A 144179-nucleotide genomic window follows, 5' to 3' on the forward strand; every position below is an offset into this window, starting at 1 on the left:
TTTTTTTTTTTTAAGAAGATATCATAGGAAACATACTGTATACTTCTGCTTGAATAGAACCCTAGAAAAGATAGAAAGGAGAACAGATGTTTTTGATGCCTGGTTGGATTAGTGACCTCCTGGCAATAGGCTCTCAGGAACATTCTATGGTGATGAGTTTATTCTATATTGTTTTTGTGATAGCTGTGTGCATGTATGCACATAGGTATATACATCTGTGAAAACTCATCAGGATGTATACCTAAAATGGGTGCATTTTATAGTACATACATTATATCTTAAAATGTAATTAAAATATAGACTATAAAAAGTAGCTTGGAATACAGGGTCTGGATGGAGAGTGAGAAGAACCATTGGAAGAAATATTTGGAATTACATGTAAATTAAGATAATGGAGGGTCTTGAATCTTAATTTTACATTTGGAGATTTTATTTTGCTTTTCATGCTGTCATAATATCAAATCCTCACATTTAGTATCAGACTCTCAACTTTGTGAATCATTTTACTCATGTATCACATAAGTAGACATCTAAAAGACTTACTTAAAAATATAGGTATGTACTAAGAGATTTTACAAGGACAGATAAATTTGGCATGATAATTGAGACTGATTGTCTGAGGAATTGACCTCTGTTTGGAAATCTACTCCCAAAACTATTAAAACAAAGTCGGGGGACGCCTGGGTGGCTCAGCAGTTGAGCGTCTGCCTTTGGCTCAGAGCCTGATCCTGGAGACCTGGGATCGAGTCTCACATTGGCATCCCTGCATGGAGCCTGCTTCTCCCTCTGCCTATGTCTCTGCCTCTCTCTCTCTCTCTCTCTCTCTCTCTCTGTGTCTCTCATAAATAAACAAATAGAATTAAAAAAAAAGAAAAAAACAAAGTTGGTGAGCATAGTATAAAATAGATTTTAGTATTCTGAATAGAGTATATCTATACTGGAGTGATAAATCCTTTTCTTCTACATTTAGAAATATATATATATATATATATATATATATATATATATATAAAATATTATGTATATTATATATATATATTCTATAGCCTTTACTGTGGGTGATAATGGACAAGCAATGAACTCTCTTTTTTAATTTATGATGATCATTCTCCGCCCTGAATTCTAAAGGGTGGCATAACTTAATAGTTTAAAAACCATTTTAAGTAAAATATATATTAATTTTATTAATTATCTTAGTAATAGTATACTTAATTACTTATGTTCCCCTTATTATAGCTTCAATTTTAGAGATAAGGAAACTATGCTTCCAAAAGGACAAGACACGAACAAAAGGGGAACAAGACATGAACAGAACTGATGTTTATTGAATATTTATTATCAGTCACCATTAAGATGTAGAATCTCTATCTGCTGTCTGAGTTAATCCACATAACATTCTTGAGGGATAAGAAATAAATGTCTCTTAATAGCTGACGAAACAGAGACAGAAGCACATGTCCAGGCTAGCACAGAATTGGTAAAGTACAGAGCAAGTGACTGAATCCAGAAGTCTGTCTTCAAAAATCTGTATGCTTCACTAATCACATACCTTATGAGAAAATTTAAAGAAAATATACCTTGAGTCCATCCATTGCAAATTTAGTTTTCTTCATTATGCATCTGCTGGTCAAACTTGATATTTCCCAACCTACTGTTCATTTCAAATTAGTTTTATAAACAAATTTTAATTAATTCTCAAGCTTGCAGATTGTTATCCATTTTATATGAGCACAGTAAATTAATGATTAATTTTATAGGGAATATGATTCAAACCAAATTCAATATTGGTGATTTTTAAATGTTTAATTTGAAATCTATTCTTTTCTATATAATTTACAGATTTTTGTAGAAACTACAGTCACAGGAACATTTTCTGACACAATTGTCCTATTTTTTAAATTTAACTTTTGACAATTGACTATAGTTTTATATTTTGGAATGTGTCTGTTTTGACTATTGGCACATAGCATGTTCTTTCTGCAGATGTCAACATTGACTTTTCTCATGTTAGAGGTATAATGGTTTCCTTCTGAGAGTCCACAACTTGAAATTCACTGCTGAGGGTCAGAGAGTCATGACTCCAAATTTATAGCTTCAGGTTCCCATAGGATGTAATCAAAGTCTCATATGAAGGCAGTTTTTAAAATTTATGCTCAGAATGAGTAAGTTTATAACAAGGCAGCACAAAGTAGTCTTAAAAAAGTACAGTTACACCTAAAAATTTTTGTGGGAATCCACCTGCAATTAACAAGGTCATGTTTTTTTCCACAATGCTTCATTCTACAATGGAGAATCAAGGGTGCAAACAAAGCCTATGGAAGGAGCTTGTAATGAGGCTCTTCAATTTATACTCTCTTTTTAAGAATAAAGTGGTGGAGCTGGCCTTTGCCCACTAAAGTATTTCATTTAAATAGATTTTGATCTCTAAGTCATTGAAATGCTCTTAATTTTTAAAACAAAGTGTAAGGCTAATTAAATAATATTTAGGAATGTATTTTTCCGAGATTAGATTTGTTCTCATTTCAATAAGCTGACAATGCCGGGACACCTGGGGGTGGCTCAGTGGTTGACTGTCTGCCTTTGACTCAGGTCGTGATCCTGGGTCAGATCCCAGGGTCAGTGATCAGTCCTGCAGCAGGCTCCCCGCAGGGAGCCTGCTTCTCCCTCTGTCTGTGTCTCTGCTTCTCTCTCTCTCTCTTATGAATAAATAAATAAAATCTTTAAAAAGATTTTTTATTCCTAGAGGAGAAAACAATTTCAGGCACTGTGGACCTGATACTTTTGAAATAATTTCTAATGAATTTGTGCATTGCACGAGTCTTAAAATTACTTTTTTCTTCCTTTTCAGTCTTACCTTTCATGAAATTGCAGAGTTAAGAAAATACATATTAAGCCTTAAAACAAGTGAAAAACCTCACTAATTTATCTAAAAGTTACCCAGATTTGGGCAAGACTTGTGTCATCTCATAGAGTTTTGTTTTTGTGTGCTTGTCTTCACAATGGTTCTGATCTTACAAATTAAATTAATTGCAGATGTTAATGGACCCAAGTATGTTGTCTAGTGAGAATTTATACTTTTGCAAATTTTGCCTGAAGAGGGCAGTGCTTCACCAATGGAAGGAATCTTTAAGAATAAAGTTTTGGAGACTGCAGTGACCCTTGGAAAAGAACCAATTATAATTGACTCTGTACTTGGCATAACTGAACAAATAGACTTTTTACTTACTAGCAATATAGTAATGTAAAACTATATTGCTAACTATATTACTATTGTTAGGTTGTTAACATGTCACCTTTACCTATCTTGGCCTTGTTGATAATTTCAGAAAATAAATCCTTGCAATTTTAGACACTTAAAAACATTATTACAGGAACGTATATCTTAAACATATTATTCTTGTAGAGGCATGACAAAAGCTACTGTGTTTACCAGCTGAGGACAGAAATCCTTGGTGAAAGAATGGTGTCTTTATTAGGAAAACTCCTTAATGAATCCCTCAAAGGTCCTAGGTGAGATCAGATGAAGTGGGTATGGAAGAGAGGTAGAGGATATGGTTAAACTTTCTGTAAAAGGAAGAAAACAAACAGAACTGGGGATGCTGAGGGTACCTAGAGTCAAGAGACAGTCTGCATTCTAATTAGTTGAAATGACTGAAATGATTCAAAGTTTAGAGTTCTATAATTTATTTTTAAATTATCCACTTATAGCCTGGTAAGGTATGGCTCCCACGGTCAAGCATTTCCACAAAATCCTTTTGTTCTCAGTTGCCTTGGTGCTTGCCATTTTGGCTGAAGTAGGGATATTGACAGACCAATCAGTTTTGTGTGTTTCATTTGGTGAATAAATGAACAAAAGAAGAAATGAATCCATGATTAGTTACACTTATATACATTCTTGGAGACCACTGTTCATAATTGTACACCTTATGTTCTAATGCAGAGACCACTCAGGCCCTTGAGATGCCTAGACTGGTTCACATCTCCACTAAATAGTCCTGGAATGTTGGGCTTCTGTCTTCCCTTAGGTTTGCCTTTTGCAGTTTTCCATCTTGATTTTTCTGCGGGGCTGACAATTGTACTTTTACCTCCAGCTGTTATATCCATAGCATCAACTGAAAAAAAAAAGCCATTGTCAAAATATATTAGATTACTTTCTTTGTTATCTTACTGAGGTCTGTGGCCCAGAAGACAGTCTTTCAGATTGCTCTGAAGAACTGTTCCAAGCTCCAAGCTCCAAGCATATAGAGGACTCTATGCAGAAAGGGGAAGGGGTGTACCTGCTTGCAAGCCATGCTCTCCAAGGTACAATGTCATGTCACGAGGCATAATTTGTTCAGTTGAAGAAATGAAGGTTTGCTGATTTACACAGAGGTATGAGAAAGTCCCTTAGATCATCCTAATACATTATGTTTCTGTCCTATCTGATTATTCCAAAGTATTGCCTACATGCTTCTACTTGGCTGATTTTCTTGCTTTTGATGCCTCCTTGAGGTCACTTGAAATGGTCATAGAAGGCTGATGTCAATCACCTCCTATAATGCTCTATTTTAGGGCACACTAGACTGTGTCTCATTTTCTTCAGGGAACTGAAATTGCTGGTGTGAGCTGAGAACCATAGATAGTGAAAGTCATTACAGGTTGTCTAAAAATCTACTACAGTGGTGAGAGGCTGTGTGATTCTATAAATAATTTTCATAAACTTCTGCATCAGTCCTAGATTTCAGGTGCTCAACTGGCTGCTTGTTTCTCTTTTGTGGTCTTCCAGATATGTTCTTGATAGTTGAGTTTACTAAATAAGTAGGAAAAGATTCTATTTGAGGAGACTTTGGAATGATGAAGTTAGGAAGAGGAAGAAAAAAGTTTTTGGTATAAAAGACTGGGGAGGGAAGAAGTCTTGGAAAATGAAGATAATGGCAATGCTCTACATAAATAGAAAATAAGTATCAATAGTGATATGTATACTAGTATAAAATTTGCTTCAGATTAGAAGTATTGTAGAAAGAGCCATATGAATGCAATGAAAAGAAATATGAATGCCATCCTGTACCCCAGCTAATATATACAGGATTACTTAATGGATGTTGAGAAATGTGTTCTCCTGAAAATGACACTTTGATGTGTGTGTGTGTGTTGGTTTTTTTTTTTTTTTTTTTTTTTTTGCTTAACGATATATCACTGCCAAAATGAATGTTAAAGAGGAGTAAATTCAGTAAAAGTGAGCAGAACAACACATTAACATAAGTCTTAAAAATAGTTCTGTGTGTGGGAGAGAAGATGGTTTCTCTAAACTTCATTAAGCCAATTGTTGAGAAGACATCTGGAATCTGATACTAGGGAAGGCCAAGCAATACATGTGAATAGCTATTTTGTGTTAAAATGCAGCAGTTTAAGTCGGATTTGTCTGAACAAAATGCATCTTTTAGTATTTGCTCATGGGATTGCCTTGGCTTGCCCTAAGGTCCTTGGTGTGGGAAGAGAGCATGAGAGCCAGGAGATGAAGAGTAGGGGTTTAGTCTCCACACCAGAACAGAGAGACAAGTAAGTGATGGGCAGTCTGAGGCCTGCTCCTCAGACTAGATCAGTCTAGATCTGATTTACACATATGAGCAATTTTATTTTTTCTTCCAGTATTATAAACTTAATGAGGGTAACAATCGTACATTTTCTGTATCCCTATCAACTAAAATAATGGATTCAATGAAAAAAAATTAATGAATAGTTTATTTCCAAGAAATAAAATATGCAAATTTTATTGAAAGAAAAATAATTCAGAAGTAAAATATGGTAGGGATTTAATGGATTGATCTTGTGAAATATCAAAAAGTTGATGAATGTTTGCATCATTTTATTCAATGAATGATTAGGCCCCATTATGGTAAAAGAGAAAAGACATAACAACTGCCTTCAGGAAACTTAAAATCCACTGGAGCCAAGCTGTAAACGAGACACATGTTTTTTTCTGGGAACACCATATCTAATATTCCTTTACATAACAATAATTCATTGCTTATGCATGGAAAATGAAGTTTGATGGTCTTTTTTTTTTTTAAGTATGCTCTACTCCCAGTGTGAAGCTCAACTTGGGGCTTGAGCTCCTGACTCTGAGATCAGGACCTGAGTTGAGATCCAGAGCTGGATGCTTAAGTGACTGAGTCACCCAAGCACCCTAAAGTCTTGTATTCAATGATAAAGTGGATGGGAAAGTACATATCCCAGGAAGTTTTCATGAACCCTTATTTCTATTTTTATGATATCTGCCAAAGAACCACCACAATGTTGGTTTGGGGGCTATTGCATGATACACAAACTATGGAAATCAAAACCACCCAAAAAACAAAAGAAGATTTTTCAAACCAAACCAATAGAAGGAGACTCATTTAAGAATCTTATGCTGATGATATAATCTTTGTGGTACCTCTAACTAAATGAGCTTTCTTTCAACTGTGGTATGGGCACAAAATAGCTTGACTTTAATATACTTATAAGTTTCAATTCATTTGTTATTTCATTGCTTCATTTTGTAGGCTTTTACTGAGTATTAAAGGACAGGGAGCAGGACATCCAGGTGGCTCAGGTGGTTAAGGGTCTGATTCTTGATCTCAGGGCTGTGAGATCGAGCCCCATGCAGGGCTCACTGCTCAGTGTAGAGTCTGCTTGAGATTCTCTCTCTTCCTCTCCCCTGCATCCCCCAACCCCACGCATGTGCATGCACTCACTCTCTCTTTAAATATATAAATACATACATACATACATACATAATAGCCAGGAACTGTTGTGGACAGTGTTGACTTAATGATGAATGAGACAAAAATCCTCATTCCAGGAGCTCCTATTCTAGTACATTTAGAGCCATATCTCTCTTCCCATACCACTTGTACATACATTCCGTGTCTGTTTTTTGTATTTCTGCATCTATGTAGCTTGTCCATAATGGTCACTTATTTGTATTCCCAAGGATTCTGAATATGCATGGGTCCTCAAAGCCATCATCAACTCTTTCCTAATTCTGGCTTAACTATCTCAGTTTTTATTTGTCATCTCTCCATGGGTAATCTCTTGCCTTCAATGGAGAACATTTTAAAAGGGCTAAGATTTTTTTTTATTATTTTCTTTTCTTCCTATTTCAAAGCCACTTTTTCATGATATATACAAATGAGTTTCTTTCAAAAAGTATGACCATGATTATATTCAATATAAGTCTCCTTGACTCTGACTCCCACTCAGATTACAGGGCACTTTCACCTCCTGTTTTACACATCCTGCCAGTGTTTGAAGCTCTACCGTGTATATTGCTTTTTTTTTTTTCTATTCTGGAAAAAGAATAGAGATACTAAAAAATTGAGTAAATACCTGAGATGTGTCAAACAAATACATTGTCAAAAGAGGTTTTCAAAATTAAATATAATTTATGTGAGCTATTGAGAGGACTGCAAAAAATTTAATTGAGTTTTTCTTATGCAGAGTAGAGATGATAAGAAGAAATGGTTTCCCAAACCCATCTCCTATATAATTAGGAATACCTTGAAAAGTAGACATGCTCATTCTCTAGAATAAAGGACACTGAACAACTCTCATTCTTCAGCGTAGAAATTTATTTTTTTATTGAAATAAAACACTGACATACAAGACCTTAAGTACGAAAGAGGGAATTTTTGAAGGACATTATTCAAATTATAGTGAATAGGACTTAGAATTTAGTTGCAATTTTCAAAGGCTTTTCATCAGGGGAGCAAATCTGACCAAAACATCACTCCTGATTATATGTTACAGTCCCTATCCCTATCATCATCCACTCTTGAGTTATTTCACAACCCTAATGCCTCAAGTTCCCCAGACAAGAGGCTAAAGCTCAAAATGAGAATGAGGGACATGATTCAGTCTCCAGTAGGTCTCTGACTTTGACTTCCTTTTTCATTTCTCATAGTCACTGAGTCCTCCAGAAATGCTTGCATATCTCTTTTACAATGCATCTCCCATTGATGTACCTTTTGATTTGCTTCCAAGTAGCCATAAAGCACCTGTATGTGAAATCTTTAAAAACATTTGTAGGGCAGCCTCGGTGGCCCAGTGGTTTAGTGCCGTCTTTAGCCCCGGGGTGTGATCCTGGAGACCCAAGATCGAGTCTCACGTTGGGCTCCCTGCATGGAGCCTGCTTCTCCCTCTGCCTGTGTCTCTGCCTCTCTCTCTCTCTCTCTCTCTCTCTCTGTCTGTCATGAATAAATAAATAAAATCTTAAAAAAAAATTTTAACTGCATTCTCAGAAGAATGATTGTTACTAATAGAGGATAAATGGATCTGTTGAAAATGGTATTATTGGGATCCCTGGGTGGCGCAGCGGTTTGGCGCCTGCCTTTGGCCCAGGGCGCGATCCTGGAGACCCAGGATCGAATCCCACGTCGGGCTCCCGGTGCATGGAGCCTGCTTCTCCCTCTGCCTGTGTCTCTGCCTCTCTCTCTCTCTCTCTCTCTCTCTGTGTGACTATCATAAATAAATAAAAATTAAAAAAAAAAAAAAGAAAATGGTATTATTTTAATGAATTTTTAACATGGGAAATCAGGCAGCAATAATGCTATAAGAAAAGCAAAATGCTGCTTAAGCAATGTTAATCTAGGACATAATGCTATAAATGGAAAGAGTGAAGCCTAAAAGCATGTTTCCAATGCTTTTCTATGTACTGTCCTATTTACATGAGTACACAGAAAAGCTTGTCAGTGTTTATAAAGATACACAGTTGTAGTGGCCAGATTCAGGGCTGGCCCCCAGTGATTCTCACCTCTTGATACTATGGGTACCAGTGCTGAGCAGGCCCAACCTGTGATACAAGTGAGAGATTGAGGAAATTACTATACCTTTTGCTTTTCCTTCTTCAGACATTTTCTCTGGGTGTAACCAACTGCCATGTCATGAGAATCCTCAGGTAGCCTTTGGAGAGATCTGTATGACAAGGAATAGAATCCTCTTCCAACTTGCTGGGCATGTGAACAGATCTTCTTAAAAAGGATCCTCCAGCCACAGTCAAGCCTGCAGATGACAGCAGTTCTGGCTAACATCTTAGCCATAACCTAATGGGAGGTCCTGAGCCAGAACCACCCAGATAAGCCACTCCTAAATACTTATGCACAGAGGAAATAATACACTATTATTAGCTATTATTTTAAGCTTCTAGGTTTTAGAATATTTGGTTATTCAGCAATAGCTAACTAGTATAAGCAGACTTATTAAAGAAGTCGCTGTAACTTTTAAGACTCTAACTTTCATCCTACTCCATTATAGATCTAAAATATATTTAAAATAGAATTTTTTTTTCCTGACAGAATTTAACTACTTTATATGAGGTTATAACCATGAAAATACTCTATGGCAGACATATTTAAATATATCTTGCTCCTGATCTTTTTTATTTTTAACAATGCCAGCAGTCAACATAATGAGTCTTATTAGTGCGGAGTTATGAAAACTTGGTCTTAGAAATAGTTTTACAGCTTTTGATTTTAAAATACCATGAATATTTAATTCAGATGGTGTTAAATTAAAACTTATCTCTTAATTCTACTATTCCCAACTTATTTAATTTTAATAAGGTATCCTTAAAATAAAAAAATATGAACCATGAATATATAGGTATAATTTATCTAAAAACACATTGATATGTATGACTAGTTTTCAACCTGCTATGCTTAATCAATTTTTTTTAAAGATTTTATTTATTTATTCATGAGAGAAACACACACACACACAGGCAGAGACACAGGTAGAGGGAGAAGCAGGCTCCATGCAGGAAGCCCAACATGGGACTCAATCTCAGGTCTCCAGGATCACACCCTGGACTGAAGGCAGCACTAAACCGCTGTCCCTGCTTAATCTATTTTTTAAATCCTTTTGCAAATGGTAACTAAGATGCATGGCATTCAAAGGTAAGAATCAATCTTTTTCTAAATTAGAATGATAGGCTGATATTATAGTTCATTTCTCCCTTAGCCTTTATACAGGAAAATAAATGTATCCTCATCCATCCTCCTTGCAATTGTTCTCTTTTATTCTTATTGATTTATTCAAATAAGCTGCTATAGTTCTTTCTCCCAATATACACCTCACTGGCATTATCTCTTCCCAAAGAATTTAACATATCCCTTGTAAAAGTATTATATTTAATGCCTTGTTAGGACAAATGTATATTTTAAGAATTTTGAGGACCAGTGTTTCTGAGATACAGATGGTCACTGGAGTGAAATGTGAATCTTATCAAGAAGAAACTCAAACTCTGAAGCCTAACATAGGCAGATATTGAAATTATTTCTCTTGATCAGAAGTAATAGCTCTCACTTAGAAGCGCATTTCTCAACAAGTACTAATATTAAAAGCTGTCATTTCTTAGGTCGTTAAGAAAGATTCAACATTTTCCACAGAAATAAATGGTTGTATGTCTCCCAGATTACTTGTCAATATTAGAAATGGAGAATAATAGCATCATTTTCTTCATCTAACTTCTTAACTATTGAAAAACCATCCCAAGTCTTCTCTCAATGAGACGGTATACTGAAGATACTCAGTGCTCCTGCAGTAAAAAACAACAGGATGTTTTTTCCTGTTCACTCATTTCTGGATATTTTTCCTGTGATGCTCAAGATATTTAATTTTAACTACAATTAGGGGTAAATCAAATTGACTTGATTTTGCTACTCACCGGCTACCTTGGATATATTTCTTATTTATGTTATAGTCCATACAGTGCCATGTCTTTCTTTTAACATCTGTCCAGGAGAGAAGTGAATGTCTCCCAAGACTTACTCAGAAAAGTAAGGGCATGATTATCAATGCTGAACTGCCTTATTTTTTCTTTTTAATTTTCAATTTTTTAGTTAAATTCAATTTAATTAATAGCATATTATTAGTGTCAGAGGTAGAATTTAATGATTCATCAGTTACACATAACACCCAGTGCTCATTTTATCAATTGACTTCTTTTAATGCCCATCACTCAGTTATCCCATCCTTCCCAGCCTTCCAGCAACCCTCACTTTGTTTCCTATAGTTAAGAGTCCCTTATAGTTTGTCTTCCTCTCTGTTTTCCTCTTATTTTATTTTCCCTTCCCTTCCCCCATGTTCATCTGTTTTGTTTCTTAAATTCTACATATGAGTGAAATCATATATTTGTCTTTCTCTGCCTTATTTCACTTACCATAATACCCTCTAGTTCCAACCACGGCATTACAAATAGCAAGATTTCATTTTTTGATGGCTAATATTCCACTGGGTACATCTACTACATTTTCTTTATTCATTCATCTGTCGATGAACATCTGGGCTCTTTTCATAGTTTGCCCATGGTGGGCATTGGTGCTATAAATATTGGGGTCCTTGTGTCCCTTCTAATCACTATGTTTGTATCCTTTGTTAAATACCTAGTAGTGCAATTGCTGAGCCATAGGGTCACTCTATTTTTAAATTTTTAAGGAACCTCCATGTGGTTTTCCAGTGGTTGCACCAGTTTGCATTCCCATCAATAGTATAAGAGGGTTTCCCTTTCTCCACATCCTTGCCAATATCTGTTGTTTCCTGAGTTGCTAATTTTATAAACTCCCTTATTTTATTCAGAGAAAATAAATATTCTTAGAAAGAAAACATTGCTGCCACCAAAGCCCAGTGATATTGTCCTACTCAAAGTTATGTGAGTTATTCATTTACTCAGAATAATGTACTCTAAACTAAAATATATATATATTTTTAATATTTTATTTATTTATTCATGAGAGACACAGAGCGAGAGAGAGAGAGGCAGAGATACAGGCAGAGGGAGAAGCAGGCTCCATACAAGGAGCCTGATGTGGGACTTGATCCCGGGTCTCCAGGATCACGCCCTGGGCTGAAGGCAGTGCTAAACCACTGAGCCACCCAGGCTGTCCATAACTAAAATATTTTTTTAATGTGATTTCACTTTTCCTTTCCTTCTTCTCAAGGTACAATAATCAGTCATATCTCTTAGAGGTAATGTAGGTGTTGTTATTGTTCCCATTTTGTAGATGAGAACACTTAGGCTCCAAGTGATTAAGAAATACAAGCACAGGAAATTCTTAGATAAAGAAGAATTTCATCTAAGTGTGTTGAGTGCAGTTGTAGGTGATGAGAATTATGCTCAGATTTGAGATCATTGTACTTTTCTAACATTAAAAAGACATCTACTTCTCAGTTTAAGGCAGAATGATGCTCTGGTTTCCTTACTTAAGTCATAGTCAGTGTCTTCTGGCACATACCAGTAGCCGTTGGGTGTGACATGGGGTCACTGAACAGCAAAGTGCAAGAAGGAGGGGGATAGATGCCAGGTGGAGATACTGACAGGACTTTGGAGAAGGGGCAATGCTGGCACAGTGGCCAAATACAGAGCCCTTTCAGCATATTTCTACAAGATCTTTGTTCCAGGACATTGAATAAAGTGAAAAGTTTGACATCTCACGCTAATGCAGCTGGAGATTAAAAATTGTGGAGTGGAGGCATTAAGACCATCATGACCACATCTGTACATAGGTACTGGAGTGTTTGTAATCTGTGTTACATGCAAGCTCTAAGGTGTTGGAGATAAAGCTAAATAGAGAGTAATACAGGATTCAGATGGATAAGCTATACATTTGTTCAACTTATGTGGACAAGTTTTTTAATTTATTACCCACTATCACTTTCCTCAGCACAACTGTATTAATTATATTCTTTATCTCTGTTTTGGGCAGAACTAATATTAAAATTGTTCATATGAATAACACTTTGGTATATTGTAGAAATAATATTCATTTTGGTCTTTAAGTTCTTTTTAAAATTATCTTCATGAGAAATTTATGAATTCTTATTTTCAGAATTTAATTCCTCAAAGATGAATTTAAGTTCCCTTTTAAAAGTCAGATAATGATAGCTAAGCAAATTTGTTTTTGTTTTTATTAAAACATTTCTTCTTAAATCCAATAAGAGATTAAAATCAAATGTACTTTCAGTGGGTTCTATTTTGTTTTATCTTAAACATCTTAAGGTTTTCATTATTCCCAAGCAGTTAAAGATTAAATAGGGTGAACTAGACACAAAAATAACTAAATACAAGATCATACTGGCTTAAATACAAAAATGTTCATTTGGACAGTATCTTCACTTTCTATAGATTTTTCTCATGGAAGAAGCCTAAAACATCTTACAGAGATTAATATACTTGAGATTAAACTTACAATATACTCTATTCACTTTTGCATTTCTTAAAAGGCAAGATATGATCTAAATTTATTTTGAGATTTTTAATATTTAAAAGTCTATTAATAATATTCAGCAGGACAATGGAATATGCGCTGAGATGTCCTCTCGAATCAGCAGGAAAAGAAATCCAATCTAATATTGGGCAAGAATATTGAATTATGGATCCCAATATAGTCTGGATTTTTTTAAGATTCCATATCCACTTATTGAATAAATAAAAACAATGGGTGAGCTTCTGTGTCAGGTCAGAAAGATTCCATACATTCCAGACCTTATGAATTATGCAATCTAAGAAGCAGGAGAGACATTAAACAAATTAATTACATTTGGACAAATGAAAGCATTTATCAGAAAAAAAAAAAATGAACTATAACCACAAGGGCCAGAGAACTGTTCCTTGAGGAAGTGCTTGTAGATGAGCCCTTAAAGGTGAGGAGGAGTCACATGTGTGTGATGGAGAAAGTACAAATTAAGATCCAGAGCAGCCACTAGCTTTTGATATTCCATTAGAAGGCCAGGCTGATATGTGAGGCTACTGAGATAAGGAAGAGGGGAAAGGGAACTGAAACACCACTGGAATTATCGACAATAAGAAAGTCAAAGGAGGAACACCTTAAGGTGAAGGAGGCCTTGGTCAAAACTGACTATAAAGAGAGATGAAGGGAGATGTACACAAGTAGGTGACCACTCCTTTTGGTGGCTTGGACATCATCTGAAATGTCACCTCAGCATCTGTGACTTACCATTGATTGAGTGGTAGGTAGCAAAAAAAGCAATGAAGAGAAATACACACCACTTTTTAAATTTTTAAAAAGATTTTATTTATTTTAGAGAGGGAGAGAGCACGAGAAGGAGGAGGGGCACAGGGAGAGGGAATACCAAGCAGACACTGCGCTGAGTGCAGAGCCTAACTGGGGCTTGATTCCACAACCCTGAGATCATGATCTGAGCCCAAATCAAGAGTCAGACACTTAACTGACTGAGCCACCAAGGTACCCCAAAATATACACCACTCTTAAGAAGTTTAGCTATGAGAAGATAAAAAAAAAGCCATTGAAAGAAAATAAGGGTAGTAGGAAGCTTTTGTTGTTTTATTTTGTACTGTTCTGAGAATGTGGTGCTACCATAGTTTCCTGTACAACATGATGAGGTCCACAGTAAGGAAAATAATGTGAACATGGTAGTAAAAGTGAAAGTGAATAACTTTCATGAATAACTTAGTTATAAATAGAAATACTGACTATGAAACTTAAGCAGAATTATGAGGGTGATCACCTCCCAATATTGTAATGTCACATAAAATCTAGAATATTTTCCATAGCACTTAAATCTTCAAAGCTAACTCCATTATTCAGGTGTACTTTAATGGTTCACAGCATAATGCCTGATTATTTTCTCTGCTTTCACCCAAGAAATGTAAAGATACTTAATAAAATCAAGTAGAAACTAACTCTCTTTAAGAAAGGAGGCTTTGTCTAGCCTGTAATTGTGTCAGATTAAATGGGTTAATAACTTCTGTTTTAGCTTGAATATAAACTCTGGATTTGGGTGTTGAGAGAGACTAACTTTCTAGACTTGCCTCCAACAGACTAGAAGTTTTTTAGACTGCTTACTTAACAAATGGGTGGACTGAAAAACAAGAACATACTCAGACTTTTGAATGAAATGTATGCCAAGATTGTTCATGTCAATCACCATGGATATAAAGACTAATTTGAAGTTAATCAAGGAGTCTCTTTTATCACTGAGACCTACGATTGCCCAATTGCTCAAAGGTCAGTATTGTTTATGTGTTGGATTAAATGATTTTCTTTCATTAATTGCTTACCATTTCATTAAACACTTAGTAACCGCTGTTTTATGAATTAAGATAATTTCATGACAGCACTGCATTAGTCCATCAGATTTATAATTTTCCATGATCATGATTCTTTCTTTTAGAATTCTGTTTTCAAAATCAGATATTGTAGCAATAAAAGAACTGGTAGAGTTGATGATTTCTAATATTAGAATTATTTGATTCAATTCAAATAGGAATTCTAAGTATAACAAAGATGAAAATTAATGGCTAATAATAAAAGTGGACAATTTAATAAATGATTAGAAAGACTGAATAGCTGAGGTCAATAAAAATAAAATAAGATTCCTCCACTTTGTTTTTTGTTGTTTTTTTTTTAACAACCAAGTAAATTCCCGATGGATTAAAACTTCTAAAACTAAAAATAAATCTAGTGTTTTGGCTTTAGTTCCAATATGTAAAAAGCTAGGAAGTTGTTATTCTCATGCTTACAATAAGAAAAGGTTGGACAAAAGTAAATTTGCAACCTTTCTAGGATTCAACTGAAGTCAACGGCAGACTGATGCTCCTGGCACATCCAGATACAGAAGCCCAGATCTGGCTGTTTGGATCAGAGTCGCCTGAAATCATAACCTGGTAGGAGTAAACAATGACCTTTTCAATTAATTGCTGGAGACTGTGAGTTTGAGTGAGAGTCATGATATGTGAGCCCTTAGGGGAGCCCTCCTCTCACAAATTCTTCACATTAAAGACCCGAGAACATGTCCTCCCAGCTCTGACTGGGTTGATCAATCTTTGTAAAAGAAGCCCAGAGCATTTCCACCTAACACTCAAAAGGGTGTGTCATATGGGAGAGAGGAGAGAAAGGATTTTGCCTGAGCTCAATTCAGAGACTTTATCTTAGCTGGGAGAAGGCAGTTCCTCCTTGCTAATATTTCAACAAAGGATAGGGCTCTAAGCAAATAAATTGGAGGAGTGCCTTGGTGGTGCAGTAGTTGTTAAGTGTGGGACTCTTGGTTTTGGCTCAGGTTGTGAACCCAGGGTGGTGAGATGGAGCCCTGTTTTGGGCTCCCTGCTGAGGGCAGAGTGGTGAAGTTTCTCTTTGTCTCTCTCTGTTCTGCCCCACCTCATATGCATACTCTCTCTCTCACTCAAATAAATAAATAAACCTTAAAAAAAAATAGATTGGAAATGCCACAGTCAGGAAGGGCAGTAGAAGGCAAGGAAAAAAAGCTGTATGTCTAAAAAAGGGAAAGAATCCCTTGTGAAGTGCACAGCACAGAAACAGTCCCACTAAATGGCTGAGACAATCAGAAGATTATAGAGTGCTCCCCCTTTCTCCATTCTACAACCAAACCAGTAGGGATCCAGGATAACAATAATGAGTTACAGTTGAAAGAACAGCAAGATGAAGACTTTCTTTGGGGAAAAAAGAAAAAAGTATTTAGATAAGCTGAAAGTCAAGAGTCCAGATGAAAACAAAAGCTCTAGAGAAATATGAAGCCTCAGAATCACAGCTACGGCAAACATTAAACCTGGGCCAACTGCTAGTCAGATTAACATAATACTCACACTGAGGACTGTTTACCAAGTTCGTTATTTGATACATGTCTGGCTTTCAAAGAGCAGAGTGACAAAACTTGACAAAAGGCAAGAAAAAACACACCATGAGGAGATATAGCCAACACGAAAATCAGACACGCATTTTGGGCTTAGCACACAGGGAATTTAAAATAACCATGAATAACATGTTAGAGATCTGATTGAAAAGGGAGACAACATACAAGGGCAGATGGGTAATATAAGCAGAGATGGAAGTTCTAAGGAAGAATCAAAATGATATCTTAGAAATAAAAAATAAGGGCAGTAACATAAATGAAAACCTTTGGCTGACTTGACATAACCAAAGAGTTAGTGAACTTGAACATGGGTCAATAGACATTGCCTACAAGCAGAAATGTAAAGAGAAGGAAGAATGTACACAGTTAACAGCAGCAACAAACCCCCAAACATAACAGCACATCCAACAACTGTGGAATACTATTAAAAGGCATAATTTCTCTATAAATTGGAATAGAGGAAGGAGGGATAATGAACAAAGCAGAAAAAATATTTGAAGTAACAATGGCAGAGAACTTTCTAAAATTAATTTTGGACACCAAACCACCCAACCAGGAGCCTCAGACAATATCGAGCAGAATGGACACCAATGAAGACACAGCAAATCATATACTACTCAAAATATAGTGAACCAAAGAAAAAGAAAATGTTAAAGGACATTAGGAGTGTGAGAACATTTTCCCTATGGAAGAACCAAGACAGAAATGGTGCAGAATTCTCACTGAAAACAATGCAAACTAGAAGACAGTAGAGCAACACCTTTCCAGGACTAAAAAGAATGAAAAACCCCCACAACTCCATCAACTTAGGATTCTATACTAATAAATATATGTTTAACATAGAGATGGTATAATGACATGTTAAGACATACAAAATCTGAAATAAATTATCACCAGGAGTGGTCCATCAGGCAGAAAGAAGATGATACCTGTTAAAAATATGTATCTATATAAAGGAAAGAAGAAGACAGGAAATGATCTACATTTGGGTAAAAAATTTTTTTGCTTGCATTATTTTCAATGGTCATAACATTTCTGTAAAAATTACAAAGCAAACTGTGAAGACTATGAGTGACCACCATGGAAGTTATATTTTCAATTAGTAACTTCTAAACAAGGGCCACATTATAAGAATTTCTATTACCTGATTTCTTCTTTCTCATGTAAGTGTCATTCTTTTCTGATTTTTAGAACTACTTTGTTTAATCATTTTTCATATATGTTGTATTTTAGGTAATATATTGTAGCAACTCTAGGTATTTCCTTCCCAACCCCCACCCACCAGCCCTCACCAAATTTGTTATAGTTTATAGTTATTTATTTAGGCACTGGGTTACTCAATTTGAATTTATGCTACTTCTCACAGAGTAAGCTTCTAATGCTGTTTCTTGGGAGGCACAGACTTGGTTATGCCCACGGTAACCCTGGAAAGACAGTGGCTTTGGCATAATTAGTTCTCTTTGACAGTCTGCTGATCACTCTATGGTTATCAACCCTGTCTGAGGCATAAATTCCTCAAAAGGCTATACCAATCATTTTCAGAATCTTTAAAAAGAATACTTGCTGAGGTTAAATTTTGAGTTGTATTTAAACTCAAATCAGGCTCTTCCCTGCTGTCTCTATTCCAAATTCTCACAAGATGAACTGTGATATGTACAATGTACATGTGCTTTGAGTCCATCAAGATTCTCTTCATGGTCCTTCACTACAAGCTACACTGTTTTGAAAGGGGTCTTAGGCTTGAACTTCTTCATCTCTATTGCAAATGAGTCAATCCTTGAGGTATCCGCTAAGAGGTATCTGTTTAACATATTTGTTCTGTGCCCAGGAAAAGAAAAACTCTGAGACTTGAATCTAGAGCTAGGTTTGAGGAAAATAGTACACTTTTCATGGAAGGCATCACTGCTTTAGGAGTGAAGTGTTCAGTGGAGGGAAGAAATGGCTTCAGGACTTTTTTTTTTTTTTTTAAGGTAAATTCTGTGCCCAACAACCCCAAGGTTAAGAGTTTCATGCTTTACCAACTGAGCCAACCAGGCGCCCCAGTCTTAGGACTTCTGTGCTTGCCTCTCCTAGCATAGAATCACTTCTAGAGGAAGGGTGATTGGGACCCCAGGCTTCTCAGCTCCATGCCCAAGGTAGACTCCCTCTCACAGGGGAGCGACGGGTGGAAGAATAGAGTCCCCACTATTTACCTGTACTCACCCACAGCTTAGTCTCAGCAACAGGTATTGGGGGAAGTAAATTAGCCCTCCATCTGGATATTGGGTGGAGGGGCAGTCTGGTATTCTTGGCTGTACAAGGTTGGGATTTTTATCTGTTGAACTGATAGGAGGAAGGTAGGAAGCAGGTCTTCAAACACAATAAACTCTCACTGTTCTTACCAAATGTTAGTACAATTTCTTGAGTAAATGTTTCTTCACTTATTATATATCTATGGAACCATTTCCAGCGACCACTGTGTGTGTGTGTGTGTGTATGTGTATCATAGATATGAATTATTGTATCATATATATGAATTACATACACATATGTATAATTTTAATATATATATAATTTTAATGTGTGTACATATATAATTTTCCCTAGTATCACTGAGGAATGAGTTCACAGAGCTCCTCACACTGTCATGCTAGACTATAATACTGCAGTGAAATTCTTAACAGCATCTAGTGGACAAAAATGTTGATGACCAACTGTAATACAGGTTATGATATCCATGCTCATAATTATAATCAAGTTATCAGGTCTTCATTAAGATTCAATTTACTTTCAATTTACACAGAATTCTACCTATTGTAATTATCTGATTTGGAAACACAAAGCAGATTAAAAATAGCTCAATGAAGCTGAATAAATTCTACTCGTGCAAAATTTAAAGGCACATCAGAATAGATCCAGTTAGAATAGGGGAAAATAGTCTGCAGAAATATATTAATTTGTGTTGGTGATGTTCAACTTCACATAAAAACAACTAAAATGTATTTTGATATTACCTTAGAAGACAGAGATACAAATACTCCTAATTTTCAATTGCATTATACTGGCTGAATTCTCAGCTCTACAGAAAATTTGGATCTAGAGCAACACATTTACCCCAAATTCCAGCTAGCCAGAACCTACTGTATTATCCATGCATCTGTAGTCTCAACCCACTAGTTCTAGAATAGATACATTGGAGAACAGATTTGAAGTGCCATAGACAGCCCCGTAAATTTTGTGTGTGTTTCATTTCGAGCAATTAAAAACAATGAACTTTTTAGCACTTCCCTGAAATAAATAAAATTATTTATTGATTACAGATATAAAATTATTAAAACCCACTTCTCTTTCAAAGACGGAACTCATTAACAGAGTTGTAGGAATACAGAAACATGCATCGATGAAACTGAGTTAACACTTGAGTTATATGCAAAAACAGTTGGGTATTTTGGCAAGCTCTTAGTAAGGAGCTAAGAGGCTAGCAAAGCAGCAAGCCCTGAGTCTAGAGTTGGCCATGCAGTTTACTGATAGAGAGGCGCCTTAGCCATCTTGGAGTTTACTTACTCTTATTTTAGACACAATTATAGATGCTTGGCAATGCGTTTTTTCAGTGCACAGCAGATTAGGAAGCAAATTAGAGACCTTTTTCAGGAAGCAGACACAGGCTGCAGCAAAAAATGACAGCTGATTTAAGAGGAGATATAAAAACTTAAAAAAAATCAGCATAACACAAAAAGCATAGATGTTTTTGTACATGGAGGAAAGCGGTAGATGGCATTCCATGCCTCAGTAGCCCCAGAGGACATGTTTCTGTTTTTATTTCATTGTTATCTTCTTCATGATGACCAAGAAAAGTTTAATTACATTCAGTAGTATCTAGGGAAAGTGAGGAAATAGGAAGTATATTTTAGATTTTTCTTTTTTTGCCAAAGAAGTTGAAATAAACTGGATGACCAAATGAATTTGCCTCATTTGTCTGAAAAATTAACATGCACAAGTTAATTGCCCATCAGTGATGATAAGTAAGTGAATGATTAACACATTTGAGGGATTGCTACCATGTTTCTCTTTCAAATTTATTTGTCTTCATTTTTTAAAAAAATATAAGTGTGAATTGCATTGGTGTTTTTTTTTTTTTATTTGAAGATTTTATTTACTTATTCATGAGGGACTCAGAGAGAGAGGCAGAGACACAGGCAGGGGGAGAAGCAGGCTCCCTGCAGGGAGCCCCATGTGGGACTCCATCCCAGGACCTGGGATCACAATCTGAGATAAAGGCAGACACTCAACCACTGAGCCACGCAGGTGCCCTGCACTGGTGTCTTCTTAAAAATAGAAGTGGAAAAACAAATCAGTCTTTTTGCTTTAGAAAAAAAAAAAAAAGGATGATCAGATAAGTGATATTTTGTTTCCCATAAAGAAAATCCTCTCTTGGTATTATGATCACCTTACAGAGAAGTCCAAGATTTGGAAATCCCTCTTTATAAACATACAACTTCTGACCAGGATTTTAATGCCTCTCTTAACTACTGTATTACACATTTATTGTAATTTCATTGGCAATGAATGTTTTTCTTATGCAAACTTAGATTTTATGAAATATGCCTTACACAAACTGTGAGAACTAGCACAAAGTGAAGGGAAATTTCTAGCATGAAAGAAGGAGTCCAGGATAAACAAAGACACAGAACTAATAGAAAACAGAACTAGGGTCTGAAATAAACAAGACTACAAAACAGACGTAAGAGAAAATGTGGCATCAAATGCAAGGAAAGGAAGTGGAAAAAACGCGATTAAAAATGTATAATGCATATGTTCTGATTTTCAACAATCAGTAGTAAGTTCGAAATGCAGGAGAGGAAAAAATTCCAAGTAAGGTAAGAAGAAAAAGAAGAGTGAATATAATTAGATGTAAACAGAATTAGGAGATCCATCGAGGAGAATCAGGGCAAGAGAGCAGAAACTGCATTGGTACCTGAAGGTTTTTCAAGACTGACAGAGCAGTGGCCCTTAGAGCAAAGCCAATGTAATCCTTGATCTAGTGACTCTGTGGCTCCCACATCTTGTCTTTTTCATTGTACATGGAGAAATTTAATGGTTAAGAATTGTATTTGATGATACATAATTTTCAAAAGCTTTGTAGGATGGCATATTACATCGTATTTTTATAGATAAAGATATGAAGGAGTCACTATTTGGAATGCTCTTACAGAGAAGTTACTCAAGGATCTCTGTCTAGAGGAAAATATGTAATTCTGCAATCTTCTAATACATCAATCAAATAGATTTCATGTTTGCTTTCATTTCCCAGAGGTATGTTAGCTGAAGATGATTAGTGCTATGTAAAATGTATTATCCAAGTAATTGAATGTTGTGGAATTTTTTTTTTTTTTGTATCTATTTCAGCGACATTCTGGATTTTATATTAACACAGTAAATGTTGTTTCTGGGATGTAAATTCCAGGTAGGTTTTTTTTTTTTTTTTATTGTGTTGTCCTGTAAACATTTTTTTTTTTATGGAATACTTTATGGAAATCTATTTTCTCACATTAACTGAATGAAAAATTATCTAATACAGACTATCCTCTCTTTTGTGCAAGAGAAATAGAATTACCAGGGTGTAAAGTAATAGTCATTAAAAGTGAGAATAATTTAAAATGTATCATTTTAAAAGAAATGGTTTTTGAAAACTTTGCATTCATTTTAGTATTAAACATATTTTTAGGAACAGCTTTCCTGCTGTTTTATTTTAAGCAAAAATAATTCATTGTCTTCTTAATAACAACCTCTTTTTATAATGTTATTCAATCTGCTCTTAGATTAGAGATTGGGAGCATGAGCAAGTCAGTTAATATAAAAACTTTACACAAACCCAGAGCTTAGAAGTTGGAAGCTCTTTGTTATTTTGAAGCTTTTTGATTATGAATGAATGAAAAGTCTTGTACCAGTATTAATCTGAGTCATTGAATTAATTATTTCTCTCAATGACCACCTTTTGTTGTATGGTAAGCACAGTGCTAGGCCCTAAGTGTTGAGCAAGACTAACCTCTTGACCTCTGGAGGTCTAAGTTGCAAGGCAAAGAGAGTAGAAAAAGAAATTCATTATAGCACTATAACTAGATGTGGCTAGTGATGTGGAAATGTTAGAGTTTGGAGCCAATAGCCAAGAAAGAATTCTTGAGACATCTTTGGTGCAAAGAGCTCGGGGACAGGACCTGTGAGCAGAAAGAGGTGTACTGGGATCATTAGGAGTGGCCCATTATATACTTTCAAGTTGAGAAGGGGTTAGGGAGAGCTTAAGTCTTTAAGGAATTTCAGAAACAAGTTTTCCAGGACCTTGAGGAGCTAGCTATTGTTAGGAAAAGGTCATTTACTACTGTCTAGTAAAATGAGACCCTTCAGGGGATCTCTGGGTGGCTCAGCGGTTTAGCGCCTGCCTTCAGCCTAGGACATGACCCTGGAGTCTGGGGATTGAGTCCTGCATCAGGCTCCCTGAATGGAGCCTGCTTCTGCTATGTCTCTCTCTTTCTCTGTGTCTCTCATGAATAAATAAATAAAATCTTTTTTAAAAAAATGAGACCCTTCAGATGTGTATCAGTGGGCCATATGCTTGGTGGATGAGTGCTAACATATATCTCAGGGGAAGAGATAAAAGAAGTTTCCAAAATATTTTTTTTTCAGATTTTATTCATTTATTCATGAGAGACGCACAGAGAGAGGCAGAGACATAAGTAGAAGGAGAAGCAGGCTTCTTGTGGGGAACCCCATGTAGGACTTGATCCATGGACTCCAGGATCACCCTCTGAGCTGAAGGCAGATGCTCAACCACTGAACTGCCCAGACGTCCCTCTAAAGGAATTTTTATAATTTAAAGGAGACTTATCTAGATATATTGGGCTAAGAGTGCCTTTGCCCTTAGCAAATTGTCAACATCAAGGCAGCTGAGTCCCTAGAGGAATGTGACATTCCTCTGCCTATTTCAAGGGCTTGTAATGGGCTAGAAACAGTAAGGAAACTTAACTTTTTCTTTTACCTTTTTCCCCATATCAGCTAGCAAAATAAACTAACTTTGGTTATTACCCTTAAAATAAATGGCATTTATGGGAAGAAATGCCAGGAAAGTCCAGAGGTATAGAGGGAAGGCTGAGGACCTTAACTTTATAAAATCCAAAGGGACAAAGGTTGGTTGCGATGATGGCACTTCTGGGTGCTACAATTCAAACTTGAGGTGGAGTATAGGTTTGGCTTAACTTAAGTAATGCGCACCATACTCTGGTTGTCAAAGAGAAGGGAGAAAATATTGGCCCCGTGTGTCCTGAATTTGGATCCTTGGACTAGATCCAAGGTTCTAGTCACCAGAGTCAAGAGGAAGGAATGTGGGTGGACAGAGCATCCTACAAAGAATGGTTAAGTCTTGGATGGTTCATGTTAGGTTAAGGCAAGCCCACCTCTTATTCAGATAAATTTGATCATAAAAGGAGAAAAATATAATTTTCACTACCTGCTTCAGGCCTGTCTCCACCTGCTCATCCTTTATATTTATCCATGTAACTACTATTCTTGACTTCTGTATCTGTCTATATTTTCTTTTTCTATATTCAAGTTAATATGAATATGGGGTCTCATTTCCTCCCCATTTACACATAACAAAACATACTAAATCAGTGTTGTGCATTTTGTTTTCATATTTAATATATTTTTGCACTTTTCCCCTATCAGTACATATTTTCCTTTTTTTTAAAACAGTCCATACATCATTATGGATTAGCAAAGCTTATTTATTTATTTTTTGTAAAGATTTTATTTATTTATTCATGAGAGACACAGAGAGAAAGATGTAGAGATACAGGCAGAGGGAGAAGCAGGCTCCATATGGAGAGCCCAACACAGGACTCATCAACCCCCTGGTCTCTAGGACCACATCCTGGGCCAAAGGTGGCACTAAACCGCTGAGCCACCTGGGCTGCCCAGTAAAATTTCTTTATTTTTAATTTAAATTACTTAGAATTACAAATAAACTTATTTAAATGATTTTAATTTAAATTATCATAATTTAAGACAAATCAATACCTTATTAATGTGTATTTGAGTTTTTCCTTCAATCTTTTGCCATCACAATAATTGCAGTGAATATTTAGAGATCATTTTGCAAATATATATATATATCCGTAAAATAAATTCCCATATGTAACATTTCCAAGTTAAAAACACATGTATTTGTTATTTTGAAAAATATTGACAAAATTTCCTCAATTAGGGTTGTATTTCCACTCCCATCAGCAGTATATGAAAGAACCCAAATCATCATAGCCTCTCCAAGAAAGAACATGACATTGAGGTTTAGTATTTTTGCCCATAAGATAGTTCAAATTTTTGTCACTTTTCTTTTACATTTGTTTATCAAATTTTGCCAATTTTAAGTTTCATTTTTAAAACTTTTGTTGTTGCTATTTATTAATGTAGTCAAATTTATCTTTCTCTTACTGTTGCTAGATGATGACTCGTAGTTAGAAACACTGTTAAAATGGAATCTAATTATTACTGGTTATTTTCATATTTTAATCTTCAATCCATATATATTTAGTATATTTAGTATGTAGAACTCCAAATCCATCTTTTTTTGCATAGCTATCCAGTTGCCCATTTATCAAAGTCTATAATTTGCTCATTCTTGGGGGTTACTTTATCCTACACTAAATTGCCAATCATATTTTATTTACTCATAATACAATGATCCATTTGTCTGTCTTTCTGAATCATAATACAATTTTTAATCATAATACAATGATCCATTTGTCTGTCTTTCTGAAAGAATGTGTTTTTTGCCCATGAGGCTGATAATTTACTTCTTACAATAGAAAAGAAGACCTTGACACACATTGTTGTACTGGATTTAATTTTAACTTCTGAAAAACAATATGAAAGTGTGAGGAGGCTGGGGAGAAAGGTAGACACAGGGAAAGTTTCTTTTTTGCCAAAAATCTCTCCCCTGTCAACCTTTCTGTTACTCTTGAAATTAACACACAGTGCATTCTTTAAGGTTGCAGTGTTGACAGCTCCTTTTCAAATGCAAATATTAAACTGCTTAAAATATATTTTTTTTAACAAAATAAAATGTAGCTAGAAGTGAGCTATTAGACACAGCAGTCAAAAATCCAGGACAGATAACATTATAACAGGCACTGGAGAATCATCGAGGAGGTCTTCCATTTGAAAAGATTTTATACCTTTCTGTTCCCTGCCATTTATTTCCATAAAATCATATTAATCTCATAGTCAGCAATCTGCTCAGTACTGTATCAGGAGCTTAGTAAAAGTTCAATATATGCTTCTAAAGTGAGGAATTTTTTTTACCCAAAGTAAGAATAGATGTTACTGCTGCCAGTGAGAGTTTGAGGATTGTTATGCAAGCAATAACATATCAATAATTACAAGAATAATATTGTCCTTCCATGTTACAGAAGCAACTTCATTCCCAAAGCTCAAAAACATTCCCTGGAGCAGGAGTGCAAACATGGATACATTAGATGGAAAACCATTGGCTTCTTGATTGCAGCTGTTACAATGACTTTTAAATGTGCTAGACTACCTGAACCACTCACTTTATTGTCTACTGTGTCTCAAGCTCCACAGACCTGAAGGACAAAGCCTTTTGCTCTAGAGCCAAAGTTCATTCGCTCTTTGGTCATCTGTTATGTTATTCATAGTGTCTCAACCCTTCAGAGAACAGCTAAAGGACATCTTTAATTAAAATGGATTTTTTTTTTCATTTTGGTCTCTACCATTTATTATACTTTACTGTATACTTTTCATTATTATAACTTATTCAATGAAACATAGGTTTTATTTTATTTTATTAATGTGTAATATTAATTACAATTAATTTTATTAATTGTAATATTATTACAATTAATTTTATTAATTGTAATATTATTACAATTAATTAACTTTATTAATTTTATTAATTTTTATTATTAAATTAATTTTATTAATTAATTATATTAATTTTATTGATTTATTAATAAATTAATTTTATTAATTTTATTAATTTTAATTAATTAAATTAATTTTATTAATGTGTAATATCAAAAATAACATACGCCCATTTTAATAGCACATTTAATGATTTTTGACAAACATATGCAGCATATAATATGCCTCCCCCCAACACACACAAACTCAAAGCCTTTCTTAGAAAGAGAATATTTCCATCATCTCCACAAGTATGCTCATGATGCTTTGTCTCCTTTGTAGCTAGCTGATTGGGCATTGCCTTTCCTGGTCCCTGGTTGCAGGCAACCACTAATCTACTTTCTGCCAGCCTCCATCAGCTTTCTTTTCTACAGTTATATATTAATGGGATCAGAGAATATGCACTCTTTTAATCCTTTCAACAAAATATTTTTGAGATTGGTCCATGTGGCTCGTTATCAATTCATAAATCTTTTGTGAGGAGCCTGGTTCTATCTCTTGCCCATTTAAATGCAGTTGCTGCCTTATTAAGTTGTAAACATATACAAATTGTGTGTACAATTGCATAATGTAGGTTTTATATATTCTGAACACCAGTACTTTATCAGATACACATATAGGAAAAGTTATCTAGTCTGTGGCATGTCTTCTCACCAGAAACCAGAAATTTTAATTTTTGATGAAGGCCAATTTATTATTTCATTTGATTTTATGACCCAAAGAAGATATCTCCACCTATCTTAAATTTTAGCAAGTGAGCAAGATATATATATCAATGTATATATCTATATCTTTCTCTCTCTCTCTCTCTCTCTATATATATATATATATATATATATATATATATATATATTTAGATATAGATATAGATATCTTGATTGCAGCCATTACAAGCCAATCAAGAGAGAGATATATTTTTCCTTATGTTTCCTTCTAGAAGTTTTATAGGTATAGATCTTAGGTTTAACCCATTTTTAGTTACTTTTTCTGTACACTGTGAAGAAAATATTGTAGATTTTTTTTTTCTTCCAAATGATATCCAGTTGTTCTGGCACCATTTATTGAAAAGATTTTAATTTTCCATTGAAATATCTTGACAATTTGTTAAAAATCAATTGCCCATAAAGGAATGATTTACTTCCTGGATCCCTTCTGATCCACTGATCTATATGAATCCAGCTGCCTTCATAACTTTAGCTTGTTAATGAATTCCGAAATAAGGTACTGTAAGTCCTTCTCTCTACATTCTACTTTTCCAAGATTGTTTTAGTTATGGTAGGTCCTGTTTATCCCCTGCTAGGACTTTGATTGGGTCTCCATGGAATCTATAGATCAATATAGGAACAAATGATACCCTAATATTTTCCAGACAGGAGCACTGTATATATACTTATACTCAGAGGCGTTTTGTAGTTCTCAGTATACAGATCTTGCACATATTTTGTTAAATAAACCTTAACATTTCATGGTTTTGATAAAATTGGAAATTGTTTTTTTTGTTGTTGTTGTTATTATTGTCCATGTTATTTTGAAATTATTCCTGACTACTATGTAGGAATCAAACTGAGTGTTAAATATTAACCGTGCATCCTATTAAATTAACTCAGTATTTGGGGTGCCTGGGTGACTCAGTTGGTTAAGGCTCTGACTCTTGATTTCAGTTCAGGTCATGATCTCAGGGTGGTGAGATTGAGCCCTGCATCGGGTTCCATGCTCAGTAGGGAGTCTGCCTGAGATTCTCTCTCTCTCCCTCACCTCTCTGTCCCTCCCTATCATAAACTCTTTCTCTTTCTCTCTCTCAAATAAATAAATAAATCTTTACAAAAACTAAATTAACTTCATATTTGTAGTAGCATTCTACAGATTCCTTAGGATGATCTACATACCCAGTCATGTCATCTACAAATAACAACGGTTTTACTTCTTCCTTTCTAATCTGTATGTGTATTATTTATTTTTCTTGCCTTGTACTGATTGAGATCTTGAATATGATGCTAAAGAGTAGGGGTGAAAAGAAACATTCTTGGCTTGTTCATTATCTTTAGAAGAAAGATTTCAGGTTTTCATCATTAAGAATACTGGGAGTTCTAATCATTGGTGTGTGTTGAATTTTAAGTTATTTTTCTTTATCTATTAACATAAGCATATGGTTTTACTATTTTTTTCCCCTCTTAATAGAGTGAATTTTTTTTAATAGAGTGAATTATACTAACTCATCTTTCCATGTGAAATTACATTTGGTCATGCTGCATCACCTCTTTATATAATACCGCATTCAATTTGCTAATTTTTGTTTGTTTGTTACAAGTGCTAATATTCTTAAAGAATTTTTGCATCTATTGTTGTATTTTAAAACAACAAGATAGCTGTTTTAATCTTCACATATTTATGATGTTTCAATTTGATTTGTTTGGAAAATTGTATATATCCATGTAACAACTACTGAAAAAAGATATAGGATATTTCCTTCACAAGAGGAAGTTATCACACCTCCTCATCCCTGGAAACCATTTTTCTGAATTCAATCACTACAAACTTAGTTTTCTTGTTCTAGAACCTCATATCAACAGGGTCACAGTGAATTCTTACATTTAACTAATTTTTACTCAGCCTGATACTTTTGTGACTCAATATTTTCCCATGTACTGGATTTGTTTAATATTACTGAAGAGTAGTAATTTAGTGAACATTTTGCAGTTATTTCAAAATATTCTCTTATTGAAGAATATTTGGCTTGTTTCCAGTTTTTGATGACTCTGAATAAAACTCTTAAGATTTTCCTTGCAGAAGGCTTTTCTTTTGGATAAATGCCTAATGTAGCATTATTAGGTCACAAGATGGGGGGTATTAAAAATTTGAAGGAGACTACCAAAGAGTGTTTCAAAGTAGTTATACAATTTTTCATTCCTACCTGCAAGATATGAACATTCAAATTGCTTCACATCCTAATCAGCATTTTATATTTTCAGTCTTTTTGATTTAAGATCCTTTACTGGTATAAAACATATTTAAATATTGTTTTGATTTACATTTTTATAATAACTAGTGAGTTTAAAATATTTCTTTGCTGTCAGTAGGTATTTATTTACTTTTTAATTATCTGTTCATGTTCTTTATCTAATTTTAAGTAGATTATTTTTCTTTAATAGTTTAATGTGTCTTTATATTTTATAGATATTAATGTTTTGCCTGACTTTGGCCTATTGATACATTTTCTTAATTGTAATTTTTGAGAAGCAGAAAAACTTAATTCTGATGAGATCCAAATGATCTTTTTTCTTTTAAATTCATGATTTTTATAACATATAATAAAATAATTTTTGCTTATACATAGTTTGCAAAAGTGTCAGACTTTCCTTTAAAAACTATGCCATTTCATTTTTTTTATTGGTGTTCAATTTGCCAACATATAGAATAACACTCAGTGCTCATTCCATCAAGTGCCCCCCTCAGTGCCCATCACCCAGTCACCCCCCACCCCCCCACCCATCTCCCCTTCCACCACCCCTAGTTCGTTTCCCAGAGTTAGGAGTCTCTCATGTTCTGTCTCCCATTCTGATACTTCCTACTCATCTTTTCTCCTTTCCCCTTTATTCCCTTTTACTATCCTTTATATTCCCCAAATGAATGAGACCATACAATGTTTGTCCTTCTCTGATCGACTTATTTCACTCAGCATAATACCCTCCAGTTCCATCCACGTCGAAGCAAATGGTGGGTATTTGTCGTTTCTAGTGGCTGAGTAATATTCCATTGTATACATAGACCACATCTTCTTTATCCATTCATCTTTCGATGGACACCGAGGCTCCTTCCAAGGTTGGCTATTGTGGACATTGCTGCTAGAAACATCAGGGTGCAGGTGTCCTGGCGTTTAATTGCATCTGTATCTTTGGGGTAAATCCCCAACAGTGCAATTGCTGGGTCATAGGGCAGGTCTATTTTTAACTCTTTGAGGAACCTCCACACAGTTTTCCAGAGTGGCTGCACCAGTTCACATTCTCACCAACGGTGCAACGGTTCCCCTTTCTCCACATCCTCTCCGACATTTGTTGTTTCCTGTCTTGTTCATTTTCCCCATTCTCCCTGGTGTGAGGTGGTATCTCATTGTGGTTTTGATTTGTATTTCCCTGATGGCAAGTGATGCAGAGCATTTTCTCATGTGCATGTTGGCCATGTCTATGTCTTCCTCTGTGAGATTTCTGTTCATATCTTTTGCCCATTTCATGATTGGATTGTTTGTTTCTTTGCTGTTGAGTTTAATAAGTTCTTTATAGATCTTGGAAACTAGCCCTTTATCTGAAACGTCATTTGCAAATATCTTCTCCCATTCTGTAGGTTGTCTTTTAGTTTTGTTGACTGAATCCTTTGCTGTGCAAAAGCTTCTTATCTTGATGAAGTCCCAATAGTTCATTTTTGCTTTTGTTTCTTTTGCCTTCGTGGATGTATCTTGCAAGAAGTTACTGTGGCCGAGTTCAAAAAGGGTGTGGCCTGTGTTCTCCTCTAGGATTTTGATGGAATCTTGTCTCACATTTAGATCTTTCATCCATTTTGAGTTTATCTTTGTGTCTGGTGTAAGAGAATGGTCTAGTTTCATTCTTCTGCATGTGGATGCCCAGTTTTCCCAGCACCATTTATTGAAGAGATTGTCTTTTTTCCAGTGGATAGTCTTTCCTCCTTTGTCAAATATTAGTTGACCATAAAGTTGAGGGTCACTTCTGGGTTCTCTATTGTGTTCTATTGATTTATGTGTCTGTTTTTGTGCCAGTACCACACTGTCCTGATGACCACAGCTTTGTAGTACAACCTGAAATCTGGCATCGTCATGCCCCCAGCTCTGGTTTTCTTTTTAAAAATTCCCCTGGCTATTCGGGGTCTTTTCTGATTCCACACAAATCTTAAAATAATTTGTTCCAACTCTCTGAAGAAAGTCCATGGTATTTTGATAGGGATTGCATTAAACGGGTAAATTTCCCTGGGTAACATTGACATTTTCACAATATTAATTCTTCTAATCCATGAGCATGGAATATTTTTCCATCTCTTTGTGTCTTCCTCAATTTCTTTCAAAAGTGTTCTGTAGCTTTTAGGGTATAGATCTTTTACCTCTTTGGTTAGGTTTATTCCTAGGTATCTTATGCTTTTGGGTGCAATTGTAAATGGGATTGACTCCTTAATTTCTCTTTCTTCAGTCTCATAGTTAGTGTAAAGAAATGCCACTGACTTCTGGGCATTGATTTGGTATCCTGCCACGCTGCCAAATTGCTGTATGAGTTCTACCAATCTTGGGGTGGAGGCTTTTGGGTTTTCTATATAGAGTATCATGTCATCAGCGAAGAGGGAGAGTTTGACTTCTTTGCCAATTCGAATGCCTTTAATGTCTTTTTGTCTCATTGCTGAGGGTAGGACTTCCAGTACTATGTTGAATAGCAGTGGTGAGAGTGGACATCCCTGTTTTGTTCCTGATCTTAGGGGAAAGGCTCCCAGTGCTTCCCCATTGAGAATGATATTTGCTGTGGGCTTTTCATAGATGGCTTTTAAGATGTCGAGGAATGTTCCCTCTATCCCTACACTCTGAAGAGTTTTGATCAGGAATGGATGCTGTATTTTGTCATATGCTTTCTCTAAAACTATGCCATTCTAGTATGTATACTTATTCAATAGCATTTATTTTCAATATTTTATATTGAATTAACTTTTGTATATGAAACATGATATTGACAAAGGTCTTTTTAGCATATAGATACCCAATATTATAAGAATTATTTATTAAAAAGATTTTCCTGGGTGCCTGGGTGGCTCAGTTGGTTAAGTGTTTGCCTTTGGCTCAGGTCATTATCTCTGGGACCTGGGATAGAGCCCCAGGTCTCTCCCTTTCCTTCTGCTCCTCTCCCTACTTGTGCTTGCTCTCTCTCAAATAAATAAATAAAATCTCTTAATTTTTTTTTCCTTTTCAAAAAGTAATTAAATTAATGCTTTGATTAAAAATCAATGAACTGTATAGGCCTGATTCTATTTCTGGACTATTTATTCTGTTCCAGTGATATATTTGGCTATCCTTCATCCAATGCTATGCTATCTCTATAGTAAGTCTTGAAATCAGAATCTTTTCAGAGTCCTCCAACTTAGTTTTCTTTCTAAATACCTTCTTCTTCTCCTTCTTCTCATCGTCATTCTCCTTCTCGTTCTATTAGTTATTCTAGATCATTTGTATTTCAATACTATTTTGAGAAGCAGCTTGCAATATATTTTTAAAAAGCCTGTGGGATTTTGAGATTACATTGAATCTGTAGATTAGTTCCATGAACATTGTATATGTTTCAATTTATTTGTTCCCTCTAATTTATCACAGCAATTTTTCATAGTGTGTAGGTCTTGCATATTTTTTGTTAAATTTATTCAGACACTTGATAGGATATTTTTAATTATTTAAAATTTGGTTAATTTTAAATTAAATTTCAAATTGTTTATGATTACTAGATATATAAAATTAATTTTATGCTGACTTGCTAAATTAATTTATTAATAATGATAGATTTTTAAAATAAATTTCCTTTATTAAAAAAACATTTTATTTATTCATAAGAGACACACAGAGAGAGGCAGAGACATAGGCAGAGGGAGAAGCAGCCTCCCTGCAGATGCCTGACACAGAACTCAATCCCAGGTTCTGGGATCATGCCCTGAGCCAAAGGCAGAGGCTCAACCACTGAGCCACCCAGGCTTCCCTAAAATAAATTTCCTAATGTGTCCTATATACACAGTCATGTTATGTTATGTGCAAATAATGACAGTTTTATTCATTCCTTTCCATGCTTTTTCATTTTTTTTCCTGCTAGTATCCTCATGAATCACTATATTAAGCTCTCCATAATACTTTTTAATTTTTTTTAAAGATTTCATTTATTTATTCATGAGAGACCCACAGAGAGAGAGAGAGAGAGAGAGAGAGAGAGAGAGGCAGAGACACACACAGGCAGAGGGAGAAACAGTCCCCATGCAGGGAGCCCGACGTGGGACTGGATCCCGGGTCTCCAGGATCATACCCTAGGCCGAAGGAGGCGCTAAACCACTGAGCCACCTGGGCTGCCCTCCGTATCACTTTTTAAACCTGTGTTTTGATTAAAACATCTTTCCTCTTTTTTTCTTAACAGCTTTAATAAAATATTATTGACTAAGCAAATTGTGCATATTTAAATTGTACAATCTGATAGTTTTGGGCATATGTATATCTGTGAAATCATGACCACAATTAAGGTAATTAGCATACCATTACCCCAAAAGTTTCTTCTTGCCTTTTGTAATGCCTCCTTTGGTCTCTCCCCACACCCATCTCTATTCCCCATTACTGTTGGGCTGCTTTCTGTCACTATGACTAATTAGCATTTTCTGGAATTTCAGATTAAAGGAATCCTATAGTATGTACTATTTTTTGTCTCATTTCTTTTGCTTAGCATAACAGTTTTGAGATTCATTCATATTGTAGTCTGTATAAGTACTTTCTTCTTTTTATTGATGAGTATTGTTTTATTGTAAGGAGATACTACAATTGTTTTGCTTTTCTTTGTTTTTGCCACTCACCTGTTGATGAGCATTTGGATTGTTTCCAATTTTTGGCTATTAGTAATAATGCTGCTATGAACATTTGCATCCAAGTCTTTTTAAGAGCACCATTTTCTCTTGAGCAAATGCTCATAGTAGAATGGCTAGATCATATGGGACATGTAAATTCCCAAACTTTTTCAAAGTTGTACCTTTTTATATTCCAATAATGAATGGGACATCAAGTTTCACCAAATATTTACTAATATTTGGTGTGGTAAATCTTTTTAAGTTTTATATATTCTAATGCAGGTATAGGGGTAACTCATTGTAGTTTGAATCTGTATTTCCTTAATGACATATTTTTCTATACACGTGTGACATGATATCATACTAAATTAACTAGTTGGAAAATGACACATTTTAAAGAAAAAAGGTGACAAGGAAACAAAAAAATGATTTCAAATACTTCTTTTCACTGGAATATTACCTTCTGAATATTCCTCTAGGTTCACAGTACTTGCACACATGCACACACATGCACACACACACTTTAAAAAAAATTAAATGAAGGTAACAGAAATAGAAAACAATACCAGAGTGAGAGTTTAGAAATTCTTAAAGGTACTATTCATCTAATAAAACTACCATGTGAACTAATATGCTTACAAATCTAGTTAATAGTGAATAATTTATTTCATATGATTCTTCTTGAGATGGGTGTCAAATTAAATTTAGTAGTAGTGTCAAAACTGTGTTGTATATTGTCTACTAGAAGTCTTTATAGGAATTAAATCCATGACCTTAACTATTTTGAAGACAATTTTTATTTTTTTTAAAGATTTTATTTATTTATTCATTAGAGACACACAGAGAGAGGAGAGAGAGAGAGAGAGAGAGAGATTTTATTTATTTATTCATTAGAGACACACAGAGAGAGGAGAGAGGAGAGAGAGAGAGAGAGAAAGAGAGAGAGAGAGAGAGGCAAAGACATAGGCAGAGAAAGAGGCAGGCTCCATACAGGGATAAATAAAGATTTTATTTATTTATTCATTAGAGACACACAGAGAGAGGAGAGAGAGAGAGAGAGAGAGAGAGAGATTTTATTTATTTATTCATTAGAGACACACAGAGAGAGGAGAGAGGAGAGAGAGAGAGAGAGAGAGAGAGAAAGAGAGAGAGAGAGAGAGAGAGGCAAAGACATAGGCAGAGAAAGAGGCAGGCTCCATACAGGGAGCCTGATGTGGGACTCGATCCCGGGTCTCCAGGATCAGGCCCTGGGCTGAAGGCGGCGCTAAACCGCTGAGCCACCCGGGCTGCCCTGTTGAAGACAATTTTTAACCATCTGAGTTGACTTATATTGGCCTAGTTTCTATACCTTATTGGAAATATGGAATAATGCTGAATATTCCTAAGTTTTGGAGTCTGCAAATCTGGGTTTGATTTTGAGGTCTAATATTTATTAAGCATATATTTTAGTTCCAGGAATTTGACCTCACTGCACCTCAGTTTTATAATTTATAAAATTGGCTTAAAAATCTTTTTTATACATCAAAAACAATAAATACAAATTTACAGGCATAGAACTCAAAAACAGTATCTCAACCAATACGTATGTTTCTATCATGTGGCAGTCACAGCATTAAAACCAGAAATTTAAATGTAAGTCACATGTGATTCTTGCCTTCGAGGGAGTTTTGCTGTAGTAGAGAGGACTATCCAAAGGAAATGAGAATTCAATAAGAATATCTAACTAAATGAGTTGAACAAACAAATGGGGGAAGGAGACAATGTACCATGGAAAAATCTTCCATGGGCAAAAGCTAGTGATTGAGAAAAAATAGAGTTATAATTTGGCATTATGACTATTTTTAGAAAGTAAATACATAAGCAGGGCCTGGAGGGTTGAGTTGGAGACAGCTCAGAGACCATGAACATATTAGGAATATTGGAATTTCTCCTAAAGATAAAGACAATTAGGTTAAAATGTACCAAATTGCCATTTTTGTAGGTCAAAATATCTATTTGGTTCATCAATAAATAATAATAAATTATAAAATGGTGTCGATCATAGTACTTAACATATAAAAATCAGTCAATATTTTTGAAATCCTTTGAATGATATGCTATACAAGTATTTGACAATGATGATGGGGAAAAGATGACAGGTGAGAGATTATGTTTAGAAAATGCAATATTATTTGGAAATTTATTGGTTTTAAAAGAGATGGAAAGAATCTGAGGTTTTAGGGATGACCTTCAGGTTTTTGGCTTGATGCAAATGACTGTACCATTTTTCATCAACATGAGCAGTATTAAGAGGACTCTGTAATATAATGGCGATGGGATGTGGCCATAGAGGTGTTTGGTAAGCAGTTACCAAATGAGCATAAAGCTTGGGGGTAAGTGCTGTCAAGAATTAGGGATCTAGGGGATCCCTGGGTGGCACAGCGGTTTGGCGCCTGCCTTTGGCCCAGGGCCCGATCCGGGAGACCCTGGATCGATTCCCACGTTGGGCTCCCGGTGCATGGAGCCTGCTTCTCCCTCTGCCTGTGTCTCTGCCTCTCTCTCTGTGTGTGTGTGTGTGACTATCATAAATAAAAAAAAATTAAAAAAAAAAAAAAGAATTAGGGATCTAGGATTTTCTAGTATGTAGATGATAATTGAAGGCATGTGCAACTGTGAGTTGTGGGTGTCCTGGTGAGATTGTGGGCAGCAGGAAGATGGAGATTATTTTGCTATATCTCTGAAAAACGCTTGCATTTACAGGGTAGATAGGAGGATGGAAAAATAGAGTAAGGGATCAAACAACAGTGATGGAGAATATATTGAAAATAGGAGAATATATTGTCTTAGATGTCAGAGGAGGAATATATTTTAAGAAGAAATCAAATGTGGAAAGCAACTAGATTTATTGGGGGTCAATTAATGGGTCACAAGTGAATTCTGCACTGCTGCATTTCCTCCAGGCAAGCTATATTTTCCTGCTTAGTTTCTGCCAACGAATGTACTTCACATGTCACAGAAAGGAGCATAGTGTGTGAAAATCAAGGGAAGAAGACTGTTATTTATGATAACATCCTTGATAAAAAGCTGAGAGTGGTAGTTTGAATACATTCCAAATTAGACACTTGCTTATTTTTTCTCTTGCACTAAATGACCACAGTAGTGGCTAAGATAAATGCATAAGAAAAGCAAGTGGTTTGAAAATAAAAAAAAAATAATTAATCTAAAACTTGAATTAACATCACTGAAAATGAAAAAGGAAAGAATGTCAATCTTTTAGCTCAAAATTAAAAAAATAAAATACATATAATAAAAAATGTAAGGAGAAATGAATACCCTGGATTACTGAAGACATGAATGGATCATCCAATGAAGGCCAACTGCCTCACTTAACCTGTGGCACCTTTTAAGAAAGAATATTGACTCGAATGCAACATTGGTCTATATGATGCTTTTGCCACAATTGTTAGCTTAGTTTGGAAGTGGTGCTGACCCCTAATCATTTAAATTAAGGAATAATTTATGAAAAATTTGAAGTTTTGGAAGTGATGACTACCATGGAAGATATTTATAATCTACTTTCTAGATTATGTCTTTTTAGGGGATGAAATAGCAAACTACATGTTTTTATCCAAAATTTATACTTTCTAAAATTAAGTGTAAAGGTAATAGAAAATTTCCAGTGATGAAAAGTTATATTGCAAATTAGCTTGCACACCAATCCAAACATTAATGATGAAATATTTATGTTCATGCAGTGAGAGGGTAGTCATTAATGATATGATAATAAAATCACTGATTTTATATAGCTTATATGGCATTTAATTCAGTTTCCTAAAATTGGAGCATTAGTGTTACTACACTCTCCCTCAAGAAAATATTATGAAATAGTATGTTATCATCAATAAATGTAGATGAGCTGGGCAAGGGTTAGCAGGGCAATTCCTTATAGTTTCCTTGCAGAGTCAGCCTGTTTCATTATTGAGCACTAAAAAATTGATGTCCTGGTTTAATAGGCTGAGCAAGCACTTTGTGTCTCCTGGATTACTTTGGAGGGGCAAGGGAGGGAGAGGAGGAAGTAAGCTCCATCAGTAGTTGGCAGAAAGAAGGGAACATAGCAAAAAGTTAAGTGCAGTGGCTGTAAGATAAAAACTACTAGAGATTTACAGTTTATCAGGAAGTCTTCCTCCCATTAAGGAGGAAGAAGAAAATAAATGCATAGAAGATATTAGAAGAGGGCATCAACAAAGTAAAGTACAAATAAAGTGCAGAACAGAAGAAATAGGGAAAATGTTATCTTACCCAGAGATGGAGCATCACAAATTTTGAAATACCCACCAGAACAGATGAAATTTAATTTAATTTCTGAATATGACTGCTTATGATTAGTTCAACTATCTAACCCAAGAATACTCTATATAATTTGGAGTGAAATAATTTTGAGCATTTGAGAGGTCTACAGTTTTAATGAAATGAAAATGACTTTGGGGAGTGGTGAATTAAAAATATTTTATTAAGAAGCACCTGAGTGGCTCAGTTGGTTAAGACTTCAACTCTTGATTTCAGCTCAGGAAATGATTTTGGGGTCCTGGGATGAAGCCCCTCCTTGGGCTGTCTGCTCAGCAGGGAGTCTAAATCTACTTGAGATTCTCACTGTCCCTCTCCCTCTATCCTTCTCTCAGCTCACGTTTGCACACTCCTTGTCTTAAATAAATAAATAAATAAATAAATAAATAAATAAATAAATAAAATAAAAATATTTTTTTAAATAAAATGAAATATTTTATTATTTACTTTTTGGGGGAGGGGAGAGACAGAGTTTGTGGGAGAGGGAGAGAGAGAATCCCAAGCAGGTTCCATGTTCAGCAGAGAGCCCAACTCAGTGCTTAATCCCAAGACCCTGAGCTTATGATCTGAGCCCATATCAAGAGTACCATGTTTAACCAACTAAGTCACCCAGTTGCCCCTAAATATTTTATTAATTTATAGTTTTAAGTCTTGCCAGGCACAATAATGTGAATTATCATTAACATTAATTATCATTTTCCAATTCACTGTTGTCCACTATTGCTTCCATTAAATTGAGATGGTAGATAAATCAATGACATTTTCTTCCCAAGGTCTGGTTGGACACTCTTTAAATAAGTGAGCTGGATGTTACTTTAACTTTGGGGAATGCTAAGGTCAAGTCCATACCTAAGGACAAGAATGCATTTTCATTTACAAGGGAAGTAACAGGAGCCCCTGAGTGGCTCAGTCAATTAAGGGTCTTGATTTGGGCTCAGGTCATGATCTCAGAATGGTGGGATCCAGCCCCAAGTCTGCCTCTGTGCTCCATGAGGGATCTCCTGGAGATTGTCTCTCTCTCCCTCTGCTCCTCCTCTGCTGGTGTGCATGCTCTCTCTCTGAAACAAATAAACACAATCTTACAAAAAGAGAAAGGAAATAATACAAGAAAACATGCAACAAATCACAGCCTTCTTGATGGACTTTGGAAGCAAACCTCATTCTCTAGTTCCCTTTCAATCAGAACAGTATAATTTATTTCTTACTTCTCTGGAAGACTATCTTATTTTTATTTTTTAAAAAAGATTTTATTTATCTTAGAGAGAGAGAGAGAGAGAGAGCATGAGCAGGATGGGAAGGGAGAAGCAGGCTCCCTGCTAAGCCAGGAGCCTGACATGGGGCTGATCCCAGGACCCTGAGCTCATGATCTGAGCTGAAGGCAGATACTTAACTGACAGAGCCACCCAAGTACCCCTTCAAGACTATTTTAAAGCAACCGTCAGTACTTACCTAAATAAGCTTACTTCCTGCTCAAAACTTAATTTTTTCTAAATCTTCTCAGATTCTGTTAAAACCAAGTGAACATTTACATTATGCTGTTAAACTTAAAAAGTATTCCTTAGAATAACTAGGGTGATAACTAACAACTGATGACTTTTATTTTTATTGATTTCTACATGCCCCAAACAGCATAGAACAACAAATATTCCTGGTATGCATTTTAGGAATTTTCCCAGGATATATACAGAAAGTTGAAATAGTAATCTAACATAAAAGGAAAAAAAAGGCAAGAAAGAAATTGGCATACCAGGTGGTATAGCATACAAAAATGGTCAAGAGCAGAGATAAATCTTGGGCATATCATTTACTGACTATGACTTTGGACAACTTTCTTCTTCAGTTTCCTCTTGTGGAAATGAGACTTTCTTAGTGCCTAATTCATGGAGTTGTGAGAATTTGATAAGATAATGTATATAAAGAACTAAAATAGCATCCTCTGCATATAAGTACCTATTTTTTCTATGATTGCCTAAGTTAAGCAAAGGATTGTTGACTAAATTATATCGATAAATGACAAAAGAAATAATAATTTATAATTGAGAGATCTACATAGTTATTAACAAAACTAACATTGTTTCTTAATTTGTGAAGAAATTGTCTTCTGTTCAGGCTGCTACAAAAATACCATAGACTAAATGGCTTATAAACAATAGAAATTTCTCACAGTTCTGGAGGCTGGGATGTCCAGGGTGGAGACTGGCAGATTTCATGTCTGGTGAGAACATACTTCTTGAATCATAAACTCTATTCTTTCTGTGTCCTCATGTGGCTGAAGGGGCTGTAGAACTCTCTAGGGTCCCTTTTGTAAAAAAGGTACTGGTCACTCTCATGTGATAGCTACCTTCCAAAGACCCCATCTTTAGATATCATCACACTGGGGATTAGGTTTCAACATGTGAATTTTGGGGGGATGCAAACATTCAGTCTATAGCAATAACCCAGAAAATATGTCTATGTGAATGTGAAGGCTCTGTTGTACAATCATGGTCCAGGGATAGTGCTGCTCAAATTCTGTGATGATTAGCATGTTCTATAGTCTCTACTGTCCAGTACAAAGTGTGTAGCCTCATGTTGCCCTTCAGCCCTTAAAATGCAGCTACTTTAAATGATGAAGTAAAATTTTAATTTTAGTTAGTTTACATTTAGATAGCCACATGTATTTCATGGCTATCATATGGAATATTACAGGTATAGAAGATGTAATGGGGGGATCCCTGGGTGGCTCAGTGGTTTAGCGCCTGCCTTTGGCCCAGAGCATGGTCCTAAGGTCCCGGGATCGAGTCCCACTTCAGGCTCCCTGCGTGGAGCCTGCTTCTCCCTCCGCCTGTGCCTCTGCCTCTCTCTCTCTCTGTCTCTCTCTGTCTCTCATGAATAAATAAATAAAATCTTAAAAAAAAGAAGATATAATGGGGAAATTGGAAATAGATTTTTGAAGTTTGGTTTTGTTTTGTTTATAGGTTACAAAAAACTGTGCAATATAGTCAACAAATTTTCATGCCATGTAAATAATAAGGGATTACCAATATCAGACAAATTCAAATTGACAAATATTCTACAAAATAACTGTTTAGTACTCACTAAAATTGTCAAAGATTGTCAAAATCATTAGGAGCTGGCTCAGATTAGAATACAATGTGGAAGGCTAGATTGGGTTCCAGGATAGAAAAAAGAAAATACATTATGAGGGAAAAATAGTGAAATCTGAATAATATGTCTTAGCTTAATTAATAGTATTTTGAATGACAATTATTCCCTTGTTATATAAATTGCTAACATGAAGGGAAGCCCAAAGAAGGGAATATATGAGCTCCATAATACTCTATAACTCTTTCATAAATTTAACTTATTTCAAAATTAAAAAGGTATTGCCAAAATACATTGCTTTAAGCATAGGCTTTCAGTAAATTTTCTTGAGCTGAATCAAACTTCAGTCAGTATTATGTACTTATATTCCTACTATTCCTCCCACCCATTTCTGTTTAGCTTAAGGGTAATGAGAACACATATCAGACAAGTTGTATGTCTGCAGGAAGATTGTTCAATCTCTCTGAGGTTTTGTTCCTTCACTTAAAAAATCAAGTAAAAATTGCTGCCTGCCTAACTCAAGGGATGGTTGCCAGATTCAGAACAGGTTTAAGAAAGTGAACTCTAGCCCTAATACCTTTTGTTTTCTTGTTGAGCCTGAAACTCTAAACCCTGCTGATTTTTTTCTATAAATATTTAATGAGTTTCTAGTACAGCTTATAAAACCAAAGCTTTCAAAGTGTGCAAATATAGGGGAGAAGACAACAAAGCTAACAGATAATCAAATCCTTTATGATTTTCATGATAGGAAACTCTTATTCCAGATTTTGGATATCAAAAAATTTCCCAAAGGTGAATGTGAATATGAAATCTAAAGAATTAATAGGTGATATCAGATGAAAAAAGATGTTCCCAAGTAAAAGGTTCAAAGATCCAAAGACGTATAGGGTAACCTATTTAGGAAAGAAACTTTAACATGACTAAATAGTAATGAAGTGAACAACAGGAACTTTAATTGCTGTTTTTTAACTTAAGACAGAAATTATATCATGAAGTCTCTTAAGTACTATGCTAAAGGATTGTTATTTTATCTTTAAGGTTTTGGGGAGGCAATACAGGTTTTACACACTTTTTTTTTTTTTTTTTTTTGCAGGGCTTCTCATTATAATTACACTTTGGAAAAATCACTCTGTTAAGATGTGGAAAAGAGATTGATGAATTTATATGATATAGTAGGCTTTGGTAGAAATTGTGATTATTGGAGAGCAGGGAAGAAAAGAATCCATAGGTTTAAGGAAAAATAATTAGTGTACCTTTTGATTAGGTAGATACTAGGAATGAGAGTAGTTGATAAGTGGAATAAGGACAAACTACAAGGCTTCTGACTTGAATGAATAATGGGGAGAGTCATCAAACGAAGGAATTACATTGGTGATATAAAAATTGGACTTGTCAGAATGTAATAGTTTTAAACTTAAAAAAATTTAAGATGACTACTGGTCAGTTAATTATGCAAGATTATATATATATATATATATCAGGGATGAAGTTGTGTATGGGGGTGTAGATTTAGATGTTGCCAATCAATATATTGTAGTTGCAAGGAAAGAAAAACAAAAGATTGCTAGTGGAAAGTATACACCATGCAAAGAGATAAAGGCTGGAGGATGAAGTCAAAAGAGTCTAGGGAGGAGTGTCAAGTAGTAGTGGCAAGGGAGATCAAAGAAATATCAAACGTGGAGAGGTTTTTCAAAAGAAATTTGTTAATAATATCAAATACTGATGAATGGCCAAATTGTTGACTTGGTGCTAGGTTGTTGACTAGTGATCTGGAAAGCAGATTTGGTAGAATGGCACAGATTCAGAATGCATGAAGGATAAGAATAAATGCGACATAGTAAAATCAGAAAGGCAACTACAGTTAAATGTTTCAAGAAGCTATCCTAACTTTATTTTCCTAGTTAAACAAAATTGTTGACCTTAATTACCTTGAGGAACTCTTAGTAACTCTTAAATCCCATGTGAATAATAACAAATGAAGCCTTTGCATCACTTTTCTGTAAGTTGTGTATTTGCACCAAATGATTTGAACACTTAGATGGTATGATCTTATAAGAACTATGTCTTTTTTGAATTCTCTAATCAGCATACACATTAATGATGATCATGACCAAGGAGGCTATTAACATCTTCTTGTATTAGTTTCATCAGAGAATTTGATAAGGATAAAAGATTCAACATTTTCGCTATTCTCCATCCAAGTAATGATTATAGTTTTTAGCTTCTTTCTGTTTATTTTGCGTTGAAACATAAATAGAATGGAGTCTGAACTCTCCTTGTTTATTTAAATTTATCTTTAAAATAAAGTATTAGGGATTATTTTAAATGCCTTAAGTTTCTTTTAAAAGTTTTATCATTAAATAGTGAAAATGTGCAAACCCCATGGCAGACTCTGTTTCTCCAGTTCAACTTATAACTTTTCCTTGTAAATTCCTTAGCATATCAATGACAAACATGAAGGACTAGCTTTTGCCAACTAGTATCATTGACAAGAAAGTGCTGGTTTCCTGAAATAGATGATCCAAGGTTTTTGTGTTGATTTCTTTACCCTTTCCTCTCTCCTGTCCTTCTTTTCTTGTCTTCTTACTCTCCTCCTCCCCCACATATGTACACAGCCATAAACACAGGTATTTGATCAACTAGTTCGTGATATCATGATTAAGCACTATACAGATCTATGTAAATATTTAAAAATGGCTCGTAAAACATTGGAATCTATTTTTATTTACTATTAATCATGTGCTCATTTTCCTTGGTTATGAACACATTTCTTTTTAGAAACTAGGTTATCCTATTCAAACATTTGTGTAGGCTCCATTCTTGCATCTACTTAAAGAAACATACTCTAAGGTTGTAGACTTTTACTAGGCTGCACTCAATTCAAAAGTGATTCTTTTTCTTTATAATTTCTTAAACATTTTTCTACAGATGTTACTAGCATAAAGTTATGATGATGATGATAATGGTGATGAAGATGATAGTATGATGATGATGATGTTGATGACAATGGTGATGATGATGATGATGATGATGATGATAAAGATAACAAATCTTTGTATTTTACCACAGAGGAAAAATATTCCTATACGTGTCCAAAATAAATAGGACGTAGACTCAGAGAATTTTTTAGAATTTCTTTTAGAACCACTCTTGAATTTGAAAGAATTAATAAATAGTCATTGAAAATATATCATACATAAGACCAAAAGGGATACTGATGCCAGGGCTCCTGGCTTGAGAACCACTTATTAAGAGCCATCACTTTATATTTATTTCTTCTCTTCTCTTAGCCTTTATACGCCATGCAAAAGTCACATTGGACTTCTTGGAAGTACTCAGTTATGTTATTGGTTATTTTTTCCCATTTGTTTTTATTGAAGATTGATTTGCCAACATATAGTATAACACCCAGTGCTTATCCCATCAAGTGCCCATCACACAGTTACTCCCACCCCCCTGCCCACTTCCCCTTCCACAACCCTTTGTTCCTTTTCTAGAGTTAGGAGTCTCTCGTGGTTTGTTGCCCTCTCTAATTTTTCCCACTCAGTTCCTCTCCTTACCCTTATAATCCCTTTCACTATTTCTTATATTCCACGTATAAGTGAAACCATATGATTTTTCTTCTCTGATTGACTTCTCATTCAGCATAATACCCTCTAGTTCTATCCATGCTGAAGCAAATGGTGGGTATTCATCCTTTCTGATGGCTGAGTAATATTCCATTGTATACATCTTCTTTATCCATTTATCTTTCGATGGACACCCAGGCTCCTTCCACAGTTTGGCTATTGTGGACATTGCTACTATGAACATTGGGATGCAGGTGTCCCAGCGTTTCACTACATCTGCATCTTTGGGGTAAATACCCAGTAGTGCAATTGCTGGGTCATAGGGTTCCTCTATTTTTAACTTTTTGAAGAACCTCCAGACAGTTCTTCAGAGTGGCTGCACCAGTTTGCATTCCTACCAACAGTGCAAGAGGGCTCCCCTTTCTCCACATCCTCTCCAATATTTGTAGTTTCCTGCCTTGTTAATTTGTGCCATTCTCACTGGTGTGAGGTGGTATCTCATTGTGGTTTTGATTTGTATTTTCCTGATGGCAAGTGATGTGGAGCATTTTCTCATGTGCTTCTTGGCCATGTGTATGTCTTCTTTGGGGAAATGTCTGTTCATGTCTTCGGCCCATTTCATGATTGGATTGTTTGTTTCTTGGGTGTTTAGTTTGATAAGTTCTTTATAGATCTTGAATACTAGCCCTTTATCTGATATGTCATTTGCAAATATCTTCTCTTATCCTTTAGGTTGTGTTTTAGTTTTGTGGATTGTTTCTTTTGCTGTGCAGAAGCTTTTTATCCTGATTAAGTCCCAATAGTTCATTTTTTTGCTTTTGTTTCCTTTGCCTTGATAGATGTATCTTATAAGAAGTTACTGTGGCCAAGTTAAAAAGGCTGTTGCCTATGTCCTACTCTAGGATTTTGATGGATTCTTGTTTCACATTTAGATTGTTCAACCATTTTGAGTTTATCTTTGTGTCTGGTGTATGAGAATGGTCTAGTTTCATTCTTTTGCACATTACTTGCTGTTCTTTCTCCAATTCCTTTAGGTGTGAGGTTAGCGTGTGTATTTGAGCTTTTTCCAGTTTTTTAATGGAGGCTTGCATTGTGATGTATTTCCCTCTTAGAACCACTTTTGCTGTATCCCAAAGATTTTGAACAGCTGTATCTTCATTTTCAGTAGTTTCCATGAATCTTTTTAAATCTTCTCTCATATTCTGGTTGACCCATTCATCTTTAAGCAGGATGTTTTTTAACCTCCACATGCTTGAATTTCTTCAAAATTTCTTCTTGTGATTGAGTTCTAGTTTCAAAGCATTGTGGTCTGTAAATATGCAGGGGATAATCCCAATCTTTTGGTATCAGTTGAGACCTGATTTGTGACCCAGTATGTGGTCTACTCTGGAGAAAATTCCATGTGCACTTGAGAAGAATGTGTATTCAGTTGTGTTTGGATGGAACGTTCTGTATGTATCTGTGAAATCTCTTTGGTCCAGTGTATCATTTAACGCCCTGGCTTCTTTGGTGATGTTGTGCTTAGAAGATCTGTCATTTGCTGAAAGTGCTGTGTTGAAGTCTCCTACTATTAATATGTTATTTTCTAAGTATCTCTCTACTTTGGTTATTGATTGATTGTTATTCTTGGCAGCTCCCACATTAGGGACATAAATATTCATAATTTTGGGTCCTCTTGTTGGATAGATTCTTTGAGTATAATATAGTGTCCCTCTTCATCTCTTTTACAGTCTTTTGGATAACCTTTAATTTATCTAATATGAGGACTGTTACCCCAGTTTTCTTTTGAGGACCATTTGAATGGTAAATGAACCTTTCATTTTCAGGTTGGAGGTGTCCTTAGGTCTAAAATGAGTCTCTTGTAGACAGAAAATAGATGAGTCTTGTTTTTTTATCCAGTCAGATACCCTGCATCTTTTGATGGGATCATTTAGCCCATTCACGTTCAGAGTTACTATTGAAAGATATGAATTTAGTGTCATCATAATACCTATTCAGTCCCTATTTTTGTGGATTATTTCTTTGGGTTTCCTCTTTCTTCTACAGGGTCCTCCTTAATATCTCTTGCAGAGGTGGTTTGGTGGTCGCATATTCTTTCAGTTTCTGCCTATCTTGTAAGCTCTTTATCTCTCCTATTCTGAATGAGAGCTTTGCTGGATAAAGTATTCTTGGCTGAATGTTCTTCTCCTTTAGGACCCTGTATATCCTGCCAGCCCTTTCTGGACTGCCAGGTCTCTGTGGAGAGGTCTGCTGTTAATCTGATATCTCTCTCCATATAAGTTAAGAATCTCTTGTCTCTTGCTGCTTAAGTATTGTCTATTCATCTTTGAAATTTGCAAGTTTTACTATTAAATGTCGAGGTGTTGAACAACTTTTATTGATTTTTGGGAGGTCCTCTCTCTCTCTTGGATCTGAATGCCCTTTCCTTTTCCCAGATTAGGGAAGTTCTCAGCTATGATTTGTTCAAATATACTTTGTGATCCTCTCTCTGTCTCTCAGCCTCTTCTGGAATCCCAATTAGATGTAGATTCTTCCTTCTCAAACTATCATTTATTTCCCTATCAAGCTTTTCCTCATGGACTCTTATTTTTTCTTTTTTCCTCAGCTTCCTTCCTTACCATCAACTTGTCATCTATGTCACTCAATCATTCTTCCACTTCATTAACTCTAGCAGTCAGAACATTTAGTTTAGATTGCATCTCATTTAATATATTTTTAATTTCAGCCTGATTAGATCTCAATTCTGCATAATGAAGTCTCTAGAGGCCTTTATGCTTTTTTTCCAGAGCCACCAGTAGCTTTATAGTTTTACTTCTAAATTGAATTTCTGATATCATATTTAAGTCCAAATTCTGTAACCTTGTGACAGAGTTTTTTTTTTTTTCTTTTGTGGTGAATTCTTCTTCCTAGTCAATTTGTCCAGTGCAGTGTGGCTGTATGAGTGGGCTTAGTAAAAAATATCAACCATGACCTAAGTAAAATATACCCTAGATGATGCTGAAGAGGTCAGAGACCAGAAAATAAAAGAAAAAAGAAGAACAGAACAAAATATGACAAAGGACCACTAAAGTGAAAAACACATTTTAAAACAAAGTAGTAAAAATAAAAAGCCAAAAACCAAAACCAAAGAAGATGATAAAAGAAAAAGGGGGGAAAAAAGTAAAGAAAAGAGTTAAAAAAAAAAAAAGAATGGAAGGGATGGTGGTGGTGAGGATGGTAGTGGAGAGAGAATATTGTCTACCTGAGGAGTCTTAGAGGGTGATCCTCTTGGTTCTATGTGTATTAAGTTCTATATGTTTGAAGATACTCAATCCCAAATTTATATAAATCAGAAATGCTTGTAGAGAGCCCCAACACTGACCATCAAAACATAAACAAGATAAAATAGGGGGGCAGAATGGGAATGAAGAGAGAACATAATCTCACAGAATGAACCAGCACAGTGTTCCACTTGGTTCTGGGTGTATGTTGGTTGTATTTTAGAAGGTACTAACTTCCAGCATTGTAAAACAAAATGAAGCAGAAAAAACAAAGAACAGGACAAAAACCCATATCTCATGTATCTCCCAAAAGTAAATTGAATATGTTGAAGGAAATCCAGAAATGAAAAATATATCTAAGACATGTAATTGTTGAAATATGAAAGTCAAAAAGGAAAAAAAAAAACTTAAAATTGAAGAGCTGGTAAAATATTGTAGTTAGGGTGGGAAAAGAGGAAAAATATTCGAAGTTTTTAGTCTGATAAAAAAATGAGTCATAATGGAAAAAAGAAAAAAAAAAGAAAAATAATAAGAACCCTCTGTCCTATATACTATTTTCCCTTGGTCCTGGAGCTTTCCAGCGTTGCTTGGTCAATAAAGTTGCTTTTCGGGGATCCCTGGGTGGCTCAGCGGTTTGGCGCCAGCCTTTGGCCCAGGGCGCGACCCTGGAGTCCCGGGATCGAGTCCCACGTCGGGCTCCCGGTGCATGGAGCCTGCTTCTCCCTCTGCCTGTGTCTCTGCCTCTCTCTCTTTATCATAAATGAATAAATAAAAAATCTTAAAAAAAAAAAAAAAGTAAAGTTGCTCTTCCCCTGTTCTTCAACCTGGGCTTCTGTGGGAGTGGCCTGTTGTGCTGATTCTCAGGTGTGTGTGCGGGCGCAAAGATGCCCCATCCATCCCCACCAGGTGCCGGGCTTAGTGTGAGCTGTTTACCCTATGAGGCCTTCCTTCCCTGGAGTCACCGCCTCTCCCCAACACGCAGTGAAACAAAGAGGAAAACCACAGTGGTGACAGATTTCCAGCTCTGGAGCCGAGCTCCCCACAAGTAATGAACCGCAGTCTCCCAGTCCGCACTGGCCTCGATGCTCCCAGGGCCAGTGTGGGTGCATAGCTTGGGGGTGCCTGGTGGCAGGGGAGTTCGCTCTGTCCTGTGCCCTCCCCACTTCTGCCTGTCCCAGGGGGAACACAGGATCACGGCTTTGCCTGCTTGGGCACCCTCGGATCCCGGACCCTGGGCTGCTGGACCCGTGCTCCTGGGAACCATCTCTTCCCAAGGAACAGGGTTCAGCCACCTGTGTCCTGCGACAGCCTGTCTAACTGACGGATTGGCTTCTCCCAAATGCCCGGGGGCTGTGGCACTCCACGCTTTTAGCAAGATCAGCTCGCAATTTGTGGTGAGCTTCCCCGCACCCCACGCCCCTCCTCTTATCGCGACTCCGGGAATCTGGAGGCTTCCCTGCCCCTCTTGCGATTCTGCCCCATTTCCCTGCTGAGCACTTTCCTGTCCAGGAAAACTCCAGTGCAGATTTTTAAAGTTCCCGCTTCTCCAGGGCTGGGCTTTCCTGCCCAGGAGGCTTTCATTGCTCAGCTTTAGTCTGGCTCCTCATGGTTCCCCTCCCTTACTTGATTCTTTTTTTTTTCTTTTTTTTTCTTTTTCTTTCTTTCTTTCTTTTTTTTTTTTTTAAGAATCATAAAGTTTACTGTTTCTTTCCCATCATTTGGCACATATCCAAGGCACATTAGAAAATTAGAAATCATAAATTACTTTGTAGAAAAATAATCAGCCCCTCCCTTCTATACATACACAAGTATTTCCAAGAACATGCACAGAACCATTTCCATATTACCAAGTCATTTGAAAAGGTAGGTACTCGGGACAGCCCCATATCTGCGGCTGTAGACCAATTAGTAACATAAAAAAAATGAGTATAATCTATAGAAATTCATAAAAAGGAATAAATGGCAATAAGTTCTAACTGAAAGTAACTCTGACCTGGTTTGTGCTGCAAGTTTTGAATCGGAATCCAAGGACTAAGAAAAGATGTGCCAAGTCTCTCTAGTTCGGTAACCATCCATCAGGAGTGACGTCTAAGGGAGGTTTTTAACGCTCGGGGATGTCTGGAGAGGCACTGACACAGGAGCACGTGTGCCGCGATCAAATATCTGTACTTTCTCTGTTGGAAGAAAAGTCACACGCAGCTTTCCCCACATACACAGCGTAGGAGAGGTCATAAATGTCCTTTTCACTAAGATGAACGTCACAATGGCATGTCGGCATCTTTGGGTTCAAGTGCTGCTTTGCAAAGGGACGTCTGCCAGGTCCTCTGTGGGTTCCCCCGTGTCGCTTTGGCCCGGCCTCCACGACCGTGGCAGCTGAGCTGCTCCCCCGCAGCTTACCCCAGAGCAGGGGTTCTCTCAGCCCGTGGTTTGCTCGCGTGTCCAGGTCACGGGGACCAGCGCCCCTCGTTGGGAGGAGGTCAGCCGCGGTACCGGGGATCCGACCGCACCCGCTGGAGCTGCCGGGCCTTCCTTTCCCAGGGAACGCGGGAGCTTAGAGGGGAAAGACGTGGTGGTCGTTTTCTTGGTTGCATCCTTTCCCTCGGCCACAGAAACGCTTTCAGGAACTTTCTGCTCTTCTTGCAAATCCCGCAGAAAGCCCTCTTCTCGTGCGTCCTCGGCCGCTCCCGCTGGGCCCCTCCTGGCCGCGGACCCACTTCTTGGCAGCCCACGTGGCAACCGCTGTCACCGCAAGACCCGCAGGCGCCACCGGCCTCTGGGGACGGGCTCGGCGGGCCTGAAGGGCCGTGCGGACGGACGCCCTGCTTGAGCCGTGCCGTTGCCTCGGCCAGGGACGCCGACAGCCACGCGCCGACGGAGCCCTGCCCGACCCGAGCAGATGGGAGACTGCTGAGCGCCCGGGCGGCCCGGAGGCCTGGGCCAAACTTGATTCTCTTTCATTTTTTCTTCACCTTCCCACCTTGTTGCAAGTTTAAACGTTTCCCTCTGTAGCATTCCAGCTGGTCTCTCTTTAGATCTCAGGCCGAATTCATAGATTTGCAGGATGATTTGAAGGTCATCTACGGAAGTTTGTGGGGCCAGGTGAGTTGGGGACCCCACTCTCCCACCATCTTGCCCCTCTCTCTATGCTATTGGGTTTTATCTCTAGGCCTTATAGTCTTCTTATTCTACCTGAAGAACAATTATTGTTACAATCTGAGTGAAATCAAGAGTCAGAGGCTGACTGGGCTGAGCCACCCAGACGCCCCTGCATATTACTGTATTACTCTTTTCTTAATGGTATTCCCTGAGTCATTCATTTGAAAACTCTAATCACAAATCACAATATTTTTTTTTCAGGTGTTCTTTTAGAATGAATTCAAAAGCATGTTTGTTGTGGTTTGTAGAAAGTATCTAAAACAATGGAAAGTCCCTAGAACTTAATAAAAATTTTCTTAAAGAGACAGAAAACATCACATAATGTTATAGTAAATTGGACACTGAGTATGTGTTACCTTGGTAAAACTACCTTTGTTTCTAAATGGTAAGAAACAGCATTACCTAAATGGTGGGAGGGAAAAAAATGGAATGGTAAATCCTATGAAAAGTTCTTAATTATAAGAAACTTACATGCAGAAAAATTGTGAGTAAAGGGTAAAGGACTAGATTGTTTTCAGCTTGGAAGTTTTGCCAATGAGGAAAATGAAGACGAGGGAGACTAAGTCATTTGTCCTAAACCACAAAGCTATTTACTTAATGGCACAAATTGGAACAGAATATTACTTTCTTTAATCCAGAATTATAACTATTTTTTCATTAAAATGCATTTCATTTGCATCATTATTCTTCCAAATTATGGTTATATTGGTGACAGACATTCATCTTTTCTAAATAAATATATTTAGCTCAATATGAATATTCACAGGTGAAAAGGGATTAGGTTTTCCCCATTAATAAGAGATTGAAGTGTAATTTTTGTCTAATAGGTAAGAAAACTACACGAAACCAAGTAGACTTTACTGAAAATAATATATTCATTAGATGCAAGCTCTAGAGTACATACATTACACTGAACTCTATAATGTATTGTACTGCACAACTCTACAATACATTGAGTAGAAGAACCATGAAAATCTACTTATGAACACTTAGTATTTAAGAGTTGAAGCTTAATTGTTCTTTCTATAAAATGGAGGCATTGGACTATATGTTCCTTAAGATTTCATCTGATTTTTAAAACTTTCTAGCAGTTACCTCTGATATCAATATTGATTTTATGACAAAGCATAGAACATTAAATGTTAAATAATGGCACAATGTGTCTTTACAGTAGGGTTGTAGAAAAGCTCATTTCTTTCAGCCTCTTTCTTCTTGCCATGGGTCTCTACAGCTGGGTCTACCATCCACACTCTCAGAGTTATACAACTTTCTTAAAAAAAAAAAAAGAACATAAAATAGAGAGGAAGAGAATGATATCAACACTTGAAAAATGCATACCTTTAAGTCCCCCTGGCATCTCAGAAGGCAGATGTTATTATTAAGTCTAAAAATGGAAGGATTGTTCCAGAGGGAGCAGTCAGACTTGTATGTTCCTTTGAAAGCTCTTAGAATTAACTAGATAGTATTCATTCTACCTACACCATTATGGTGTCTGGATTTTCTTTCTGAAGAACTAAAATCTGAGAAACTTCAGATTTAGGATTATCAGGCGAAATAATGAGAGAAGTGTTTAGGTTCAGGAATATAAATGTTAAATGGAAGTCTAAAGCGTGGAAGAAAGTACTCCTTGCCCTCTTGCTTTACATTCTCCACAAAAATACACATAGCCAGGAGAATCTTCTCCAGAGGAACATTACTGTATATATTAACATTTGGTATTCCCACTGGAAAATTAGCTCCCTGTTCATCTACAGAAAGGGTGGCATGTTAGTAAGTCTTGCCCGGACACATGGTTTCTGGTCAACTCAATTACTCTGTAAAAAACAACAAAGAAAGCTATATCAGGAAATGTGGCCAGCTAGTAAGTTACTCCCTTTCCCCTATAAACACACAGATATTCTTGATTAGGGATATTGCATGTTAAATTTACTCTGTTGTCCTTTCTTATTAAATGTATATTTTATTAGAAAATCAATCAAAATCTCAAGTGACAAAGAAGGTAAACAAATGTAGAACATTAAGGAAGAGCTGATGTCAAATAACCCAGATGGATTGGGCTCTGCTTCCAATTTTTTGTGATCATTTAGGCATAAATGTGATTCTGTTAATAGCATCATGTTACATAGTAGTCCACAGTAAACATTTCTTTATTATAACAGATATGCAATGATAAACCTTGACCTAATATAATATTATGTATTTATTTTATAATACTACAACATAATAAATATTATGTAATAATGTATACAAATATATACTAATTAATACTATGTTATTGTAACTATGATGATTTCTATTCTAATGATGTATTTATGGAGTTACTTCCAGCAAATAGTCATGCCTCATTATTTTTCTTCCATATCAAGAAAAAAGTGAGAAATGCCATCTATGTATAAACTATTATCTTGACTGTTAGTCATTCTTTTTTGTTTTTTAACTTTAGCCTTTCTGTTAAATTATTTTGATGATCCTCCTTGTATAAGGCTAAACCACATAATTATAACAATGGTGTAAGAATTGTAGTTTTGTTTTTTAGCTAGAGAAAATGTTATTAACATAAATCTTTTTCAAACCATTAAAAGTGAGTTTAGAAATGTTAAAATACTGATTTCAAGAAGATTATAAAATTTAGTACTCTGAGTTTTCTGTATATTATTTTTGTTGTTATAAATAGCTTATTAAATAGGTTGAATTCATAGAGGGTATAAATGTCTTAATTTTTCTTCAACTACTGACAACTGTCATGAACACTCATGTCTTCCTGCTCTGGATTACATTACAGGCATACACCTTATTTTTCTAGAATTGAAATAAGTGAAGGAGTCAGGATAGGAAAGGAACAGGTTACATGTTTGCTTGTTTGTTTATTCATGTTGTTGTGTATTCACATTCAACTGTCCTATTCTTGCCGGTCTTTCTTTATTGGTCATAAATGCTCAGTAGCAGTCATCCTACATGTTATTAGGGGATAAAAGCATATGTTCTTTGGTGGGCCCTTGAGGAACATTATTAAGTTTTATGACATAGATAATGGTTAACGTCTTGCCACCCACTTCCTATTTTGGTTCTTTGCCAGAAATAAAACTCATACCCCCTAAATAGTTGAGTCTCCCAATCTTGACATTATGCTTACTTGTAAAAATTCCTTTAAGGTGACTCAGCTCAGGGATGCCTGGGTGGCTCAGCGGTTAAGCATCTGCCTTCTACTGAGGGTGTGATTCCGGGGTCCGGGGATCAGCCTGCTTCTCCCGCTGCCTCCGGAGAGTGCCTCCGGAGAGTGTCTCCGCCTCTCTCTCTGTGTCTCTCATGAATGAATACATTGTTTTTTGTTTTTTTTTAAGGTGACTCAGCTCATGTACCAGCTATCATTCAAGGCATCCATGTGCTAGTGGACTCCCCCATCTTTGAATGTCAATCCAGGATACGCCCTAGCTTCCTTCTCTTGGTGCCACTGGGGTATACCTGAGAGTTTCTAAACTCAGTTTCCTCTCCTTTCACATATCCCAATCTCTGGGAAAGATATTCGGGGGGCCCTGTTTACTTTGCATGGCCATAACATTACATAAAGCTTGATACTTTATGAGATAAACCATCCACATTCATCAGCTTCAAAATTGACTTTGCTATTTTTTAAAAAAAATTTATTCATTTATTAATGAGAAACACACACACACACACACACAGAGAGAGAGAGAGAGAATGGCAGAATCACAGGCAGAAGGAGAAGCAGGCTCCATGCAGGGAGCCCAACGTGGGACTCGATCCCAGGTCCCCAGGATCACACCCTGGGCTGAAGGCTGCGCTAAACCGCTGAGCCACCTGGGCTGCCTGAAAATACAATTTTTAAAGCATTCTTTAAATTCAAGTTCTGAGAATAGTTGTCCCAAATCTTCAATTTGGTCACATTTTAGTTAAAAGATGGATGCTGGAAGAGATTGAGAGATCATCAAGTCTAATTACTTCATTTTTGGGTGAATACTCTTAGATATGCAGGTTTGGCTACTAGCCCAATGGATTACCTCTTATTCCTCTGCTTTTTTAAAAAGAAGGTATTCTGAAGTAATCTGACTAAAGTATAATAATTTAGTCTACGTTTGTTCTATTTTAATAATGGACGTTCTTTTTTTTGTACTGACACTTTATTGAGAAATGCCAGAGCAGGAAAAAACAAACAAACAAACAAACCAAAACAAAACAAAAAACAACAAAAGAAAAAAAAACCAAAACAGGGCAAGGAAGAGTGAGAAATAAAGGCATGAGCATTAATCAGAAGTCCTTGCTTCCTGGAGAGACACAAGCTTTTCCTGTTACTCACAACATCAACAGATCAGCTATAGAGAAAACCCCATGCTCTGAAATGGACATAAAAGGGAAAATGGAGAGGGATTGGTCAATGTTTGCTCATGGAGAGTTCCAGTTTGTGCCTGACAGCATGCATGAGGAGTAGCTCTCCTCATCAGCAGTTAGAGATGAGCCAAGCATCAAGGGCTCCAAAAACACACAAAATGAAACTCTGAAGCAGCGCCAAACAGGTGTCACATAGTCGTCATCATTTCTGCATCAGATTTGCTTGAGTATGATGTGGTACCAAGTTCCCTTTCTTGAACCTCTTATGCTCTCATTTTTAGATTTCAAACAGACATGGGTGACAAAGGTCTTTCAACATCGGAACATCTGTGTAGAACTATCATAACACACTCTGAGGCATACAGTGCAGATAACTGAATGTTGAAGGTAGATATTGACCTTCCAGTCTCGTTGTCTAGTCTTGAGCTCACATAGAGTCACAATTCTGGGTAATAGATTCCAGGACAGCATCCCTGGTAACACAGAGTTGTAGGCTCATCCTAAACTTGAATGGATGGTTTATGGTTAACAGAAATTGTAAATGTTCACCCTAGAGACATTCCTTTCAGTTATAAAGAATATCTTCTTAAAGCACATAGAACCCTGAGAGGTAAATACAGACAGGTTAAGAAGTGGTTGTAATTACACAGCAAATTATGAGGCTAGTCATTAGGGAAGGTAAATACATGATTCCTTTATATTTTCTCTTAAGTTGTCAAAAATGAAGGATGTTCTCTGAACTGTAACTTAGTTATTTTAATACAGTTTAAATGAATCAATTTCAGAAATGATTTGAAAGCATATTAACTCATCATAATTGAGTGTCTCCCTGGATTTCTCTTAGTTTTCAACTATGGATTATGAAAATGAATTTGTCTAAGTTTTATCTATCTCTCCGCTGTGCTCCAGTACAGGAGTCACAAAGAGTCCCTTCCGGCCTACTGACTTGCAGAAATAAAAACCCCTAAGCCAGATGGAGCTCTTTGGATAAAAGATGCTGGATATGCCTTGCATTTCAATTGGAAGAGGATTGCTGTAATTTAAGCTTTATGGAGAATCACCTCATTTCTTTTTCTTTCAAACATAAGTCATGGTTTTCCATTAGTAAAAGTAAAGTGCGTATATCCTGTCATTTTCTGTGAGTGAAATTATATAGTCTTATGCCTTGAAGAGTCCTTGGGATATTTTCTTTACTTTTATTTCCAGTGCCCCTGTGCTTCTCAACCTTTTCCATGTAATGAAACACACAGAAAATGAAATATTTTAAAGTCCACTGAATATGGCTGGTGGAGGGGGTTGCTCACAGCCCAATGTCTACTGAATCATAGCTCTGATCCAGGGCTCCTGGCCAGCTGCCCTGATGCCTGAGGGAATCAATGAATGGATACTTGTAGTCCATATGTCACAGCACAAATGATTGAGAAACTGTGCTAAACAGGACCATATGAATCATTTCACAAAGATGAAATGATGCATTTTAAGACTACCTCAACATTATTACTTCAATAAACATATTTAGCATCCACTGTCATGAATGATGCTGAGGCGGACTCTGTGTTCCTCTGCTTGGCTTCCCCTTGGGACCACACACTCATTTCCTCTATTTGCTGAGGAAGTTGGCTGTTGGCAGCTCACAGATGAGTCTGTCCCCAGGGAATTGCCTCAGTGGAAGGGTACTGCTTTACTCAAACTTCTTTCCCTGGTGATAGCTCCAACCCAATGTTTTTTTTTTTTTAATATTTTATTTACTTATGCATAAAAGACACACAGAGAGAGAGACAGAGAGAGAGAGAGAGAGACAGAGAGAGACAGAGAGAGATAGGCAGAGGGAGAAGCAGGCCCCTACAAGGAGCTGGATGTGGGACTTGATTCTGTATCTGAGAATCAGGACCTGAGCCGAAGGCAGATGCTCAACCACTGAGCCATCCAGGCATCCCTCCAACCCATTGTTTGTTCAGTAGAAGTCTAAGAGGTCCGTGATGTAAGCCAACTCTGAAGCATCAACCTAGCCCCAGAGTTCAATGAAGCATCCATCTTCACCTCTGTACAACTGCCATGCAATCTAACTTCTCACTCTGCCCCATTCTACTTTCCACATTCCCTTAGAGAACTTGTTCCACAATATTCTCCAACAAACCTTCTACCAGCATATCTTTGCTTCGGTGTCTGTTTCCTGGGGGATAAACCTAAAATGAAAAACAAACCTAAATAAGGCTTAGAGTCTATCCTCAGACTCCAAAGGAAGGAAAACATCGGAACAAGTCAATATTATCATCATGAAGGAAGTTGTGGTATATGTATAAATGGAATATAACAAAGCACAAAAGAGGCGATAGGAAGGGGGGTCTTCAGGGGGCATCTGGGCTGCTGATCATATCCTCTGGGTCATCGTTCTCACTGTCCAGGGGTGACACTGCATGCTAAATAAATGTTTACTGAGTTAATAAATTTGTGATAGTCTTAAAATCTATCATCTTATTATTTTTTTAATAATAAATTTATTTTTATTGCTGTTCAATTTGCCAACATACAGAATAACACCCAGTGTTCATCCTGTCAAGTGCCCCCCTCAATGCCCGTCACCCATTCACCCCCACCCCCTGCCCTCCTCCCCTTCCACCACCCCTAGTTCATTTCGCAGTTAGGAGTCTCTCATGTTCTGTCTCCCTTTCTGATATTTCCTACCCATTTCTTCTCCCTTCCCCTCTATTCCCTTTCACTATTTATATTCCCCAAATGAATGAGACCATATAATGTTTGTCCTTCTCCAACTGACTTATTTCACTCAGCATAACACCCTCCAGTTCAATCCATGTCGAAGCAAATGGTGGGTATTTGTCATTTCTAATGGCTGAGTAATATTCCATTGTATACATAAACCACATCTTCTTTATCCATTCATCTTTCGATGGACACCAAGGCTCCTTCCACAGTTTGGCTATTGTGGACATTGCTGCTAGAAACATCGGGGTGCAGGTGTCCCGGCGTTTCATTGCATCTGTATCTTTGGGGTAAATCCCCAACAGTGCAATTGCTGGGTCGTAGGGCAGGTCTATTTTTCACTCTTTGAGGAACCTTCACACAGTTTTCCAGAGTGGCTGCACCAGTTCACATTCCCACCAACAGTGTAAGAGGGTTCCCTTTTCTCTGCATCCTCTCCAACATTTGTGGTTTCCTGCCTTGTTAATTTTCCCCATTCTCACTGCTGTGAGGTGGTATCTCATTGTAGTTTTGATTTGTATTTCCCTGATGGCAAGTGATGCGGAGCATTTTCTTATGTGCATGTTGGCCATGTCTATGTCTTCCTCTGTGAGATTTCTCTTCATGTCTTTTGCCCATTTCATGATTGGATTGTTTGTTTCTTTGGTGTTGAGTTTAAGAAGTTCTTTATAGAGCTTGGAAACTAGCCCTTTATCTGATAGGCCATTTGCAAATATCTTCTCCCATTCTGTAGGTTGTCTTTTAGTTTTGTTGACTGTTTCCTTTGCTGTGCAAAAGCTTCTTATCTTGGCGAAGTCCCAATAGTTCCTTTTTTTTTTTTTTTCTTTTGCCTTCGTGGATGTATCTTGCAAGAAGTTAATGTGGCTGAGTTCAAAAAGGGTGTTGCCTGTGTTCTCCTCTAGGACTTTGATGGATTCTTGTCTCACATTTAGATCTTTCATCCATTTTGAGTTTATCTTTGTGTCTGGTATAAGATAATGGTTCAGTTTCATTCTTCTGCATGTGGATGTCCATTTTTCCCAGCACCATTTATTGAAGAGATTGTCCTTTTTCCAGTGGATAGTCTTTCTTGGTTTGTCGAATATTAGTTGATCATAGAGTTGAGGGCCCATTTCTGGGTTCTCTATTTTGTTCCATTGATCTATGTGTCTGTTTTTGTGCCAGTACCACACTGTCCTGATGACCACAGCTTTGTAGTACAACCTGAAATCTGGCATCGTCATGCCCCCAGCTCTGGTTTTCTTTTTAAAAATTCCCCTGGCTATTCGGGGTCTTTTCTGATTCCACACAAATCTCAAAATAACTTGTGCCAACTCTCTGAAGAATGTCCATGGTATTTTGATAGGGATTGCATTAAACATGTAAATTGCCCTGGGTAACATTGACATTTTCACAATATTAATTCTGCCAATCCATGAGCATGGAATATTTTTCCATCTCTTTGTGTCTTCCTCAATTTCTTTCAGAAGTGTTCTATAGTTTTTAGGGTATAGATCCTTTACCTCTTTGGTTAGGTTTATTCCTAGGTATCTTATGCTTTTGGGTGCAATTGTAAATGGGATTGACTCCTTAATTTCTCTTTCTTCAGTCTCATTGTTAGTGTATAGAAATGCCACTGATTTCTGGGCATTGATTTTGTATCCTGCCATGCTACCAAATTGCTGTATGAGTTCTAGCAATCTTGGGGTGGAGGCTTTTGGGTTTTCTATGTAGAGTATCATGTCATCGGCGAAGAGGGAGAGTTTGACTTCTTCTTTGCCAATTTGAATGCCTTTAATGTCTTTTTGTTGTCTGATTGCTGAGGCTAGGACTTCCAGTACTATGTTGAATAGCAGTGGTGAGAGGGGACATCCCTGTCTTGTTCCTGATCTTAGGGGAAAGGCTCCCAGTGCTTCCCCATTGAGAATGATATTTGCTGTGGGCTTTTCGTAGATGGCTTTTAAGATGTCGAGGAATGTTCCCTCTATCCCTACACTCTGAAGAGTTTTGATCAGGAATGGATGCTGTATTTTGTCAAATGCTTTCTCTGCATCTAATGAGAGGATCATATGGTTCTTGTTTTTTCTCTTGCTGATATGATGAATCACATTGATTGTTTTTAGTGTTGAACCAGCCTTGTGTCCCGGGAATAAATCCTACTTGGTCTCATCTTATTTTTTATCATTTAAATCACTTCATTACTTCAAAGGATAGGCTGACAATATAGTAGATGTCAATGGTGTATCTTAAATGATAAATAGGCCTTCATTAGACAGAAAGTGATAAAACACATTTCAGGTAGAGAAAATAACATTTTAAAACCCCAGATTGGTGCACAAGTATTTTGTTATGATTCCAGCAAGGAGAAGATACAGCTGGTGTAGGAGGTAAGGGCTAGACTGGCAATGTTGGCCCTATGGCCTCAATTTCTAAGCCAACAGATGTTTTTTCCATTTTTTCCTTCAGAAACTTCTAAAATTATATACTGAATGAAGTAACAGTGTTGCTTAAGGTCATTGTTTGATATAGTAATATAGAGTTCTCAGAATAAGCTGGCTTGCATGAGATTGAAATATTTCCCATATTCAGTTCAGAGTCAGTAGTACAAATTGGCAGAACGTCTAGCATTCAGATACACAGCTTCCTTCAGTCCTTTTAACTCTTCCTTTCCCTAATTTATACACTGGAATCTGGGTACAACCACATGTGTGATCTAGCATTGGTAAGAGGAAATGGAGGAAGAATAAAATTTAAAGATGTTTTAGGGTTAAGTCTAAAGTGGGCAGTCACTTCCACTCATATGCCTTTGGCTTGAACTTGTAGCATATCTATTTGTAGGGAGGCCAGGAGCTGGATGACCAGGAGCCTAGCTTAGCAAAGTGGAGAGGGAGCATCACAGTAATGTAAGAGGATGAGGAGCACTGTGAATGTTAAATGGGTTCTATCATAGTTGCTAATGTTTAATGACTAGGAAATTTCAAATCATAAGCAAAATTTCTGGCCTCTGTGGAAAATGTGGGCTTGCATTTTTTTAAATGTTTATTTTTTTTCAAAAGAGTACGTGTGGGCAGGGGTGGGGAAGGGTTGAGGGAAAGAGAGACTAGAATCCCAAGGAGACTCCATTCTCACTGTGGAACCCCAGACAGGGCTCTATGTCACGCCCCTGGGATCATGATCTGAACTGAAACCAAGAGTCAGATGCTTAACTGACCGGGCCCCCCAGGTCCTCTGTGCCTGCATTTTTATATTGCACAGGTCGGGTAGTTCTGCTAGATGTCATCAGCCTCAGGGTAAACATTCTTGGTTCAACATGGACATTTCTGAAGATAGAAGAAGTACGTAAGTAAAGAAAACTTTGATGTACTTAAGGGCAATGTATTCGTCTTTTGAAAGAATGATAGAGCGTCGCAGTCTGCACCGGGCCAGGTGCTCCGGGGTCGCTGACCTGCACAGCGTCCTCACTGTCCTGGGCCCTCCCGCCTCCGCCTGTCCCAGGAGGGGTGGGGAGCGCGGGGTCCTGGGCTGCGTCCGCCGGGCGCCCTGGGCTCCGGGCCTGCGCTGCTGGGGTCGCTCCCGGGGCCGCCGCCTCCGAGGCAGCAGGTGCAGCCCCGCCCGGAGGGAGCCCCCGACCCCGGCTCCTCCCCAGGCCCCGCCGGGCGCTCCGGCCCTTTACTCCGGCCGCGGGGTGGGCGCTCTCCCCGGGCGCCCTCCTCTGGTGGTGACCCCGGAGCCTGGGGGCCCCTCCCCGCTCGATTCTTTTTAACTGTTTTTTCCCGCCTTCCTACCTTGTTGGAGGCGAAAACCCTTCTCTCTTTAGCGTTCCAGCTGTTCTCTCTTTAAATCTCAGGTCAAATTAATAGGTTTTCAGGATGGTTTGAAAGTAATCTAGGTAAGTTGGTGGGGCCAGGTGACCGGGGACCCAGTCCTCTGCCAGCTTGCCCCGCCCATCTTTTGAAAGAACACAACATAAAGTCTATTTATAAAGCACACTGTAATTAAAATTGTGATAAATAGGGAAATTAGCTTTAATAAAAATTTTATGAATAAAAAGACTAGAATTTCAAGCAAGTGTTTTAAAATGTTATATTATTAAGTAAAAATAACATGAAGATACTTATTCTTAAATAATGGAGTATTTGTAATAATTTTTTTTTAATTTAGTTTCAAAGAAATTTTATATCCTTAGCAGGAATAGGCATTTGAAAATATAAGTAAACATAGAAATGTCATTGCCCAGAATATGAAGATATGGCTAAATTTTTACTGGACATGTTGGTGAAATATTTAAACTATCTGCATCATTTGCTCTTATAAATGATGACAGTATAAGTTTTAAAAATGACTGTCACATATACTCCACATAAATTGAGGGTACTTTCATGTTTGGATTGCCATTTTCATTCATATGAGCATGGGCCACAATCTGGCACCAAGTTCACGTTAGTTTTTTTGCAAAAATACAGAACAGGGATCCCAACATACCTGACAGCTTCAGGGGTATTGTCTTCAAGAGGAATCCTTACAATACTTAAGGCCTGCAAACTCAAATGCAGTTCATAAAATATAAATTTTTTTTTTTTTTTTTGCAATAAACATCACTGTTTGGTAACAGAGCTTATATGCCACAGTTACCTTAAACCATTAAGTTTTTGGGGAAATGGTGCTAGTAGAGGTAAGTCTGAGGTCATTCTGTCCAAAGAAAAAGCATTTAGACTTGCTGTTAGCCCTTCTCAGACATTCACTTAACTATATATGTATATTTATAGTTGTGATGAAACTTGTGATGTTAACAATACTTTAGATATGGTGTCTAAGAGGGATGCCTGGGTGGCTCAGTGGTTGAGCCTCTGCTTTTGGCTAAGAGTGTGATCCCAGGGTCCTGGGATCAAGTCCTGCATCGGGCTCCTTGCATGGAGCTTGCTCTCTGCCTGTGTCTCTGCTTCTCCCTCTCTGTGTCTCTCATGAATAAATGAATAAAATCTTAAAAATATATATAGGGTACTAAGACAATCTGGACAACATAAAGCATCTTACAATTTTGATGAGAAAAATCTTGAAAATATGAGGATACATGGGTTTGGATCAATAGTCCTCCTGTACCTCATTACCTCATATTACTTGTGCAGATCATTATTGCTGGCTTTTTTATTTTATTGTACTTGGTAGATAGTGGTCATTATGTTACTTAGGATTAGGATCAGAGTACATATGAGTCTCTCTAGTTGACAGTAAAGCTGAACTATTTCATTCTCTACTTAATCTCACTACCTTTGTTCCTTGTGTGTGTGTTTATGTATGTGTGTCCATGTGTGCATAGTTTTATGTGCTTGGTAACTGAAGACAATACTTAATAAAATAAGGGAAATTCAGGATTCTTCACTACAGTTTTAGCCGTTCTTTGACTTATCAGATGACTTCTGGCAAATGGTATCCCAACTTCAATTGGTTCCTTGCAATAAATTTTCAGGAGAGTTGATTTCAGCTGAAGAAATATATCTCTATATCAAAATCACAGATAATTGAGAGACAGACAGTATCTTAGTCTGTTTGAGAAGCTATAATAAAAATAGCATCAATTGGATGACTTAAATAACAGAAATTTATTTCTTGAAGTTCTGAAGGCTGAGAAATCTAGGACCAAGGCTTATTCTGTACCTGGTTTAAAGATGGGAGCTTTCTTGTTGTATTCTCATATGATAAGAGAGGGAGAAAAGAAAAGCAAGCTTGCTCATGTTTCTTCTTCTAAGAGCACTAATTCAGGGCATGTGGGTGGCTCAGTCAGTTAAGCAACTGCCTTTGGCTCTGGTCATGATTTCAGAGTCCTAGGATTGAATCCCAAGTTGGGTTCTCTGCTCAGTGGGACTTCTGCTTCTCCCTCTTCCTCTCCCCCTGTGTGAGCTCTATTTCTTGGATAAATAAATAATATCTTTTTAAAAAAATAATTAATTCTATCATAACTGCTCTTCTTTTACAATCTAAGGACATCCCAGAGTACCATCTCCAAATATCATTACATTGAGGATTAGGGTTTCAATGTATGAATTCTGGGGGGACACAAAAATTCACTCCACAGCAGATATAGATGGTGAATGATAAATAGATAGATGATGATGATAGATAGATAGATAGATAGATAGATAGATAGATGATAGAAAAAACCTAAGGAAAACATAGACAACTCCCAAATTAATATGCCTACACTAAAATTTTTTCTGAACTGCACACTCATATATATAATTCAGTATCTGGTCTTGGATGTCTAACATATATTCTAATATAACAGATTTAGTGGTGAACAGTAGATAATTCTTTTAATCTGCACCAATCCTATATCCTGCACCAATCCATTATCTATACTTCTTCCATATCATTTAAAGGCAACTCTATCCCACTAATTGCTCAGGTTAAAAATCTGAAGTTATCTTTTTTTTTTTAAGATTTTATTTATTTATTTATTTATTTATTTATTTATTTATTTATTCATTTGAAATAGAGAAAGTGTGCACACAGGGAAAGAGGGAGAGGGAGAAGGAGACTCCTTGCTCAGCCGGGAATCTGATGAGGGGCTCAATCCCAGGACCCCAAGATCATGACCTGAGCCAAAGGCAGACACTTAACTAATTGAAATACCCAGGAACCCCTGAAAGTTATCTTTGACACCACTTTTTCTTTCTAATCCTATAGAAAATGGATTAAGTTTTATATTCAAAATGTATTCAGATTCCCACTACCAGGTACCACCCTGATCTGAACTACCATCTTTATTCTCTTAGATTACTGCAGTAATCCCTTAATTCATTTCTCTGCTTCCATCCTTGACTCTGTTGACTATTTTCTTTTCTTTTGTTAAAGATTTATGTATGTGTGTATGTATGTATGTATTTATGATAGAGAGAGAGCACAAGCAGTGAGGAGAGTCAGAGGAGAGGGAAAGAGAGGGAATCCTCTAGTAGATTCCTGCTGAGTATAGAGCCTGACCCAGGACTGGATCCCAGGACTCTGAGATTATGATCTGGGCTGAAATCAAAAGTCAGCTGCTTAACCTACTGAGCACCCTATTTTCAATATAAATGGAGATGGTCTTCTTGAAACATAAGTCAGATCATGACACTTCTCTGATGAAACTCTTGCAATGAGATCCATTTCACTCAAAGCAAAGTGGCCCCACTGGTAAAGACCTGTAAGATTTTATCTGATTGTTTTCTACTTGGCTCATTCAACACATTTTGTATGATAGAGGAGAATAAAGAGTTCAGAAGTAAATTCATACATTTATGGTTCATTTATTTTCTGCAAATATGCTAAAAACCATTCATTGGAGGAAAGAATAGATTTCCAACAAATAATGCTGGGAAATTCACTGACTATCACATGCAAAAGAAAAGGGTTGGAACCTTACCTCACGTCATATACAAAAGTTAACTAAAACTAGATGAAGACCTAATACAGATGTACATATATCCTTTTGAATTAGTGTTTTTGTATTCTTTGGGTAAATACCCAGTAGAGCAATTGCTGGATCATAGAGTAGTTTCATTTTTAACTTTCTGAGGAATCTCCACCGTGTCTTCCACAGTAGCCGCACCAGTTTGTCTTCCCACCAAAAGAACATAAAGCTTCCTTTTTCTCCATATCCTCACCAACATTTGTTGCTTCTTGTGTTTTTTATTTTAGCCATCTGACAGGTGTGAGGTGATATCTCTTTGTTTTTTTTTTTTTGTTTTTTTTTTTTTTTGATTTTTCCCGAGGATGGGTGATGTTGAGCATCTTTTCATATGTCTGCTGGCCATCTGTATGTGTTCTTTGGAGAAATACCTATTCATGTCTTCTGCCCATTTTTAATTGGATTATTCATTTCTTATGTGTTGAATTGTATACGTTTTTTATATATTTCAGGTACTAGCCCTGTTTTTTTGGATATGCCATTTGCAAATATCTTCTCCCATTCAATAGATTGTCTTTTAGTTTTGTTGGTTATTTCCTTTGCTGTGCAGAAGCTTTTTATATTGATCTGATCCCAAGAGTTTATGTTTTTATTTTCCTTGCTTCAGGAGGTACATCTACAAAGACGTTGTTATGGCTGATGTCAGACATTACTGCATGTGCTCTCTACTAGGATTTTTATGGATTCAGGTCTCACATTTACATTCTTGATTCATTTTGAGTTTATTCTTGTGTATGGTGTAAGAAAGTGGTTCAATTTCATTCTTTTGCATGCAGGTGTCCAATTTCCCCAACACCTTTTATTGAAAAGATTACCTTCTTCCCATTGCATTTGTGTCTTTTTTAAAAGTTTGAAGATTAATTGACCATATCATCAGAGGTTTATTTCTGGGATTTCTATTCTCTTCTGCTAATCTGTGTCTATGTTTGTAATTTCACCTTGTAATTAGCTACCCTATTGGTTGTCAGGAGGACTTGTCAGTCTTGTCAGTATCCTTTGGGGACATTCTGAAGATAGGTGCTAAAGAAAGGAACTTTATATCTGTAGATGATAAAGATTAGAATATTGATCTAGTCTGTAAAAAGAATACATAGCCAGATTTTTAAACGTCAAGGCAGAATGTGTACTGTGTGATGAGTACTGCTATTGTTAGACCATAGGTCTTCCCATTATTATTTTATAGAGATTAGTGCATGAAATCTGGCAATAACTAACATATTAAGGTCAAAACTCCTGGGCAAAGGAAGATTTTCAAGATTTTCTGAGAGCTGGGCCAATTTGAGTTCATAGTATTATTTGTATGCTCTATTTTTTCCTGAAAATGTGGAAGATGGAGGCAATAAAATTTTTCATTGATTTCTAATGTTTTGCAAAATTCCTTCATGATGATTCCAACAAATTGAGTACTTGTATGTATTAAGGAAAATAACGTCTAATAGTTAATTTGCCATGGTTACTCCAATAGTCTTTTTGAGTTTGAGATTTTTTAAAACATTCAGAGAGTTCTAAAATAATCATAAGCACATATACATAAAATTGTGATCAAGCAACTGGATAATTCTATCCTGAGGAGTGCAGATATACTTTGGATCTAGCTCAGAACTATATCCCATTTTTATGGCTTTCATTAGACTATTATTACAGCTGGTGAGGCATGAACCAGCCCCATCTCCAACAATAGAGGTGAAATTCCCCAGTATGTATGGGTATGCAATGATTATTCAGGATTGCAATAATCTTATATCTACCAGTAAAATCTAATTGATGTACCTTCTGCAGGCACAATTAACTGGCTGTCTTAGTCAATCTCATGGCCAGGAAAATAGCCAGACTTCCTGATATTAGCCAATGTTTCTTTTCCGAGTCTGGGGCCACATTACTTATGTTTGAATTACCTTGTGTATATAGTTAACAATTTCTAATATTATCATTGTCTCAAGCAACCTCTTTGCATGGAGGTAAAATCACTGTTTGTTTTTCATAACAATATTCCAGTACATTCTCTATGGATTCTTCAGTGTTGCCTTTGCTGTATACCACAACATGTATTATAAATAACTCCATTGAAAGCATAAGCCCTACAAAATATCTTCTATTGAGTCTCTAGTATTTATAGGCCAAGAGTGGTAACTTAAAATATTTAATTGAGCTTTGAAAAATGCTCAGTGGATTATCAATAAAATAGTTTCATCAACATTAAAACCCCTCAATTCCCTGATGTGGCAAGGACAGTATCTGCAGGAATATTTACCATTGTTTAAGCTGTTTTATGGGCATAAACAAGGAAGGTAAGCCCAGCTCTTGGATCTGGAGAAACATTCATATAGGATATGAATTGCTAGTGGTCACCACATTGTAGAGTTAGAATCCCTAATGCACATTCTAATTTTATGAACATATATATATATATGTGTATATATATATATGTACATGTATATATGTAATTTCAGATAGGTGTATTATTGGGGACATATATAATTAAGATTGAGAAATGGCTGGCTGATTCAGCCTCAGCAGTCCACAGTAAGAGTTTTCATTTTGTTTTATTTTTACCCTCTGATAGTTTTGTAAGGAGGTTGAATTATGCTGAAAAAGTTGGGATTTTGTCACAATATTCTGTAGATCTCAAAATACTTCAATTTTCCTCACAATGATGATTTCAGATATTGCTTACAACCTTGTTACCATTTTGTGGCTAGAATATACCTTCCAGCAAAGAGATGAGGACCTAAATAGTATACATGACAAAATCCTATTTTTTTTCTTTTTGATTAAAGATGTTTAGTCAGCCATGAGGTTTTTTTTTTTTTTTTTTATGAAATAGATTGAGTCTCTTGGGGAGATTTTGAGAACAGACGTAGACAAGAGATCACCTATAAACTGACTGAGGGTGGAAGGTCTTGGAAATGTTATGTCCTTCGTATCTGAAAGTATCTAAGTACTGAAAGAAATATGAGTGCATCTTTGTGAATCCCTAAGTCATTACCATGTCAGTATATTTTTGGTCATTCCAATGGAAGGAGTTTGGTTATAAAGCGTAAAATAAAAATAAAAGTGTAACCATAAACACTGCTTATGTTTATATGTAAACATGTAATCCCATTGGAAGTCCTGTGTACAGGCAACCCCATTGGAAGTCCTGTGTCTATGTATCTGCATTGGAAGCAGTGTACCTGAGCCCCCAAGAAGGGTATTCCAAACTCCATTGCACTGTTCCTTCATCAGGATGATATTCTTGCTGACCTACTGTTGCCACTAATTCAATAAATTGAGAATTGGGTCTTCTAATGAGAGAAGTAAGATAAATTGCATGACAATTTTATTTATATGTTTAGGGAATTAGCCAAATGAGAAACAAAGAAGACTCAAGCCAAAGAGTCTGGGCCATGGGTCCTCTTTTCAATTCAGGGGCCACAGTCACAGTGATGAATTGACAGCTCTGACAGAGCAGAAAGATACACCTGGAATGTTCCTCTTCATCATGACATAAATCTAACCTACGTTAATTTCACCACTTTATGTGCTGGGAGGGTTGGAGAAGCACTCCTTGAGTGCATTGCCAGCCTGCACACGTGTATCCATGCAAACAGAATTTCACAGTACTCTGCTTTCTTTTCAGTACATCATTGGGTCCCCATATCCTGGTGCTTTATGCTGAAGTCAGCCTCTCCCTTGCAAGATGCTGGAACAATTTTATCATTGATTCTGAGGTTTGACAATGATAGTACCTCATTCTTTCACTCTTTTTGCCTTTTAATTTTCTAGGAGAACTACCCAAAGAGAGGATCTGTTGCTATCATAAGTATGCTCTTTCAGAACACAGCACATGAAAGCAGGAAGTAAGGTACCCTGTGGTACTTGAATGTCTATGAACTCTTTCTTAAATTAAGTCCTAATTAAAGGGAGACTACACAAGGGAATGGAATCAGGTGAGAAAGAGAGATCAATACTATAACATTCTTTCCTTCCTACAGTATTTCCTTCCCAGAGCACTGAGACTTGTTTCACCCTTACTCAGAAACAGAAAAAGGGATCTCAATGATCACTTTATTTAGCTTCTGAATCAGTCAGGTTAAGTTTACTGCTGTAGAAACAATCACAAAATTAAATGGGTTGATACAACAGGAGTTTATGTCTTGTTTGTGTGAAGTTCCAACACTGGTGAGAGGGAAAAAGAGGCTGTCTCTGCTCAGCATAGTCACCTAAAAACCCAGGCTTATTCTCCATGTCAGTACTCAGTTCTCTGAGAAAAGGCCTCAGAGAAGAGAAAGGAATGGAGACTTGCATGAAAGGATTTTCTTGGGAGGGAATTCCCAGGCCACATTTGTGTTTACAACATAATCAGGGGAAACTGCAAGGATGTTGGAAAATGTGCTCTAGCCTCACATAAATATTTCATACGCTTTTTTTTATTACAAAAAACCCATACCACAAACAAAGTATTGTAAAATACTTAAATACATTTGAAGTCTGTAAAAATAAAAGTTCAAGAAATATTTCTTTTGGAGGTTATGTGTAATTTTTGCAATAGATTTAATATGTTTAATACATTTAATGATGTAAATATAAAGTGGTGGATATATTAAGGAATCTTAACATAAAATTATACTCTGATAAAGATATTTTAACCAGATACTAAAATTACATACACATTAAGGATGCTATATACACAAGTCTGGTTAGAACTCTTCCTGAGATTAAAAAGCAAAATAAAAAGTGCTAAAAATATTATAGGCAGAAAGTCCAGTCAGATTAACAGTAAAAATTGTAACATGTTTAGGATTATATCTGAAAATGATGAGTGTATCTGATTTAAATGATGTGTGCTTAGCAGTGCAACATAAATTCTTTCTAAAATCCTAATTAAATTTCTTCTGAAGGCATAGGAGGCAAGAGACAAGAATTCCAAAGTACAGAAGGTAAAGACTGCAGAACACCTACAGCAGGAATCTTGGAAGATTTGACAGTAATTATAAGGTAGACAAATCTGGAGTGAGAATAATCTTCTAAGACTGGAGTACATAGCGTACTTTGACTCTGCTTCATGAAAGAGAGTCTACCTGAAACAGGTAGGAGGATGTCGAGTACCTCCTTCACCAAATGTTATCAAGCTTAATTACACAGGATGAGCAACAACCTATATTCCTTACCTGTGGAAATATTTTTCAGCCCAGGGAAAGAATAAGAGGGTCATAAAATAACTAAGTGGAGACTCAGTAAACTGGTGGCTTATTCTGGAAGTGTAATTTCTTGAGGCAAGGCATGCATGTGCCTTCAGGAAAAACCCTGAGAGCAATTCATGCTAGGAAATTATAGTTCTTCATTTACTCAATCTATCCAGAGGATTGGAATGTTATACATCCCATTGGGATGTTGTGGGAAATGAGGATCATTGGAGATTGCCAGAAGTTCCAGTGGGGCAGGACTTTTGTTTATTTACTGCTTCAACACAGTGCCTTGAATAGTGTCTGGTACAGAGTAGTTATTAAATACACAGGGATACAGAGAATTGACTGGAAATGTGGTCTTCAGCTTCATTTCACTGTCAATCCGAGGGCAGATCTAAGGGGTATGGGACAAACAAAATAATCATTATCATTATTATTACAAGCAACATAATTTAGTATAATCATATCTAACATTTATAGAGTTCTATACTTAACTGCCAGACACCCTGCTAACATGATTTTATTTGATGTTATTCATATGACAATGCTGGGACATAGGCAGCAGTATTATCTTCATTTGAAACAAACCTACCAAAGCTCACTAAAAGTAGTAAATCTAGGATTTGAACTGAGGCATTGGCTCTGTAATCCAAGCTCTTAATTGAATTAAAAACAAAGAAGACCTATCATGGGAGGTACTGCTCTTGGAATATATTCCTCCTCATACATAGTGTAATAGAACCTCCCCCCCCACCCCGGTAGTCTTCTGGCATATGGAAGCCAGAGATAAAAACAAATTTTACAGGCTTTGTTAAAAGGGGGTGTGTGTGGAATCATAGAGTCCCATCTGATGTAATGAAATGGAGGTGGTCTGTACAATATTTCAGCGGAAAATATTCTCCTTTGCTCCTTCCTTCTTCCCAGTGGTGGCTCTGTGGGAGCAGCCTTGGCAGCAAGCACTTCCATGGTGAAGAGTTCTCTTCCCTTATGCAAACTTCCTAGAAGGCAAAGACCAAGTGATTGTATTGTCTTTCTATCCAAAATTGCTATTTTAGAAATATATGATGCAGCTTTTTCAAGGAAAGAAAAATGGAATAAGAGATCAGGATCTAGTATGTGTAAGATTAGCTTTTAGGTTAAAAGGTATGTCTAGACGAAAATATTTGGCTGTGGTTTCTTGTACACTGGACCAAGCAAAATAATCAATAGGCTTCAAAAAGAATTGAAGTGAGTGAAAAGTTGGGAGAATAGCTTACAGAAATTTGTGATGACTCATCATTTAGGATAATCAATGTAGGGGGCTCCCAAATCTGCAGGTCACAAAAACTCTGGATGCTATAGGATGAGCATCTTCAGATGCATCCATGAAGGGTAACGGACAAAGAACAGCCTCCCAAAGACAGAGACTGATCCTACAGATGAAAATTGGTGTATCCCCTATGCAAGGGTCTGTGCTTCTGGATGGATATATTGTATCAGAGGCCGATGGTTCTTTCCAAGTTTCTAGTTATCCTTCTTCACTAATAGGAACTTAGAATATAAATTGGACATATAACTACCTAGCATAAAGCTGGTATTTTCCAAGTTACCTTAAGGCTAAATGTTGCAATGTAAAAGTGTTCTAGTCAGGTGAGTGCCACGTAAGTAGAAGCAGTGTGTATAACTTCTGACAAATCTTAACAAAGGTAGGGTCTCAATGTTCTCTCTTTCTGTTGGGTTGAATGCCAATGTGATAGTTGGAGTTAGTACAGCCATCTGGAACTATGGGGTAGAAATCTTGTGCAGAGATCTTAGATCTCTAATGATATTTAAAGCACAATATTTGTCTTAGAAATTCCATATTATATGACAGAAAGAAACTTTGTCTTTTTCAAACCTGCTAAAACCACTCTTATTTATTTTTAGAACTTCTTTTCTTTTCTTTTTAAGATTGTATCTATTTGAGATAAGGAAATTGAGAGACCGCAGGAGCAAAGTGGAAGGAACAGAGAGAGAGGAGGAGCAGAGGGAGAGGGAGGAGCAGGCTCCCTTCTGAGCAGGAAGCTAGGTGACACTCTGAATCAGGACCTTGGAATCACGCTCTGAACCAAAGGTCTCAACCATGTAGGCACTCCTATTTTTAAAATTTCTATCCAAACTTTATCCCTATAAATTCATGTTGAATGGCAATTAAATGAGAGTCTTCCTTGATAAACCCTGAGAATATGTGAAGTAAATGATTAGGAAAAATATAAGAAGAGAAATATATGAATAATTTTGAGTGCAAAGAACTAAACTGATTTACTGTTTTTCAAATACTGTGGATAAAATGATTAGAGAAATTTCTGGGCACACAGCTCTAGAAATAGTGGTTGAGGTATAAAAATATATTTTCCTACATGTGTGACTGAGCTGATATATAAGAAAGGAAATTCTTCATAAGTGACAAATGCATTGGGGCAAGAAAGTCTTGGAACTATTGCTTGACTAGGACATAATTTGTTCATTTCTATTGACACAGAATCTAGGTGTCACTGAACTAAAGAATTGGAGAATGGGAGGGCAAATGGGAGGTCCATTCAATAATGCTGGAACCACTAAAAGTCGACATTCATAGTGAGCTGACCAGGTGAAAAGAAAAGAAAGAGAACTCTACAAAGGACAGTCGTAGGATCTATAATTATCTTGGCCTTGGCTCTAAATACAGTGGGAAAAAATTTTCACTTGAAAACTTCTAAACGAAAACCTGTTCTTACTTGGATTTAGGACAGTTCATATTACCTATGTGGCCAGAAAAACCTCAAACTAAAATACATATCCTAATTGTCCCCATGTGGTAAGTGCTTTTAGGAAATTAGTAAAGGAGGGGATCCCTGGATTGCTCAGGAGTTTGGTGCCCGCCTTTAGCCCAGGGCGTGATCCTGGGGTCCCGGGATCGAGTCCCAAGTCAGGCTCCTTGCATGGAGCCTGCTTCTCCCTCTGCCTGTGTCTCTGCCTACCCCCCTCCCTCTGTGTGTCTCATGAATAAATGAATAAAATCTTTTTAAAAAAGGAAATTAGCAAAAGAAAACTAAAAAGAAATCTTTGCGGGAGGCATTTTAAAAACACACCTAAAAGATATTCTAAATGAACTGGCAAGAAACATAAACTTATAATCAAAAACCTTTAAATATATAAGGGGAAAAGTGGTCATCAACAAAACCAAAAAAGTGTATAATTGCAGATAAGGAAATTTATATATAATGAATATAATGGTGATTCTTTTTGTTAAACTATAAAAAATAAAATCGGAATCATGTGAGGAAATAAAAATCTATTAATGTGACCAAGCTTATTAGATTAAAAACAAATAGACCTTTAAGAAATTAAAAATGTAAAAATTGATTTAAAAAACTCAATCAGAGGCACTTGGGTGGCTTAGTTGGCTAAGCATTGAACTCGGTTTGGGCTCAGGTCCTGATCTCAGGCCAGAGAGGAGTCCTGAATCAGGCTCCATGCTCAGTGGGGAATCTGCTTCATCTTTCCCTCTGCCCCTCCTCCTGTTCATGTACACTTTCTCTCTCTTTAAAATAAATGAATAAATCTAAAAAAAAAAAATTGATCAGTGGGTGGGGTAAGCCAAAGATAAGCCACAGTTGGGGAGAGAGTGAACCAAATGACACCTCTGAGAAATAGAATACCCAAGATAAGTGATATAGAGATAGATGCTAGGAAATGTAAAAAAGAGGAAAATTGGAACAGAGAAGAAAGCCAGAAATATTTTCATACAAAATCCAAATTATTTTTACATATAAAAGATATACTATAGCCAAAAGAGGATGACAGAAAAAACCTTCTGTTTTTCAGAAGGTGAGATTTTCAAAACATAAAACAACTGATACTGCTCCAGCATTGATGGAAGGCATGGGTCCTTCATTTCAGAAGTCCTGTGATTCCCAAACAGGAATAACAAAGAGATATCTATACCCAGAGACATAACGCTGAAATGCGAAGATACTCCAATTAAAGAGAAGAGTGTAAAAAGTCGCCATATCACCCACACAGGAAGGGCAATTAGTGTGGCGATTTGTTTCTTAGCAATAATGGTGCAGCCAAGAGACATTGGAATGATGTGACTTTGAATTAGAATCCTAAACCCAGGGACACTATCTTTTAGGAATAAAGACTTTTACAGGTCTATTATTAAAATATCCTCAGGGTGTGTGGGGGGGGGCTCAGTCGGTTAAATGTGACACTCTTGGTTTTAGATCAGGTCATGATCTCAGGGTGATGAGATCAAGCCCCATGGGGGCTCCGTGCTGGACATGGACCTTGCCTAAGATTCTTTTTCTCCCTCTGCCCCTACCCCTGCAAAGTGCACTCACTCTCTTTCACTATCTTAAAAAAAAAAAAAAAACGTGGAGAAATATTATAAAGGAAGGGAGGGATGGAAGGAGAGTGGAGCACTAATGAAATGTTATACTTTGGGACACCTGGATAGCTCAATGTTTGAGTATCTGCCTTAGACTCAGGGCATAATTCTGGGTACTTGGATCAAGTCCCCCATTGGGTTGAATGAATGAATGAATGAATGAATAAATAAATAAATAAATAAATAAATAAATAAATAAATAAATATTAGAAAAAAAAGAAATGTTATACTTTGAATAATCCTAAGAAAAAAAATGATAGCTGTAGGTGTCTATGAGTCAATTTCTTAAAATCCATGGAGCCACCTTAATGAAGTTTAAAAACAGATTAAAATTTAAGAATTTTTATTTTATTTATTTATTCATGAGAGTCACAGAGAGAGGCAGAGACATAGGCAGAGGGAGAAGTGGGATCCATATGGGGAACCTGAGGGGGGGACTCTATCCCAGGACCCTGGGATCATGACTTGAGTCAAAGGCAAACCTCAACTACTGAGCCACCCAGGTTCTCCTAAAATTTAAGAGTTTTAATTGCATTTTTAAATGTATAAAAGCTACAGGAAGTTCTAATATACAGCATTTTTTAAAAACTTACCAAAAAGGAAGTGAAGATTTATTGACTATAGATGAGAACAAGAAAGGCAAGGCTTAGAAAGGTGGTCTATGTGGATTACATCATTTAAAATAGAAATAAAATGGGATGACTATCATAGGTATTACCGCAAAAAGAAGACATATGTACCATTTTTCTCCATAGAAGTTTTATGAGAATAGTAATATACAAATATATTACTATATATATAAATAAATATACAGTAATAGTTTTATGAGAATAGTAATATGCAAACAAAATATTTTAAAAAGAAGTAATCATGGTATGAATGCAACATAGACTAAAAAAGATTTGATATTTATCTAATTCACTGAGATAGAAAACTGTCTTATTTGATCCTAAAGTGGTAGCTTCAGATAATAAATACCTATGAAAATGTGAAATATAGTTATTAATCAAAGCCATAAAACACTTTTAAAAACAGAAGAATATGAATGCTAGTAGTCATAGTTGATATCATAGAAAAATTACAGAGAAATGGGGCAGCCTGTGTGGCTCAGCGGTTTAGTGCTATCTTCAGCCCAGGCCTGATCCTGGAGTCCCAGGATGGAGTCCCACGTCAGGCTCCCTACATGGAGCCTGCTTCTCCCTCTGCCTGTCTCTGTCTCTCTCATATGAATAAATAAAATCTTAAAAAAAAGAAAAATTACAAAGAAATAGAAGCCAAAATAATGAAAAGAACAAAATATAATGTAATAAATAAAATCAAATATACCTCATGTATCACTTAAATTTGTGGCTGAAAAAATAAGGAATTTTTTATTTTTTTTTAAGATTTTATTTATTTATTCATGATAGACATAGAGAGAGAGAGAGAGAGAAGCAGAGACACAGGCAGAAGGAGAAGCAGGCTCCATGCCGGGAGCTCGATGCGGGACTTGATCCTGGGATTTCAGCATCGCGCCCTGGGCCAAAGGCAGGCGCCAAACCGCTGAGCCACTCAGGGATCCCCTATTGTTGTTCTTTAATTCAGGCATCCTGTGATGATTTGCCAAACTAAGAATTTTTTTTTTTTTTTTTTTTTACGAAATCAAGCAAAATTGGTAAGTACAATAAAAATAGGAACTATTAAAAAACTTATCTTTTATATACCAATCATAGAATCTAAATGGTTAAGATTTTTATACTGATATTTATAAATATATTTAAAGTAGAAAAGCCTAAATACATAACTATACTTACGTTGATATCATCCTGCCCTACATAATCAGATTTATTCCAAATGTTAAAAGAATAATTTTTTTCCACAAAGAAGCGTCAACTGATTCCAGCAAAAAAATCAAATAAGCCACCATATGTTATATTAATATAGTCTAACCATCAATTATAAAAGAGAAAAAGATCAAAATTACAAAATATATAGAAATACTAAAACAAGAATTGTTTAGAATCTCTAGAGAAATAAGGATGCCTGGGTGGCTCAGTGTTTGAGTGTCTGCTTTTGGCTCAAGGCGTGATCTGGGGTCCTGGGATGGAGGCTCAGATCGGGATCCCTGCAGGGAGCCTGCTTCTCCCTCTGCTTGTGTCTCTGCTTCTCTCTGTGTGTGTCTCAGGAACAAATAAATAAATTTTTAAAAATCCTTAAAAAAAAAAAGAATCTCTAGAGAAACAATTATCAAATTTTGCTGAGGAATATAATTCAATACATGCAAAATGATTTAACTCACCTGGGATTTGATGAAATTTGGATCAAACTAGCAAGATTTTCATTTTCTTTAAAAAATAATTCTCATATCAATGTAGACAAATAAAGAAGACAGAATAGCCAAGAAAATTTAGGAAAAACTCTATTTTTAAAAATTATCTAATATAAAATTGACCTGCCAGATATTAAGTCACATTAATAGAAAGAGTAAAATAAGTGGGTGCCAAATAAATTTCAAGTAGAGAGGTGTGAAATGGATTTTCAAAATGTACATTTCTGATCTGTAATAAAGGAGCACCTGAAATCAATATGCCGGATTATTTTATTCCTTTTATCAACTTGGGAAAATAGACTAAATCATGTAATGGCTCAACTCCTCTCATACTATTTACTCAAATAAATACTGGATAGACCAAATATTTAAATGCAAAGAGAGAAGCTGTAAATATACTTGAGGGGAATGTCAGTGTGGTGGGGAAGGATTTTGAAGCATAAATTCAAAGATAAAGCATTAAAAACATACAGATTAAACTCCAGTAAGTGAAATCTTCTAATTGATACAAATTCAAATACATGTTAAGAATTAAGAAAAAACTTAAAACATCTGTGTCACAAACAGAAATTGATGTACTCTTCCAAAAGTTCTTACAGAAATAAACTAAAAAAAAAAATTAGGGTGCAAATGATTCTGAAGTATATGGTGATGTGCAATTTAAAAATTAATAAAAAACAAATTACAACTTTAAATGGATTTTTATTTATTTTTATTTCTTAGGATTTTCAATAGTGTTTATTTATTTATTTTTATTGAGGTTCGATTTGGGAACATATAGTATAACACCCAGAGCTTATCCCATCAAGTGCCCTCCTCAGTGCCTGTCACCCAGTTACCCCAACTCCCCTCCCACCTCCCCTTCCGCAACCCTTTGTTTGTTTCCCAGAGTTAGGAGTCTCTCATGGTTTGTCTCCCTCTCTAATTTTTCCAACTCAGTTCCCCTCCTTTCCCTTATGATCCCTTTCACTATTTCTTATATTCCATGTATGAGTGAAACCATATGATGATTGTCCTTCTCTGACTGACTTACTTCACTCAGCATAATACCCTCCAGTTCCATCCACATTGAAGCCAATGGTGGGTATTCATCCTTTCTGATGGCTGAGGAATATTCCATTGTATATATATAGACCATGTCATCTTTATCCATTCATCTGCCAAAGGACATCGAGGCTCCTTCCACAGTTTGGCTACTGGGGACATTGCTGCTGTGCATATTGGGTGCAGGTGTCCCGGCATTTCACTACATCTGTATCTTTGGGGTAAATACCCAGTAGTGCAATTGCTGGGTCATAGGGCAGCTCTATTTTTAGCTTTTGAGGAACCTCCACACTGTTTTCCAGAGTGGTTTTTAGCAGAAATGAAAAATATTTTAATTATCTGTATTGATGAGAGAATATATAAAATTCCCTTGACTATATACCTGTGTATATATACATATATGCAACATGTATGCATATATATGTTATTGAGGGAATTATACTGGTGTAATTTTGTGCAATTTGTTAATAAAAGTCAAAACACTTGGATAATATATGTTATTTGACATTTGACTATACTTATTAACTGTAAGTAGCCACAGTTTTATTATCCATAACATGAGAATAAGGATAATAACTTCTGTGTTTAAGTATTGTATATGTTGACATAGAAAGGAATTAACTTGTTATAAAACAAAAAGAAATTATCTAATTGTATATATCCAGGTTCCTGATTATGTACCTTAATATATGGGTGGCATATAAACAAAAATTATTGTCCAGTGATTGTATTAGGTGATTTTTTTACTATAACAAACTCATATTAATTGTGCCTGGGTGGCTCAGTGTTTGAGTGTAATTAAGTATAAAACATAAATGAAGCAAAAAGTTGAGTTAAAAGCAGAAATTTAAAAGTATAAAATATAAATGAAGCAAAAAGTTGAGTTAAAAGCAGAAATTGTATTTCCTTGCCCTTGAGTGTAATCAAATGATAGTGCCTTTTCCTAACCAACTTTATTAACACTTTCCCTATTGTGTTATAAATTGTACTTGCCAAGAAATTACTCCAGGCCCCTATTTTGGATCTAGCTTCTAGAAGTCTAGTATGATGATGTCCCAACTTTTGTTTTTGCACCTGTGTTTTATTCTGTTGGAGCTCCAATGTTTCCCAAAGCTCATTGGCCTTAACCATGGTACACACCTCATCTGTCATCTCCCAGAGAGTGTGACTTTTTCTATTAATTTATTGCTCCTTTTCTACCTTCTTACCATGTTTTCACATTCCTTTGAACTCTTTAGTATTCTTATGCTTATTCTAATAGATTTTGTGCTAGCCTTCTTTTTCAACTAGTACATTAACAAACCGAACAACAAAGTTACATTAAAGAATTTAGATGTCTTTCACTATCTGAATTATCAAGTGATAAAGGTGTTTGGACAGATAAAAATAATTTTGGTGATCATGACTTCAGTTTTTTAGCTGAGCCTTTTAAAATATCTTGTCTCCTTGTTAAAAAATAACATGTTGCATGTTCAAAGTAGTTGTAATATATGTCTAACACTGCCGGTTGAAGTTCTATCCATTATATGCAAAAGAAAAAAAAAGTGTTATACATGAAGAGTCAAGTTCAGTGGCTTCAGCAGCTGTTACTTGCCATTTATTAAATTTGTTTAAGCAATAAAGCATGAAGCTGTGCAACTGTAGTGAATCTCCATTAGTTTCAATACAACATACAGCTAATTAAAGTTTTTATTATATATATATATATGTATATATATATATATATATATATCTTCTTAACATTTGACTTTCAGCTGTATAAAACATATTTGTCAGTTGCTGTTTAATAAAACTCAGAATACTAATACTTAAATATTTTATGAAGTTTCTTATGGCTGGATGGTGACATTTTTCATCAATTATTTTTAGTTGATGAAATACATATAAATCTATAATAGCCTGATTTATGGAGTCATTTTTAAAACAATATGTGAATGACATTTTAAATACAAAATGTTATTGCTTAAAAAATTGGAATAGCAAGATGGGATCTAGGATTTCTTTTCAGCTAGTGAAGAAAAATGTGATAAAGAAATCAGAAGATAGTGACAAAAGGAACTTGATTTTTTTTACTATGTGGGCAAATTCTTTTCTGTTTCCCATTAGTAAAATGAAAGTGGCAGCCTTAACTATTAACAGAGTTCTTGCTGAGATTTTTCTTTTTTAATGAACTCTTGATTCACATTCCCCCAAAGGGTGGGAAGAAAGGAAGTTGGAGTAAGTCCTATTTCCAGCTTGCTGCTCTAATTTCTTTATAAATGCCTGCCTGTGTTCCTGGATTTGGGTCTCAAAGGACAATGCTAGATTTACCTTCTAAAAGAAAATATTATCAGCACTCCCACACTTCTGAGCAGCACTAGTATCCACATAGAACCTTGACACTGTTTCTTCAGTGTGGTTATTCAGTGTGCAATGACTTTTAACAAATCCAGAAATCCTTAATTACATGACTGTGAGTTATAGATAGCAGTAAACATTTGACAAGAGGCAACCATCATGTTTAAACTTCAAGACTATTGCTTAGTAGTGTTTTATGTTTTTTCCCAGTTAATTTTAATGGAAATATTTTTGGAAGATACAAGTAGTTTTATGAAAAAAATCTGTTTTTGGAATAATTTTATATTGAAGACAAAATTGTATCTGTCCATTGAATTCCATGTTGAGTTGATTTAATTCAGAAACAATTTATGAATTATCCGGCAGCTTTAATTTAAATTTTTTTCTGAATAGCTTTTACTTCCTTTAAGACTCTTAGTTATAAAGTTAACTTTTGTCTTAATAATGGATATTTAGGATGTGATTGATACTTAAAAGTATGTTTACTTTTTGTCTTCAACTAGAGCTTATCTAAATTTTTGAATTTTTTTCAAAGATTTTATTTATTTATTTCATATATAGAGAAAGCATGAGTAGGGGAGAGGGATGATAGAGGCAGAGGGAGAAGCAGACTCTCCACTGAGAAGGGAGCCCGACCTGGGGCTCTATCTGAAATGAAGGCACACACAACTGACTGAGCCAATCAGGCGCCCCTAGAGCTTGTCTAAATTTAATAAATGCTGAAAAGATCCTCAAATTGAGGTATAAGAATATACTCTAATAGAAATGACAGCAGTAATTTCTAATTACCTATAGTTGATGTCAACCAAATGTTATCTGTGCCTATTACCAGATATTAATAATCTACACATAATACAAACAGCTTTTCCTATTTTATATATATTTGAATGATCTCTAGTGAGTTAGATCTCAAACTAAGAAAACAGAAAAATCTGTGTTTTTGGCTCAATATTGTATATCACATTATAATTCAGAAAATGTATCCTCAACTTCTTGCACCACCTGTATCCTGAAAGGTAAACCACTCAAAAGAGACTTTAGTTTAAAAAATTGTGTTTATTATATAATCTCATTATCTGAAAGAAAAACACCATTCTGGGATGCCTGGGTGGCTCAGTCTGCTTTCAGCTTAGGGCATGATCGTGGGATCCAGGATCGAGTCCTTCATCAGGCTCCTTGTGGGGGGCTCACTTCTCCCTCTGCCTGTGTCTCAGCTTCTCTCTCTCTCCGTGTCTCTCATGAATAAATAAATAAAATCTCAAAACAAAAAAGAAAAACATCATTCTTTCTTCCTGTCAATATTGTCCAAATTTTCTATCATCAGTATACATATAAAATAACACACATACCATTTTTTCAAATTTTTAGTTTCTTATTTTGTATTTTTATTCTCAGTAAATTACACCTAGTCAGCTTAGCTTGTTTAAACAGACTTTCATAGCTTTTACTTTAAATGTTGCACATTATTACTCAGTGATTTTATGACTGGAGCAACACATCACAGGCCCTATCCCACCCTTTCAAAGAGGAACATCTTGAGACATTGAAATAATGAAAATCAATTGTGACAATGGTATCTAACTTTCATTGTGAAAAGAAAATCCACAAAGTCTTTAGTTAGCTAAAAAGGAACTGTATTTTTTGTGAGGTTACTTATTCTGAGTTTACTATACTCCAAGAAATAGACAACTTGAGCTTTAGAAAATCTTTTAATCCTCAGAGAAATAACATGAGGAAGATACTATTTTTATCAATCTTTGATCTTTTCTGCTCTGATTGCTGGAGGATCACTCCACTGAGCAACATCCCCCCCTCCGCCCCACACACCTCCTGCCCCGAGGTTGGAGCAGGGACAGAGAGAAAGAGAAAAGGAAGGAGAGAATCCCAAGCTGGGCATGGAGCCCCATGTAGAGCTCCATCTCATGACCCTGAGATCATGACCTGAACCAAAATAAAGAGTTGGATGCTTAAGGGACCCAGCCACCCAGGCGCCCCAAGGAACCCTTGATAAGGTAAGGAAAGACCAATTTGTCAGTAAATCAGATAAGTATTTCCTGTCCTTTTGTACTCGGGCTGATCCACACTGCATTCTCCCTCCCCCTCCAACCTTCTATCCCATCTCATGTCTCCCCTATTTGCTTTTCTCATTCTTCTCTGCTCTTTAGCTTTCTTGCAGAACAATGAATCTGAGCCACTCTGCCCTTCTGAAACACAAGAGTAGTAAAATTAATACTAAAGTCACTTTGATTTCTCTAGTGTGCCATATACCTGCTTTTTATTTTCTCCAAAGCAAGTTTATTTATCATTTAATGTCAGGGGATATCAAGTTTGGTTTTGCATTTTTAAAGAGTCTTATACACCTCTGTCTTCTTTCAGCATTTTTTTATTTTTATTTATTTATTTATTTATTTTTTTTTTTAGTGAAAAGCAAATATAAATTGCAGGCCAGTATCATTACCTATGGATTAGGTACTCATTTAAGTATTGTTTCAACTGGGATGCCTAAGTGCCTCAGTGGCCTAGCATCTGCATCAGGCTCCCCGGAGGGAGTCTGCTTCTTCCTCTGCCTGTGTCTCTGCCTCTCTCTGTGTCTCTCATGAATAAATAAATAATTTTTTTAAAAAATCAAAATAAACATTAAAAAAGTGTTATTTCAACATACATTTAAAAGCACCTAACATTTACTAACCACAGGGCTGGTCTTTGGTCCCTGGAGATGCAATGATGCAAAGACCAAAAATTTTGTCTCCCACACAGGCCTTATAGACTTTATTCAAATCATCCTACGAACTGAGACAAATTGCAAGAAAGGAGCATAAAACAAAGCAAACTAACTCAGACTTGAGAACTTCAGGGGACTAAGAGAAAGTGGCTCTGAAGAAGCTGTTTTTGAGTTGAGGTCTGGAGAGTGGACTGAGGAGCTTTCCAGGCAGTGGGAAAGTCTTGGCATTTCCTAGTCTCTCTTCTAAATATACTTATCAGACCTTTCTGAACTCCCAGGTTGGCAGTGAGTTCTTTAGAGCTAGCATGAATATATGTGAAGCATCCCATCAACTCTTGTCATCTTCTTCTCTCAAACTACAGCTCTAAAATTCTGACTACTTGATGGGTAACTTAGACACAGACATTTGCATACACACATGCACACACCTGAATAAAATAATGGGATGCTCCTAAGGAAGGATTAAAGGGTTAACTGAATTGTCAAGTTATGATGCAAAACAAACTATGACTTCCTGACTGTGTTCTGAATTTTATTGCTTTAAATTAAGAGGAGTGGCCATTGCAGGGAGAGATGCTAGATTATTCTATTGAATAATCTCTCCCCACTGAGAGAAATAGATAGGACAGGTTTCTTAATAGCTATCCATTTTTAAATTATAAGATAAATTTGTCATTTATCACTCATGTTCAATCTCTGTATGCTAATTTAATTAATCATGGAATTTCAGCATTTTCTCTTTCATGTTCTCTCTCTCATATTCTACACTTTTATATTTGAAACTTCAAAATTGCCATCAGTTTTTGTCATGACAAAACCATTTTGAGGAAATAGGTTCTTGAACATGAAAGCACGAAAGAGGAGTTATACTTCCCATCTCTTAATCTACATTTTGTACTTTGAAAATGCAAAAAAGGGAACAGCAAGAGGACATGGTCTTCCCCAACCCCACATATCACAACCTTTTGGTAAACAAAGTTTGTCAATGCCGAAGTGGCTGAGTGGATGAGTTGACAGCATTTATACAAGTGCTTTTAGGAATGAGTGGGCAAACCCATTTTGAACTGGGACTAGAGCCAATACACATCATCTCTCTTTTTTTGTTCTTAAAATGTTTGACAAGTGAAATACTGTAATGTCAGGAGAGATGATTCTTGTCATATTTCCAAGTTGGCTGAGTTGAGGAAACATTACTGAATTTTTTTTTATCCTATCAGGATCCCACTCTAAAGACCCAACTTCTAACTTTTTCTTTTTTTTTTTCTAACTTTTTCTTTATGCTTTTCTGTTTTGTTGTCATTGGCTTTTGTTTGTATGATGGCCAAAACATCCTTGTCAGATTTAATAATTTTGGGAAAAATAGTTTAAGGTAGCCATACAAAAGAGTCCATGTATCACCTTGATATCGATAACATGCAAGGACACACAAAGAAAGAAAATATGTTATATTTTGTTATATGCTATATTTTGGTCTCACAAAAAAAGATGAGTTTTGAAATAAGGAGAAACAGGTGAGTCCTGAATAGAAGCAGAGAATTTTTTTATATTCTCTAGATGAATGAAACAGATAATGTTTGTCCTTCTCCGATTGACTGACTTCACTCAGCATAATGCCCTCCAGTTCCATCCACGTGGAAGCAAATGGTGGGTATTCCTCGTTTCTGATGACTAAGTAATATTCGACAATGGGCAGATTTAAGTTCAAATATTTCCTCTGCCACTTAGGAGCTGCATGACTTACAAGCAATTTTAAAAATGTCCTTGGTGTCTCAGCTCCTCATGTTTAAATTAAGAATAATGTGAACTTATACATGTTCCATGATAGAGAAGATTAAGTGAGCTTACATCTAAAAATTACATGCTGTGGTATATGGTATTTGTTTTAAATGCTATCTTTTTTGTTGCTATTATTATTATTATTATTATTATTATTATTCCAAGATCCTCAGATATAACATGGGTGGTACCTCTAGTGGCTGAATGGTGACCAGCCTGTGATTTCAAGCATCTTCCTGTCAGAATTAATTTCAGATTATATGAAGGTTCATACATTAAAAGAAATGAAGCATTATAGAGGAGATAAACAAGAACAAAGAATGGATCAGGGATCCCTGGGTGGCACAGCGGTTTAGCGCCTGCCTTTGACCCAGGGCGCGATCCTGGAGACCCGGGATCGAGTCCCACGTCGGGCTCCCGGTGCATGGGGCCTGCTTCTTCCTCTGCCTGTGTCTCTGCCTCTCTCTCTCTCTCTCTCTCTCTCTCTGTGACTATCATAAATAAATAAAAATTAAAAAAAAAAGAATGGATCAAAACCACCACAATAGAATTAAATAAGGTGGTGAAGGGCCATGGACAAATTTTTATTGAGCAGTCAGCCCTTATCAGAAGAAAATATGTTACAACTTGTATTATTTTACCTAACATCTTTTCAATATAAGATTCTCAATATAAAGTCTACCATTATGGAGGAAGGTATTCTAAAATGGTATTCAAATGAATGCTGAATTTGTTTAAAGTATTTTGACTAATAGAAAAGCAGAAATTAAAGTCTTGGTTCAATTGGAAAAATAAAACCTCTTCATTTCATGCCTGTATGTCTTCAAGTCTGGTACATGATATGGAATACATTTTTTTAGAGATTTTATTTATTTATTCATGAGAGACAGAGAGAGAGAAAGACAGACAGACAGAGAGAGAGAGGCAGAGACACGGGCAGAGGGAGAAGCAGGCTCCATGCAGGGAGCCTGATGTGGGACTCCATCCTGGGTCTCCAGGATCAGGCCCTGGGCTGTAAGGCAGTGCTAAACCACTGAGCCACCCAGGCTGCCTAGAATAAAATATTTATTGTGGGGTTGAGACCTTCTACAATTATGGGAGAAGTTGAGGAAATTAACTCTGAATGGGAGTGGTTGGTAGATCAGAGAAAAGTCACCAACTAGAGATTGCCGAGGGAACTGAGGACATAAAAGGAGGGCTGTGGACTCTGTTTTTGCTTGGGAAGTCTGGGGCAGCACTTTCCAGGCCACATAAAGGAAGAAACCAACAACACACTAGGACCTGCAAGACAAATCAACAAGGCAAATCAGAAAACTATGTGGACAAACTGGAAACCCTGTCTGTCTCCCACTGACCTGATAGGTGTCCTGCAGAAGAAGCTTCTGCCCCTCGTGTCATGGTTGCACACACACCTGGCCCAGAACTCTGAAAAGCGTAATGAGGAGATAAAATAGGAAGAGGGGGTGAGGATCTGGCTGTTCTGTGTCACTGAGGTGCACCAGCCAATCAACAACAACATGTGTGAATTTTGCCTGCAGAGTAGAAGTCCTCCTCCTTCTCTCCTGCCTTCCACATCTGCTAATTTCTCCTGTAGTCAGTCTTAACCCAGAACCATATGAGGAAGGGAATGTGGGAAGTGTATAGTCTCAGCTTGGCAAAATCTACATAGTAAGAAACAAAACAACAACAAAAAACATATAAATGCCTTAAAGATAAGGCAAGCAAATTCTGTTGATTTTACCCTAACAAATTGGGAAAATCAATTAAGAAAAGAAACATTAATCATAAGAGCTGCAGGTGGGTAAATTTGAGACCCATTTTAGGTTCTTGTAAGAAAGCAAATACTTGTTATAGATAATTAATTCTTGTTGGTCATTGGTATTTCTCCTACACTGTACTCAGTAAGAAACTTCGTAAGGCTTTCTGGTGGCTCAGTTCTATCAAATATAATTTGTTTCAGTCAGGCTCCGAGTGAATTTCAGAAATCAGAAGTACATGTGACTAGAGTCTCTGAGCTCCTCTTCTTATTTGAGTAATTGTAGGTCCACTCATTAGCTTATATTTCCTGCTCTATAAAACAGAACTATGGTGTCCCCTGAATCCTGAAATTTATGTCTTGCATTTCATTGTAACCCACCACAGCTGAGCAGATGTAGTCATGACTCCTTGGTCCCACTGTTCCCATCTCCTCCCTCATCCTTCTGCTGAGAGCTGTCTATCCATTCTTACCATCTTACACATGTCAGGTCATGTCTCTTCATGTCTAACCAAACTACAAACTCTCCTGTGAAGAGCCATGTTCTTATTATTTCCTTGTCTGACCTTTTTTTTTAAGATTTATTTTTATTTATTAATGATAGACATAGAGAGAGAGAGACATAGAGAGAGAGAGAGAGGCAGAGACACAGGCAGAGGGAGAAGCAGGCTCCATGCAGGGAGCCCGACGTGGGACTCAATCCCGGGACTCCAGGATCGCGACCTGGGCCAAAGGCAGGCGCGAAACCGCTGAGCCACCCAGGGATCCCCCCTTCTTTTTTTTTTTTAAGATTTTATTTATTTATTCATGAGAGACACACAGAGAGAGGCAGAGACACAGGCAGAGGGAGAAGAAGGTTCCACTCAGGAAGCCCAATACGGGACTTGATCCCAGGTCTCCAGGATCATGCCTTGGGCTAAAGGCAGTGCTAAACCGCTGTGCCACCCAGGCTGCCTATGACCTTCCTTCTTATGTATTATGATGTCAGGTGGAATATTCTCTTTCCTCTTTTTTAAGTAATCTCTACACTCAATGTGGGGCTGGAACTCATGACTGAAAGATCAAGAATCACGTGCTGAACCGACTAGGCCTGAGGGGGGCCTCAAGAATATTCTCTAGAGATTTGTGAAAGGGTAAATGAATCAAACTGGAGCTTCTATGTGCATCTTTCGTTTGTTCATGCTAAAATACACACAGTTGCTTTCTTTAATTTGTGCTTCTCTGCTGCTCTGTAAGTATTTCAAAAATCTTTGGCCAGGTCTTGTCAGTCATTGAGTTCTTCCAATAGTATCTTGTTTTGAGCTTCTGTCAAAAAACTTGGTGTCTTCCAATTATATTTTAAAATTCTAATTTGATTTGCTATGACCCCATGTTGATACAGAGTAAAAGTTGGTTGACATAGTTCAGTTTTTCTATTCTTTCTTACTTTGGAACAGTAATTGTATGCAACTAAAGGATTGATTCTCTAGGAGAACATTATGTTTTTGACCTGCACTTATTCTATTTTACAAATCCTCCTTAGTGCTTACTGTTGTTTTTCTATTATAATTCTTTCCTAGAAATATATAGAACTTTTTTCCAGATTTTGTTCAAATTTGTCATTAGTTTGTAGTTAAATGCATCATTGAGGAAGGTAATTTAAGAATTTCTTTCAATTAGGGTGCCTGGGTGGCTCTGTCAGTTAAGTATTTGCCTTCAGCTCAGGTCATGATCTCAGGGTCCTGGGATCAAGCCCTCTGCTGAACTCCCTGCTCAGTGGGAGCCTGCCTCTCCCTTTCCCCCAGTCCCTCCCTCTCCCTCTGCCCTTCCCTCTCCCTCTGTGCCTCCCTCTCCCCCTCCCACTCCTTCTCCCCCTGCTCTGTCTCTCTCTCAAGTAAATAAATAATTCTTTAAAATTTTTTTCCTTTCCATTATAAAAATGATCAAATTTTAAAATATTTTATTATTTTAAGTAATCCTTAACTTTGAACAATTAATAGTATTATCCTTTTGGTTATAAAAATCCTTCAAATGCTAATTTTATTCTTTTGTTTACTTATGTAAGGTATTCAGCTTTCCTGCATGTTCTCTAGACAAATCTAAATTGGAAGAAGCTTTGAAAGGTAAGCTTAAAAACTTGATGAAACCAAGAAAACCCTAACTCATGTCGATTTTTCAATGCTGTCTTTTTTACTATTTATTCATTCCAGTAGCTGCAACTCCTCTAAATTAATATTACAGAAATTATTCCTTGATTTTATTTATTTTTTTAAGCACAATTTTAAAGAAAAGTGCTATCTTGTCCTGCTCAGTAGTAATCTGGCAATTTAAAAAAGAAAATATTTGAAACTATAGTGTAAATGACTTGATGACTCATCTAGTATTTGATCTAGCAAATGATTTATGTTTAAAAAAAACCCTCCTCTGTTGACAATCATAGGACAAAGAAAAGAGGCATTTCAAAGGATACAAAACCATATATTCCATACATTTTTAGAGCAACCAAATCTGTAGTTGAGAAAATATTTCTCTGAAAATAGACCAAAGAATTTCTGTAAAGCAGTTGTGATCAGGGCCACTGAAATGATATATGGAATCTTAAGCCTGAATGATTTTTTTTAATTAAATCGACCTTAATGGTGCTGATATGTCCCTGTCTTTAAATTGAGCAGAATTTACTATGTACATCTTTACACTAATGGCCTCTTAACATTCACTTAAAAGTTCTTTTCTGCATGCTATATTAAAAGTCTTTATCTTAGGGAACTTATTCTACTCTATTTGATTCATTTTTCCCCTCTCAACTCTTATTCACCAAAAATCAAAAGTTTAGTCTGATTGATTATAGAAAAATATATCAATGTATATTAAATTGTAGAATAAATGAGGATGTCTTAAGATTTTTTTCTTGAAAGAAACTCTGTAGTTCCCTCCACTAATAATCACTTCTATGCCCATAGCTGGAACCACAACCCAAGTGTGGATGATTTTGTTTCCACAAAACCAACCTCAAACATTTGCCTGTGATTACTGATTGCTTTACTTGTGACTGCTCTGTGGGAGCAGTCAACACTAATGATCAAATTGCAGAGCCTTTTAATCTCATCAAATGTCTCTCCTAATTATTTCTCAGAGTCCCTGTGGATATTGCATGTACTCGTAGACACATGTCTACTCCTGGCCATCAGTTTCCTTGTCTGCATCCCCATGAAAGAACCTTGCCACCTCTGCTGCCAATGCCAGCTTCTCATCTAGAAACTTGGGCTGCCCTGGCCCAGGAGCTCCTGCTTTGCCTTCAGGAAGCCCCCCTGCACTGTGATTTCTGGAGCCCAAACCCCTTTGTTTTGTCAATTCTTCACAAGTTTATTGTTTCCTTGTTTAAAAGGTGTAAAAACTGACCCTTCTGGTCACTTTGGAGGATCTCATATTTTTATGGGCTCCCATATGCACAAAATTAAATTTGTTTTTCTCCTGTTAATCTGTGTTATGTCAATTTAATTATTTGACCAGCCAAAGAATCTAGAAGGGAAGAAGGGAAGTTTTCCTTCCCTATAACAGATGTTTAGACTTCTATAGATGCAGTTCCTTTGGTTTTGATGTTTCTTTTCATCACTCTCAAAAATCACTGTAATAAATGAATCAATTAACATTATAATTAATCTTCTCATACCTCTCCTACACAAAAATAATTTCTTGCATCAAAACAATAATAGCAATAAAAGGAAACAGTGTAGGAAATCTTGAGCCTAATGTTTTACCAAGAGGCAAAATTAGTCTCCCATGTGGACTCAGATTCTGTATCCTACTTCTTGGTAGTATGGATATTTTTGTAGTTGCTTAGCCTTAAATTCCGAGCTCTTTGACTCCTTTTCAAATCAACTAATGTATACAGCTAATCATTTTCAGCACAGGGACCTTCTGTGCCCCTCTCTTCTTTTCTTTTTTTCTTTTTTTTTTTTTCTCATAAAACTTTTGTTTTAATGGGTCTCAAAATTCTGTGATAGATTTTTGGTCAAGTTGTTTCCATTAAAAAGTACTGATTTTAAAGACTAATAACTTAGGGCAGCCCGGGTGGCTCAGCAGTTTAGCTCCACCTTCAGTCCAGGGTATGATCCTGGAGACCCAGGATCGAGTCCCACAACCAGCTCCCTGAATGGAACCTCCTTCTCCCTCTGCCTGTGTCTCTGCCTCTCTCTCTTTCCCTGTGTCTTTCATGAATAAATAAATAAAATCTTAAAAAGAAAAACTAATAACTCAAAACTGCCATGTACAAAAAAAAGTGGTCCACAAAACATTCTCCTTTCCTTCTGAAGGTTTTACGATGCATTGTTATCATTAACTAGTCTTTTACTATTAAACTTAAATGGCCAATTGACACAAACAGTTCTGAGACCGTTCTTCCACCAGTGATTAAGACTGTGGTGGCAGGTATTGGGGATTATAATCGTTTAACCTTCTGAGCTTTCTGGGCAGACTTGGTGACTTGGCCAGCTCCAGCTGCCTTCTTGTCCACTGCTTTGATGACACCCACAGCAACCGTCTGTCTCATGTCACGAACAGCAAAACGGCCCAAAGGAGGATAGTCAGAGAAGCTCTCAACACACATAGGTTTGCCAGGAACCATATCAACAATGGCAGCATCCCCAGATTTCAAGAACTTGGGACCATCTTCCAGCTTTTTTTTCCAGAATGACGATCTATCTTCTCCTTCAGCTCAGCAAACTTGCAAGCAATGTGAGCTGTGTGACAGTCCAGCACAGGTGCATATCCAGCACTGATTTGGCCTGGATGGTTCAGGATAATCACCTGAGTCGTGAAGCCAGCTGCTTCCATTGGTGGCTCATTTTTGCTGTCATCAGCCACATTGTCACGATGAACATCTTTGACAGATACGTTCTTGACATTGAAGCTCACATTGTCCCCAGGAAGAGCCTCACTCAAAGCTTCATGGTGCATTTCCACAGACTTTACTTCAGTTGTAACATTGACCAGAGCAAAGGTGACCACCATGCCAGGCTTAAGAACACCAGTCTCCACTCGACCCACTGGGACAGTACCAATACCACCAATTTTATAGATGTCTTGAGAGCAGACGCAAGGGCTTATCAGTTGGACGAGTTGGTGGCAGAATGCGATCCAGAGCTTCAAGCAGTGTGGTTCCACTGGCATTCCCATCTTTACGGGTGACTTTCCATCCCTTGAACCAAGGTGTGTTAGCACTTGGCTCCAGCATGTTGTCACCATTCCAACCAGAAATTGGCACAAATGCTACTGTGTCAGGGTTGTAGCCAATTTTCTTCATGTAGGTGTTGACTTCCTTAACGATTTCCTCGTATCTCTTCTGGCTGTAGGGTGGTTCAGTGGAATCCATTTTGTTAACACCAACAATTAGTTGTTTTACACCCAGTGTGTAAGCCAGAAGGGCATGCTCACAGGTCTGCCCATTCTTGGAGATACTGCTTCAAATTCACCAACACCAGCAGCAACACTCAGGACAGCACAGTCAGCCTGAGATGTGCCTGTAATCATGTTTTTGATAAAGTCTCTGTGTCCTGGGGCATCAGTGATGGTCACATAATACTTGCTGGTCTCGAATTTCCACAGGGAGATCTCAATGGTGATACCACGTTCACGTTCAGCTTTCAGTTTATCCAAGACCCAGGCATACTTGAAGGAGCCTTTTCCCATCTCAGCAGCCTCCTTCTCAAATGTTTCGATAGTTCTTTTGTCGATCCCACCACATTTGTAGATCAGATGGCCAGTAGTGGTAGACTTGCTCGAATCTACGTGTCCAATGACGACGATGTTGATGTGAGTCTTTTCCTTTCCCATTTTGGTTTAGGTTTAGCGGTGGTTTTCACGACACCTGTGTTCTGGCGGCAAACCCATTGCAAAAAAGTCCCCTCTTCTTAAAGTTGACATCCTATACACCTTGTTTTCCCCTGACCAATGCATTAGTTTTCTGGATATGTCTGTGTGGGGGGGTGTGTGTGCATACGTGCATTCATGTTTGGGATCTTGCAGTGACATTATGACAGTGCTTTAAAAACAGAAAAGGAAGAGGGGACGATTATGAAGAAGATTAACAGGTTTAAGAGGGAGAGAAAAGGTATACTAGTGGTCAGACTTAAGAGGTCTGTGAAAAAGTGAAAAATAAGTAGTCTAACCTACTATTTTTTTTCACAAACCCAGGTAGGTGAAAATACAATGATGACAAAATGACGCATTATTTATAGGACAGCATGGGTGATGATCCAGTTTGAACTAAAGGCAAACTAGGCTTATAAAATTTTCAGGTAAGGGAAAATATAGAACAGCCAGCTGGAAAGTGGATTTATTTCATGCAATCAGGTGTTACTATTTTATGCAGACAGTTGGAAATAGATTATACTGTCAATGTGTCTGCATCTGAATAGAATTTTAATATTAAGCTAAAGGTAGAGTAGTGATTTACAAAGTAAGGATCAAGAGAATTAGGGATGCCTGGGTGGCTTAGTGGTTGAGCATCTGCCTTTGGCTTAGGTTGTGATCCCGGAGTACCAGGATTGAATCCCACATCGGGGTCCCTGCATAGAGCCTGCTTCTCCCTCTGCCTGTCTCTGCCTCTGTGTGTGTGTGTGTGTGTCTTGTGAATAAATAAATAAAATCTTTAAAAAAGAGAGAGAGAATTGATGATGGTGTAGAAGCCAATTTTTGAACTTGTATTAATATTCATTTTAATGCAAATAATAAAGAAATTAAGATTTACTAAAATTTAAATGGATTTTGAATTTACAGATGACACCAGCCCTCCTATCCTGGTCTGAATGTCAGATGGTCACATATCATAAATGTTAAAATGTTTATCACATTTCAACATTGATATGTTAATATTCTCTCATGTTTGACAAATAGTAAGGTACAATAGAAAGGAAGAATACTTGTGTCTGATTTATATTATCTACAGATTATATTTCCTAGAGCCAACTAACTTAACTTTCATTTATAAACATTCAAATATTTTCCTCCCACAAAGAGGGTTATGGTGAACTTTGATTCCAGTTTGCAAATATTATTATACTTTACAATGATTTGTAAACTTTTCTGATTGGTTGCTGCTATCAGTTAAAAGTTTAGCATATGTATTAAATAATTACTATGCATTACTATGCCAGTATATTTTGAAATTTAAATATGAAAGAAGAACTTTTAAAAATGATTAAGAATGTGGTATTTTACATACTTGGCTATTTGCGATGGTTTTATACTTTTATTAGCTTACATCTTAAAGGCAAACTGCTCATTATTAAGAGTAGTGGTTGCAAATCAAAACTGCAAATATTTTGGAAAATGTACTAATATCTTATGCCAATGTATTGTCATATCCAATTTGATCCTCCCGGTGTCTTCCTCCTCTTAGCACTTAAGCATCAGGGGGGCTTTTAAATTCTGATTGGGTCTCTGCTGTTGTTATAATGTTCAGTCAGTGATACAGTGAGAAGTAATGTGTAAGACACTTTTGTGAGGCATAATTTAGTTAATGTATGATAATGTAATTTGTGAAACTCCTAAATCTCACTCTTGAAATCTTTGACCCTTTATAACAATTTCTAGAAAAGATAAACTAGTCAAATTAAAATCAGTATTTTCTACCAAATTTATAAAAAAGTCTTCAATCCAGATTTAAACAGGCTATAATTCGAGCCTTGCTATCACACTTTAATTTAGCCACTTACTACAATCCTTCAAACCCTCTTCTATACACTCAAGGGGATCTCTTTATCATTCCTTGGTTACATTTCTGCTTTAAGGCTTTGGTTCAAAGTATTCTTTATCCTTATGAGACCATCCCCACCCTCAGATCTCTGAGTGTTGAAATCCTATTATCTTTCTGGACTCCCTCAAATGTGACCTTTGTTATGAGGTCTTCTTTGATCACACCAACAAGAGTCACCACTCCCTTCTTTTATCCCCATGGCACTTTACGACATCTTGTATAACAGTTACTTTGTTACTGCTTTGTAGCAAAATTGTTTATGAATACTTTTCTCCAACTAAAATATACAACAACCAAACTTTGTTACTTGCCATATCCCCTTCCACTCTGTACAAGACCCTCTTGGTAAGTAAATGTTAGCAAGATGAATAAATAAAACAAGTATCTATATTACCATTTAAAAACAATGGTTTAGAAGCAAGATTTCTTTGCACCTTGGAACCACAGAGAAATACTATTGGCAATTTTTTTGAACCCAGGTCCCATATAATATTTTGGACACTGTTAGAATTGTCATGTATTTGCCCTCCATGCATGAGAATCTTCTCATTTTTACCTTTTTAAATTTAGATTTTAAAAAATCCCTTCAATTTTGTTTATTTCTACTCTCACCTGGCTTTCTACAATATTGGTTTCTTTTGTATTAAGCTTTCCATTTCACTTACTTTTACTGAGATTTAATCCCTGTGTACAAGTTTATGTTATATTAAATTAATATAAGAGTTCAAAGTCAGGCTTCCTTTAAATTTTTATCTTTTAATGGTTTATTTATTGATTTGAGAGAGAGAGAGCATACGAGCAGGGTGAGGGGTAGAGGGAGAGGGAGAGAAACCTCAAGCAGACTCCTTCTTGAGCACAGAGCCTGATGCAGGGCTTGAGCCCATGACCCTGAGATTATGACCTGAACTGAGAGCTAAAACCAAGAGTCGAACCCTTAAATGATTGAGCAAATAATTTGTAGTTACCTTTAATCTAAAGCAGAAGAACAACTCTTTTTAATAACTTGAAAGGAAGAGGGATGCCTTGGTGGCTCAGCTGGCACGCCTTTGGCTCGAGGCATGATCTGGGTCCAGGGATTGAGTCCCGCATTGGGCATCCTGTGAGGAGCCTACTTCTCCCTCTGCTTGTGTCTTTGCCTCTTTCTCTGTGTCTCTCATAAATAAATAAATAAATAAATAAATAAATAAATAAATAAAATCTTTTAAAAAATTGAAAGGAAGAATTAATTGATAAGACTAAATAAGCAGGACCCCTAGGTGGCTCAGTGGTTGAGCATCTGCCTTTGGCTCAGGCTGTGATCCCAGGGTCCTGGGATTGAGTCCCACATCAAGCTCCCTGTGGAGGTAGGTAGGGACCATGAGGTGATGTTTTTGAGAGTTTTGGGAAAGGTATAAGATACTGGACGTGATGGTTCATGTCCTCCTGGAAGTAGACATCCAAGTGGAATTGGATGTGCAAAAGAATCATTTGGGGTAATTCAGTGAATGATGAAAGACGGTTAGCAGGGAGAGTTTTCAGGCCAAACACAGATAAGAAAAACTATGGAAGGAAGTAGGAAAGGAAGGGCATTTGAGTAGAAGTGACTGAGGCACAACTCTGAGAGGGTCTCAATCAGGGTGATGGGGTCCCAGAGTGAAGAGTGTACATTTGAGTTGTCTGTTGGACAGAACAGCACTCTATTCCTTCTGCCATATACAATCACTGGTAGGGAGCAACTCAGGGAGAATGTATCCTGTGTGGGAGGTGGTGATGGAGCCAAAGTGGTGGCAGCTGAAGTCCATAAGCCAGCTACATTCTGGGTGGGTTCCTCTTAGGGAAGAATCTGAGCAGTACACATCTATGGCTGCCATGTCAGGCTTGAGAATAGTCAAGACGGTATGAATGATTTTTGTTCTCTAGAATGGGAGAGAATCCATCCAGGAGACAGTAACGAATTCTATGATTGACACAGCTAGGTTTAGTGTCCACAGATTTTGAATACAATAGACCTCCTCTAGATTTCTTTTGCTTAGCTCTCTGGATTCAACATTAAACTTTCATTCCCTGTTTTTCTCATTCCTTTAGTGCTCTTGTCTTTTGTAGGTCTTTTGTAGATTATCACACAATTGAACTGATATGAAAGAGAGATTTGATGATTTTAAAAAGTACTTTCCATTTTTTAGACAAATTAGATTGATTCTGCTAAAAATATTCAAACACGTGTCCTCTGAAACAAATGGCAACTAAGTGAGAATGTACCTATGAGTGAAATTTTCAGGTAACAGAAAAAACAAATGCTAAAGTTTAGAAGATCAAGAAAGATATTTTCCAAAATATGGTACTAATTGCCAATTCTAGCTGCATAGAGTCTAAGAGTTTCTGTTGCTAAACTTGTTTGCTAATATTTGGTATTGTCATGAACTTGCTTTTGTTTTGTGTTTTTTTTTGGTACTTTTTTTGTTTTTGCCTTTCTGGGGCATGTATAGTGGAATTTAATTATGTTTTAATGTGCACTTGTCTGGTTACTACTAATAAAAATAATTAAAGGTTTTTATTGAAGACTGGAACATCACCTATTGTATAGCACTTGTAAATCTCTTGCACATTTTATTACTTGATTTTCTGTCTTTTACTGAATTCTGGGGATTCTTTATTCTGACAAGATCAGGTATGTTCAGGATGGTATGGCCGTAGACTCTGCATTCTGAATGTGAGATCTCAGTTAGCTCTATGTATTTCAAAATACCTTCCACTGGTCTGTGGAATTTTCACATTTTAAGGAAGGCTTTTGGTAAATGTCTGTCAATGTTAAAATAGATAAATAAATGGTATTATATTCATATTAGAATTCTGTACAGCTAAACAAAAAAAAGATAATCAGTAACTACTTACAAAAATGCATGGATCTTAGAAACAAACTGCTTATGAAAGAAATGATCTAATAAAAACAATACATTCCTTGTGATTCCCCTAATCACAAGTTCCAAAATAAGTAAAGCTAATCTCTGCAGTTAGAAGTCAGGGTTGTGCTTGGAAATGGATATGGAAGAAGCTTCTGGGGTTCTGGCAATCTTCTCTTACTTCATTTGAGTTGTATTTACATGATCATTGGCTTTATTGTTCATTGAGTTGTAGGAGTGTGCTCTCTGTAGTTGTAGGCACAGAATCTATATTATATTTCACTTTTAAGAAATAGTTAAAAATGTAAAAAGCTAATTTTACCAAGAAAGTGTCAAAATTACCAAGAAAAAGAAAATGACATTCTTAATGCATGATGTATTTCAAGGAAATCTCAATGAAGATGGGTACAAAAAGGCATAACACACTCAGAGATTTATAACCTTGACCTTCATAAGTGTTATCATTTATAATGTTACTGTAGAATTGTTTTATATCTTGTATCCTTTCAGTTATATGTTAAAATCTCAAATTCAGATTTTTGCACAACACGAACTAGTATTTCAAATAAGAAGTCCGGGATTAGGGGAGCTCCAGGACGTGTTGAATCCATGTGCTGAATTCATGTTGAAACTCTACCCCTCCCCCCCCAAAAAAGAAACTCTAATTCCCAATGTAATGGTGTTTGGAAATGACACCCTCGGGATGGCTCTACCTTCCTGTCCTCATGATGGCATTAGCATCCTTATGACAAAAGAGGAGAGAGCTTATTGCTTCTCTCTCTTACAAGTGAGAATACACTGGGAAGGACTGTCTTCAAACCAGGGAGAGTGCACTCATTAGACTTTTAGCCCCTAGAAATGGGAGAAATCAATGTTTGTTGTTTACATAGTCTATGGTATTCTGTTAAGCAGCTGACTGAAGACATCATGGTTCGATAATGGCCGCAGGAACCTATACTTTCAAAATCTTTTCCTTTGCAATTTTATATCAGATTATTCCAGATTGATTCATCTGTCTCAAAATATCTCATTTAGTCCCTATAACATCCAAAGTTTTAAAAGGAACTCTTAAGTAAAAGCAAGGGCACATTTCCTAGAAGCCCCTCAGAAGTTATCTTTTGTCTTATTAGCCAAAATGATGTCCCAGAGCATTTTTTTAAACCAACTTTTGGTAAGGACAATAGGAACCATTATGACTGATTTACATCAATCAAAATCCATTTCTAGGCTTGAGATATGGCATATCTGCTATGAATAATAAGGGTCAAAGTTAGAAGAGAAGAAGGAAAGAAGGAAGGAAGGAAGGAAGGAAGGAAGGAAGGAAGGAAGGAAGGAAGGGGAAGATGTGCATACAATATGTCACATATACATTGTAAATTTCACATTCCAAGGAAATTACATAGACATCATTAGAAAGAAGAAAATAGGGTAAGTATACCATCTGTATTTCTTACATGATGCTAAATTAAGGCAATAAATGACATTATCAGACAAACTGTGTATAGATCATTTCATGGTATCCTATGAAATTATAGAATATCTCCCAGAGAACTTCACTGTGGTTTTTAGTTTGCTTCTGCCTCATATATACTGTTTTACTTTCACTTTGATATATTAATTTCCTTCCTACCTACTTATATTTTATTTATAAAATTTAAAATTCAGTTAGGATATATTAAACCACTGTCTTGTTTTCTTTAAAATATTTACGGTGTTATCCACTATTACACTGATTTATGGCTATTTTACTTTTTCAAAGTAAATCTTTTCTCATTGTTCATAACGTGACAAGCAAATATTTTTAAATTTCTATTATTAAGTTTCAGAAAGTTAAATTACATTATTTTTTATTACAACATGTATAATAGCAATGTCACTCAAATGCTTCATAATTTTTAATATACATATTACAGTTTTCCTAGTTTATGTAAATTAAACTTTTCGAAGATAGAAGCAAAAGGGATTGCTCCTTTTGTTTTGAGGTTGCCTATTCATTTTTAAAATTTTTATTTATGTAACTTTTTTAGTTTGATCACTTAATGCTCATCACAAGTGTACTCCTTTATCCCCTTTTTCATCCATCCTGCCACCCACTTCTGGTAACCACTAGTTTATTTTCTATAGAGTCCATTTTTTGGCTCACTCTCTCTCTTTTTTTCCTTTGTTCATGTTGTTTCTTAAATTCCACACATAAGTGAAATCATATTTGTGTTTCTATGAGTTATTTCACTAAGTATAATACTCTTGTGTCTTTTGATTGGAGCATTTGGTCCATTTACATTTAAAGTAATTTTTGATATATGTATTTATTGCCATTTTATTACTTTTTTGTGGTTGTTTCTTAAGATTTTCTCTGACCCTTCTTGTTTTTCTTTCACGGTTTGCTTGGGATTTTTAGTGATGTATTTGGATTTCTTTCTCTTTATTTTTGCATATTTATTAGTAGTTTTTAATCTGTGGTTATCATTGGGTTTGTATATAACATCTTCTGCATATATAGTGGTCTATATTAGGTTGATTTTAGGATTGAATCCAGTCTTGAGTCCTCTCCTCCCCACCTTTTAGGTATATGGTGTCATATTTTACATCCTTTTATTTTATGAGTTCCTTGACTGATTTTTTAGAGAACTATTTATTTTTACTGCTTTTGTGTTTCCTACCTTCATACTGTCACTTTTGGTCTTTCCTTTCCACTCAAAGAGTCCTCTGTAATATCTCTTGCAGGGCTGGTTTAGGGATCATGAACTCTTTTAGTTTTTGTTTACCTGGGAAATCCCATCTTTCCTTCCATTTTGAATGATAGCATTGCTGGACAGAGTATTTTTGGCTGTAGATTTTTCCCATTCAGCACTTTGAATAGATCATGCCACTCCTTTCCAGCTTGGAAAGTTTCTGCTGAAAAAATATGCTGATAGGCTTAAGGGGTTCTTTGATATGTAACTGTCTTCTTTTGTCTTGCTGCTTTTAAGAATTTTTTTATCGCTGTATTCTGCCATTTTAACTACAATATGTCTTAGTGTGGATCTACTTTTGTTGATTTTGTTGGAGGTCTTCTGTTCTTTTTGGATCTAGATATCTATTTTCTTCCAATGAAAAGGGAGATTTTCTGGTATTATTTCTTCAAATAAATTATCTCTCTTTTCTTATTCTGAGACTCCTATAATATAAATGTTATTACATTTGATGTAGTTACTGAGTTCCCTATTCTCATTTTGCATAATTCTTTTTTTGTGTCTTGTTCAGCTTGATTACTTTCCATATCCTGTCTTCTAGGACATTAATTCACTCTTCTTCTTCCAGCCTGCTGTTTATTCCATCAAGTGTATTTTTCATTTTGTTTATTGAGCCCTTTACTTTGCTATGTTATTCCCTATCTCTGTGTTAATGGTCTCTCTGATGTCCTCCATTCTTTTCTTAAGTCCAGTGAGTATCCTTATGATCACTACTTTATTTTATTTTTTTTTAAATTTTTTATTTATTTATGATAGTCACACACACACAGAGAGAGAGAGAGAGGCAGAGACACAGGCAGAGGGAGAAGCAGGCTCTATGCACCGGGAGCCTGATGTGGGACTCGATCCCGGGTCTCCAGGATCACGCTCTGAGCCAAAGGCAGGCGCTAAACTGCTGTGCCACCCAGGGATCCCTGATCACTGCTTTAAATTGTCCATCAGGGATGTTATTTAAGTCTTGTTTTGCTTAGATCTCTGGGTGTGGCCTTGTTCTGTTCTTTCATTTGGGACAAATTTCTCTTTCTCCTGATTTTGTGTAAGTCTCTGTGCCTCTTTCCATGTGTTAGAAGTCAACTATGTCTCCTGTTCTTGAAGGTTATGGCTTTATGAAGAAGAGGTCCTGTATTGCTCTGTTCCTCAGGGCCTGGCACTTCCAGGAGTGTCTCCAATGTGTGCTGCATGTCCTCTGCTGTTATGTCCTGGCTGCTTTATTTTTTTAGGCCAGTTATCTGAGAGGCTCTTGTTGCCTGTTGGGGGCAGTGTTTGGTCTCTGGCCTGAAAGTGGTGTGTTCTAACCATGTGTGCTCTGATCTGCTTGTGAAATGAGGCTTATCACTGTCACCACTAAAACCAAGGCCTTGCACAGCTCCTGAGTTGGAAGGTGCTGTGTTGGCAGGGGTTTGGGCTGTCTTCTGCGGGAGGGGGCCCACTGCACTGGGACTGAGACAAGCATGACTGGGAAGGGTAGTTCTTCTTGAGTATGGAGGGCAGGGCTTATTGTAAGCCAGTTAGGTAGCCAGTGTCAGCACTGTAATGGTTTCTGTAGTGGTTCTGTTTATGCTGAAGGATAGGGGAAGGAAATGTCACCTGCTGGTTCCTTTGTTCCTGGAAAGGTATCTCTGTGATAACTGCCTCTCTGAGACATACTCCAAGATGAATGAATAACCTCCCCACTGTGTACCCCATGTGCTCTTCAGTTTGCTGTTTCCATGCTGTTTGTCCACAGGCTGTTTGGCCTCCTTTACTCCATCAGCAGCCCAATGTCTTTATAACTCTCCCAGAGTCAAGCACACTGACCTTTAAAACTCCAGGTTTTAAGTCCTGCTGGTTGCAAGAAGTCATGAAATTCAGGCCCTCTTCTTTTCCAAGTCAGTTGCTATGAGGAATCATCTTCCTTGTGTGTGCTGCTCTGGGTGCTAGTCTGTCTGATGCCTTTCTCTGCAACCAGCTGCCTCCCCACCATAGCAACCATGATCCATTTCTCTCCTAAGCCACCTCTCCACACTTCCTACCTTCTTTGATGTGGCCCCTTCTCTACCTTTTGTTGTGAAGTTTGTTCTCTGGGTCTTCAGATTGATTTCTGGAGGATTTAGGATAATTTAATAGTTATCTAGTTATATTCATTGGCAAGCCTAGGGTACTTTTACTCTGACACCATTTTCCCCTCTCTCTTAAAAGGAATAATTCTTGATGATTTTTAAGTATAGCTCATGCTTATAATAATTCATGTAATAAAACAATGTAAAGTGAGGTAATAAATAGCAAAAAGCAATGTAGTAAATTTAGAAAACATAACCATAACAGTAGTAAGGAAAAATTTCATGGCTCAGAATTTTGAGTTATATATTTCAACAGAATTTTTGTGTCTCATTCTTTTAATAGGTATCTAACATACCAAGCACATAAAATACAACAATGATGAGAAAATTATCATGCTCCTAGGGAGCTTAATCTAACAGGAGAGACATCTGATTCAACTGAAATATACCAAATACAGGCATTATTTGAAATGAAAAAGAGGAACATAAAAAAAAAGGGAAACAATGAATTCTATTTGGGGGCTTAGGAAAAATGTTTGACAAGTTTCATGGCAATTGAACTCAGTGTTATAAGATTTTGTGGATGTAAATAATAGTATGAGTATCTTAAAAATGTGAAAGTTCTTGGAATTCCTTGATTAGTATATAATGCACATATATTTTTGATATCGGAATTTTACAATTTTTAAAAATGTCTGATATAAAATACATTGTACGTAATTTATTTTGTGACTAAATAAACTCAGATATTGAAAAACATATACTTTTGTTGACCAGAAGTTAAACTAGCATTACTCATAGATGAACTACAATGCAACTTAGTTTGTCTTCCATGTCTCTTTAAAATATACTCAGTTGAATTTTTTTTTCCATTGCTCTGGATGAAAATTATGATAGTGGCAGGATTTTGTAATCCCATGTCACATCTTCACATTATAAATTAAAACATTTCATTTCACAAATTAAATTGTCTGGCACCATTATATAATGAAATATTTGAAATTGATTTTAAATATATCTACCATCCACAGGTAGGTACTGCAGGAAGGGATAATTTATCAGCTAATATGTGACTTTTGACTTTTGGCTTCTTTCCTTACTTCTCCAGCTTGTTAACTGTAGTTTCTAAGAAATGTGAGGGAATAGAGAAATTAAAGAGGAAGGAAAAGTGTTTTCACTTGTACTGCTGATGTTTAATTGTTGTTATGAACTTTATTTTAATTCATTTGTTTTTTAAGCCATTCTAAAGCTACTGTTTTTCTTGTATTTATTTATAGCACATCACCTTATTGGAAGCTCTAACAAATCTACCAATGTGACAGACACTTCTTTTGGTTATTCTAAACCAACAATAATAACATTAGCATAAAGATATCTGTTATGTCTCTTTAATTCTGATATTTGTATCTCTTTTATTTTTATGTCTTAAGACTATTATGTAGAAATTACATGCAAATATTGAATATTACAGATGATCTTGAGCATCCATATTTTTCCTTGATATTCCTTTAAATGTTTCTAATATTTTATTATTTGGTATAAAGTTTGCTATAGATTTTTGAAGATATCACTTTCATTTTTTAATAGAAATTGTGTGTATTTATTTATTTATTTATTTATATATATGAAATTTTTGAGATGAGTCTTGGTTTGTGTTCTCTTATTCATATGAGAGCTTACCAGGGAAGGAATCAAGATGCAAAAAGAGACAGCCAAGGGAGGTCCCAAGAAAATTTGTCCCTCTAGACCCAAGAGATGGTGAGTGTATAAGGGAGACAACAGTAGGGCAGTGATTGGTAGACTAGATTTTGATCTCTAGATTTTTGAATTGATCATTGATGAGGAAATGTTGCCTTAGAAACACCTAAATAAATTTTGAAGAATATTGTTTCCGTTGTTCTGCCTCTCAAGACTTTGGCTGAATACAGTTTCTAACATGGAGTGGGCATGTTGGTGCAGACATGAAGGTTGTGTGGGACCTCATTGCAGAGTCTGAAGAGAAACTCCTGGGTGTACACATGCCTTGCCCAGAGTGTGAAAGGATCTGGAAGTTTCTACTTACCCTAGCAAGAAAATGCACAAGTTTTGAGAATGGCCCATGGATACCCAGAGGCTTATCATAGAGAAGAGGATTCAGAAAGCATGAAGAAATAGCTAAGACATGCACTTGGATGCTATATCTCAATATAACCCTTCAAAATTCCCAGTGGGATCTGCCACAATTGGGAGTTGCCAGCCCAGACACAGGCCAGATGCAAACTGCTTATTTCTTTATTAGAAAGATGTTGAATGTTATAAGATGCATTTTAAGTGCCCTGTGAGAAGATTGTATTTCTCTTATTTTATTTTTTTACTTTTTAAATTTTATTCATTTATTTGAGATGGAGAGAGTGTGAGAAACAGAGAGACCACAAGCCAGGGGGCAGAGATAAAGGGAGAAGCAGGCTCCCCACTGAGTAGGAAGTCCAATGAGGGGTTTGATCCAGGACCCTGAGATCATGCCCTGAGCCGAAGGCAGATGCTTAAAGGACTGCCACCCAGGTGCCCCTGTATTTCTCTATTTTGATGTGTTAATGTAAGATAATGTTTGTCAAAATTTTTTGACTCATGGCTCCTTTTATACTCTTAAAAGTAACTGAGCACCTGAAGGAGCTTTAGTTTATGTGGGCTATTCTATTAATATTTACCAACTAAAAATTAAAACTAAGAAAAAATGTTAAACCTCTATTAATTCATTTAAAATTGCAGTAATTCAGGTCATGATCTCAGGGTTATGAATTAAGCCCCTCGTTGGCTCCATGCTGGGTGTGGAGTCTGCTTAAGATTTTGTCTCTCACTCCCTCTGCACTTCTCCTGCCCCCTGATTGATCATGCTCTCTCTCTCTCTAAAAATAAATAAATAAATAAATAAATAAATAAATAAATAAATAATTATATAAATTTAAAACAGAATACTAAACATTATATTAACTTAAGTAACATTTTTGTTTCAAATAATTGTATTTTGTAAAATAGAAAAAAATGGTGAGAATGACACTGGTTTATATTGTTGCAAATTGCTTTAGCATCTTGCTAGATTGTTATGTTTGCTCCTGAATTCATTTTTTCAGGCTCCATGTATTTTATTTATGAATCATACTTCATGCAGCCTCTGTAATTTCCACTCTACACTTACAAGAGAATGACAGTGAAATATACATACAGTGTATTTGTATCATTATGAAAATAGCCTCTGAAACCACTGAAATGGTGTGAATTTATAGTTTATGATCAAGGTTTATGGCTTTCCTATAGCAAGAGCTAGATATCAAAAACATCTCTAAAGTAGGGAACATATTCATTGTACTGAGTCTTCTGGTGTCCACCCCATTCCCTTACCCAACCTCTGGTCTCTCTTCTGGATTCCTGTGATCTACAGGTGATACAGTGTGTCCGTGTTCCTTCCTGGCCATGACTCTCTAGGACTCCACTCTAGCCCAGGCTGATTCCTGAATTGCTAGAACCACAAAATTCAGCTGACTCCCTGTATATCCTGTATCTGTGTAGCCAGTGGCTACTTGCCTCCAATCCTGCTATAATTTGAGTTATTGTTACATTGTGGAAACACTCAGAAACTCAATCTATTATTTACACACATATTCGGGATCAAATTTTTGAAATTACCACACTGAGCATTGACTGTTTTATTATGATGGCATAAACACAAGAGCAGATAAAACTGTGGGCTTTTATTTATTTATTTTTAAATGGTTTAGTTTTTTGAAGACTTTGTGGCTTTTTGTGTATAAGGGTTGTGTCTTCAGACTGTACCAAGTTTGGAGACAAACTTATGAAATTAGTGTTCTCTAAAGCAAATCTGGCTCCAGTGATAGGAAAAAATCACTCTTTCATATGCTAAAGACTGCAGTAGCATGGTGGAAAGCTGTTTGTTTTTATTTTTATAGAGCCTAAGGGATGTTTTGCTCTATATTAGCTTGTGTGCCTGGGAAGTTAATAATGAGAATACCAAAAAGGAAGTTTCTTTTGGATAAAATTGATGATTGCCCTCATACTAAACTAATTTAACTAAATTTTGATGACTTAGACATCAATTACTTTTTTATTGTTTTTAAATTATAATTCGAGTATAGTTAACATCAGTGTTATATTAATCTCATGTGTACAATATAGTGATTCAACAATTCTATACATTACTCAGTGCTCATCATGATAAGGGTACTCAATCTCCTCTCCTATTTCACCACCTCCATCTTCCCTCTGATAACCATCAGTTTATTCTCTATAATTAAGAGTCTGGGTTTTTTTTGTTTTCTTTATTTTTTAATTTTGTTCATTGTTTTGTTTCTTAAATGCCACATAGGAGTGAAATCATATGGTATTTGTCTTTCTCTGACTGATTTATTTCACTTAACATTATACCCTTTAGCTCCATCCATATTGTTGCAATGGCAAGATTTCACTATTTTTTATAGTAGATTAATACTCCAATGTATGTGTATATATATAGATATCTATATCATCTTATTTATCCATTCATCAGTTTATGGACATTTGGACTGCTTCCATAATTTGACTATTATATAGTGCTGCAATAATCATAAGGGTACAGATATCCTTTTGAATTACTGTTTTCATATTCTTTGGGTAAATACCCATTAGTGCAGTTGCTGGATTGTAGGTTAAGTCTATTTTTAATTTTTGGAGGAACCTGCATACTGTCTTACACAGTGGCTGCACAGTTTACATTCCCATCACCCATGCATGAGGGTTTCTTTTACACCAACTACTCTACCTGAAGGCATTAACCTTTCAGAAAGCAGATATAGAGAATACTCTACATGAAGGCATTAACTACAGATAGCAGACATAGAGAATACATCAAATATGATTTAAACCATATAAAATTGCTATCATTTTCAGATTAAAAAGGAGTCCCTCATCCTCCACTGCAAGGATTAATATCTCTCAGTACTTCCAGTTAATTTCTTAAAACTCAGAAGCTCAAAAAATTTATTAGCACACATTAAATTCAAGAAATGTATGTTAGTCTTTATCTCAACCAAAAAGAAGCCACAGTACTGGAAAGAGATTAAGCTAGTTCTAAAGTAGGAAATTAATTTTTTTTGTATTGAGTCCTTTAGCAAACTAGTAAAGTCTTTGACTCTTCTCTCCAGAATAGAAAAATTAACAAATCCACAAAATGTTCCATAAAATTTCACTGAGTTCATGATCTCCATCTATAAATGTTGAAAGGTTTCATGGATCTCACAGAGTTTAAGAAACTTTACAAATGGAAACATGTATAAATATTAATGAAATGGAAATTACCAGCGGTACTAATTTTGATAAATGTTTCAGTATTTTACCTTAATAATTGTTATCTATTGGTATAGCCAAAGCTGAAAATCCAAAAAATTATTATTTCAGACAACAGTCATGCATGCTGCTCTTGAATTAAAATTTTGACAAATTCACGATGGTGTTTTCTGACTTGTGCCTTCCCAATGCAAAAATTCACAGAAAAATTCAGTTTGTTGAAAAAAAAATCAGTGAAGTGGTATCAATAAGCTAAAAAGCATTGTGAGTTAAGTTGTCACATTGTATTGTAAGTCATCAGATGACCCATTACTATATTACTGAATAATTATGGTTGATCAGGAGTTTTGCATTTTTTCCTTGTACAGTAGGTGTCCAAATGAAATATAATGGAGCCACATATGTATTATTCAGTATTCTACTATTTTTAAAAACTGGTAATATTAATTTTAATAATATAATTTTATTTAACATTATATATCCAAAATATCATTATTCTGGCATGTAATCAATATAAAATAAATGTACATTTTACATGTTGAAATCCAATGTTTTTGAAATCCAATGCTTATTTTATATTTACAAAAATCTCAATTTGGACTAGACACATCTCAAGTTCAATACCAACATGTAGCTAGTGCCTACTGTATTAGACAATGTAAATCTAGAGACTGATCTAAAGCAATCACCGTGTTTTTCTACATCTTAAGGTCTATATGCTGTTTGTATTATCTCATGTTAAAAACATTTCATTAGAGCTAAAATTAGTGATATTGAGATTCTTTATTTGTAATTATCTGTCACTGTGCAGGTTTTATAAATTTTAAAAGTTAAGAACCTGATACAGATATTGTAGTTTATAGATATTTTTAGTATGCAATTTGGCTTATAAGTCCAATAACAAAACGTTCTCTGTCTCTAGACAAACAGACTAATGGGCACATAAGTCAGGTAAACATTGTGCCAGGTATAATAAGGCTCTGATAAAGTCTTTTTCCTTGGACAGTAGGCCTTGATTTTGAGACTCTGGTTGTACTTTAGATGTTAATTTTCCTTCCCCCTACCAGAACCATGACGTTATCTTTTGGGATCTTCACTGTAAGAACCTGTTGAGTTCCTTGAGGCAAAATCCACAAATTTGTGGATTGTGGCCTAAGACTGGCAACCAGAAGTTTCTCTCTTGTACCAATTTTACTAATACTTAAACAGTCTACAGAATTACCATTTAAGGGTTGCTACCTGTTTATTGCTCTCATGGCTTCTGCTCCAAGTAAGCAGATCACTGCCATGACTGATTCAGTTATCTCATGATTTGGGGATGGCCAATTTATCCTGTCTTGAGTTATCTGGTGGGTCTAAGAAAATTCACTGATTTTTAGTTCACCTTTTTTTTTTTTTTAACTATAAGGATAAGAGTGACACAACTCAAATATTTTACATGTCAGAGTTGAAACCACAGCTCTGTAACTCGCTCTGTATAATGTTTTTGTGGTAAATCAGATAGGACTGCTCATTCTCACACATCACTCCTCAAGAAGCACACTCCTCAAGATGTCTTGCATTTAACTTTAATACTTCAAAAGTTTACTTAAAAGATCTTTATGGGTGTGGGGGACAAATTTAGGAGTAAGGGGTTGATTTCACATATAGTGCTTTTCTAAGGCCTTGGATATTTTAACATTACTCCCACACATGTAAGCTGTTCCTTTAATAAGCACAGTAAATCCAATATGGTATACAGTGGACATTGTTCTGAAATACTCACACTGAGATGTTTCCTGTATTAGACTGAACCAGATAGTGGGCTCAGTTTTTATAGGAGTCTGTCTAATCTTCTGAAACAGAAGTGATAATCTTAATGTATCTTAACATTTAACTCAGGTCTATAAATGTACCCATTTATATACATAGTTCCTTATCTGAGAATGAGTTAATTTCTACATTTCAAACATAATATATGAATCTTCCCACTACCCTATAGAGTTGTCAGTATCTATGCCTCAAACTTATCATTATTCATAGGTTAGCCTCAGATCCCAAAATTTATATGGAAAAATAGCAAATAACTGCTGTCATGGAAGTGATATTGAAGGAAGTAAAGAATAAAAATATACATAGAATTTAAAATAAAGCTTATTTTTTTTAAATATACTTAGCTCTAAAGGTTATTAGTGACATCGGATGCACACTCCTTATTTGGGAGAGTGTACCCCACAATGTTGTGACATTGACAATTTAACTTCAAACTGAAGCTCTCACATATCTCAGGAATCTCAATTTCATCCCTAGTAATCATTATGTTAAGAGCATTCAGCAACTACATTTTGGGAATGTGGTCTCACTCTTGATGAGATAAAATGTCATGAGTAGACCAAGTTAAAATAAAATTTAGAGGACAGATTCAATGGTTTCTTCTAAAATCATCCTTTGAAGAGCATATTGTTGAAAATTTGCAAGAAATGGGGATTTTGGCTGCTTCTTAATTACTATGCCACAGTCAGCTTTACCAAGCATCTTCTTTGTGATTAACTAAAATTCTTCTGAGATTATTCAGCTCATTGGAAATAAAGAAATATTTAAAATATTGGAGAAAGCAACTCACCAAGACTTTTTCTTTAATATTAAGGATTTAATTACAGAATATTTTGAGATTTATAATATTTTAATAAAAAGGAGGCATCACTGAATAAGATAAATCATTAATGTCTGGCATAACTAATGCAAAGAATATTCCACAACTAATGAAATGATGCATTATTATTTTCTCTCCCTCTAGATAAACAAATGTAATTTGATATACAGTCTCCAGGAAGTCATTAAGAAATAAACTAAAGCTCATCTTTGTGTGTGTATTTGCTTCTGTACAGTGAGTTATAGAGAAAGAGATATTACTAATTTTATCTATGGACCTCAAAAACATAACTTAATAGCAAGAAGTAAGAGAATGTCAAATTGTTTTCCTGAAGTATATCTTGTATAACCATAGGCATTTATTAGTTGAGAGGTACATGGTAATATAGTTCACCCTTTGAAATTGAAGAAAAGAAATGCATTATTTCAGAGCTTTCTCAGAAGACCATTTAAAAATTTATGCGATTTTCCCCTACCATGTTCTCATTATAGAGAGAACATTTTTAAATTGAAAGGAACTTTATGTTAAGATTACCACAATATTTGAGATACAGAGAAAGTTTGGAATTTTGAACAATTCTGGCAAAAGGAAACAACTTGATATGCATGTGTTTTAATTTATATTAATCATATCTAAATATCTGAGAAAGCCTATCTAAATTACATGAAAAGCATTTACAAAGTCTCTAATTTAAATAAATGCATAATTTGAGAATAGTGAAGAAAAAATGTGCTTTTAATATTTCTGTGAATCAATGCATTTTTTCCACACATACACTGCCATATGAAAATAAATGCTATATTATGCCATTTGACCAATACACGTTATTTCTCTTTATAGAAGTAGAGGAAATTATGTTGTACTTTATTTTTTTTAAAGATTTTATTTATTTATTCATGATAGAGAGAGAGAGAGAGAGGCAGAGGCAGAGACACAGGCAGAGGGAGAAGCAGGCCCCATGCAGGGAGCCTGATGTGGGACTCGATCACGGGACTCCAGGATCACGCCCTGGGCCAAAGGCAGGCGCTAAACCTCTGAGCCACCCAGGGATCCCTATGTTGTACTTTAATAACTAATGTTTAATTTAAACATTTCATAGTGTACAAACTTTGAAGGATCTCCTCAACAACTACTATAAGCCACCATTTTATGGATGGATGACTAGATATTACACTAAATCTTTTGTAGTAGATAAAAGTGAAGCTCATTTTGTAAAATGATTATGTACTAGAAAACATGCTTTAAGAATGCTAATTTTTGTAGGGAATATAATTTAAGAACCTATTTGAGTCCCCATGAAATAAGTTTGGTAGGTTCTGATGGGCTACTGAGTTAAAAGAAAAAGAAAAACATTTTTTTTCCTTTTTTTTAAGAAAAACATTTGAAGAGGTTTTCTCTTCAGTCCATATTGGATTAACTTCTGTTGATACTTTTTGACTTTGGACAACAGGCAGCTCATGGCTGTAAACTCAGAGAAAGGGAAGGAAACAGAAACACATTGACCCTAAAGCTGGTCTAGGCTTTCTGCCTATAGGTGCTTGTCAAATAGGGCTGGGTACTCAAGAGAACATACATATCTCATTGAACTGAAGATACAGGTATTAAATATTGAGGACTTAGGAGATATCAAATTAGAGAGGCAGAGAATCAGAAAGAAGGAAATAATCAGAGAAGCACTCTGAATATCCACCAAGTGTGTTCCTGAATATTCATGTGCACATACAAAGGGTAAAAATGACGTATGAAACTGGAAAAACAAGTACAGGATGATATAAACTGCAAAACAAGTAAAGCATGCATAATTTGAGTCCCAGTTAGAGATATCTTGATGGAGAAATCAAGAGGGGGGACCAAAAAAGGAGATGCCTTAGGAATAGGGCCAAGGAGGCCTTAAAATGATCAAGCTAATCTGCAATTCAGCTGACTTCCTAAGACCACTAAACTCAATAGCTTTTAGAGAAAGATGAGAAAATTCATATGCTTAATAATCTAAGATTCAAAATCCCCAACAAGAATCTAGATTTACCAGAGAGGAAGGTATGTCCCACAACCAGGAAAGATGAGTCATTAGAAGCAGATCTAGGGAAGAAAAAGTTTGAGAAAGGGTTGGAAATTTTTCATATGTAATAAATCTATAAACACAGAGACCTCAGATGCTCATAAAACTCTAAAATAAATAAACAAGGAAAGTTATACTATGGGAAACCATCATAATCAAATTGTAGAGAAGCACTGATAAAGAGGAAATACTAAAAGCATGTGTGTGTGGGTTATTATGTGTGGGGAAAAATAATGATTAACCATTCTCAGGAAAAAAGCTTCCAGAAGAAAATCAAATAACATATTTAAAGAGGAAAATGGTGGGGAGAGCATCTAAAATCTGTGCCCCCCGCAAAAAAAATTTTTTTCAAAAATAAAGATTGAAAAGACTTTTCCAGCAAAATTGTTTGGTAGCAGGCATGTAATAGAACACACTAAAGACTACTTTACAGGCTGAAAAAATGATACCAGATATAAACCTGGATCTGTAGACAAGTGTGAAAAACAATGGAAAAACATATGTGGGCAAATGAAAAAGCTTTTTATCATTTAAACATTTTTAGTATTAAAATGTGAGATATACCATATCATAAGAGTTAAAATGACTGTCTTAGTATTAGAACAAGTAGACATCAGAAAAAAGTTATATTACAACAGACAAGGAGATTTTATACTTTTATTTTATAATGAAAGAAGATTACTTCCTCAAGGAGTTAATAATCCAAAAATGTATGCATCTGGTGGGGAGCCACAAAATGCATGAATCAAAAACTGATAGAATTGAGAAAAGCAAACAGATCTGCAAAGACTTGAAGATTTCAACTCTTCTCTCTCAGTAATTGATAGAACTACACAGAAAATCGAGACAGAGAATGTGAACAACTATCACCCGTTGACTTCACTGACATTGTAGAATGTTACATATGAAAATGTCACACACATTCTTTTCAAATAAAACAAAATGTTCACCAGAAGGATCATAAGTTAGTCATAAAAAAGGTTGAAATACTCAGTACTTTTGAAATTATGTATAGCTTACTTTCTGAATAGAGCAAAATTAAATGAAAAAGTAATAATAATGAGATATCTAGAAAAAATATTTGGAAATTAAATAATATACTTCATAATACATGGTACAAAGAAGACATCACAAGGAAATTAGAAAATATTTCAAAATGTATGAAATTGGAACGATAGTCTAATAAAACTTGTGAATGCCACTGACACAGTTTATTGAGGGAAATTTATGATTTTAAATGCTTAAATTAGAAAATAAAATCATAATAATAAATAACAAAATAGCAGAGTTCTAAAATTGGTGATATAAGTAACTTCCACTTTGGGAAGTTAGAAATAAAAGGTCAAACCCCAAATAAGTAGAAGACGTGGAAGCAATCTGTGTCCATCAATAGAGGAATGGATATGGAAAATGTGACATATATATAAAATATATAATATATGTTATATATATGGAATATAATATATAATATATATTCCATATAGTGTAATATGGAATATTACACAGCCATTAAAAATGAGATGTCCCCATTTGAGACAACATGGTTGGACCTACAAGTTGTTACACTAGTGCGCTAAGTCAGCTTGAGAAAAAGAAATACTGTTATGATTCCACTCATAAATGGAATAAAAAGAAGATAACAACAACAAAATGCAGAATCAGAACTATTAATACAGAGAATAAACTGATGGATGCCAGAGGGGAGGGGCTGTGGGCAGTTTGGCAAAACAGGTGAAAGAGAGGGAGACATAGCTTCCAGTTATGGAATAAGTGAGTTACAGAAATAAAAAGTAGAGCATAAGGAATAGAGTCAATGATACTGTTGTAGTGATGTAATGGACAAGTAGTGGACTATACTTGTGATGGGCATAGCATGTATGAACTTGTCAGATCACCAAGTTGTACACCTGAAGCTAATGTAATATTGTGTGTCAACTATACTAAAAAGATAAGTACAAGAAAGGAAAGATAAGAACAGAAATTAATAGAAGATGCAACAAAAAAAAATAAAATTAGAAAAATCTGTCTCTTGAAGTTAAACAAAATTGATGGATCCTTAGTTTGATGGAGAAAAAGAAGGAAAGAGAAAAAGAAATAAAAAGAAGGAAATATTTGTAATCAATAGCAAGAACAAAAGGAGTGCTATTACCATAATCCAAATGACATCCAAAGGGAAGTGATTTTTGTTGCCATGCATTTGACAATGTATATGAAATGGATACATTTCTTAAAAACTATAATTCAACAAAATTGGATACAAAATTTGAATAGTTCTGTATTTATTAGAGAAATGAGCTCATCATCAAAATCCCCAAAATGGTAACTTCAATCCACATGGCTTCCCTGGTGCCATGAAATATTTTTATTTTAATGTAGCCCTTATCAACAGACTCACAAAATGTAGAAACAGGGAATACTTTTCAGTTGTTTCACAAAACCAGTATAGCCTCCAAACCAAAATCTGACAAAGACAAAATTAACAAATATAAAAATTATCAATATTGTAGGACACTATATGTCCTATGTAAATGCAAGCACTTTCCCTTAAGATTGAGAATGAAGCCAGGATGTCCATTCTCCCATTTTTATTTGGTCTTATACTGTTTGTCCTAGTCACTACAAGATTACATAGTTGTCTACATAGAAAATTTTAAGAAATCTATAAAACTACTATAACTATTACATTAATTTAATAAGCTTGCAGCAACATAACCTTGAGATATAACAATCAAATATAGTTTATGTGTTCAATAAATGATGCCTATTAAGCTTTTTTTTCTGTTCTAAACTGAGCAAATAAAAATAATATCTTAAAGATTGGCTCAAGGTTTGTTGGATGAATGAAATAATGTAGTAAATATGAAATTGCTTTTTATATTATAAAGGACAAGTTAAATATAGAGTGTTATTGTCAATGATTTTCAAATAACACTCAGTTACTAATAACCAGGTACTAATTTCAGGTACTCAAAAATGATCAAATTCTTTGATAACACTCAAAAAATCAATTATAGTTTTGAGTATTGGAAAGAAAAAATAACATGAAATATAAGTGATAATGGTGCCAAAAAATGTAGAATACTTAGGGATAAGAGGAGTGCAAGATCTCTTTACTAAAACCACTGAAAATTGCTGACAGATATAAAAGAAAATCTAAGCGAATAAGATTCATTGTGTTTATGAATTAGAAGGCTCAATATTTCCAAAGTGTAATTTTGTTCCAAATTGATCTATAAGTTCCAAATGATTCCATTTACAATTCCATCAGGATTGTTTTATAAATTGTTAGTTTTGTTAGAAAATTATATAGAAACATTAATGACACAGGACAGCCAAACCAATTTTAAAGGGATGAACAAAGTTGGAAGAAAATACTCCTCGATTTTAAGGCTTATAGTGAATTCCAGCACTAGCCAGGAGTAACTGGATGGGATTTACCCTCTAGCCTTAAAAACTGGAAAAAAAAAAAAAAAAAAAAGGAAAAAGTTTTGTGTTTTCAAATTTTCTTTACATCTTTTTACTTTTTTAAAAGAGTTTGTTTATTTATTCATGAGAGACCCAGAGAGAGAGGCAGAGACACAGGCAGAGAGAGAAGCAGGCTCCATGCAGGGAGTCTGAGGTGGGACTCGATCCCAGGACTCCAGGATAATGCCCTGGGCTGAAGATAGGTGCCAAACCGCAGAGCCACCCAGGTGGTTTGGCGCCTTCCTTATATCTTTTTAAGTGAAATATTTTACATTGGTTCATGTTCTGTCTTCCCAACTAGACTATAAACACCTTGCAATACAGAGACATGTCTAGCATATATGTTTCCCTATATGTACTCTGACATTATAGAACTTATAAATTAACCATGTTGAAAGAGCTGTAAAGAACACGTTTAAAGTATACTAATGTTGTTATATGTCCGTATGAGGTAAAGAGCTTATGAAAGAATATGCTTTGAAGTTTTTGAGACCTGTGTTTGAATTCAACTCTGCCATGAGCTAAGCGGAGCCTGGGCAAGTCAGTGATCCTCAGTTTTCTTACTTTAAAAATAGCTAAAGGAATGCCCAACTCATTGCTTTGTCTTGAGAATTTAATAGATGATACAAGAAAATTATCTTACATAGTAATGAGTACACATTATCTGTCCATTATGGTAAATTCTCAGATATCTTCTTATCACCTCAATATTTTATCTAGAGAAAACCATATTGTAAGTGTTTTGACTTTTCTGAATGCATTTGCTTTTGCATGAAAATTTGAAGGGTACATGAGAAGTCCCAACAGGCACCTGAACACACATATTCATTTTCTCTGATATGCAGTCACTGGTAATTCTTAGATTCAAGCTTTATAATTGTTGCCTTTGGACTCCCATGGACAGGGTTGATTTAGGATAAAACCCAGGAGAGAATAAAAAAGAAACAGGCAATCAAGACAAAGTAATTTCCCTCAAGGGAGAGGAAAGGGGGCACCCTAGGAATCTGTAGATATGATTCTAAATCCTGAGAGAGATAAATGACTTTTAGGGAACAGATGGTTGCAATCATATAAATGATCACAAGTCTTTACACTGAGTCAAATACCATATCATTGGAGAAAAGATAAAATACAAGCTTTAGTGAGTTGGGAATCAAGCAAAGACTCACACAGAATATATTAACAAACTTTTCCAATAAAAAATATTCACTTTGAACTTGATGCTGTCTTTATTTACATTTTGACTACATATAGTATTCTTTCCATAAGATGATGACATATGATTCTATGTATATTGGAAAAGGTATAGTAAGTACATGTAATTTTTAGACATGGTTATTGATTTTAAGAATTTCTTCTTGATTTTTCTTTTCTTTCTATATACGTGTTTCTTCTATTTTATAGCTGCAGTCGTCTTGACTCTTTTCTTGGACATTAAATTAGGCATAAATACATGCATTGCAAATATAATTGGCATTTTTATTTTTGTATTTTTACAGTAAATTTAGTAAATTTGAAATGGTATGTACTTATTAAACAAATATTTCTTAAAGGGTTATTAAGACTTCATTGGGTACCTTCGTGCATTCAGATTGCTATTACAAAATACTACAGACTGGGTGGCTTAATTTATTTCTCACAATTCTAGAAGTTGGAAGTCCAAGATCAGTGCTCCAGAAAGATCATATTCTTGTGAAAGCTCTTTTCTGGGTTACAGACTGCTGACTTATTATTATGTCCTGATATGGTGGATGGTACTAGTGAGCTCTATGGTATCTCTTTTATAAGTGTACTAATTCCATTTATGAGGGCATTATCCTCATGAACTAAGTGCCTCCCAAAGGCCCCATCATCTAATACTATCACATTGGACATTAGGATTACAACATATGAGTTTTGGGAGGATGCAAACATTCAAACCATTGCACTAGGCTAGGCTTTGAGATTAATATAATATGATATAATATAATATAATATAATATAATATAATATAATATAATAATATAATATGTCAGGTTTATTCTGATTGGTAGTGAAATGAAATGGAGAAGCCAGGCAAAAGTTGGTTGAAACAGGCTTTTTTTTTTTTTTTTTTTTTAAGATTTTACTTATTTATTCATGAGAGACTCAGAGAGAGAGAGAGGCAGAGACACAGGCAGAGGGAGAAGCAGGCTCCCTGCAGGGAGCCTGATGAGGGACTCAACCCTTGGGCTCCAGGATCAAGCCCTGAGCCAAAGACAGGCGATTAACCACTGAACCATCCAGGGATCCCTGAAACAGGCTTTTAATGGGATGTGCTCTCGCGTGAGGTTTCAAGGCCCCACAAGGGAGTGAAGCCGGGGAGTCTCGGGGCTGGGGGAAGTCACACCCAGGGGAGTACAAGCAGACTTTTTTAAGGGGGAGGGGTAAGGGGTTGTGTGTCTGTACGGGTGTTAGGTATTAGGGCATGTTGCTGGTGGAATCGGTATGGGCGATAACTGCATATGGGGTCTGGGTAAGGTACGGTTCAGGTTTCCTGCATAGGTCCTGTGTCCCCCTGATGATGTGTCCTTGGGTGGTTTAGCTGCTGGTGGGAAATTTCTGAGGTGGGCTTAACAAGATGAAGGATCTGCCGCTACCGTGTTGGTGCCTCCTGATCCCCCTTGATCCTGCTGATGTGGAGGCCAAGAAAATTAAGGCCATTCCACCTTAAGTTCAGTGTTAGCATAAGTACAGCCATCTCAGGCCGCTGTGAAGAAGAGCTGAACTTTACCTTACTTCAGTTAGGGGGAAGGAGGACAGTTTAACGCCCTAGAAAACCCCATATTAGAATGAGAACAGAGCTTAATGCCCTTGAAAGCCCCATATCAGAATGTAAACAGAACTTGAGAAATTCCTCCTCCCCTTCTGGAGACCCCCTAGACTAGCCCATAAAACTCAGCTGGAACCCACCTCTGGGTCCAAGTCCCTGCTCTGGTACACTTGGACCCAAGCTCGAGCTTGTAAATAAATCCTCGTGTGTTTGCATTGGTGTTGGCTCCTTGGTGGTTTCTCAGATTCACAATCTTGGGCACAATAGCCGGCCCAATATAAAATAAAATAAAAAAAAATAATAATAAATAAAATAAAATAAAATAAAATAAAATAAAATAAATAAAATAAAATAAAATAAATAAAATATAAAATAAATATAAAATAAAATAAAATAATTAATATAATTAATATAATATAATATATATTCAAGGTAATACCAGTTTATTTATTTATTTTTTAAGGTAATACCAGTTAAAAGAAGGAATGATTGGTACAATCATTGATCTGTTAAGATTATCTTACCCTATCAGAATATACAGGAAAGACTTCTAAACTATCTGTAGCAAGGTCAGTGTAAGAGATTGGTCAATGAGGTGGAAGAAGTCTAATCTAAATTGAATTGTGAAGGATAAATAAGAGGTTTGGTAGGGAGAATGAGTAAAATGAGGATATTCAAAATTGAATGAATAAAGAACATAGTATACACATTATTAGAAACCAAAGAGAATGCTCAAAAAAATGCTTTAGAATGTGCAGAAAACCAATTTATTTGTGGGAGAAGGAGAAAGTCATGCTGGATAGGAGGCTACATCAAGAAAAAATCAGAAGAGAAAAGTAGGGACTAGATATCATGAATGTAATAAGGATTTTGTTCTAAAAAGTGAAGCCACCAAAGATTTTTAAGCAGAGAATTAAAGTGTCTAGGGTTGTGCTGAAAAAGTACCATTTTGATTGCACTGTCAAAACTGATTTCAAAATTTTGGAGAGTGGAGTTATAGTTTTGATTGAGAAGAATTTCCACTAATTCATTTGTGAACTGAAGAAAGCTTGGGGCTAGTTGTAGCTGATCCCGTGTAGTATTCAATTGTATGCAAATATTAGGGTGGTATCTGAAAATAATTACCAAACAATTTAAAATCTTTCCAGTAATTTCAAAAAACACACCAGCAGATGGGATAATAAAGTTAAATTTATAATAAAGAACATTTCTCAAATCCCTTTTCCCTCTTTGTTTCTTAGTATTTCCTATGTTTCTCAATTATTCCCAGCATTTTTCTTCAACTATACACCCAAGTCACTGAAATTTGGCTTCTGAACTTGCTCTAGAAAGGCTCCTTAGCTCTTCCCTCCCTTTTAAAATGATGTATCTTAACTATAGGAATCTTTTAGCCCTGTCTGTTGTTAAATTAAGTTAGACTATAAACCTTAGGGAACCTCTACTCCTAGCCTTACCCATTATCTTGATCTGCAAAATAAGGTCTAAAATTAGATTATGTAAAATGTAACCTATTCTGTTATGCATTCATCCAATGAAAATGTATTGGACATAGCTCCATGCTGGATATAGTTAAAATTCATTAAAGTAATTATAATCCAGGGAGAGATAATGATGATGATAAAATTAAATATAGATTCATGAGATACACAGAAAAGTCACCAGGATTGGTTGTAGGAATGAGAAGAGAAGAAAATTTTAAGAACTTCAAAATTATATAGCTTGGTAGGTATATAAATGTTTATATTATTCAAAATATGAACTCAAGACTAGTAATAAATTGGGGTAATACTGAAGATTTCCATTTTGGACACTGGGTACAAATAGAGGTATCCAGTAGACATGCAATTTGATGTATGTTTCTAAAATTCAAGAAAGATATTTAGGTGCTCAAACAGATTTGGTTGTCATTAAATTTGGGGTGTAATTTGAGGCCTGGGCAGTTGGTTGAGCCTTAGACTCTTAGCTTTGGCTCAGATCATGATCTCGGGGTTGTGAGATGGAGCCCCAGATTGGGTTCCACACTCAGCATGACATCTGCTTGAGAGTCTTTCTTGCTCTCCCTCTGTCCCTCTTGTCCATGCTCTCTCTTTCCCTCTCTCTCTCTCTCTCTCTCTCTCTATCTTAAAACAAAAATTGAGGTGTAGATAACACAGTGGAAAAAAATATGTAGATTGAGAAGAAAAAAAGGCCAAAGATTAAACCAAATTAGGACATCATTTATAGACATTAAGGACAGAGAGCAATTTAAGGTGGAGGAGGTAATTCTCCTGGGGGCTGAAAAAAAAAAAAGTTGTATGCAAATCTGCCCTTTGAATTTCTCAGAGAAGTTGGTTGCTTTGACAAGGACCAGTTTCAGTTGAATGGCAAGCATTGATACAAATCTTCAAAAAGTTTTAAGGGAAGTGGGAAGAAAAAAAGTAGCACATTTAATATAAACAACTCTCAGGAAGTAAAATTGTGAAGATGAGAACAAGAGACTACTACAGGCAAATATATGCTTCTTTTTTTGATACAGAAAATCCTTTGTGCATTATTCAATGCTGTTGGCTTTTCTGGAGATGTGAACTCTGCATTCATGTGTGGCTCAGATTTCTTAATTATCAGGTCTCTGTGATATTCACTATTGTTAACACTCTTAGAGATGGGGAGCATTCTGGACCCTTTAATATGTGGCAGAGACTGACATTCGATGAAATATAGTCCTTGTAAAAAGCTGTTGCCAAATTAAAGAGTTAGATTTATTGGCTATTTTGACCCAATGAGTCTGTACTGTAGTCCTAACCCCCTCTTTTTCTAAATCATCTAATATTATTGGTGCCTGTATCTTGTCAAAGTTGACCTCTTTCATGGCAAACACTTAGTCAACCAGGGAATCCATGATTCTGTTTCAACATAAACCTAGAATTCGACAAATTATCTTACATTATCATCTCTCATTTAGATTTTTGGAACAGGTTTCAAATTTATATCATTGATTATGTTCATGCTGCCATACAGTTTATTCTTAATATAGCAAACAGAGTGGGTTTTCTTTTTAAAAGATTTTATTTATTTATTCATAAGAGATAGAGAGAGAGAGAGAGGTAGAGACACAGGCAGAGGGAGAAGCAGGCTCCTTGTGGGGAGTCTGATGTGGGACTCCACCCCAGGAGCCTGGGATGCCTGAGTCAAAGGCATGACTCAACCACTGAGCCACCCAGGCATCCCTGTTTTTTTATTATTATTATTTAATTTTTAAAAATTAAGCCAGTGCCTAGCAAACAAAAAAGACAATTATGAACAGCTCTTACTGGGAAAAAAACTTCTTGAGGCAAGAGCAAGAGTGTGGGATCCTTGGTGCTGAGTGCATTATAGGAAGTGCATAGTAATCTAATGTGGATGGGCATAAGACTAGGGAGAGCAAGATTGGCCCTGAGTCTTTTAATGGAAGTGATCCTTCATGACTTGACCAGGGACTAAGATCCAGCACCAAGTGGCATGAAAAATCCTTGGTTCTAGCCCTATTCTCCTAGCTGACAATTTTGCAGAAGCCTAACTTTCACCAGGGAAGAAAGACTAGTGATTCAGCCTTATAGTTGCAGCTGTGTGATGACATAAACCAGCACCTCATCATAATAGTTGGAGAGAAGTGGAGGGCCTTTTGAGGAAAGTCTTGTTGTTGATTGGGATTAATTTTTTAATTACAAGGCTGTAGCTGGTCTCCACGGACCCCTCTAGGAAGCCTGCTCCTTTTCTGGGAGGCCAGCCTGCAGGAGATCATTCTTGGACAATTAACCCTCACCCTGTGCCATATACCATATAATGTCACTGTTCTCCTCAATAATTTCCAATGGCTACTACCTCACTGGGTGAAATTCAAAATCATTACCATGGCTAATGAGGTCCTAGATGAGCCAGCTCTCTTATCTGTCTCTGATTCTATTTTCTATCACTCTTCCTTTTATCATTGCCCTCTATCTATACACACGGATCTTTCTTCTGTTTCTTGTACATGGCTTTGCATAGGTATTTCTAGAACCTTTGCAAACTCTTGCCATCACAACTTTGAAGATTGGTTTCTATCAAAATCTTGGCACATTTTCAGTCATTATGTCTTCTATTGGTCTTTGTGTGACTTTAGTTTGTTGAGACAGTGGATCACATCTATTTATTTATTTTCAATTGTTGAAATCAGCATTCTTTTACATGTTGTCATTCTAGTAGATATGTAGTGGTATCTCGTATTTTAATTTGAATTTCTCTGTAACTAATAATAAAGATATGTTCATGTATTTGCAACAGTATTTTTAAATTTTCAAAGTGTCTTTCAAATCTTTTATCAATTTAAGAATTGGTTTGTTATATTATTTTTGTTACATAAGAGCTTTTTTAAAAATATATCCTAGTTATAAGTCCTTTGTCAAACTTATGTTTTTAAATGTTCTCTCTCTACTGTGGAATGCCTTTTCTTATTTGTAATTATATTCTAAAGGGCATTATTTTAATTTTGAAGAAGTACAGTTTATCAATTATTTTCCTTCAGAAGCTGTGATTGTTGCAAGCACTCTATTTAATAAATGTTTACAAAATCCCAGAGTCACTTGAATTTTCGCCCATATTTTATTCTAGAAGTTTTATAGGTTCAACAACTGCATATAGGTCTTTTGGCAATAATTTTTGCATACAGGTAAAAGTAAGAGCCAAGGATTGTCATTTTCTTCGTGGCATATGAATATCCAATAGCTACAAAACAGTTTATCAAAAACATTATCCTTTCTCCATTTAATTCCTTGGGATCTCTGTCAAAAGTCAGACAATTTGAGTTGGTCCATTTCTGAATTCTATTCAATACCATGCATTTTTATTTCATAGTTGCTTGATTAGAGTAACTTTAAACTACTTCTTGACGTAAGTAGTGTTGATGTTCTACATTTTATTTTTTTTCTAATTTGTTTTTGCTATTTTAAGTGTTTTGAATTTCCATACTAATTTTAAAATCAGCCCATTTATTTCTACCAAAAGCAATCTGGGATTTTGACTGTCATTGCATTAAATTTGTAGTTCAGTTTGTGCAAGAATAGACATCTTAACAATATTGAGTTTCTGAATCCATGATGGGCCATATCTCTCCACTTATTTTGTTCTTTAATCTCTGTGCAACGTTTATAGTTTTATTTTTGTGTGTGTGTACAGATCTTGTGTAACTCCTAGCAAATATATATGTAAATATTTTACACTTTTTGATGCTATTTAAATTGTTTTTCTAAATTTTAATTTTACATTTCCTTTTCTAGTACATAGAAAACCAACTGTTTTTGTATATTGACCTTGTATTCTGCAAACATATAAAAGTTGCTAGTTTTAGTAGCCTTCTTTAGATTTTTCTCAGGTAGGATATTATCTCTGAATAAAGATAGTTGTTTTTTGTTGTTGTTGTTGTTCAATCCCTATAGACTCATGACTATTGTAAGTAGCACACCTGTATCTAATTAGCTAAAATTATTGGTGCACAAATGAATGTGTATCTTTAAATTAGGCATTTTTTACAATATTTTTTACAATATTTTATTATTACATACAGAAGAGGAAAAGCTTTCTTTCAGTTCTGTTACATGTAAGGATATATATGTCATAAGTCCATGTGCATGGGGAAATTTAGAGAATGAGATGAGAGTTGAAGAAAGAATATTCTGAGAGCATGTGAGTTTCTGGTTGCAGCTAGATCCACCCTATGGTTCCTTTTACTATTTTAGTATAGAAGACAATATATTCCTCCTTCCTTTTAGTTTTTGCCCAACTTAGTTTAATTTGGGTTTACATCATTTGCAAGTGAAATGATCTTGAATAATACAATAACAATGAATTGTAAGGATTCTAACACTTGTAATATGAATGCCAAAAATAACACAAAGGCTGAGGGAGAGAGAATGGAAGTATACTGATTGACAGCTCTGAAGGTAAGTGCATATTTATACTTTGGCAACAGCCATCCATTATAAGGGGGTTTTGTTCTGGGTGAAGCTAAATATATATATATATATATATATATATATATATATATATATACACACACACACACACACACATATATTCCATATAACTCTAGTTATTAAGTAATAAGAAAACAAATACAAATGTAGCAATAAAAACTATGTAGTTCATAAGAAGAACATTACAGTAGAAAGTCTGTCAAGATATATCAAAAAAAAAAAAAAAAAAAAAGGGCAGCCTCCGTGGCTCAGCGGTTTGGCGCCGCCTTCAGCCCAGGGTGGGATCCTGGACACCGGGGATCGAGTCCCATGTCAGGCTCCCTGCATGGAGCCTGCTTCTCCCTCTGCCTGTGTCTCTGCCTTTCTCTCTCTCTCTCTCTCTCTCTCTCTCTTTCTCTCATGAGTGAATAAGTAAAATCTTTAAAAGGGAAAAAAATACATGCAAACTTGAATACATGCATAATTAATAATTGTAAGATCTACATAATGAAAGGAAGAATTGAAGAAAAATGTGTGAAGGTAAAATAAAAACTCTTATACATTCTTAATTGATGTAATAGATGTTCAAAATAATAGCAACAATGCATTTCATTATGTATTTATATGTGTATATATATACTTATATGTGTGAATATATACACATATATATTTGCATATTTATTTATATTGTAAATATATTGCATTCTTGCATACAAAATATACATATATATTTGTGTGTATATATATATATGTGTACGTATATATATGTACGTATATAAATGTAACCAATGATGGAAATAATACTGGGATGGGTGTAGGAATTAAGATTATTTTGTTATTATAAAGTCCTCAAACTACCTGTGAACTGCTACAGTGTTATTTGAAAGTGAACCTAGACTAGTGGTAATGTATATTGCAAATTTAGATCACCACTAAAAAAAAAAAAAGCAAATAATAATAATATAGTAAGAAAGGAGAGAAAATGTAATCAAATAAAATGCTCAATTAAAATGACAAAAAGGAGGAAAAGAGTGGAATACAAAAATAGGAACATAGCACGAGAATAACAAATAGAGTAAATAACAGTAATAAATATGGTAGGTATTAATCCAATTATACCAATAATCACTCTGAATGTCATCCATCTAAATGCACCAATTAAAATACAAAGATTCTGAGAGTGGATCAAAAGACAAGATTCACCTATATGTAAAGCACAAGAAAGTCACAATATATATAAAGATATAGATTAAAAGTAAGGAAATGGAGAAAAATATGTCATTCTTACATTAATCAAAAAAAGTAGGAGTAGATATATTATTTTCTTAGAGAGCAGACTTTAAAGCAAGGAAAGTGATCCAAAATACAGAAGAGAAATATATAATGACAAAGGGGTTAATTCTCCAAGAAGACATAACAAAGACTAACATGTATAGGCCTGGCCATGGACATCAAACTATGTGATGTAAAAACTAGTAGAACTGCAATTGGAAGTTTCAATATGCCTATATAAGATAGGAACAAATCTGGTGGGTGGAAAAATCAATAATAACATAGTTGAACTAATCACTACCTTCAATCATTTGGGTATAATTGCTACCTATTGACTATTTTATCCAAAAACAGCAATATTCAAATAAATATTTGTCAATATATTCCATATTTTGGACCATAATACACAGTTTAGCACATTTAAAAGAATAAAATACATACAATATCTGACCTCAGACAAATGGAATTAAACTAGAAATAACAGAATATAACTGGAAAATCCCAAAATAATTGGAGAATAAACAACATGCTCTTAAATAACACATAGATCTAAGATAGAATATAAAGAGAAATTTAAAAAAAAATCTTAAACTTAATTAAAATGAAAATACAACATACCATAGTTTTTTGGTATGTAGCATGAACAGCGCTTAGAGAGATTATTTATAGCATTAAACACATATATTAGAAAAGAAGAAAGATTCAGAAATCAATAATCTAATTTTTCTCCCTAAGAAACTAGAAAATAAGAGAAAATTAAATCTAAAGAAAGAGAAGAAAATAATAAGGTAAAAGCAGAAATCAATAAAATTGGAAATAGGAAATTAAAAAAGAAAATCAACGAGACCAAAAGTTGGTTCTTTGAAAAGATCAATAGAAATCAAATTTTTAGATAGCTTAATTAAGAAAAAGAACATGCACATGGATACAAAAATTCCCAACAATGTAGGAGAATTATACACCATGTAATCCCAAAAGGAAAAAGAATAACAAGATCATATCAATAGATGCAGAAAAAGCATTCAAAAAAATCCAATACCCATTCATGATAAAAACTATCAGCAAACCAGGAACAGAAAGTAACTTACTCAATGAGATAAATAATCTCTATGAAAGAACTAAAGCTAACATTATAGTTAATGATGATAAATTCTAAACTTTCCCACTAAAATCAAGTATGAGACAAGGATGTCCCTTCTCACAACTTTTCAACATTGTGTTGGGGGTTCTAGCTAAAGCAATAAGACATAAAAAGGAAATAAAAGGCATAAAGATAGGGAAGGAAGAAATAAAACTCTAAATGAGCATCTGTATAAAATGTGAAAGAATTGACCAAAAAACACCAACTCCTGGAACTAATAAGCAATTATGGCACAGTTTCCAGATACATGGTTAATATACAAAAGTCAATGGATAAGTGAGATTTGAAATTTCTAATGTAATAACACTTCCATTAGCATCCCCCAAAATGAAGTACTTAAGTATATATCTAATAATATATGCACAGGATATTTATGGGGAAAACTGTAAAACTCTCATGAGTGAAATCAAAGAATAGCTAAAATGGAGAAATTGTCCATGCTTATGGTTTTGAAGATTCAATATTGTCATCATGTGAGTCCCTCCCAAATTGATCTGTATATTCAATACAATATCAATCAAAATTCCAATATCTTGCGGATATCAACAAATTAATTCTAAAGTTTATATGGAGAGGAAAGAGACCCATAATAGCCAATACAACTTTGAAGAAAAACAATTAGAGAGAAAACTAACATTACTTGACTTCAAAACTTACTATAAGGCTACAGTAATCAATACAGTGTGGAATTGGTGAAAGAAAAAATACAGAAAGCTCAGTGGAACAGAATAGAGAGCCCAGAAATAGAGCCATATAGTACAGTCAACTGATCTTTGTCAAAGGAGCAAAGCCAATACAATGGAGAAAAGATGTCTTTCCAACAAATGATGCATTGACAATTTGAAATACGTATGCAAAATAATATAAATACAGACCTTATATTTCACAAAACCTAATTCAAAATGAATCATAGACCTAAACATAAAATGCAAAACTATAAAACTCCCAAAATACAACATAGGAGAAAACCTAGATGACCTTGGGTATGGTGATGTCTTTTTAAATACAGCAGTGAAGGCAAAAAATCCATGAAAGGAAGAATGGATAAGCTGGACACAATTAAAATGAAAAACTTCTACTCTGTGAAAGACAATGTCAAGAGAAGACTGGGAGAAAGTATTCTCCCAAGTAAGGACATATGTCCTAAAGGAATTTTATCCAAAATATACCACAACTCTCAGAACTTAACAATAAGAAGACAAACAATGGCCCTCAAATGGGCCAAAGACATGACACCTCACTGAAGAGTATATACAGGTGGTAAATAAGTATAAGAAATGATGTTTCACATTATCAGGAAGATGCAAATTAAAAAAACAATAAGATCTATACTCCTATTAGAATGATGAAAATCTGGAATAGTGACAACACAAAATGCTGGGGGGATGTGAGGCAACAGGAATCCTCATTCATTGCTGGTGGAAATAGAAAATGGTACAGCTATTTCAGAACACAGTTTGATATGTTCATATAAAATGTCTATATGACTCTGCAATCATGTTCCTTGGTACTTACCCAAAGGAGTTGAAAACTTATGTCCATAAAAATACCTATACATAGATGTTTATCAAAGCTTTATCCATAAATGCCAAAATTTGGAAGCAGCCAGGGTTCTTTAGGAGATGAATAAACAAATTTTGACACATCCAGATAATGGAATATTATCTGATGCCAAAAAGAAATGAATGTTCAAGCCATGAAAAGACATGGAGGAAACTTAAGTGCATATTACTAAGTGGAAGAAGCCAATCTGAGTTTCCAACTACAAAAGGCAAAACTAATGTAGATAGTAATATAAAAAAAATCATTGGTTTTGAGGTTGCTGGGAAATAGGAATGAATAGGTGGAGTACAGAGGATTTTTACAGCAGTGAAACAAACTCTTATGACACCATAATGGTGGATTCATGTCATTATACATTTGTCTAAACCAAGAATATACAAAACCAAGAATAAAGTTTAAGAAAACTATAGACTTTGGGTAATTAACATGGGTCAATATGGGTTCACCAATTATAACAAATATACCACTCTGGTAGGGATGTTGATAATGAGAGAGACTCTACATGTGGCATGGTAGGGGCATATGGGAAATCACTGCATCTTTCTCTCAATTTTTCTGCTACCCGCCCCAAAAAAGTCTACAGAATATCAATTAAAAGTAGACTATCCTTATAAAAACAAGGAAAATCAAGCCTAGATGTTAAAAACTACAAAATAGAGCAGTCAAACTATAATAACGTCCAAGAAATTCTATGGGATATTGTGCAGATGGAATCAAATATAGAAATTTGCCTTTTGAGAGGAGGGAGACCTTGGGAAGACACCTTACGTGCTATAAATGAGTTGTCCGTGTGTTTTATTATTAAGCCATATTTCGTTCCTCAAATAAATTGGGAAAATTAATGTGCTAATTCTTACATTGCTTGAAAAATTACTATGCTATCTATGTTATTTGAAAGTCAACTAAATTATTTTTTCTATAATTATCTGTACCTAGTACATTTTAGCTGAAATTCATTAACACCTGTTTGGCATATGTTTATGCAAGTTTATTTTATTTTATTTGGGGGTAGTGAGTGTGCTTAGGATGTTGGGGTTTAGATCTGAGTTATAGCTCATTATAAACCATATATTGCTATTGAACTATATTTTTTTCATGATGTGCTTTTTACATATATTAATTTGAAGGCAGGACACAGTGGCATAAAGCAAGTGTGCTTTTGGATCCATTTCAAAGGAGATCCAGAGAAATCTGATGAAAAGGGGAAAGAATGAATACATCCCATGGACATCAGTAGGCTATAGAGAGCCAGTTGTTAAAGATCTTTTTAAATATCTCACTATATAATTGTATGGATGTGGTAAAAATTTTATTTCTGACTTGGATTCAATTGATGTCAGAGAGATGCTTTTGGAAACATTATCTTACCACAATACGAGTACATTAACATTATTTTTGACAGTATTAGTAAAGAAAATTAATGCTGTTAATATTCTGTATGTTGTTAAATTGTAAAAAAATATATATAAAATTAAAAATTGAAAACAAGTTATTTATTATGCAAACTTACAGTAACAATAGTACTTCATATATATTCATGAATAGTCACCACTCAATGTGGTCCAATTTTCCTCTCAGTCAGCTTTTCATCCTGACATTTTATTTCAAAATGGTGCAACACGTTTTTCTTTTCATTTTCTCTTGCATGAACAAGTTCAGAGAAACCAGTCTATAATTATCCAGTCACAAACAATAGCTAATTGATTTTTGTAAGTTTCTACTCTATCATCTACTTGCAGAGAAAATGAAACACAAATCAAGAAATTATTTGCTCACTTTTGGTGTAATGTAGACTTCATTTTAACTTTGGATATGTTGATTAGAATTTTTCTTTGAGGGCTGGACCCAAAGAGCTTATTGGCATCTAAGCTAAGGTGCTTATGAAAGAGGAAAAAAATTAATGTGATATATTCCTATATCTTGAGGCAAAGCAAAATATGTTTGATGTAGTAAATACTAAAATATTAAAACATATGCTTTAAAAAACCCAAAATATTAAGTGCTGATTGCTATACAGTGTATCTGTCACTTCTTAGTTGACACCATTTGACAATAAAGGGGTCGAGTAAGCATTTCTCTGGGAAAAATAACAAAGCTACAGAAAAGTACTTTCAAAGCTGGCTAGGTTCCAAAGAATTGGAGAAATTAATTCTTGGCAAATGAAACTTTGTAGGGTAGATTTGTGCTCTTAGGTGCATGTAGACTGTATAATACAGTAGCCACATGTGGTTATTTAACCTTTAATCAAATCAAAGTAAAATAAATAAATTCAGTCCCCACACTCAGTTCCCCCATGTGGCTAGTAGTTATTCTACCAGTAAGCGCACAGAATATTTCCAACATGTTAGGTCTATTGGACAGACCTGAGGTAGACTTATGGATGGAGATGTCCACTAGTTGGGCATGTGGGTTTGAAAATGAGGAGCAAAATTCTACATAGAATCACTAATTGTATGGTTACCCAATTAAAAGTGAGAGTTTGAAGCATGAAATCAATAAGATTGCTAAGAAAGGTAAAGCACAACCCTTTCGAAAGCCAGAAGACTGGATAATAAAGCAGAGAATGTTTACTTAGAAAGGAAGATTCAAACTTGCCCATGTCATCAAGGTCTTGAGTACCTGGACTAGCACTTTTAGTATAATCCTGGGATTATTTATTTCCAAAAATTTGTGCAATCTCACACTGAAGAGCAGGCATATTCAGCAAAGTACCCAGACTTCAGAACCTCATCCTTGTGGGACGCCTGCATGGCTCAGTGGTTAAGCCTCTACCTTTGGCTCAGGGTATGGTCCTGGGATCCAGTCCCATATCAAACTTCCTGCATGGAGCCTGCTTCTCCCTCTCTCTCTGTCTCTGCCTCTCTCTCTCTGTGTGTTTCTTATGAATAAATAAATAAAATCTTAAAAAAAAAACTCATCCTTGGGAGGGACTGTCACTACACATACTTTTGGAAAATTTGTTCCTCTTTTTTTGCCTTTATGGTCAGCACCAAGCTGGGTTTCAAGCATCCCAAAGTCTTTCTTTTCAGGATAATGAAAGACTTATAGCAAATCTTTCTTTTGGGCAATTTTGAGGAAGTCTTAGATCTCTGAGAGTTTCAATTAAAAATGCAAATAAGTGCTTTAAAATGAAATCTATTGCCTAGTATCATTGGCCATTGCAAAGGCTTTATAAGCTGATTTAGCATTTGGATCAGTGGATCATTCTGTTTTACAATTGGTCTCATGATATTTGCACATTTCTCCCCCTCCCCCTAGGTTATAGGACAGTCACATCTTCAGCCTTGCTTGAGGATGTCATTTTAAAAGTCTCTGTTCATAGTCTCAATAATTCTTGATATTGTCAGGCTTTTAAAATTGGATATATCTCATTAGTGTATATCTCATTTGCGTTTCCCTGAACATTAGAAAGCTGAGCATCTTTCCACTGAATGGCTTTCCATGAGCCATTCAGCGTCTTTTTCTGTGAATTGTCCTGTTTCTCTAGGGAGTTATTTTTCTTTATTTTCAATAATAATGCATCTATTTATTTATTTAAATTCTTAATATACTGTCTTGATTGTTTACTTATTTTGTTGTTGTTGTTTACTCACATTTTAAAAATTATTTCTTTTGCCATGGCTTGTCTTCTGACTCCCCTTAGAACATCATACTGTAAACATAAGTTTTACATTTTAATATAGTGAGATTTATCAAATTTTACTTTTATGGTTTATACATTTTGTACCTGTATCTTACAAACACCTTACCCTATCCAAGGCTAATGATATGTTCTCTGACATTTTCTCCTAAGAAATGTAAAACTTTGCTTTCATTTGCATACTGATTCTAAATTGGCTTTATATTTTCTATTAAAAAATATGAACAATCAGTTGCTTACAAGCAATTATTGATGATTTCATCATTTTAGTGCTATTCTGTAAAGCCACTTACATCAGGATTCCATATATAGGTGGTTCTATATGAGTCTTCTCCTCTGTTTCATTGGTCTATTTGTCCGTGTGCCAATACCATAGTGTCTTAATTACTATTGCTTGACATTAGATTTTGATATTTCATAGGCAAAATTCTCCAATTCCTTCTTCAAATTTTTGATCTTGCTGTTGGTCCAGGAAGCTGCATAGCTTATTTCTGACCCAAAGATCACTTTTATTTAATAACACTTTCAATATTGTATCTATCTTAATGGCAAGTAGTATGCAAGAGATTCTGTGTTTACTATGTCATCTTAACCTTGCAAAGAGCTTGAGTGCTCCCTCCCGTGTTGATCTTGTTCCTATATGTGGTCCACTCACCTATGGTCATGGTATCGAACACATATGGTGCTCCCACAGTGTACTTGGAAATAGAAGCATGCAGAAAGTCAGTAATGGTTAGCAGGGAATGAAGATGTGCAAACAACCCAAATGTATCTTCAGCACATCTACTGCTTTTGGTATCACTGTATCACTGCAACTAGAATTTCAATAATTTCCTATTGATAGTGAGGGTCAGTCATTCCAGTCAAAACCATGATTCACCTTCCAGAATGAAGTGTCAATATTAGACCCAATACTTTAAAAACATTATGTTATTCCCTGATTTGCCTCCTATCCCTAGGAACTCATGTCTTAAATTGCCATAGTTCAGAATCATAAGGATAAGAAACAATTATATTATCTTTTAAAACTTGTTTTATTTAAATTCAATTAATTAACATACAGTGTATCATTAGTTTCAGATGTAGACTTCAGTAATTCATCAGTTCCATATAATACCCAGTGCTCATTACATCACATGCCATGCTTAATGCCCACCATCCAGTTACCCCATCCTCCTACTCCTCCCTTCTAGCAAACCTCAGTTAGTTTCCTATAGTTAAGAGTTTATTACGGTTTGTCTTTCTCTCTGATTTCATTTTATTTTATTTTTCCCTCTCTTCCCCTATGATCCTGCTTCAAGGAAAAAATATAAAGGCAATCATTTGTTGCAACTATAGAAGGCACTAGCCTCTATTTCCAAGTCTTGAACTGTGCACATTTTTAATATGCTATCAAGTGGAGGAACAGTCTCCTTTATCATGGGCCATCTTGTGTCTTCTAAGCCAGCTGCTAGATTCATGATTTAATATCCTCTAGCTTGTGTAGCAGGCATTCTCTTATTATGTATGGTCTTTGCATGCAGTTGATAGAATTCATGATACTGTGAGTGAGTCCTATGGCTCCACCTCCTCCCCCTTTCTTAAAAAATATAATCTGTGTTCCTGTGTTATGAGCAATGATGTGAGAAATACTCTCATCCAAAATATGACATATAGCTTGGACATTCCTATAGAATGAAGATTTGTGCCCCTCCACCTGTCAATAATCATTATGAATCATCATTGCACCAGACCTTTTGTAGCATAATTAAGTTTCTTAATAATCCCATGCCTATTTGGAAAATATACTGTAATCTTGTGGTTTCAAAAAGAAATTTAAAAATCACCCTTTTGGTGTGTTATACTAATATAAAAATGGCATTTTCTGCACCATACAGTTAGATTATAATTTTCTTACTTTGTCTCTAAGGTGAACAGGCTACACTAGTAAGCTAAATGTCAGGGGATGAGTTAAAGAAAAAAAATGTAAGGTTTTTGAAGAAGATCATAGTGGGTGAAATCCTTACCTTCATAATTTTTTTATAGTTTTTGTTTTTACAATCACAGTCACAGAAAGTCAAAAAAATGGTGAGATATGTGGGACAAATTTCAAAATAACTTGTATAAACCTCACATGCATCAATTAATGAAATGCTTCTATTTATACATTTAGACAAAATATTGAATTTGTACACAGACCCAGAGACCATCAACCACTATTTTAAATCAAAGCATTGCACTTCACTAAATAGAACAGGCCACTTTTATAGCAAAAGCTATTTAGTTCTGATGGATTTAGTATATTTAAGGAAATGAATCAAATAAAATAATATTTTTAAATAGAGAATCACTATGTAAAATAACTTTGTAAGTCTGCAATTATTCAACATTGCACACATGTTCTAGGTAATTCCATTATCCTCCTAATTAACATCTAGTCTTAATTTAATTGGTGTGTTTTCTTCTCGTTACAGTACATTTGTTATTTTAAAAAATATATTTAATGGGAACACACAATATGTCAGATTGCACTAAGCACTCATGGAAATTATTATTCAGTAAGGGAGTAAAAGTAATAAATTAAGTAAGACATGAACACCTAATTGCCAATTGTGAACCGTACTAGAAATGAAAAGCAAAGCAGCCTCTGAAAACATTGGAGAGCTTATCCTGACTATGAAATTTAAAGAGGGCAGGGTAAAAGTTGAGGAAAGTAGAAGATACAGCAATCTGGGACCTCTAGGACATGGTAAGTTTTTAAATTTATCCTGAGTGTTTGGAAGTCATTGAAGGGTTTGGAGATTGAAGCAATCCTACACTGGTAAATTTCTGAAAGCAACAAAAGTAACGACTAAAACCAAATCCAGTCCAATACTTTGAGATTGGTTAAATCCACAGTATGATTGTACTGAGATGGGAAGAGATGAGCTCATAAGATATGAACGTATATTATGTGCTCATAAGATATGGCCCAGATAAATGTCTACTATCTAAAAAGGACTGTAAAACAACCATCAGCAATGCCCTTCAAGGTTCTGAAGGAAAAGTTAAGCAACATGCAAAAATAAAATATAGAGGTTTCACACATAAGCCGGTAGTGGAAATAAACTGAAATAAAATAAACAGTCAAAATAGTCCACAAGATAGAAAATCAATCAAAGAACATATGGGAGCAATAGAAAATAGCACGAGGTATCCAACCACACCCATCATTGCACTAAACTAAGCTATACTAAGTGGTCTAAATACTCCAACTAAAAAAGTAGAAATTGTTACATTGAATTAAAAAAATAAGACCAATTTGGATACTGTCTATAAGAAACTCACATTAAATGTAAAAATGTCAGTAAGTTAAAGGTAAAGAGATAGACAAACACTTCACAAAAGTAAACTGTGCTAATTTCTGATAAAGGAGATTCCAGAGCCAAGAGTTCATTCAGTGGGAAGACAAGACAACCCTAAATGCTTTTGCCTGTAATGACAGAGCTTCAAGATCCCAGCAAAACCTGATTGAACTGAAATGAGAAATACAACAAAACATCCGGAACTACCATTGGAGACTTCAACATTCTTTTCTCAGTAATTGACAGAATAAGGGAAGAAGAAATTAACAAGGTTATGGAAGACCAGAATAACACTAACTTCCAACTGGACCCCCATGAAATTCATAATTTATTCATAAAAGGCAGAATCAATCTTTTTTTAAATCTTAGAGTATTAACTTCAATTTAGAGGACTATTTTTCTGATTATTTTCTAATTAACATGTTAATTGTAGAAAATTAAAATACAAGAAATGCATAAAGAAAAACATTTCAAAAACTCCATAATTTCTTTCCTAAATATAATTGCTACTTTTATTTTGGTAAAAATACTATTAAGGGAAAAATATTCAATTGTATTTGTTAAAGATGGTTAAGGCAAACTTTATTCAGGACTGTCATGATAGGTGACATGAGAGGTCCCACTGCAATGGATTTCACAGTAGGGGACAGAGATTGGGCTCAACTCCAAAAAACTGTAAGTGGGAATTTATAGCATAGGAGCAGGGCAGGAGTCAGTGAATTGAAAATTACTAAGGGGGAATATCAGGGGTAAAAGGGATTCTGGCTAAGTGGAGCTAGCAGGATTCTTTGCAGCCAACAGGACAGGGTGATCAGACATCTGACCAGGTATCTTAGGGTGATGAGATACTGAGAGTAGGGGCTTCTGGTCAGACAGACTTAGTTCTTGCTAAGACTGGATTTTCAATTGTACACATGGGGGCCTAAGAGGAAGTTTAGGCCTAAGGTTTGGTCAAGCAAACAATCTTTGTTAGTATATTTAGATGAGATATTAGTGACTATTAATAACTAATTAACAATTGTTATTACAGAATTAAAATAATGTGTAATATACAGACTTATAATTTGCTTTACTTACTTGTTTGCACCATGCAAATAAGTGGATGTATTTATTCAATGTAAACAATGTAATTTATTTTGCTTGCTTTCTATGTTTGGGCATTTTGGTAGTCTCCTTTCTGTTGCTGTGCTATGATAAGGGACTAATGAGTTTTGTGCACCTAAATCTCATTAGCTCATTAGATTATTTATTTTTAATAATGGAAATCTTAGACATGACATCATGTGATTGATTATACACAGTATCAAATCCTCAAAACAGATGCTTGAGTGAAAGGGTAGGAATATTTAAAAGACTCTTGGAATAGAGAGTCAAATTGATTTCATAAAATTTGTTTAATATTTAATGAATGACCTTATCAGTTTGTGAAGGCCTGTTTCCTGAGTATTAATACTTTTAAAATTAAACTTTTAAAAATTATTTTTGGTAATTGTATGTTCACATGTAGTCATATGATATAATATGGACAGATCTCATGTACACATTACCTAATGTGACCTGATGGTAACATCTTGTCCACCTAGTGTATTGCACTTAGACAGCCAAGGCACAGAACATTGCAATCACTGCAAGGTTAGTTCATCATTAATACATTCCCTTCGTTATACCTCACTCCTTCTCTGCCTCTACTTCTTAGCCCCTGGCAACCAGTAATCTGTCTTGCATTTCTAAATCTTTGCCATTTCAATGATATTGTCGTGCACTATGTAACCTTTGTGGTTTGGGTCGTCATCCCCCACCCCCTCACTCATAATTCTCTGGAGAGACATCCAGATTGTGTTTATTAATGGTGTCTATTGACTAATGGATTGATGAGTAATATATCATGATATATATGTACCACAGTTTGTTTAATCATGAGCCTATTGAAAGACATTAAACCCATTGGGTAAAAAAAAACAAAACAAAACAAAACAAAAAAAACCCATTGGGTTGTTAGAAGTCTTCGAAAAAAAAAAGTTTTTGTCTGTTACAAATACAGATACTGTCATCATCATGCTGACATTTTTACTTGAACATAAAATATCATTATTATGAATAAATTGTCCACAGGACAATTGCTGGGTTTTATAGTAAATGCAGGTCTAGTCTGTGAAAGACACTGCCAAATTGTTTACCAGAGTGGCTGTATCAATTTACATTCCCATAAGCAATGTATGTGTGATCTAGTTGCTCTGGATCTCCGCCAGTATTCGGTGGTGTTATTTTTTTATTTTAGCCATTCTGATAGGCATGCAGTGGTACCTCCTGTGGTTTTAATTTGTGCTTCCTAATGCTGTTTTTCATCTATATATCCTCTATGGTGAAATATCTGTTCATTGCTTTTACCCATTTTCTAATTGGATATTTTTTAATCTGTTAGGTTTTGATAGCTTTTTTTTGATAACTTTTTTAAAAAAATGTTTTATTCTGGATACTAGCCCTCTGTCAGATATGTAGTACATTAGTTTGCAAATATATTCTCTAAATGTATAGATTTCATTTTTATTATCTTCATAGGTCTTCACAGAGCAAACATTTTTAATTTTGAATGATGTCCTATTCATCAACTTTTTCTTTAATACATCCCATTTTGGTGTCAAGTCTAAGAATTATTTGCCTCCTCCTAGATCCTAACAATGTTCTCCTATTTTTTTACCAAGAAGTTTTATGGTTTTATATTTTGCCCTTAAGTCTGTGACACATTTTGAATTAATTTTTACGTAAGTTGTGAAATAGGTTGAGTTTCAATGTTTTGTCTGTGGGTGCGCAATTGATCCAGCACCATTTGTTGAAAAGGCTATCTTTCTTCCCCTAAAGTTGTCACATTTGTCAAAAATTAGTTGGGCATATTTGTGTGGGTTTATTTCTCGGTTCTCTATTCTGTTGTACTTATCTATGTGTCTATCCCTCTACCAATATCACAAAGTCTTGATTACTATACCTCTATAATAGATCTTGAATGAGATAGCCAGTTCCATCTCTCTAAATTCTTACTTTTCATAATAGTTTTAACTATTTTAGCTCCTTTGCATTTTTATATAATTTATAAAATAAGCTTGTCTATCTCTACCGAAAGCTTTGCTGGGATTTTGCTAGGAATTGCATCAAAACTTTATATTAATATGTAAAGAATTGACATGTTTGTTACATTGTACCACCCAATAATGAACACAATATGTCTATTTATTTAGATCTCCTTTGATTTAGTTCATCAGCACTTTGAGGACTTCAACATATAGATCCTAGGCATGCTTTGTTAGTTTTTTTAGACCTAAGCACTTCTCTTTTTTTTTTCATGACTTCAAATGATATTTCGTTTTCCATGGTTCTCCAGAGAAGTTATATATACAACTATGTAACTATATATAACTATGTATATATAACTATATTGAGAGAGTTATAACTATGTATAATTATATATGACTATATGAGATACATAACTATATAACTTTATATAAAACTATGTAATTAGTAATATTAGTAACTTTATATAAAACTATGTATTAGTAATATATATAGTAGTATAGTATATATACTATATATATACACAGAGAGAGGGAGAGAGTTTATGCATTTGTGGAGGCTGAGAAAGAAATCTCACAGAATGACATCTGCAAGCTGGAGAACCAGGAAAGCCAATGGTGTAATCCGTGTGAGTCCCGAGTCTGGAGGCTGAAGAAGCAGGAGCTCTGTTGTCCCAGGGCAGGAGAAGGTGGAAGGTTCAGGTCAGGAAGAGCAAGAGAATTCTCTCACCTTTTTGCTCTATACACATCCTCAATGAATTGGATGATATCCACCCACACTGTTGAGGGTGAATCTTCCTTACTTGGCCTGCTTGATTCAGGTGCTAATGTCTTCCTGAAACATCTTCACTTGTTTTACTATCTGGACATTCTTTACCCTAGTGAAGTTGGCATGTAAAATTAACCATCATAGTACTCCCATTTTAATTTAATCATTAGTTTTAGGAGGGTTTTTTTATATATATATTCTTTAGACATTTTTACATAATCTGTTTCCTCTCAATAGGATAGTTTTGTTTCTTCTTTTCTGATGTATATACCATTTGTTTTTTTATTTTCCTCCTCTTATTTCACTGACTAGATCTTCCAGCATTAGATTGAATGGTGGGCTAAGAGCAGGCATCCTTACCTTGTTCTAGATCCTAGAAGGAAGTACTTCAACTTTCACCATTAGTAGAATGTGAGCTACAGGATTTTTGTAGATTCTGTTTTTCTAAATGAGGAAGTTCCCTCTATTCCTTTTTATCTGGGAGGGTTTTTTTTTATCATGAATTACTATTAAATTTTGTCAAATGCTTTTTACTCCATCAATTGATATGACCATTTTTTCTCTCATTCAGGTTGTTAATATGGTGGATTGCATTGTTTGATTATAAAATATTGGTCAAGCATTGTTTCTATGGAATGAATCCCACTTAGTCAGGTTTACACAATTATTTTAATATATTTCCACATTCAATTTGATAATAGTTGGTTAAGGATTTTACATCTATATCACAAGCATATTTTTCTGTGGTTTTGTTTCTTTGTTCCTCTCCTCTCTCTCTCTCTTTTCTTCCCTCCCTTCCTCCCTCTTTTTCTTTCTCACTCTTTCTGGTACTATGTTGGTCTGAGTTTGGAATCAGTGTAATACTTGCTTTATAAAATGATTTGGAAAGTATTCCCTCCTCTTTCATCTTCTGGAAGGATTGTGTAGAATTGACTTTCATTCTTCTTTAATGGCTTAATAGAACTCCAGTGAAATCTGGGCTTGAAGATTACTTTTCTGGAGAAAGCTTTTCAAATTATGAATTCATAGTTATAGGACTATCAAATTATCTATTTCATATTTGGTGAGTTGTGGTGAGTTGTGGTAGAAATATCTATTTCATATTTGGTGAATTGAGGAAGACTAAGGAATTGGTTCATTTTATGTAAGTTGTCAAATATAAGTGTGTACAGTTGTTCTCCATATTGTCTTGTTATCCTTTGGGTATTTGAAGGGTCTATAGTGATAACCAGTTTCATTCCTGATATTGGTAATTTATATCTTTACTCATTTCTTTGTCAGTTGTGCTAGAAGTTTGGAAAATTTATTGATATTTTCAAAGAAGTAGAAAACATATTCTTTTAAATTGGCCTTAGAAAATTCACTAATAAGGATGCCTGGGTGGCTCAGTGGTTGAGCATCTGTTTCTGGTCAAAGCATGAGCTTAGGGTCCTGGGATCAAGTCCCGCCTCAGGCTCTCTGCATGGAATCTGCTTCTCCCTCTACCTATGTCTCTGCCTCTTTTTCTGTGTCTCTCATGAATAAATAAATAATCTTTTAAAATAAAATAAAATAAAATAAAATAAAATAAAATAAAATAAAATAAAATAAAATAAAATAAAAAACTCACTAGTAGACCATATTCTGGATCAGTACAAAAGTCTCAACAATTTTATTTTTGTTTGTTTTGTTTTGTTTTTAATTCAATTTTTCAACGTATAGTATAACACCCAGTGCTCTTCACATCCTGTGCCCTCTCCAATGCCCATCACCCAGTTACCCCATCCTCCCACCTGCCTCCCCTCCAGCAACCCTCAGTTTGTTTTCCAGAGTTCAGAGTCTCTCATGTCTTTTAAAACAAAACATAACAAAAACAAAACAAAACAAAACAAAACAAACCGGGCAGCCGGGTGGCTCAGTGGTTTAGCGTCACCTTCAGTCCAGGGCCTGATCCCGGAGACCTGAGATTGAGTCCCACATCCCGCTCCCTGCAGGGAGCCTGCTTCTCCCTCTGCCTGTGTCTCTACCTCTCTCTGTGTGGGTGTCTCTCATGAATAAAATAAATAAAATCTTAAAAAAAAAAAGAGTCTCTCATGCGTCTTTGCGTCTTCCTGTCTGATTTTACCCCATTCAGTTTCCCCTCCTTATGACCCAGCAAATGTACTGCTGGTTATATACCACAAAGACACAGATGTGGTGAAACAAAGGGGCATCTGCATCTGAATGTTCATAGCACCAATATCCATAAGAGCCAAACTGTGGAAGGAGCCAAAATGTCCTACAATAGATGAATGGATAAAGAAGTTGTGGTATATATATATATCCAATGGAATGTAACTCATCCATCAGAAAGGATGAATACCTACCATTCACATTGACGTGGATGAACTGGAGGATATTATGCTAAATAAATAAGTCAAACTATATACATAGTACATAGTTATATGTAGTTACATACACACACATACATATATATATATATTCTCTGGAGAACATGAAAAATGAAATACCTTTTGAAATCACTGGGAAAAAGGGAAATCCTTAGGTCTAAATCTAACAAAACATGCCTAGGACTTGTATGCTGAAATCTACAACGTTCTTTTTTTTTTTAAGATTTTATTTATTTATTCATGAGAGACACAGAGAGAGAGAGAGAGGCAAAGACACAGGCAGAGGGAGAAGAAGGCTCCATGCAGGGAGCCAAACAAACCAATCCCATTTTCAATTGCACTGAAAACTATAAGATACCTAGGAATAAACCTAACCTAACCAAAGGAATTGTGCTCTATTAACTACAGAAGACTTAGGAAAGAAATTGAGAAACACACAAAGGAGTGGAGATACATTCAATACTCATGGATTGGAAAAATAAATATTGTGAAAATGTCTATGCTACCCAGAGCAATCTACACATTCAAAGCAATCCCTACCAAAATACCATCAACATTTTTAACAGACCTGGAACAAATAATTCTAAAGTTTGTATGGAACTAGAAAAGACCCCAAATAGCTAGAGAAATGTTGAAAAAGAAAACCAAACCTGGTGGCATCACAATGCCAAATTTCAAGCTCTATTACAAAGCTGTAATCATCAAGACAGTAGGTACAGATAGAAAAACAGACAATAGATCAATGGAACAGAATAGAGATCCCAGAAATGGACCTTCAACTCTATGGTCAACTCATCTTTGACATAGCAGAAAAGAATATCCAATAGAATGGTCTCTTCAACAAATGATGTTGGGAAAATTGAACAGCCACATGTAGAAGAATAAAATGGGACCATTTTCTGACACCATGCACAAAGATAAATTCAAAATAGATGAAAGATCTAAATGTGAGACAGGAATCCATCAAAATCCTAGAGGATAACCCAGGCAGAAAACTGTGACCTCAGCCACAGCAACCTCTTGCTAGACATGTCTCTAGAGGCAAGGGGAAAAAAAAGCATAAATAAACTAATCAGGACTTCATCAAGATAAAAAGCTTCTGCACAGTCAAGGAAACAGTCAACAAAACTAAAAGGTGACTATGGAATGGGAGAAGATATCTGTCAATGGCATATCAGATAAAGAGCTAGTATCCAAGATTTATAAAGGACTTATCAAACTCAACACCCAAAGAACAAATAATCCAGTCAAGAAATAGGCAGAAGACATGAAAAGACATTTCTCCAAAGAAGATATACAAATGGCCAACAGACACATGAGAAAATGCTCCACATAACTTAGCATCAGGCAAATCCAAATCCAAACCAGAATGAGATACCATCTCATGCCAGTCAAAATAGATAAAATTAACAAGGCAAGAAATAACAAATTTTGGCAAGGATGCAGAGAAAGGGGAAGCCTCTTACATTGTTGGTAGGGATGAAAGCTGGCATAACCACTCTGGAAAAAGTAACACTGGGTATTTACTGCAAAGATACAAATGTAGTGATCCGAAGGGGTACTTGAACCCTGGTGTTTATAGCCGCAATGTCCACAATAGCCATATATATATATCAACATATATAGGCTCAATGAGAACAAGCCATCAGGGCTTCCAAGGAAGCAAAAAAGGCTAAGCGAGCATCTAAAAAGACAACAATGGCTGCTGCTAAGGCTCCCACAAAGGCAGAACCTAAGCAAAAGATTGTGAAGCCTGTGAAGGTTTCCACACCCCGAGCTGGTGGAAAACTCTAAGTTTTAGTGGATGGATCAGATTTTTAAATAAACATCTGACTCTAAAAACAATATGTATATATATATGTATATATATATATATATATATATACA

At 35.7% G+C, this 144179-nt stretch overlaps 1 protein-coding gene and 1 long non-coding RNA gene across 3 annotated transcripts; one reads left to right on the forward strand and one right to left on the reverse strand.

Annotated features, from left to right (window-relative positions):
• Positions 1-3667: 3667 nt before the first annotated feature.
• LOC144312059 (uncharacterized) lies at positions 3668-50630 on the reverse strand. 2 transcript variants are annotated; one of them, XR_013377476.1, is made up of 4 exons: positions 50400-50630; positions 40658-40792; positions 8850-9021; positions 3668-4112 (listed from the first exon to the last, which is right to left on the reverse strand). It is a non-coding gene; the product is annotated as an uncharacterized LOC144312059 (long non-coding RNA). The 2 variants fall into 2 exon arrangements; XR_013377477.1 differs by lacking the exon at positions 40658-40792 and having other exon boundaries at positions 50400-50625.
• A 44-nt stretch (positions 50631-50674) lies between these two features.
• LOC144312013 (uncharacterized) lies at positions 50675-104315 on the forward strand. Its single transcript, XM_077894333.1, has 7 exons — positions 50675-51505; positions 69819-69982; positions 70934-71122; positions 85577-85666; positions 89599-89656; positions 99396-99596; positions 104217-104315. Exon 1 carries the CDS (start codon positions 50675-50677, stop codon positions 51413-51415), a length of 741 nt encoding a protein of 246 aa, XP_077750459.1. The 3' UTR covers positions 51416-51505; positions 69819-69982; positions 70934-71122; positions 85577-85666; positions 89599-89656; positions 99396-99596; positions 104217-104315.
• Positions 104316-144179: the final 39864 nt, after the last annotated feature.

This window comes from Canis aureus, chromosome 4 (genome assembly GCF_053574225.1).
Source record: "Canis aureus isolate CA01 chromosome 4, VMU_Caureus_v.1.0, whole genome shotgun sequence".
Classification (NCBI taxonomy): domain Eukaryota; kingdom Metazoa; phylum Chordata; class Mammalia; order Carnivora; family Canidae; genus Canis; species Canis aureus.

What these genes read in the sequence shown, in the direction of transcription:
- LOC144312013 (XM_077894333.1), top strand. Translation starts at nt 50,675, where the DNA reads ATGTCGGCATCTTTGGGTTCAAGTGCTGCTTTGCAAAGGGACGTCTGC.